The sequence below is a fragment of the Copadichromis virginalis genome, linkage group LG6, assembly GCF_057382275.1.
Source record: "Copadichromis virginalis isolate Kocher_CV1m ecotype Utaka linkage group LG6, C_Virginalis_male_GT1.1, whole genome shotgun sequence".
Classification (NCBI taxonomy): domain Eukaryota; kingdom Metazoa; phylum Chordata; class Actinopteri; order Cichliformes; family Cichlidae; genus Copadichromis; species Copadichromis virginalis.
In genome coordinates this window covers 35,188,131-35,296,721 of record NC_140623.1, presented here as the reverse complement: position 1 = coordinate 35,296,721, position 108,591 = coordinate 35,188,131, and the positions used below count along the sequence as shown (strand labels likewise).

The 108,591-nt window shown below is 39.7% G+C and overlaps 12 protein-coding genes across 19 annotated transcripts; 7 read left to right on the top strand and 5 right to left on the bottom strand.

The window, feature by feature from the left end:
• The first annotated feature begins 5,745 nt into the window (after window positions 1-5,745).
• Window positions 5,746-15,041, top strand: pld5 (phospholipase D family member 5). The gene is made up of 10 exons (XM_085460169.1): window positions 5,746-6,039; window positions 8,285-8,421; window positions 8,738-8,921; window positions 9,111-9,219; window positions 9,722-9,849; window positions 10,886-11,083; window positions 11,688-11,839; window positions 12,065-12,230; window positions 12,352-12,442; window positions 14,062-15,041. The coding sequence occupies exons 1-10, from the start codon at window positions 6,007-6,009 to the stop codon at window positions 14,322-14,324; spliced, it is 1,461 nt and encodes a 486-aa protein (XP_085316295.1). The 5' UTR covers window positions 5,746-6,006; the 3' UTR covers window positions 14,325-15,041.
• Window positions 15,042-18,354: 3,313 nt separating this feature from the next.
• Window positions 18,355-38,375, top strand: LOC146708331 (girdin-like). Of its 6 annotated transcripts, none has more exons than XM_085460159.1 (29): window positions 18,355-18,990; window positions 19,071-19,162; window positions 20,387-20,492; window positions 22,788-22,857; window positions 23,166-23,224; window positions 23,310-23,393; window positions 23,546-23,686; window positions 23,848-24,026; window positions 24,905-24,986; window positions 25,692-25,850; window positions 26,019-26,165; window positions 26,381-26,456; window positions 27,985-28,632; window positions 28,726-28,931; window positions 29,028-29,222; window positions 29,893-30,023; window positions 30,130-30,271; window positions 30,348-30,521; window positions 30,808-30,969; window positions 31,109-31,386; window positions 31,543-31,686; window positions 31,799-31,985; window positions 32,179-32,324; window positions 32,512-32,604; window positions 34,447-34,658; window positions 35,319-35,399; window positions 35,963-36,199; window positions 36,380-36,445; window positions 36,692-38,375. In XM_085460159.1, exons 1-29 carry the CDS (start codon window positions 18,928-18,930, stop codon window positions 37,774-37,776), a joined length of 5,445 nt encoding a protein of 1,814 aa, XP_085316285.1. In that variant the 5' UTR covers window positions 18,355-18,927; the 3' UTR covers window positions 37,777-38,375. The 6 variants fall into 6 exon arrangements, with proteins under 6 accessions (XP_085316285.1, XP_085316284.1, XP_085316283.1 ...); XM_085460158.1 differs by having other exon boundaries at window positions 26,312-26,456; window positions 30,133-30,271; XM_085460157.1 differs by having other exon boundaries at window positions 26,312-26,456.
• Window positions 38,376-38,474: 99 nt separating this feature from the next.
• On the top strand, window positions 38,475-43,395 carry mettl26 (methyltransferase like 26). The gene is made up of 6 exons (XM_085460168.1): window positions 38,475-38,796; window positions 39,202-39,364; window positions 40,553-40,612; window positions 40,718-40,785; window positions 42,420-42,498; window positions 42,603-43,395. The coding sequence occupies exons 1-6, from the start codon at window positions 38,603-38,605 to the stop codon at window positions 42,657-42,659; spliced, it is 621 nt and encodes a 206-aa protein (XP_085316294.1). The 5' UTR covers window positions 38,475-38,602; the 3' UTR covers window positions 42,660-43,395.
• On the bottom strand, window positions 43,187-45,603 carry wfikkn1 (WAP, follistatin/kazal, immunoglobulin, kunitz and netrin domain containing 1). The gene is made up of 2 exons (XM_085460165.1): window positions 45,087-45,603; window positions 43,187-44,986 (listed from the first exon to the last, which is right to left on the bottom strand). Exons 1-2 carry the CDS (start codon window positions 45,345-45,347, stop codon window positions 43,466-43,468), a joined length of 1,782 nt encoding a protein of 593 aa, XP_085316291.1. The 5' UTR covers window positions 45,348-45,603; the 3' UTR covers window positions 43,187-43,465.
• A 1,012-nt stretch (window positions 45,604-46,615) lies between these two features.
• LOC146708328 (ras-related protein Rab-40C-like) lies at window positions 46,616-53,276 on the bottom strand. The gene is made up of 6 exons (XM_085460167.1): window positions 52,510-53,276; window positions 52,348-52,408; window positions 50,992-51,052; window positions 50,731-50,808; window positions 49,505-49,727; window positions 46,616-48,604 (listed from the first exon to the last, which is right to left on the bottom strand). Exons 1-6 carry the CDS (start codon window positions 52,661-52,663, stop codon window positions 48,303-48,305), a joined length of 879 nt encoding a protein of 292 aa, XP_085316293.1. The 5' UTR covers window positions 52,664-53,276; the 3' UTR covers window positions 46,616-48,302.
• A 137-nt stretch (window positions 53,277-53,413) lies between these two features.
• Window positions 53,414-56,458, top strand: zp3c (zona pellucida glycoprotein 3c). Its single transcript, XM_085460166.1, has 8 exons — window positions 53,414-54,501; window positions 54,574-54,680; window positions 54,793-54,896; window positions 55,400-55,583; window positions 55,661-55,784; window positions 55,860-55,948; window positions 56,033-56,106; window positions 56,292-56,458. Exons 1-8 carry the CDS (start codon window positions 53,950-53,952, stop codon window positions 56,456-56,458), a joined length of 1,401 nt encoding a protein of 466 aa, XP_085316292.1. The 5' UTR covers window positions 53,414-53,949.
• A 121-nt stretch (window positions 56,459-56,579) lies between these two features.
• Window positions 56,580-58,873, bottom strand: LOC146708326 (inositol 1,4,5-trisphosphate receptor-interacting protein). The gene is made up of 2 exons (XM_085460164.1): window positions 58,789-58,873; window positions 56,580-58,511 (listed from the first exon to the last, which is right to left on the bottom strand). Exon 2 carries the CDS (start codon window positions 58,497-58,499, stop codon window positions 56,610-56,612), a length of 1,890 nt encoding a protein of 629 aa, XP_085316290.1. The 5' UTR covers window positions 58,500-58,511; window positions 58,789-58,873; the 3' UTR covers window positions 56,580-56,609.
• An 878-nt stretch (window positions 58,874-59,751) lies between these two features.
• Window positions 59,752-67,963, top strand: calhm1b (calcium homeostasis modulator 1b). Its single transcript, XM_085460944.1, has 3 exons — window positions 59,752-59,851; window positions 60,434-61,021; window positions 66,382-67,963. Exons 2-3 carry the CDS (start codon window positions 60,476-60,478, stop codon window positions 66,889-66,891), a joined length of 1,056 nt encoding a protein of 351 aa, XP_085317070.1. The 5' UTR covers window positions 59,752-59,851; window positions 60,434-60,475; the 3' UTR covers window positions 66,892-67,963.
• A 1,451-nt stretch (window positions 67,964-69,414) lies between these two features.
• LOC146708324 (RING finger protein 122) lies at window positions 69,415-77,757 on the top strand. Its single transcript, XM_085460155.1, has 7 exons — window positions 69,415-70,093; window positions 70,284-70,649; window positions 72,226-72,379; window positions 73,799-73,841; window positions 74,333-74,374; window positions 75,005-75,087; window positions 76,869-77,757. Exons 2-7 carry the CDS (start codon window positions 70,625-70,627, stop codon window positions 76,987-76,989), a joined length of 468 nt encoding a protein of 155 aa, XP_085316281.1. The 5' UTR covers window positions 69,415-70,093; window positions 70,284-70,624; the 3' UTR covers window positions 76,990-77,757.
• Window positions 77,758-77,787: 30 nt separating this feature from the next.
• pdcd11 (programmed cell death 11) lies at window positions 77,788-92,201 on the bottom strand. Of its 2 annotated transcripts, none has more exons than XM_085460150.1 (36): window positions 92,093-92,201; window positions 91,674-91,796; window positions 90,866-91,009; window positions 90,530-90,694; window positions 90,061-90,222; window positions 89,861-89,981; window positions 89,508-89,683; window positions 89,279-89,386; window positions 88,952-89,164; window positions 88,718-88,842; window positions 88,572-88,632; window positions 87,765-87,911; window positions 87,392-87,643; window positions 87,161-87,286; window positions 86,884-87,078; window positions 86,559-86,729; window positions 86,246-86,459; window positions 85,941-86,090; window positions 85,508-85,620; window positions 84,907-85,406; window positions 84,731-84,793; window positions 84,363-84,459; window positions 84,090-84,179; window positions 83,902-84,004; window positions 83,234-83,411; window positions 82,367-82,423; window positions 82,152-82,274; window positions 81,907-82,029; window positions 81,498-81,663; window positions 81,104-81,220; window positions 80,855-81,001; window positions 80,427-80,677; window positions 79,129-79,297; window positions 78,865-79,018; window positions 78,403-78,568; window positions 77,788-78,250 (listed from the first exon to the last, which is right to left on the bottom strand). In XM_085460150.1, exons 2-36 carry the CDS (start codon window positions 91,773-91,775, stop codon window positions 78,079-78,081), a joined length of 5,421 nt encoding a protein of 1,806 aa, XP_085316276.1. In that variant the 5' UTR covers window positions 91,776-91,796; window positions 92,093-92,201; the 3' UTR covers window positions 77,788-78,078. The 2 variants fall into 2 exon arrangements, with proteins under 2 accessions (XP_085316276.1, XP_085316277.1); XM_085460151.1 differs by having other exon boundaries at window positions 80,855-80,998.
• Window positions 92,202-92,320: 119 nt separating this feature from the next.
• Window positions 92,321-94,725, top strand: atp5mk (ATP synthase membrane subunit k). Its single transcript, XM_085460156.1, has 4 exons — window positions 92,321-92,404; window positions 93,588-93,692; window positions 93,832-93,925; window positions 94,616-94,725. The coding sequence occupies exons 2-3, from the start codon at window positions 93,606-93,608 to the stop codon at window positions 93,919-93,921; spliced, it is 177 nt and encodes a 58-aa protein (XP_085316282.1). The 5' UTR covers window positions 92,321-92,404; window positions 93,588-93,605; the 3' UTR covers window positions 93,922-93,925; window positions 94,616-94,725.
• An 11-nt stretch (window positions 94,726-94,736) lies between these two features.
• taf5 (TAF5 RNA polymerase II, TATA box binding protein (TBP)-associated factor) lies at window positions 94,737-102,290 on the bottom strand. Of its 2 annotated transcripts, none has more exons than XM_085460154.1 (11): window positions 101,703-102,290; window positions 99,994-100,219; window positions 99,584-99,899; window positions 99,196-99,359; window positions 98,908-99,043; window positions 98,421-98,541; window positions 98,215-98,344; window positions 96,021-96,185; window positions 95,694-95,871; window positions 95,357-95,534; window positions 94,737-95,233 (listed from the first exon to the last, which is right to left on the bottom strand). In XM_085460154.1, exons 1-11 carry the CDS (start codon window positions 102,121-102,123, stop codon window positions 95,019-95,021), a joined length of 2,250 nt encoding a protein of 749 aa, XP_085316280.1. In that variant the 5' UTR covers window positions 102,124-102,290; the 3' UTR covers window positions 94,737-95,018. The 2 variants fall into 2 exon arrangements, with proteins under 2 accessions (XP_085316280.1, XP_085316279.1); XM_085460153.1 differs by having other exon boundaries at window positions 99,994-100,222; window positions 101,703-102,289.
• Window positions 102,291-108,591: the final 6,301 nt, after the last annotated feature.

Here is a 108,591-nt window from a genome sequence, read left to right as displayed (position 1 = left end):
GTGTCAGAAAATACCAAAACAATGCTACACTGAATTGATTGCCTACATGCTAGGTTCATCCTGGCTTTAGTCTTTATGCTAACATAAAGTAACTGGCTGCTAACAATATAATCATTACATTAATGTTAAAAATCATCAGTTTGTAAAACAACACATTCAATGCATTTCCAAAATTCTATTGTTTAAAATAATTTCAGCCATCAATCTTTAATCAATGAGGAGACAAATAATGTAAATATCACTGTGGTACTATGAACACAGTGGTCACAGGGTTACTTGTGTTGTGAAGTAGGTCGGGGCAAAGTCAGTTTTTCTTACACCAGCAGCCTTTTTGTATTCACAACATAAACTGTCGTGGCTATAAAAACTTTGTGTGTGCGGTGTGTGCTCCCCTGGCATATGGTCCTGTATAAAAGGTTTCTTAAGGTGAAGTTAGAGTACTTCAGGACATTCTGTCTCTGCCAGTATCAGTATCCGCATGTGAAGTGCAAATGGCAGAAATTCGATTTCCTACAATTGTGTGTGTGGGAAAGAGAATGTGTACGTGTCTCACAGCGTACTCACACTTTTCTCAATAAGATTAATCTCTTTCTGATGCTTTCTGTCTTGTTCAGTACATCCATGCAGCTGCTCAAATTGCACCTCCGCCCTGTTCACAAGCTTACAGAAGCCCATTTCTGCCCCTCCCATTATGCCTGGGAGACTGTACTACAAACTGTAGCTCAGGCACCACAGAGAGTAAAAGTGGCTGATTCAGCTTCTGAAAGATAGATTGGAGAAGAAGAAAAAAAGGAGGACAGGAGTGGCAGCATCTCTGTGTGTGTGTGTGTGTGTGTGTGTACTTCAGAGCATCTCTGCACCCCAGCAGACAGCAGCAGAACACAGGTCATCAATGGAACTGTCAGATGATCCAAGGTCAAGGGAGCAAGACGAGGCTCCCCCAACACCTCTGCCCTATGTGTCCCAACTGAAAACCAGCAGTTACAGTGCAATCCAGCAGCATGGCTACTCTGCATCCATCTACCTGCGAAACAGAGAAAAGCTGGAAAGGGTAAGCAACTTCCTTACAAACATCAGTTACTTTTTTAAAAGTGAAGAGGTAAAGTTAAACCTTGATTATTGTAGATGTGTAAAACTAGCTAGAAGAAAAAAGGTGTCAGCAACTGTCAAATATGCAATGAGCCATTCTGTGAGTTTAGAGGAGCGATTCACTCCATCTGCTGGAAATCCATTCACTTTGCATGCTTGTGATGTATCTGCTTTAACACTGGAGTATGCAGCTGAGGTTTGTTGCCTCCAATGAAAATAAATTACAACTTTCTTTCCAGCTGGTTCACACCCAGCAAATCCACATCAACCCAAAAAGGACAAATGCTCAGGTTTACCTACCAGATTTTGCAGATTTCTTAGAGTTTGAGTCCGTTCTCGTCTTTATAAGCATTCGCGTTTACTTAAGTATTTCTTTAAACATTATGCTTTAAAGCTGTGAAACCTGACTGAAACTCTTCATTCCCCTGCAGATGATCTGTTAGCTGTTTTACAATTGTTCGAGAAATTTTTGAGATAAAATGAAAGTTTAAGACAGCTGGTTCAAGTGATGGCTTTTCAAGTAACAGTTTAACTACTGCTAGCTTTAAGGCCAATGGTAGCCGATAAATAGAGATAGGCTGATTATATTTAAGATTGAAGATTGATGATTTGTTCAGAATGATAAAATCACATGATGAGAGATGAGGTGCAAATAAGGAATTATCCAAAAAGGGAAAAGTAAGCTATGCAATGGCTTCTCCCTTTAGAAGTCACCACACCGAACCATCTGCCTCAATCTTACTTCATCTCTAGCATCATCCTTTGTCACACCAGCCCTCTGCATGTCCCCCTTCACTTTCCACAAATCTTCCTCTTTCCCCTGGTAGTTTCATATCAGTGAACTATGCCAGTATATCCGCTATCCTGCACCATGTTCAAACCATCTCAGTCATGCCTCTCTAACTTTAGCTCTAAATCACTTAACTTAAGCTGATAGCTTCTATAGACTAATTTCTAAACCTGTCCATCATGGTCACTGCCTATGAAAATCTTAAAATCTTCACCTATGCTACCTCCTGCTTGGTGGCTGGATAAATATCAATCTGATATGTATCTCTGACCATTTTATGTGTTAGCATTTTTCACAAAAAGGGAAAAATGTCTAATATTTCTAATTCCTTTTAAAGCATTGCACCATTACTCCCAACACAGTTCTGTTGCACAGAATTTTAACTCAGAATCGAATCTTTCCAGACATGATTTAGATCCAGTTAGGCCAATTAGATCTTCGGAAGCCAGTTAATATACTTAAAATATTGAGCAGAATTGATGAAGCTATGCATTTACGGGGTGTCCTTCCAAGAGATTCACTTACTTTCTTTCCTGTTTATAAGCAGCAGAACGGTATAAAGCCATTTTCTCTACATTCCCTTTCCTATTGCTGCAAATTGTCCATCATAGCATAAAAATCCACTTTATCTGCATTTCAGTAACTTAAATGCCCACTGAGATATTGTTGTTACATTTAAGAGAATTGTCAAGAAAAACTAGCTAACCCTGTTCTCATTCTTGTAGTAATAAAGCCAAAATGTGTGCATGGCAAGGTTTTTAAATCATCATAATTACACATACTAATGTGTTAGCACTGTGTGGCTCTTAAATGTGAGACTATTAATTAGTTCTTTGTGTTGGAGGACTCTACTGCACATAAGAAAATGTCCTGTACAGAGAGACAGGAAGGGACGAAGTGTAAAGTTTGCTGTGACCTCTGAAGCCTCCTGCAGAAAGCATTTCTTCAAAAGAGAGCATGTGAAGCATCACCATTATTAATATAATGTATATTCAATAAATTAGTAAACAAAGCTCCATTACTGGTAAATTGTAAACAGTTTTCTGGAATGACTGCTTACCTTGAGATCTTAATAATTTTGTATCAAGCAAATTCTTGGTCATGAAAAAAAAGTTAAACATTAACTGATTGTCTGTTTTTTAACCATGTGGCCTGTTAGCTGAAGAGAACTAGTAAACCCAGTGCTCTGCTGGGGACAGACAATTACTGATAGAGTGAAACAACCTAACAGGATCATTTTTCATTGCTGGATCCCTATCTGCACCCCATCCACACTCCCTTTGGCATGTTGCCTAGCTGTCTCCTGTGGCGCTGTGCCCAGTCAGCTTTCACTCAGCACATCACCCTGACTATGACGTTAGAAAACACCACGTCCTGTGCGCTCATGGAAAACCTGCTGTTGAGCTTTCGGTGTGAAGGTGAAACACCTATACACAGAAGCGTTCTTCACAGGCAATCACAGGGGGGGGTGTTTTAACGGGAGGGGAGGTCACCTTAATTAATGTGGAGCTAGTAAAAGGAGACAAGATGTCATATAGAGTAATTATAAATGTAAGCCTCAAAGGACAGTACAGATGGCCTGTTAAAAAGTAATAAAGCATTTTAAATTGAGTTTAAAAAGCAGGTGCTTTAAATGCATCTTGAAACATTTAATTCTAACAGAAAGGACAAAAAATTTGAAGAAATTTAGGATCCATTTCCTGTTTTGTAAAACAGAAGCAATAAAGCTAGCTGAAACATTTACACCTCAAGATACTTTCACCATCATCATTTTTCACACATACCTCTACTGCTATAGAACCCTTATATTTGGATCATTTGCTCATTGTTGCTTGGTAGGTATTCCATGCCTTACTATTCAAAAGTCTATCAGTGAAATGACTGTGCAGTTACTAAATTGTTTATGTCAACAGTTTTCTGTCATGACCGCCAGTGACCAGAGTCTCACTCACTTTGTTGCTGAGCTATAAATTGCCCTTTATAACTCCGTCTGAGCTTGTGATGGTTGGGAACACTGAAAATCCAATTCGGCATGTCACTTTGTTTCTTTCTCAGTTTGAAAGTGTGATTGTATGACCCCATGTGTGCAGCTTTAGGAACATTCACCTCTCATGGGAAGTAACTCAAATAGTTTTGTTGACCCATCCCTTTCTCTCTTTCTCACTCTCTCTCTCTCTCTCTCTCTCTCTCTCTCTCTCTCTCTCTCTCTCTCACTCTGTCACCCACACACACACACATACACACACAAATGCAGTTTGACGTGCAGAGGGCACCTGTCCTAGACAGGCAAAGCAGTTTTCCCTGTTACGTTTTTATTCCACTACTACGAGATCTCGTCTTAATGTGTCTTTTTTTTTAGTTAAAATTCAAACTTTGTACTCTGCATGCATTTTGTGTATTAATGTGTTTGAAACTTTGAAGAAAGAATGTATTCATGAGTATTAGTTGTATTAAAAGAGTCACTCCAAAACTCTACAGCACAAATTGCTTGTTTGACGGGTTAATTTGTGATAAAGTCCACAAAGCTATGGAATACTAGCACTGTTGCAATATTTTGCTGCTAGCCTACAGAGTCTGCTGATAAATGTTACTTCAAGCAGTTCTATCTTACTATATCAGTAGCATAATTTACTGACCTGTCTCTGAGAGTCATTCTTATTTGCTCCCAGCCATGCAAATACATCTGTTTTTGCCTAAGAGAGTGAATGTAGCAAAAACCCCTCCAGCCTCTGTGGCATAGCTAAGTGCTAATGCTTTTTTTGTGGCAAGAATGTTACTAACATGCATCTATATAAATGCTGAGTGAGACAACTGCATCTGCTGATTAGCACAGCTGAGGCACACCCTGATGGAAGTTTTATTTTTGCAGGTATTTGTTCATCAATTAAACAATGTTTAAATTGAAAATTGCACCGGATGATGGCTCTGCATAAGATTTCAGGGAGTCGCTAAAGTTACTACAGTTCAGCATGAAGGAGATATGAAATTTAAAGCAAATTTTTTACTGATGAAATTGTTGGTATGTATAACTTAAAATTAGAAAAATCAACACATTTCTTTAAAGTTTACTTAAATGCAGTAGTGCATACAGATTCCTCCTAACATTTTTCGACCTCACATACAGGTCTCATAAACATAACAGAAGCGTACCTGCAGTTTGGAGCATATGTCGTTTTGCTGCCATTAAGCATATATTCATCTGTGAGGAAAGAGTTGTTGGGGGGGGGGGGGGGGGGGGGGGGGAGGAGGAAGGAAAAAGGATTTTACATATTTCATTTTTTTCCCCACTGAGACCCTTCTGTGCAATAATATGAGGAGCTCTTAAAGCTATAGCAGAATTGAAACATGGTTCATTCCACTGGAATAAAGCAAATCTACTGCAGTGATTTAAACAAAGTGGGAATTAAAGAAGATAATTATGCCAACTTCCATTTATATCAATTATTAATGGGAGCTATAGGGCTTTTGTAGATGCCTCAATATTTTCTGAGTGTAACCGTGAATGCTGAGTGTGGGTGTGCATGCGCCTGCATACAGTATGGTGAGCAGGCATGTGCGATCTACTGAGTTCAAAATATTTTGGGGGAGTTTTGCTGCAGCTGTCACATTTACTAATGGCATGTTTCAGCATCGCTCCCTTCTAAGCACAGACCAACTGCTTGCTGCCAGATGAGTTTTATTCACTTGGCAGATAAAGGAGGGAAATACAGCTGGAAAAGGAAGAGAAGAGGGAAAGTGAGGGAGGGGGAGGAGGGTACTGGAGCTCAAAGCTACGGCTCTTTATTGGCCATTTTGAACAAGAGGGGGTTGGTCTTTCATCTTCTCTCTCACCGCTTCGACTGTAAGGCAGACAGTGAACCGCACACACAGTTCACACACAAGTACACACACACACACACACACACAATCAGCTGCTAGAAGAACCATGTCAGGACACATAACAAACCAGAAGCTGATGCCCACACAGACAGACCTTTTGGGACACTGAGGTACCTGCAGGATGAAGACAAGGACCAAGAGTGAAGACATCAGATTTGAACAGGCTGAGGGCTGGGTGGAAAAGAGAGGCAAAGATGTGTGACTGAGCTCCTGTTTCCCACCTTGTAGTTTAAAGGAATGCTGCTCTCATGGCAGGACCAACCCCACAGGAGCCATTAAAGGTGATGTTTTTCAGCTCTTTCTATATTTAATAGGCAATGTTAGTCTCCTTTTGGCCATAGGTGGATTGCAATGCATGTTTTTTCTTGGACTTTTTTCTCTAGGTTTCAGTACACCAGTGTTTCACTGCCTGACTGATTAAACTCTTAAATTCCTTATCTTTTTAAACCATATTAAAACTAAACGCTCATATGTATATCAAAACTTTAGGTTTTCGTCAAAGTGTTTTTTACTATCCAAGATTTTTTAAATATAAATCAGTCTCTCCTTTAGTCTTTAAATGATGCAAAATGGCAAATAACACAGCCATCCTTATAGCTCGGTGCACAGTAGTTGCAGTTGCCACCAAAAAACATCTGATGTAAAATAATTTTGAGAAAGAGACTATTAGCATATAAGAGCTGGAAATGTTGCTTTTTTTTTTTTCAACAATTATGTAAGATAAGTTTATTAATTACAAACACTGTTTTAAATGCAGTAGCAAACATTACAAAAGTTAAGAAAATAACTTAATAAATTACAAAAACAATTGCCCAGAACCCAATCAAATGTGTCCAAACTGGAAGTATTCAGAAGTTGTAACCACTCACATAATATTTGCTTGATAAATAATTATTTTATCAATAATTCAAATTATTTAGGGCAGCACGGTGGCTAGCACTGTTGCCTCACAGCAAGAAGGTCCTGAGTTTAATTCCACCATCAGGCCAGCATCTTTCTGTGTGGAGTTTGCATGTTCTCCCCAAGTTGGTGTGGGTTCTTTCCGGGTACTCTGGCATCCTCCCACAGTCCAAAGGCATGCAGTTAGTGGGGGTTAGGTTAAATAGAAACACTAAATTGCTCATAGGTCTGAGTGCAGGAGTGAATGTGAGCGTGAATGGTTGTCTGTGTCTATGTGTTAGCCCTGCGAAAGACTGGTGACCAGGGTGTACCCTTCCTCTCACCCTAAGACAGCTGGGATAGGCTCGAGCGCCACCCACGACCCTAAAATAGATAAACAGAAGCGAATGGATGGATCAAATTATTTAGTAGTTATTGGAACAGCTATCTATTCACTCCTTGCCATATTAGGCTATTTTTTCCTGTATATTAGATGTGTTGTTGTCCTTTTACAGCGACATACTGCATCAGTACCTTCTGTAAGTGGCTGACCTATCTCACACTGTCAGTTCTGTTCATTTCCTCCCAGCCATGTGCACATCCACAAGTTAAGCATGGTCCTTGACTCTGCTAAATGTAATGAAGAGCTCAATGGCCTCAGAGGCCAACAGAAGAGTGTATGGTGCACCCAGCTAGCACCTGTCTTTCAGCCTCACTGCCCGAGGCAATATTTGAGTCCACAAACCTCCTGCTGTTCATATTTCTATATTTTGATGCTGAATTGCTTTTCTTTCTTTCTTTATTTTTTTTAATAAAAGCTGTAGAATTTTTAGACGGAAATTTTCTTTTTAAGGAAAAACCCCCTGCTTATGCTGCCAAGATAATCAGTGGGATGCAATTCATTTGACTGATAGAACACAACAAAAGAGAATATGTAATGTGATGTTGACAGCTCACCAACTGACAGAACAAAACAAAAACGCCTAAGTGCACTTTTAAAACTGTGAAAATCAAGACTCCTCAGGCTGGATCAGGGCTCCAACATTACAACCTCTGACCTCATACTGACTGTCACTCTACCTATATTACAAACCCTACAGACATACACTGCACACACATACATGCGCACAAATATTGCCTGCAATATTGCTTAACATAAGTGTAACGTTGGCTGCCACCTTGACACAGAGCTCATAAAACCCCTTTTCAGATGGGAATTGCATGGACAACAAAGCAGTCGGTATGACGAGAAGCAAAAACTTGCACTTTCCAATACACCTTATAGACTGGATTTAGTGTGCATCAATTTGCTGTCAGCTGGAGAATGTTCTACTTCACTTGTCCGGCTCTGTAGCATAAAGTGGGATCGTTGAAGCTGGGGGATTTTTTGCTCCAGAGCATTGAAATCTGCAGTATACTGGTTATCAAAGCAAGGTTTCTGCTGTCAAACGAAGGCCATAGTTGTTATTTTGATCGTCATTATTCACATTGCACAAGTGTTTATGTGCCCACAGTGCACAAAAGGGACACACAAAAAAAGCAGAAAAGTTACTGCAGCACTGTTCACAAAAAAAAAAAACCCTCCAGAAATAAAACATTGTGTCTGACATTTGTTAGTGTCGTGTGTGTTTCTAATGTATCTTCCAGACCCAGCAGAAGTGCATTGCCATCTTTGCCCTTGTTTGCTGCTTTGCTGTTCTGGTAGCACTGATCTTCTCATCTGTGGACATTTGGGGGGACGATGAAGATGGAATCACCGAGGAAAACTGCAGCAAAGACTGCCAGTAGGATGTTTCGCAAGATTAAAGGAAATTGTGGAGGTTCCATTCATGTAAAGCACAGTGTATTCACAGCGACTGTCTCTACTAACTCAACATAGTCTTAATCTGGACTCAATCATTACCAATTCAGAATTACATATTACTATTTCATTATTTAATTCTGGTAGAGATTTCTGATGTGGATCTGTACCTCACTTTTTATTGTTAAAATCTAGACCCATAAAAGGATTTATGTGTAAAGGCTTTGAGCTGCTGGGTTGTTGTGTTGGTGGTGTTCCTCTTTAAAGCTCCAGACACTGAAGGAATCTTTTATTTTCAGCATTGTACTTGTGGAGAACATTCCAGACGACCTCTCTTTCTCCATGGATGGCAGACCCCACCTTCCTGTCTCCGTTGGCTTTCACACACTGTTGGACCAGGCGAAGCACTCAATTGAAGTGGTGTCATCTGCCTGGGACTTAAACTCCTGGGACCTGGAGACAATCCCAAACCCCGCCAAACAGGTACAAAGTCACAGTAACCAGTCCGGTAGAACAATGAGCCAATTGCATTTCCCATTTGATCTGTAAAACCAAATGCAATTTAATAAGGTTATTCCTGCAACGAAATAAGAGCTGCCCTTCTAAAAGAAATGCAGGAACATTGGTCAGTCGCTGCGCTACAGTAACACAGAACATCATTCTCTTCCTCAGGGTCAGCTTTTGTTCCAGAGACTGCTCAGGCTAAAATCTCGTGGGGTTAAGCTGAAGATTGCCAGTAGTCTGACAAACTCGACTGAGCTGAAGGCCTTGGCAGCACACAGTGAGTGGATGTGGCATTTTTATTTCAGAAAGGCAATTTGTTGTGTCACTTTGGCAAACAACAACGAAGATATACATTTACAATTCATCCGACAACCCTATAGAGTTTTATTAACGAGATTCTCATCCTCCAGGATACATTTAGTTGAGTTTCTTAAGCAACCCACTTTAGGACAGCAGAACCACACTGTAGGTATGGCATGAAATATCAATGACCTGCCTCAAGGAAAACAGATGCATTTACAGCATGCAGCAGCACCCAGGAGCTCTACACCATATGCATCTGCCAGACTTCACAATCAAGGCCAAAAAACCTTGAATGGATGAAAATGTACAGTCTGGTTTCCTGTCAAATACTGCCTTTCAGACTGCCTGCGTTGGCCCCTGTTCTTGTCAGACAGTACAAGGCCAACTGTCAGATTTACACAATTTTCTCTTTCTTTTTCTCTTAAACTTTTCATTTTCTCTCTTTTCTGTCTCTTTTTATCCTTCACACGGATTAGATGCAGAGGTTCATTTTGTTAACATGACACTTTTTACCAGAGGCGGACTCCATTCCTCATTCTGGATAGTGGATCGGAAGCACATTTACATCGGGAGCGCTGATATGGACTGGAGGTCACTCTCCAAGGTAAAAGCGCACATCAGCATCTGGTTTGCTGGGTCTTTAAAGAGTAACACATAATGTAAATTAGCCACGCTTTCCTCTTATACTTCTTTATGCAGGTACTGCAGCACTGCCAACAGAAATCAGGAATGATTTAAGGTTGTTGTCTGAGATGGTCAGAAAGACAAGTAGCATTTCACTTTTCATTTAGTATGTAATTCATAATAGAGCAGGAACCAGAATGCATTAGCATACTGTAACCTGAAGTGATTGCCCAGCCCTTTTTGGTGCTTCAGCACTGGTTGGAGGTAGGACTGCTGTATGAGTGTAAGTCACAATGAGCAAGAAGGAATGAAGGAATAGCACACATACACTGGATGTGTGTAGTAAGCACTGCAAGCCAGACACGTATGTCTGAAATTGACCCTCTGTGGTAACAAACTGAAACCTCTGTGTTCCTCCTTCAGGGGCACACGTTAAAAAAGAAACAGACAAAAAACAGAAACACCAAACACAAAAGAAATTTTCTGCCATCTATTTAATGAGCAGACAAGAATGTATTTAGGACATCTGTCTCTTCTTCTTTCATTTTGTTGTTTTTACCCACACTAGCAGCTCTGTGGATTGCAGTGTTAGCCTGCTTGTGCTCCAGTTATTTAAATTCTTTGGTAGGACTGGAATAATATCCAGCTTATTCGCTTTTAGACAGATTCCTTTGAAATGATTATATATCTATGATGACATCCAGCTTATTGCCTTTGTTATTGTCTTGACTTTTCCTCTTTTTCCTCTTTTAGCATCATTTTATCATATATTATTTTTGGCTAAATACCTTTAAATTAGTGATATTCTATAATAGTACCTTTCGCTCTTCATTTTTATCCTATTTAATCTGAAAATTAATAGAAGATCATCAATCCATGAAACGTTACTATTCTCTCTCTGAACTCAGTCCCTTTCTTTAATTCTTTTATACCCTCTATAACGTCTGCAGAGCACACTCAATATTTTAACTTTTCTGCTGCATCACCTCTTCCTACTTCTTTCTCACACACCACAGAGGAAAGAACTGGGGGTGGTGGTGTATAACTGCAGCTGTCTGGCTCTGGACCTCCACCGAGTCTTTTCATTTTACTGGCAGCTCCACGAAAGGGACTACATCCCCTCCATCTGGTCAAAGAGAGTAACTGCTCTCTATGGAAAGAACAATGCCCTGCAGCTACAACTTAACTCCACCCCCGCCACCGCTTATGTGTCTGTGAGTAACAGCTTTCTTATGTTACAGGACTTAGTGCATACATAAATCAATTCTTCACAAAATGCAGTGGTTCATATACTTCTTGAGGCACCAATTTCCTGCCTCGGGGCTTATAGTGAATGTCTTTATAAGAGTGTTATTACATATTAATAACAAATATAAACAGAAAATGATTAATCATCTTATTATCGCACTAAGGAGCAACTTGAGTCTGAATATCTCACTACGTTAATGAATCTTGTTGCTCTCAAAGCGACAAGACATTTATCAGCTACATTTAAAACATTTATCATCTTATAGGAAACTAATGGAGCCATACTGTCAAGGCTGTTGGCAAACCAACCTTGATCTTTTGCCCCACTTATTCTAGTAATGATAAATGGTCGTTGAAATGTGCTTTCTTGTTTTCTTTCCTTTTTCTCTGCAGAAATGTTACATTGAAATGTATATACCTATTTTTATTAGTGGATTGTGTATTCTTTGTTGAATTGAAACACACACATTTTTGAAAGTTATCCTAAACTTTAACCGTGTGTCTCAGTTGTTTCATTTTTGTGATTTTTACATAATTTTGGGGACCAAACATGCCTTGTCCTTTCTGTAGACCTCTCCTGAACTCTTCTGCTCCAAAGATCGCACCCGAGATGTAGATGCCATCTATCAAGTCATTCAGAGTGCAAAGACATTTATCTTCATATCAGTGACAGACTATCTCCCTCTGGTGAAAAGGAGTTTCAGAGGAACCTCAGTCACAAGGTGTGTGCCGGGGCAAGCTTTGACATTTAAATCCTTTTTACAGGAACATTTATGAGGTCATTTTACATTCATACTGTACATGTGTGTCTGTATCAGAGGACACAATTCATGGCAAACTAGAATATACCCAGAATATAGCAACGTGGAATTTTCAAACTCTATGCCCTTCAGTATCTTTAGACTGAAAAGCATTGTCCACAATAATAACACTAGTTGGATTTTTAGGTATTGGTCGTCTATCGATGAAGTCATCAGAGAAGCTGTGGTATTAAGAGGGGTCAAAGTTCGTCTGCTCATAAGCTTCTGGAAGAAAACTCATCCACTCACCTTTAATTTTGTGACCTCCCTCAAGTCACTCTGCGTTCAGCTTTACAATTGTTCCCTGGAAGTGGTAAGCGAATCACTTACACCTGTAGTTTTAACTACTCATGGACAAGTTTTAATTCATACTGCACTTATGAATTATTATTTCTTATTATACATGCTTTTTGTTAAATTGTTGTTTTTTCTAGCGTTTTTTTAGTCACAAGGAGCAGAACGATGACATTCAGCTTGGGCTCAACCACAACAAGTACATGGTGACCGACAATGCAGTCTACATTGGTAGGAAATATAATGTGTGTTTTGGGGTTTTTATTGAGGTGCAGGTTTCAAAGTATCTTAATATAAAGTTTTTGACAACAAAAATATGCATAGACTAACTGGCCACTTCATTAGGTACACATTGCTAGTATGGAGTTGGACCCCTTTTGCCTTCAAAACTACCTTAATTCTTAATGTTAACATTTCCCAAAGGTTTTTGTCCATAATGACATAAAAGCATCAAACAGTTGATGTAGATTTATCAAGCAGCACGTGATAAGAATGTCCTGTTCCACGACTTCCCAAGAGGTGCACTACTTTATTTAGAATAGTGACTGTAAAGGAGATTTGAGAACAGTGAACTCATTGTCATGTTCAAGAAGATTTGAGCTTTGTGACATAGTGAGTGCTGCTGGAAACTGCTTTAAAAGATGGGTACACTGTGGTCATGAAGGGATGAAGAAGGTCAGCAAGCATACTAAGTTAGGGTTGGCATTTAACAGATGTTCAACTGGAAAATGCTATGAGATACATAAGTATGCTGTTACCACTCTCTTTTTGTTTTTATTACTTATAGCCAGGAGGTATCTATTTTATCATAGCTTTATCCAAAGATTGAAATGGGACAATGAGCCTGTTTGTCCAAAGGGAAATAAAAGATCATCTTACATTGCATTTGTTAATTCAATATAAAACAAAACAGTGGGAAATAAATTTTTTGAGGTACAGATTTTTATTGGCTTTTTTAGTAGCTGGGTTTAGTGAGTCATACCACATACCAAAGCAAAATGTATAAAACTTGAACATTTTAACTTGAGCAATAGCTCAAACATTGCTGTATTGGCTTGCTTTATGAGCATATAGACAAGAAAAGACAAAGAGCAAGATGAGAAGAAAATAAAAGACTGTGAGTTTCAGATAAATACTTTAAGTCAGCGGTCCCCAACCCCCGGGGCCTCGGACCGGTACCGGTCTGTGAGTTGTTTGGTACCGGGCCGCGAGAGTTGAGGCTCAGGTGTGAAATGTATAGTTTTCAGGGTTTTTATCGGTTTTCAGCGTTATTTTGTTATCGTCTTTATCGTTTACTCGGTTTTCCTGGGTCTTTTCACGTGTGTTATGAATAAATTTTCTTTTTTTCGGTACCGGTACTAGTTTTATTTTGTTGTATTTATCCGCGACACCTTAAAGGCCGGTCCATGAAAATATTGTCGGGCATAAACCGGTCCGTGGCGCAAAAAAGGTTGGAGACCGCTGCTTTAAGTCAAAGGACAAGTCACAACCACAAAGTGTCTCACATATGGCTAGTTCAATCCTTACAGCTACAGTACATTTTATGGGAAGTCATATCATCACAGAGGTTTGTGAGAAAATTCCAGAAAGTTACTGTGCTTTTCCAAGAAACAGTTCAGGAGAGGATGTTTTGTGAAACAGGGGACATGTCTTTTAACTAAGACTGCTAAACTAAACTAGCACTGCTATATTTGATTCTTACTCGCTCATCCAAAGACACAAAAGCACCAAGTGGTATATACATATGCAGACACATATCAAGATTCAAGATACAGTAATGTAAAGCTATTTCTTTTTAAATAATGACTTTTACGGGCGCTATCTGACACTGTTGTCTTTGTCGCTCACAGGGAACCATGACTGGGTTGGCAGTGATTTTGCTATTAATGCAGGAGTTGGATTGGTGGTCAAAATGAACAGCAGTGCTGAAGACAGAGGAGTGACAATCCTGGAACATGTCAAAGCTACTTTTGAAAGGGACTGGAGGTCCCGCTACGCTCAGAGCCGACATGGAGTCAAGGATCAGCAGGGAAAATACAGAAACTTGCAACAGGGAAAAAAAAATATGGAAACTAAGGAGGAAAATGAATGGAACTACCCTTTATATTTATAAGCACAAAATGTCTTTTCCCAGTATGTCTTAAAGCCCCATAAGCCTAAATATGCTAGATCTTACAAATATGTACACAAATAAGAATGTAAACCTACTCTATACTGTATGACTTGCCAAAGTATTGCTTTGACTCAGTATTATAATAATATATGTTTAATTGTTGACTGTTATATAAGCATGTAATACTGCATGCATACCAAAAGCAATATCTCAGTATTAACTCAGTATTAACTATATACTAGCACAAGCAATGTGACAAAAACAATTCTCTCTATGTGTAACCCACCAAAACAGTTTACATACATCCACTATTTTTAAGTCCTTCATTGCATTTTATATGTTTTTAAATCTACAGTTTGGCTGCAACTGTAATCAGGTCAGATCCTGAAATGGCACACACCGGCATATGCAGTAGTTTTATTCTGTTCATCATATCTCTTAAATTATTCATCTGTCTTCATAAAACATAGCTTTTTCCTTGTTGGTGTTGTTTTTATTTCAGTCTGCTGGTATGTTTAGTGCCCAAAATGTTTCACTATACAAATTTGTATTGCTGACAGAACAAAAGTATTTATAGGTATGTTTTGCCTTATCCTGTCTTTCCATCCAAGCCAGTAATAAGCTGCAAGTTAAATGCTCAAAAGCCTGCAGACAAAAAATAAGCCTTGAATAGTTTTGGTTTAAAAATGCATAATTTAAATAAAGGATTTGAGAGTTCTCAAGTGACTCATCTTACCAGCACTTCACAGTTAATAACTGGAAAAAGACAAATTTACTAACAAATCCAAGTTTGAGATTTGGGTCAGCACCACAACACCCACACTTTTTTAACATGACAGCAGGAGTATTCAGGACTGGGATTGTTTTGCCCTGAGCTGGACCATTGGCGTAACTTTGTGCTGAACAATTAGGGGTCGGGGGGACCTATATCGACTGAGCAAGAGGAATTTCTGTTCTTCAAACACGTGCTCAGGCCTGTGGTTTACATCTTTAACCTCTTAAGACCCGAACTCTTCCACGGCATGCATTTTTAATTTCTCTTTGATATTTGGGAATATTGGGGCCCGATGAATGTAAAAACAAAAAATTACCAGATTTTTTTTTACCTTATTTTTGTTTTTAAGAAAAATAAGAGCCACATATGAGGATATTCGTTTAAAACTTTGATAGAACAGTAGCAGTATAATGTCCTTTTAAGTGGATATCAGGCCCTTGTAGAGCAAAATTGAGTAATTTGGTCTAAATAACCCAAAATGTGATGTCCACGCCAGGTCCTTGTAGGTTAAGGAGATGCATTCATACTGCAGCAGGTTAGTAATTCCCAACACACAGCTCAGAGTGGATCTAGTATGCTCATGCTGTATTTTTTTTTCTGGGAGTCCATTTGATCAACCATGTGGGATTTACAGTTATCTTCTACATGACACTGGTTCAGCCCCACAGTCTTTCACTATCTGAAAAAAATTACTCTTTACCCTTTAATGCCACATTTCCTCTAACTGAAGGCCCCATCACAAACAGGAGGATAGTGCTGCCATGCTCACAGACAGAGCTGTGTGTGATAGCCCTGCTAAAGAGATTCTCTAGCTCAAAGGAATTACTTCTACTATATATTAATGAATATATCTAATATCACAATGGGCATCCAGATATAGATATAGATATATTTAAGACTAATGAACATCAAGGATTGGTACAAAATAATCTTGTCATTGCCCATGATTTTGCTATTTTGAGTTCTTAGTTCGAGTTTGTTTTTTTGTTTTTTTAATTAGAGTTTATTCGTTTCCTCAGTTCTTTCTCTTTGTTTTCCTTTGGTGTCTTTTCCCTTTATTAAATTTACTTTTGTGTCTGAGGTTCCCAGTTTAGTTATTGTTATTTTCTTTCTGAATTACTTTACTCGTTAATTGTCTTCTGTGTCTCATATTCAGTTCCTTCTTCCTCCCCTGTGATTGTGTTGATTCTGTGCACCAGTGTCTCATTTCCTTGATTAACTTTTACTGTGTGAGTATACATAGTGCTGTCTTCTCTTTGTCTGTGCTTGCAGTTTTTGTTTATTCTCCTAGTTTGTTTGCATGTATCACCTCTGCTGTTGGATTTATGAAACTTATTATTTATTGGGCTTTTATCCACCAATAAAGTTGCATTTTGTTTATCCCACCTGTATCCTGAGTCTATATTTGGGTCCTTAACCTAAAAACTGTGACATATCTGACCTCAAGCTTGAACGGAGGCACTTAAAGACTGACAAAGCCAAGCTTGTTCAAACACTGTCAGACAATGCTTGGATAAGACAGGTTATAAGGCTTAATCTATCCGTCCCATTTACTGCTTGTCCAATTCAGGGTCATGGGGTGACTGGAGCCTATCCCAGCTGTCATACGGTGAGAGGCCACATTTGAGCTATGGCCAAATAAAACATCTATCCTCTGAGATCAAGTCAAGGTTTGTGGAAAAAGGAAAATAAGGAAAATATTTTTCAGAATATTTTTGGCCACTCAAGGGTGGACAGACAAACAGCAAACTTACAAGAAAATACCCAAAAAGGAGAGAGAAAAGTGTTACCTGTACACTAAAAACAGAAGTATTTGTTTCTAGGCAATGTATTAAAGGCCAAGTTGTTTTCATTTCTCCTGCTCATTTGAGCCATTTAAAGATTTCGTCCTTAAGCAAACGTCTGAACCCATGGTACTGTGAGTGATGGGAGACAAGAAGAAAAATTCTTCTGTATAAAAATGTATGATAATGTTTATTTGTAAGTAAATGTGGAGGATCATATGTCATATCGAGTAATTAATTTCTGTATCTTTCTGTAGCAACAATTACTAAAGTCAAGAGTGGTGCAGCCCACTCACAAATCAGAAAATTCAGTGGGGCCTTAAATCTTAACTTTAAACAAAATGAAAGTGATGTATTTCCTTGAACATTTTACTCAAAAAAATATAAGCAACACAGGCTGTTGGCTATAAATTGCTAATGCTACCTAGTGTTAAGGCCAATGTATGACCCACTTTCAGTACAAGAGCAAAAAAATTTAGGTCAGATTAATGAGTCGTACCACAAACTAACCTGCTATTACCAATTTGAATTCTGTCTTATAAATCAAACTGTCTAACTGTACATACTCACAATTTCTCTTATTTCTGCAGCCAATCTGCAGTACCTTTGAGGCCTAGCAGGGTGCCTCAACCCACTTTAGGAACTACCATTCTACTGTTCTAAAGCAGTAATGTAGACTTGTACACATTTACAGTTATTGTTGGAATCATAAATGAACAAAACATATAGAAAGATCAATTGCACAATTGTTCATGATGTTATCTTAAGAGTAATATTGACCAGATATCAATATCATTCAGGGTTATTGTGACACTCTTAATATAAACACAACTTTACGATTTTAAATGTATAAACTGTAATTTGTAGCAATGGGAATTGCATTTACCCATGTGTTCCGCCCGGAGTCTTGAGAGTGTAACACCGGAAGGTGAGAAGTAGACTCATGACTGTTTATTAAGAGTTTAAAATAAGTTTACATCGGACGAGGGAAAGTTCAACCGAGCATCTTGTGGAGTTTATAGAGAGAACAAGATGAAACATAATTTATCTAGAAATTGTGCACAAAAAATGTATAACTTAAACACGAGGTGGTGCTGTTACACCATTATGGTCTTTTGCGTGCCAAAGTTTTGTACTGTGAGTTTATTTTGGATGTATTCTGATGTATTCAGAGGTAAGAACCTCAACGACGTCTCTGATATGTATCTAGATTAGTCTAGCAACCTTTTGAATTCAGATTAACGCTTTTAGTGATTGCTGTGCTTTCTGGGTTGGACTGTGTATTTCTGTATAAAATTACCGGTGGGCTGCATTTTCTTTTTGGGGGAGTAGAGGGATTTAATAGCTCCACTTGGCATCTACGAGCAATGCTAAGTGGCTACAGCTGAAGTGGATGTATCAGCAGCAGCAGCCTTACTTCTGCTGCCCGGTGGAAAAGAGGCTACTGCTGCTGAAAGGAAGGGGTGGGGGCGCTATCACCATGGTAACAGATTAAAGGCAAAGCTATTTCGGCGTTTCTGCTGCAGTAACTTCAGAATATGAACCCAAGGGGTTTTTTTTTTTTTTTTAGAGTTAAATTATATTAGGGAGGTGATATTTCTATTTGGCTCAAATGCCACTTTTTCAAACTTCTTTGCTCCTTTAAACATCCCTAATACAGCAGTGCCAACTCTTTCAGTGCGACGAGCAGAGAGCAGGAGGGGGGGGGGGGGAGGAGGAGGATTGACAGCAGATGCCTTTGCAGCAGAGGACCAGAGAGGATGGATGTCCGTGTGTGCTGTTCCGGGACAAAATCCGCACATGTTTAAACGTTCACTTATCGAAAATTAAACCGCGAGATTTTACGAGTTTGTGAGAGAAAGCAAAGACAATTCAAAGCGCAGTGTCAGAGGGAATTCTTCTCTAAAGAAGATGGACGGGACGACCTGAATAGACGATTGGATCACTTCATTTAAAAGATGTATTTCGTGCTATCATATTTTTTTTCTTGATTAAATCAACTTGGATGTTCTATTGAGACCAGTCACTCAAAGCCTAGCTAACGATGGAGAGTGGAGTTTTTCTGCCCTGTCTGGATCAGTTCATGCTGAGCCCACTTGTCACTTGGGTAAGTGATGTACAATGCTCTGGTCTCCTCACAGATACTGTGATATCGACCTCAAATCCCATATTCTCTTTGCTGTTTAGGTGAGGACATTCGTGCCAAATGATGGGGGCATGCACTTGGATTTTTCTGAACTGCTGGATGGAGTCTTTCTAAACGACATAATGACCCAAATGTAAGTAATTTTATCCCAGTTTGAGCCTCCTGTTCATTTATCTGATTTTCAATCTAAGTTGTGTCAAGATAAATTCAGATTTTTGGCTGACTGTGGTCAATAAAGAATCTTTTTTTTTTTGCTGATTTCTGATCCTCTTGCTTCATGGTGTAGCATCCACTGATACTGTATGAAGCATCTGCTAACATTCTTATCCAGGGATCAACAGTACCAGCTTTGTTACTCTGCAGTAATAAAGGGGATCTTTGTAGTCAGCTGCAGACTTCCTCATTACTGACAGGTTTGGGTGTCTGACATAAATGTTAGAATTAGCATAAAAGTTACCCAGAGATGTCAGACAGACCAGACTGAAGGCAAGAGATTAACCAAAACATGAGAGACCTCATCCATACTGGCAAGATGCTACTTAAGAGATTATGATAGTTTTGCCTTATGTTCTGAGGGAATTACCCTCGTCCTTAGCAAACACTACCAAACCAGTGTGTTAAGCCTTCATGTGCAAGTTAAATGACACTTCAAAGATTGATAGATGACTCCTAACTAAAACTGAAGCACTCCAAAGAAAGAGGAAAAAAACTATGATCGAGTGCACTTGTGGATAATGCTCTTTAGCCATTGCAAATCTATAGTATCCATTCACCCCAATTATCTCCCCAGGGTCACAATAACCAGTTCTACATGAAAAAAAAAAGTTGCACTGAAGGGAGGGGAAGAGGCGGGATAATCTCCTGGATTGGGAAGACCCTTTGGGATTAGGGCCTGGTGTTTAGTGCCACTGGGACACAGATGGGAGGGGGAAAGAGTACAGAACAGGACAAACAGCACACAGAGGGAGACTCGGCAGCTCAGCATTATATTTGTGTCTGTTTCAATAATTATGACTGACTCTTTTTACGCTTTGCCTTCTTCTTTTTATCATCGTATATTAAGCGTATATATATGTTTCACTTTCTCAGTAATGAAATCTTACCTCCATAACAACCTATAACAACATCAAGCTTTAGAAACACAACAAAACAAAACTCCAGTTTGTTGGCAGGAAGGAATGATGTCACACAGGCTAAAGTTGGGAATGAATAGGGATCTTGTGAATGTTTCCGAGTCAAGATTTCTATCAGTTGCAGCTTCTTCTTATCCAAACATGTTAATTATGTTTGACTGCTTGCTGGTTGGTTTGAAAATGGCAGTAATGTCAAGTAAAACACTTTTATGTTACATTTTCAGAAATCCTTCAGCTTCATCTCAGGGTGCAAAGAAAATGAGCAAGGATCCAAGTCAGAGGATCCAGAACCTGAACTTTCTCGTGCAGCAGATCAAGACATTTTACCTGGTGAGTTCCCATTTTTTTTTATAGATACAGCAGCAGCTAAGCTTTCAATCTCCCTTAACATCAGATTATAATATAGTCTGGGTTTACTTTAACTTCAACATACTGGATGACTAGTTCTTCTTAAGATGCATGGCCTAAATTTCAGTCATGTGAACATCTGTGTAATCGGCACAGGAGCGGCATTAGAGCACAGCCAGAGCCAGAGTAAAGCTGCAGTCAGAGTCACAGACAGAGCTTTAGACTGACGTATAAAGTTGCAAAATTCATGGGCAGACACCAGTGGTGTTAAAATCTTGGATTTTCTGTCTGTGTCAGAGTAATTAAGCACAATTTAACCCTTGAAATCAGTCAGAATCACCAGAGAAGCGATTTCACTGAGAACAGGACAATGAATTGATTATCTTAAGGAAAGGATAATCCACACAAATGAAACCACAGTAGCAGTATTTCTACTGTAGTTGCTTTTTGAAAACATACATGTATGTCTGCTAGTTATGTTGTTAATAGTCCCTCTGCACACCAACACAATGCATTTTAAATCAAAGAGTCAACATTCAATGAAGTTCAGACTTTCATCTTTAATTCAAGAAATCAAAAAAATGCATTAATTGTTTAGGAATTATACACAATTTTATACAGATCGTCTATTTTTATACTAATCTTAGAGGCTGAAAAGTAACAGAACAATTGACAAACTCAGTAATGAGGTCCAAAGGGATGTCCATGCAAGTGAAGATAATCTTTAGACTGAAAAACTAGAATCAATCTGTCAGAAACTTTAACAGTGGACAAATTATTCTTTAAAAAGGGTGCATTCCAACACGTTCTCACTCCCAAAGCGTAACATTTTACGCTAGGTGACAAAACGTCGACATGTTACGCCTCGGGAGTGAGAACGGGCTGTGCATTCTGAACTATACCGGGCTATGATCTCTACTCTGATGTAGCTAAATGTTGCAAAATTGATTGAACAGCAATTCACAGCATAAATAGATGGTGACCCAAACACACTGTAAAAGCAAACCAAGAGTTTATCAAGGCAGAGAAGTGGGATATTCTTCAATGGCCAAATCAGTTATCTTATCTCACCTCAGTAGAACAGGCTTTTCAGTTATTGAGGGCATAACTGACGGAGGAGAGAACCAACAGAAGGCAGGCAGGAGGAAAAGTCTGGTAGAGCATCTCAATGGAGGGAACAGTATTTCGTGATCTTCATGGGTTCTAGACTTAAGACTTGCTGTAAATGATTTTTTTTATCCAAATGTTAGAACAATCCTTATTTCTTTAAAATTATGTCAGTTTGTCCACTTACTTTTGAAACTTTGAAAATGAGGAACTATGTATAAAAACGTCTGCAGTTCAGTTAATGCTATACTTACGTTAAACTCATCGAGTTAAAGCTGAAACTCTGCACTCGACTTCTCTATACAGTAACGTTACACAAACAGCTATATTACACAAACTGTGTCACTATCCAAAGACTTCAGGACCTAACTGTACACATTTTAAGTTGTTTGTCCCCAGTGAATGGAAACAGAGACAGTCTGAGATAAACTGCAGCGTGCCATGTTTATTTTTGCATTAAAATTATTATTAGTAAGGCACTGTAGATCTAGGGCATCTAGAAGTGTTGCAGTCTATTTTTGGTTATTTTCATTCTCTAAGATCAGTTAAAAGACTTGACCGCTGCACTGGTTTAACTGGAACTTTCAGCTAAATGTCAGTGTGTGAACATGGTTCAAAGTTACAAGGCTAACATGTTTAGTATGTATGACGCTGTCTACAATTACAACATGAGTATAGCATCTAGCTTGCTGTCATTTAATAATTTGTGCTAAACAAATAGTGCAGCTGCAGCTGTTTGAATTAGTGTATTTTTGTTTGATTTTGACCTAATGGAGCTAAAGCTTACATTAAGGAGATGCAGTGATTCAATATGAAAGAGACAGAATAATAACAAGTGCAGTTCTATAGAGGAGCTTTCGCATAAGGTTCAAAAAGAAAGGATGATGGGAAACTTAGGCAGGGACAAGGCTGCAGCAGTTTTACAGAATTTCACCACGGCACCAGGGAAACTGGCTCTGTCATTTACCCATTCAGAGCACTCACCATTTGTTGGCAGTGTTTCTATACATGTATTTGAGCAGGTCCTATGTGCTGTACATACATACTTCTCCATCTATTCAAACACTTTGGCTAGAATGCAAGAAGTGTTTTGTCCTTGTTTCACTTTAACCCAAATGTGGGGTTTTTCTCTAACCATCTCTCTTCTCTTTTCTGTCTCTTCTTTTGTAGGATAATCTGAGACAATTAATCATGACTCCTTTGCCAAATGTGTTGCTGCTTGGCAGGACTCCTTACTGTGGTATGCTCTTTAAAACGATTATACATTCCCAATATGCACCGCTTGATTTTCAGTGGTCAGCGATTTCTGAATAGTTAACAATGAAAACCTTTGAGTCTGTAAAATGAAACAGACTCTTTTCAGCTCCTTTAATTCAACTGCACACCGCTATCAGTCTGATAGCCGCACTAACTTCTGATGGCAATGCTTCGGCGAGTGATGACCCAAATACACCAAACAGCGCTGTGTTCAGTTTAAATCCGTGACAGCAGTCCTACTTCGATCCAGTGGGTTTGTTTTCCAATAATTCAATTTCTTTACTCTCATAGAACAAAGCCTGGATGAAATGAGGAAACTTTTGCTATTACTATTGGGATGTGCAGTTCAGGTAAATACTGAGTGATTCATATTTTAAAATGGTGTTTATGTTTTACGTTTCTGGGTCAGATTTGTGCATTTTTGCATTTTTACAGTGTGAGAAGAAAGAGGAGTACATTGAGAGAATCCAGACACTTGACTTTGAGACAAAAGCAGCAATAGCTGCTCATATTCAGGAGGTATTTGACTTTATATGACATATGCTTTGAATGCTACAGCGTTTTTTTTTTTACAGGTAATCATTTGTTTTTGTGCAGTTGTTTGTGTAGTTGCTGTGTTTTGTATTATTCTTTCCTCAACTACGCTGATTGTCATGTCCCGTGTTTAACAGTTGACTCACAGTCAAGACAATGTGCTGGATCTGCAGTGGTTGGAGTCTAGTGAGCTGCACCCCGATGATATGGAGGCAGCAGTAAGGAACATGACCACACACCTCCGACACCTGCTGGATCAGAGGGATACCCATCTGGAGGTACTTAATTTTCATATTTACAAACAGTATTAGCTACATATTTTTATAGGAACAATGGATATTATTTTATTAAGATGCTTTTCATTTTAGACTGAGCTCAGATACTGTACACTCATCACTAATGTTCAACCTGTAGTATTAATCCTGCTTCCTATTTGCAGACTATAGCAGAGCTAATGCAGGAGAAAGAGGGTGTGGTAAGTTTGCTCAGTAGCCCCTCCAGCCCACAGTCTGCCAGCTACTCTCCTACAATTCAGCAGCAGCAGGTGGGGACCCAGCAACACCTTGCAGTCGAACTGGCTGACTCTAAGGCAAAGATCAGACGACTTAGACAAGAACTGTAAGTATGTGATAGGTGGGAAAAATAATTGTTTTCTTTGTTTGTTGACTAAAATTAGCTTAAAAAGTTAAGATATATTTTACACTAACTGGAGATCAGAACATTTTCATATGAAAGTTACTACATAGATTGGATCAACGTTAAAAAAAGGCAAACTAATACAAAAGAGGTTGTAGTAAGTTGGAATTTTTGTAGAACTTTTCTGCCCAGATTTATTTCATCTTTTGTCCCCTTCATGTCACCAAAATGTTTGCAGAGTAAAGCGTTTGCTTTTCTCCCACATTAAAAGATTATTAGGTTAAGCATTGTAGAGTTCCTCCTAACGGTGCTGATTGGTAAATGGGTTTCCTCTGTGTAACTGCCAGTAGGGAATAAATAGGAGGCAGAGAGAGAGAGAGAGAGTACAGGATAAGAGATGCCCTGCAGAGTTTGGCCCACATTACTGCCTGCTTGGCAGGTTCAATGCCTATGCACTACCACTGACCCATATTTGCTCTGCATATCTGCAGATACTGCACACACGAACACACGCACGCTAAAGCTGATCCAATCAAGATCTCAGTTCCATCATTGCTGTCCATCCCATCAGCTCACATACTGTTCAGAAACACAATGTCACATAAAGCCATGCTCTGATTTTTTTGAATGGCCTTAGACTATTCTTTTTTATATAAGAAAATGAACACACTTTTTTTGTCATCAGCATGTGGGAAGGAAAGAAATGAAGCTTAACAGCTAATGTTTGATCCATTTTGTCAGAATTGCTTATATTTCTGTTATGCTTACTTATTATTTAAACATTTTCAATTCGTGTTTAAAATGTAGCGCATGCTAACCTCCCAACTTTATGTCTCTCTGTGATCCACACATGACACCAGAGAGGAGAAGAGTGAACAAATGCTGGACTGCAGACATGAGTTGGAGAACATGGAGGCTGAGCTGAAGAGAATCCAGCAGGAGGTCTGAAGTCAAAGAACACGTTGAAAAAAGAAAAAAAAAAATCACAGCTAATGGTGACAAACAGTAACCTCCTGACCTCTCTGCAGCTTATGCAGATTATTGAACGCTGTACTTTGCTGCAGCTCCGTGCTTAATAACTACTAACTTAAACCTCTGAACACTGACTCAGATGTACAGCTAAAGCCCCTGTGGATTTGTCTGCTCGGGAAATCTCAATTTGCATTTGTGGCTTAGATGGTCACACTAGTTAACATGGTTCATATATTTATAACAATTAAATATTTAGTGAAAATAAAAGCAGTATTTAATTTCTTACAGCCATTTTTGTCTAGTGGAATGGAAAAAGTTATTATATCACCTTAAATTTTATATTGTTGTGAAACACTTAATCATGATCTTTGTCTCTAAAGGTTCTTTATTAATAACATTTTACTTACTTATATGTGCCTTGGCTTTCCCTGATAAAGTTATCACATGACAACAGATTGGATGTTCACGTCTTACCATAACAAAAAACACACAAATCTTCCATTCGTGTTTCCAACTAAACTAAGTCAGTGTTCTCTGCTGTTTTAGCTTTTTGATGTTGAACTGATGTTTGATGATGAACTTTAGAGTTTATGGCGGAAATTTCTGACTATAAAAAGCTGTATCAAGCTTAAGACTTTTTTGTTATAAAACATTCTTTTCTCTTAACTTTACCAGAATTCCCAGTTGCTTCTGGATGCACGCGCAGCCCGCACTTACCGTGATGAACTGGATGCCCTGAGAGAGCGAGCCATCAAGGCGGACAAGCTGGAGAGTGAAGTGGGACGCTACAGGGAGCAACTGCACAAGATGGAGTTCTACAAAGCCAAAGTGGAGGTTGAGGCAGAATAAATACATGTAGAACATACATACATTACAAACATACAATAGACTTTTAATTAACTAGTGTAGTGAAAGATTCAAATAAAGAGAAATATGATGATTGGGTGGGATTCAGTGTGGTTTACTATTTAAGGTGAATTTAAATATTTTTTCATGTTTCAGGAGCTAAAGGAGGATAATAGGGTACTCCAGGAGACTAAAGAGGTTTTGGAAGATCAACTGGAAGGCTGGAGGGCACGCTCAGATAAAATCCACCAGCTGGAGAAACACAATCTGCTGTTGAAGGCCCAGGTCCATGACATGGAACAGGTCAGACATCTCCACAGAGTTTACCAGAAATATCATTTAAAATATCTGGAAGGTTAGATTTCATCTTTAATGTTCATCTAGCTTGTTCACCAGCTGGACAGGTAGCGCTCTTATACCACCGCTTATAGTTTGGGTTTTCACTTAAGGAGAGGGAGGCAGATCGGAGGCGCATTGAGGAATTGCAAACGGACAACTTGGCTTTGTGTTTGGCACAGAGGAGGAGTATGGAGGAGTCCCAGCACCTAGGCTGGGAGTTAGAGCAACTCTCCAAGACCACAGAAAGCTCCCAGGGTAAGAGTGGGTGTAAAGAAGGAATAATGAGAGCTTAGGCTAATCTACAATATATTGCCAAAAGTATTCACTTACCCATCCAAATCACTGAATTCAGGTAGTGTGCAGAGGTGACCAACTTTCTGCAGAGTCAGTCACTACAGACCTCCAAACTTCACGTGGTCTTCAGATTAGCTCAAGAACTGTGTGTAGATAACTTCATGGAATGGGTTTCCATGGTTGAAGAGCTGTATCCAAGCCTTACATCTCCAAGTGCAATGCAAAGCATTGGATACAGCGGTGTAAAGCATGCCCCCACTGGACTCTGGAGTGATGCATCACACTTCCCCATCTGCCAATCCAATGGATAAATCTAGGTTTTATAGTTTTCCAGGAGAATAATAATTTTATGACTATATTATCCCAAGTGTAACGTTTGGTGGAGGATGGATTATGGCATGGGATTGATTTTCAGTTGGGCTCGGCCCTGTCACGGCTGCATAGCCGGTGTGGCTAACCTCTCACCCTGGGTCAACACACCTGAATCACATGATTAGTTTGTTACCAGGCCTCTGGAGAACTTCAGGACATGTTGAGGAGCTAATTTAGCCATTTAAATCAGCTGTGTTGGTTCAAGGACACATCTAAAACCTGCAGGGACACCGGCCCTCGAGGCCTGGAGTTGCCCACCCCTGTCCTAACTAATAATAGCAACACAAGAACTTAACATATTTCCAATATAACATAAGGCACCAATAATACAAAAACAACCTCAAAATGTCAGGCTACAGACCCAGCCCCTGACAGACCCCTTAGTTCCAGTGAAAAGAATGAAGACATTTTGGACAATTTAATGCTCCTAATGTATAGGAATAGTTTGAAGATAGCCCAGTGCATTCAGATGAGCAGTGCACAAAGTCCTAAAAGAAATGGATCAGCAGGTTTGGCCTGAAAGACCTTGACTGGCCTGCACAGAGTCCTGAGACTACAAGCCAGGCATTCTCGTCCAACATCATGTCCAACCTCTGGATGAATGGTCAAAATGTTCCATAAGCACACGCCTAAACCTGGTGGAAAGGCTTCCCAGAAAAATGTGAAGCTGCTATTTCAGGAAAGGATGGGACGACATCATATTAAACTCTGCGAGTTAAGAATGCTGTGTCATTCAAGTTCATATGCGTGACTACTTTTGGCAATATAGTGTACTTTCCAGTGAGAGTAGATAAGGATAAGTTATGTAAAGGTGTGCATGCATTATTGTGCCATCTCTTAAATAAGTTATTTACTTGAAATACTCAACAATCAGGCTTAAGATGTGACTTTTATTGTCTTTGTTAAATGAATCTCTGTTACAAAAAGTGAATCAGAGGCATGTCTGTACATATGAGTGGCGCTTCTACTGATACCAAACTTATTTTTAATGATATTTTTGCAAATAGCAGCATTGCAGAATGTGAAAGTGACCAGTTAATAACATTCCTAGAAAAGTGAGCTATTTTCACTTGTTTCTCTCAAGCGTCTTGCAAACTAACTGTGTGTTTGTCAAAAGGCCAGCAGACCCTGAGTGAGGAGGTCAGTGAGAGGGCCTGCAGTCGATTGCTGAAACTGGAGAAAGAGAACAAACATCTCCTGAAGATTATAGAGGAGCTCAGAGCTTCTGTTAATAACATCACACAAACCAAACATAGCCACCTGGCGATGTGTAGTAACAACTGTACCTCATCAACAGACGAGTCCTCTGTGTTGCAGACCTCCTGCTCGAATGCTAAAAATCACTCTAATGGAGTCTCCCTCAGTATTGTAACAGAGTCGATGCTAAATGGGGATTTAAGATGCCATCAGCAGCTAGACACCGAGGAGTTGGAGCGAGTCCAGAGTGTGAACCATCTCACAGCTAATCCAGAGCGTAATATCCAGGAGAAAGGACAGCTAGAGGATGGAGATAGTGGAGACCATTTCAAAGAAAGGATGTCTGATTTGGAAGTCTTAGAAAACAATCACAATAGGCGCCATTATTTTGTGAGGTCACATGATCACTCGCCTGGCTCAAAGAACAGCAGTCCCCGCCATGAAAGCATCTTCACAGGTCTGCCAACACGCTCCTCCTATGCCAGCAAGCACACACAGCGGCTAGAGGCCAAATGCAGGGCCCTGGACACAATAAATCAGCATCTACAAACTTCACTTGACAACACTGGTAGGTCCCATAGAAAATAAGTAGTGTTTTTGTACTTATATAGCAAAACATTTTCAGATTAATTTATTTCTTCTATCATTCTCCATGTTCAAGACCGAAAGGTTCAGCGTCTAGAGGCAGAGGTTGAGGAGCTGGAAGCAGAGAATCAGAGCCTGCAGGCCTCTTTAGAGGAACTTCGCATCTCTGCACGACGCCTGGAGCAGTTAGAAACAGAGAAGCAGACCCTGGAGCATGAAACAACTGCCCTGGAGAGAGACAAGAGGCAGCTAGAGAAAGAGAATCGACGACTCCGGCAACAGGTGGACAATTTTTTAAAAAAAAATAAAGATATCAGTTTTCTAGCGTTAGATAATGTTTGGAAACCTTATCGACTGTTCTACTTTCCTGTATTTCAGGCTGAAATCCAAGAAGCCAAATTAGACAGCAGTAATGTCTGTATGGCTAGCTTGGAAAGGGAGATGCGTTTTCTTGTAAAGGAAGTGGACGGATTAAGGGAAACTGCTGAGAGGGTGAAAGGCCTGGAGAGAGACAACAGAGAACTGACCAAGCAGGCTGCTATCGACCAGAGAACCCTGGCAACCCTCAGAGAAGTGAGGACTGACTGGATGCATAACATGACCGACAGCGTTTAATACATTTATTAGACTGTCACCCAATCTAAGGTTTATGCCAAAGCTGGCCTAACCGTACTGGTAATTACTAAAATGATTTTATTTTGTGTTTCTGTAATCATTAATACACCAGAAGCACAAGCTTTTTATATCAACATTACATTTTTAACACTAAAATAAAAATATTGTTGTTATTCATGAATTTTCAAATTTACAGTTTTACTAAAAATACTGAAAAAATAGTAAAGAACATCATTATGTTTTGATTAAGATCCCAAATTTTAATTGTTTACTTGCAGTAAAAATTGTCTACTTTGCTGGCTCAAATTTAGGTATAAACATGAATTCATTTTGTTATTTACCTAATAAATAACAATATAATTTTTAGTTTTACACAAGCTTTTGACAGATTTCTAAAATATTCATATTTTCTTTATTTTTTATGAGTGGTGGTCTAATAAATGTGTTAAGCACCTTAACCTTTAGTGGCAGTCTTCATATAACTACTTCAGGCCAACTAAATGACATTGCCGTCCCTTACATAATTTCCTTAGGGATTAATAAAGTATTCTGATTTTGATTCTGATTAAGCAATACTGCTATTATGGAAACCTGTTTGTTTTATTTGAAATGTATTGTCTATCTTTAGGAGCTAGTTAGCGAGAAGCTGAGAACCCAGCAAAGAGACAATGAACTAGAGAGGCTTTCCCATGAGCTGGAAATGAAGGTCCTGAACCAGGAGAGTGCACATCAGGCTGAACAAGAGAGACCAGATAACAGGTCTGTGCATACTCTTTGGAGCTTTCTGTTCCCATCACGTAACTATTTAAGAGAATGTTATAACAAATGCAAAGTTTTATAACGCAAAATAATTTTCTATACACAGCAGGTTCAAAATGCTCGAGTCTGAGCTGGAGACATCTCTGAAAAAGTCTCTGCAGATAAAAGACGACAAGTTGGCTTCTTTGGAGGCCCGTCTGCAGGAATCCTCCTCTCTGAATCAGCAGCTGCGCCAGGAACTAAAGAGTGTAAGGAATAAAGTTAAGCTTCCCAGACCTGTTAGTTTCTCTGGATCCACTTGAACGACTGTCTTCCATCACACAGGTGAAGCTGAGCTATGAAGCCCTGCAACAGAGGCAGGAGGAAGAGAGGACAACATCAAGTTCCACACCTCCAAGAGAAACTGGCAAGGCCATGAGTGAATGGCTACGTGAAAGTCAGGAAGCTACCAAAGAACTGCTAAAGCTAAAAGATCGCCTCATTGAAGTCGAGAGAAATGTAAGTGACATTGTGTGTGTGAGAGAGATTGGGTGAATGAGACTCGTAGTAAAAAGTGCTTTGAGTGCTCAGTTAAAATAGAAAAGTGTCTAAATAAGTAGCAGTCCATTTACATTTCTGTAAACACATAAAGAGGAACATAGAACACATAAAGCTGTACAATATTAAATTATATCATGGGTTCCTGTACACAGAGATTCCCTATTTTTGATAATGGCACACAAATTATGCTAAAGCTAATACCACGCTACAGTTTGTCATAATATCTTCCTGCTCTCTTATGCAGAATGCGACACTGGAGGCAGAACGCCAGGCTTTACAAGCCCAGCTAAAACAGCTGGAAAGTCAGTCTGACAGCCAGCAGGCTCAGGTCCTTGCCCTGCAGCGGCAGGCTGCCTCACTGCAGGAGAACAACACAGCATTGCAGACACACAATGCAACCCTGCAGGTGTCATTACAATACACACTAGTCTCTGTAACAGAATTCACATAAAAGCTTCTGTAATATCCTCTGGTAAGCTTCTGCTCTTGTAAACAGCATACATAAACTATTTATGTTACATTAATTCCTTGGTGTTTTTCTCCAGGTGGAAAAGTCAACACTGAATTCACAGAGCGCCTCCCTTATGGCCCAAAACACTCAGCTGCAGCAGCAGCAGTCTAAGGCAGAAAGTGAACGGGACAGTGCTATACATGAACGTGAAGAGCTGCGTGGTGCTCAAGAGCAGCTGTTACGAGATCATGAGCGCCTGGCAGTCCTGCATGAGCGACAAGCCATGGAGTATGAGGCCCTGATGGGCAAACACGGCTGTCTGAAAAATGCCCACCGCACACTGGAACTGGAGCATCGCACTCTTCAAGACAGGTAGGTCACAAGAGAGCTGTGGACGATGGTAAAAGTTTGCATACAAGTTCATTTAAACCACTTGTCTTAAGGATCATTCATATCTTTAATCTGAGCATTGCCAGTTAACCTAAACCCAAACATGAACTTCATATTCATGTTTGGATTGTTATTTAGATACAACAGCCTGTTGCAGCAACGTAGCAAATTAGAAGACCTGGAGAAAGCCCTCAAGGAGGAGCAGATGAGGATGGCTTTGGAGAAAGAACAGCACAGGACAACGGCTGCTGAGTGCTGCAGACTCCGTGATGAGAAAGACTGGTGAGAACGTGCATGCACACAAACCTACACACACACACAAACTCCAGAGCATGTATATATATGTGGATATATCAACAAAGGAAATTTTTCTCATGATACATAATTTTTTAAGGCTGAACCAGACATACCGCCAGCTTCTTAACGATAACGAAGCGCTGACATCAGATCACAAGCAGCTCAAGAGCCAGCTGAATGAGGCCAAGCTGGAGCACACGTGGCTAGAGGCAGACTTTTCGAAGCTCAAAAAGGACTATCAGCAGCTCGACATCACGTGCACAAAACTCACAAACCAGTGTGAGGTATGCTTTCAAATCCTGTGAATAATCTGACAGTTGCATTAAAATAACAACTTTCAACCATTTTTTTCAAATGCTTAACCAATTCAGAATTCCAAAGGGGCTGAAACCTATCAACCCTATTTTCACAATTGCATATCAGTGCGACTTTTGATAGATGTTTATTTATAAGCATGCATGTTCATCTGACGCTTAGCTGCTGAGCCAGTTGAAGGGCAACCTCGAGGAAGAGAACCGCCACCTGCTCGCCCAGATTGAGACCCTGATGCTACAGAACCGGACTTTGCTGGAGCAGACTATGGAGAGCAAAGATCTCTTTCATGTTGAAGAACGCCAGTATATGTAAGTGCACAGGACAATAGTAAGTTTACCATGATCAAATCTTCATGCTATAGTATTTTGCTAATGGACTTAACAATGTTTGGTACCTGCAGACAACAAAACATTTCGCTAATTAGGATATCAAAAATGCCCCTTTAGTGAGACCTAAATTCTATTGATGATTAACCTATAATCTCTCTCTTTTCAGTGACAAGCTTAATCATTTGAGGAGGCAGAAAGAGAAGCTGGAGGAAAAGATAATGGACCAATATAAGTTTTATGAGCCCTCGCCTCCTCGCAGGTAAGGGGACACCTTTATTTTCATGTTTATGTTGATGAAACAAGTTTTATAACTTTTTACATAAATTCCAGTTCATAGAGACAGTTATTTGATCACTTAAGGCAATTTCATAGCATGGAACATGATTCATTTGTATGTAGTCATATTTCTGGCATGTGAATGCATAAGGATAAAGAAAAGTGAAATGTTCAGTGCATCATGGCAAGACCCTCAGCAGCCTGAACCTATAGCTGCATAACTCAGGCTAGCTTCAGGCTCACGTGAGTCACTAAGCCTTATACTTATACTAATTAGAGGATCCTCATACCTGAAGGCTCTGCCTCCTGTTCAACTTTTGGAAACCATTGGAACTAGGGCTGCTCAATTAATCGAATTTTAATCACGATTACGATCTGGGCTTTCAACGATCATTAAAAATGACTGAGCCGATTATTAGCCCCTCCCTCATTTATCCGCGACACCTTAAAGGCCGTCTGTGAAAATATTGTCGGGCATAAACCGGTCCGTGGCGCAAAAAAGGTTGGAGACGCTGATTAAGAGGACCCGAGGGAAGCTCGGAAAGCTAAGCAGAAGTTATTTGGAGAGTGACTGCCGTTGGTTGAAAAGAGAGTTTAAAAAAAAAAAAAAACTTCAGTGGTGTTGCACACTATTTTATATTATTTTTTTAAAGTCATTGTTAACCCTTTAAAGCCAGTCAGAGCAGCATGCTCCGTTTTGCGTAACTATTTTTAAATCCCTGTAGAACCTGGACCGTGTAAGCTATAGCGCAATAATTTGTTTTGCATATGAAACCGGAGGAGTTGTACTTACATCTTATGCCATCAGCTTGTCCTCGGTCACGGTTTCGTTCCACATATAGCTTTGCAAAAATTGCATAAAAAGCGCTTGCAGGAACAAAAACATAATATTCCAGAAACACGCTTTGCCGTTCCTATCAGCTGTTCGTAACACTTCCCACAGTGAAATGATGCACCTGCTGTTTTCTTTGCAAATCTGCATCATAGGATTGTTTTTTGTTTTTCCTGCAGTATATAAAAATTGCTGTATCTCCAAAATAAAACTATGAAGACACTCAAAATAAATTTCCTGTGGTGGGAAACTATTTTTTTGCAACTTTATTGTATTTAAAGTTTTGAGGGATAAACCTCTTAAATTTCTCCAAGTAGAAATATATGTAAACAAAACAAAAGCGATTTTCAATTTTTTTGTAGTTTATTGCACTTTTTTGCAATTTATGTAATTACTATGGACTTAATGCATACATATTATTAAAATATGGGCTATAACAGTTGTATTGATGTATAGCAACTTGAAATGCTCCCACAAATGGCACTACAACATGTAAAAAAATATATATATATAAGCTCTGGTGGACTTGGTTCTATGGTAGGTCTTAAAGGGTTAAATAAATATCGTCAAATAATCGTGATCTCAATTTCAGTGAAAATAATCGTGATTATCATTTTTGCCATAATCGAGCAGCCCTAATTGGAACTAGAAGTAAGCCTGCACACTGAGAGTGACGGTCTCTGTTGGGATACATCACACCAGTGTGTGAATGGGTGGATGACTGGATATGTAAAGCGCTTTGGGGTCCTTAGGGACTAGTAAAGCGCTATATAAATACAGGCCATTTACCATTTACCATTTTTACATCTTTAAGATATTCCTGAATGAACTTCAAGTATTGATTGTTTAATCTGATCACAAGAATTTCAAGCTTAATTCGATGGGTAAGTGGTGATGCTTAACCACATCGATGCCCAGTGCATTTTCTGTGCAGACCATCCTCTGTGTTATATTATTTATTTGATTTCCCTTGAATTATCTGCTCTTCCACAGACGTGGGAACTGGATTACTTTGAAGCTGAAGAAGCTGATGAAATCCAATAGCCGCGAGCATGGGCCTGAACGCCCACCCACACCCACACACTCAGGCGTTCCTGAGCCTCAGCTCTCCTGTCACGACAACAGTTCTTTCATCAGCTCAAATGGCTCTGGAGGCTCAGCCTCCACATCAGCATGTGATGTCATCTCACCCCAACGTAACAGCAGTGAGTATTTCCTTCTCAAATTCAAAAGATCATCATCAGAGCTGAAACATGCAGATCATACAGGTGCGTTCATGTAAGATCCAATTCACAGCCACTGTACAGAGATGCATGAGTGAAGTGACGGACAAATCAGGTCCATGTACATCTACGTGTGAAGGACGCTCATCTTCCCAGAATTTGACAAAAAAGCCATTTTCTGCCTTAAGATTTTCCATCAAGGTGCGAAAGCTTAAATAAATATGTGTATTTTAAACTAAACCTGTTTCCACATCATTTATATGTGCATTTTGGTAACTATACATATACCAATGGCAGTGTGTGAACAAACTAGTTATCAGTAACTCAGAAAGAAAACTTACAGAAGCATACTTAGTGTATTAAAAATCAGAGTATGTTGTGTGTGTTTCATGTTCAAAGCATCATTCTTTCCAGTGCATGAGGTGTGTCAAGTTTCTTGAGGAATCCTCAGTATTTCTCCCCTTTGTCTTTCTCTTGTCTTTATATTTTTATTCACTCCTCCCAACACCCTCGGCTCTCTTTTCCCCTTGTCTTTGCCCTTCCTACTTCTCCCCTCTCTTTCTTTCCCCTTACTCTCTGCTGGCATCCACACCCTCCCTTCTATCTGTTCTGCGTGTCTCCCATGTGGTCACTCTTAAAAAGCCACTCTGAAAATGTTTCCCCGTATGAGGAACCGGCTGAAGGACAGAGACAAAGTCAAGTCCCTGTTTCGGCGTTCCATATGTAAGAAAGACTGTGGTCCGTTGTCTGGCTTCATCTTGCCCTTTTTACTTACTTCAGTAATTCCAACAGCTTTGTGCTTTATGCTTTTTTAATGCTAGCATACCACTAACTCATATCTGATTTGTCATTGTCCCCAAGTTCTAAAATAACTGGGTAATGTGTTAGCAGTGTGGACATCATTGGCAAACTCATTTCACCAGCCTAATTTAAAGTTATTTGTTATGATATTGCATGTTCTTGCAGATACAGGCTGCTGCAGGACTTATTTTCTAACAGAGTGGCTATATTTGGAACAGTGTGGGGTATTTTATTAGAACCACAGAGGTCAAAGAAATGCTGCATTGCAGGAAGAGACTTTTGTGGCAGTAGCTTTGTAATCCCAGGCTGCAGTGAAAGCGAAACAGATCGAGATTATAATGTAAAAGCTCCATCCTTTACATCTGTTTATATAGTGACCACACTACTGGAAAAAAAACCCTCATAATCTTCACAGCCATTTCATCTTTCTGTTCCTTTACGTCATCCACATCCCACTTCTTCCATTCTTTCATCCAACAATGAAGCCCTGAGCAGCTTAGTCTGTCCCTCGCCCCCATTAGAGGTAAACTGCTTGCCTGACAGCTCAGTACAGCTGGAAGAGTCAGAAGCTGATGTGGAGGAAAGCAGGAAAGACCCACTGACCTCATCATTTACCGACTCCATCTCGTCCATCCTCCCCCTTCCTCATACCACCACTCTGCCATCTGTCCATCTCGACAGCACCACCACTGACATTGTTCCAGATGTTTCTGAGTTGACAGGTAGAGGCATCCATTAACTAGTGTTTGTTTTGTTTTTGTTTTTTCTTTTGTTAATTTTAATTGATTATATAGTAAAATAAAGTGCAGAGTAATTAAATTAAAACACTGTCACGCGCTGTTCTTGCCTAAGCATAGAAAAGTGTCATTCACACAATAATTGTTTTATTCTTTGCCCCACAGATAAGCATTCAAATGACAGCAATTTGCCATCTGGACTTGAGGACAATGATGAGCTGCAAAATCACGGTAAAACCTTTGGGATACTCATTTAGAGGATTCAACAAACATGCAGGAATTAAGACTAAATCCATCAAATCGCAATCATGACCTTGTTTCATATTAATCTCTATGTTGATCCTTAGTGCCAGCAACTGTTAACTGCTGCTCCCTATTGGTCATTTAGCATATCAAGGTGAAAGAGCAGAGAGATGTTTTTTAAAATGATTTTCATATAAATTTTAGCTCTGAAAAAACATTGTAATCTCTTTTCAGGGCTGAATTGCGCTGAGAGCAGGGCCCAAAGTGAGAGCAGTGTTGAGTTCAACCTGAGCCTGGAGAATGAGCCGTGGTCAAATGGAAGCAGCCCTGTCCAGCACCCTCCATCACGTCGTTCTTCCTCCTCCTCCTACCAACCACCCAGTGATGCCTCAACCCCCCTGCACACAAAGCAGCAGCACAAAGAGAAAGCCTCTACCATGCCCACTGCTAACAGTAAGATTTCAGATATCCAATGTGAACCAAAACAGAGAGATCCTGTTCTGCCTCAGGACTTCTGGCTTAGAAGGGGCACAAAAAGTATTCGAAGAGGGTCAAGGGGGAAGATGACAAGGCGCGCATCAGATTCAGGAGGTACAGGCAAAATCAATCCAGGACTCAATGGGATGAATCCTAAACTGAGCACAAGCAAAGTTGAAACTACCAAAGCCTCTGCTTGTTCACCAATCACAGTGTTGTATGTTCAGGGCAAGTCATCCTCAATGTCTGGCTGCCTCAACTGCTTCTCTTCCCCGATGGGAAAAGAAGGGCGACTTAAAGGGCCGTGGTCTCCCAAAAGTCTCCCTCGCGCAAGCAGTGTCATTTCAACAGCAGAGGGCTCGTCCCGACGATCCAGTGTCAGCAGTGACTACAAGGTGATAGTCAAGACTGACCTGGTCCCTGTCCAGGTTTCAGAGTATTCAGAGAGCAATATTAAGGAAGAAGCAGCAAGCCCGAATCAACAACCAGAGCCAGAGATTAAGAACAGTGAGCCTGCGCCCATTCCTCCTGTCAAACCTCCAAGAGACCCAGCAGCTGTGCAGGAGCCACTTTTTGACTCCTCATTCACTTTCAAATCTGTCTTTTCCAATACAATCTTTGGTGATTCTGTGGTTACCACCACAACTAGTCTAGATGGGCTTGACACCAACCGAACCGTCCTCTGTCAAAATTCACCTCTGGATCAAACCTGTTCACGAGAAATCTCAAAATCTGTCGAAAACACACCGCAAACAGTTCTTAATATGGCAGATGAGCAGAGTCAAAATCCAGAGCATGCAGCTGGGCTGGAAGGGAAAGACGAGCAGCTCACAGTTGCATGAAAGCAGCCGTCACTGTCACATCACTGTACAATTAGTCACTCAAATAAAGCAGGTGGCTATGAAGCAATTATTCATCACAGCACACAAGGATTTTAAGCAATCAGTATGTTTGCACTGTATTACACTGGCTACCTAAGTACATAACTCCTATAAAAGTGTGTTCAATAAAAAGACATTCTGATATTTTTTTTACATTGCTTTAGTAATCAACCTGAGCAGCAGATCAAAAGTGTTACAGTATTATTTACACGTTGGTTATTGTTTTGCACAAATGATGTTTAATTTCATTCAGTGATACGTAGATAGAGCTCCTGTTTAACCTCTAATTAATTAGATTTATGCGTGTCATTCAGACCTTAGCCATACTTGTAAATATATTCGTGTTTGCCAAAAATATTGTATTCATTTTTGTAACTTCTATTTATGTTCTGTTCCTCATACACGAGTTATAACTTATTATGCACTGCTTTTAGAGTCTCTTTTATTTTGTATTTGAATCTGAGGTGGGAAGTGTTGCTCATATGTAAGACGTGTGTATATCTTCTACTACGTGAACGCTATTTTCCCTTAAATAAAGAAACCTGTGCAAAATGTGAACAATTTTTGCTCGTCATTCTTTTGTAACCTGGGCCCGCCCCGTGTTCTTATTGGATGGGAGATCAGTCACGTGAGGACATGCGGAACTAGACCATTTTCGGTCGAAAAGCAAAACATTCGGGGGTGGTGAATTGAGTGACTCAGTCTGCTGTAACGTTACGCCGACCTGCTGGAGTGGTTTCATAAACTACGCCGTATAAGTCGACTGTTATACCCGGGGTTTGGCACGATGCTGAGCGCCGCCGCCGCGGAAAGGAACAAGGAGCCCATCCTGGCGGTGCTCCGGGATAGTGTGCACACCGGGAGACCCCTGCTGGCTCTGGAGATCTCCTCCGGTACTGGGCAGCATGTCACACACTTTGCTCAGGCCCTGCCGAATATAACCTGGCAGCCATCTGAGTATGATCGCCAGTCTATAGTCAGGTAAACAAGAGATGTGTGCATGCGTATAAACTATGAAATACAGATAATATACTGGGACATCTGTGCACCTATATTAGCTGTTAATATCCAAGAAACGTTAGTGTTAATATTTATCTCTTATATTTATATCTGTTTTTTATTCATCTATTTATATCTGTGTTTATAATCGTACTTTTTATATACGATTGTTTTGTTGTATGTTGAATGAGAACTCATATTTCTCCTCGGGTCAATAAAGTTTCTCTGATCTGATCTAATGCAGGAAATTATAATTAATTAATTAATTGTGTTTTCACAGCAGTTCTTATCTGATGGAAAGTTTTATGCTTCGTCTTTCTAATACCACTCTACCTGCTCCAGAATGATGGCCTGGAGGGTTCCCATAATGTCTTTTGTTTCCATTAGTATAGAAGCATATAGAGCCCGCTACCGGCTGAACAATGTGAAGCCTGCCATCCACCTGGATGCTTCTCTGCCCTATCAATACTGGGGAGGAATCCAGCCAGAGAGCCTCGACCTGGTGCTCAACATCAACATGATCCATATTTCTCCTTTGGCTTGTACAGAGGTAGGACTGCTGATTCAGTGGTTCTCTCAAACTGTGTGGCATGGAGCCACTACTATAGGCATGGAGGACTAAGGGGGAAATGGAGTGATATGACTTATGAAGAGAAAAAAACAAAACAAAGAAACGTTTGATAATGCCATCTCGTTTTCCACTGATATTCAACTTGAATATTTTATTATTTCTCTTAATTAAAAAAATAGGGGTCTGGGATTTTGATGATTTTTCAGCCTGTTCACCACTTAAGTGAACTGTTGTCTCTGGGTTTATAAGAAAGCACCTTTCAAAATAACAAAAAATGCTAAAACATTAAAACAAACAGTTACTCAAAATCAAGTTAAAAACTATGAGTTTTTAGCTGTTTTTAATAGAGATCCCTGAGTCCACAGATCTCAGGCTCAGAGGGAGAGTTCCAGAGTCACCGTTACAAAAGCTCTGCTTCCTTTAGTTCTCAGCCTTGTATGATGCACATCCAACAGGTCCTGATGACATGACCTTAGGGACCTGCTGTGGTCATATGGATTTATAATTTAATCCTATGGACCTACAAAAGGATCATAAGTTAAAATGTGGTTGATTCCTTTATTATTAGTAGTAGTAGTAATATCGATGTATTTTGTCCTTTTCAAATGCATATATAAACACATTTCTACTAAAGAAAGTCAGCACAATTCCTGAAAGGAGAAGCCTAAATTGCTAACATAGTCAAGACATTTTTCATATTTGCTTAAACTGCCTCTTTGTAACCTTTGTTGAAAAGAGACCCCTGTGACCACGAGTGGTGTAATAGTAACCTAAATGTAGAAGGCTCTCAATCTCATACATACCAGCCGCACAACACATTGACGTTAGCTGTAACTGGCTACTATGAAGTGAGGTTCAGTTATGATTAAAGCTGTAGCAGCAAAACTGTTTTGCTTCATTTTGTGATTGTTTTAGATCAATAATTTGCTATTTCTACTATAAAATTCACCTCGTTTGGCTTGACATTGTACTCATTGGCCCTGATATTTATGGTGCCATAAGTGTAAATAATACCAACTGAAGTATGCTTGCACCACAACTCTTCAGATAATCACTTTAAGCCTGCTTCTGCACAATATCTGCCTCACTTATTTCAATAAAACAGAAACCAAAAACAAAATGTCCTCCTGCCTGCGATGTGGTTCTTAAGATGTTATCTTCTCTTAGGGTTTATTCAGAGGGGCTGGAGTAATGTTGAAATCTCAGGGCCTTCTACTGACTTATGGGGTGAGTAGCAAAACGTTTGGTGTCACAAAACATGACATAGATCACAAGCCATTATCAAGTCTAAACTTAACGTGTAATAGTGACATGTTTTATTGCTTTTCTCAGCCGTATGCAGTGAATGGTCAGATCGTCCCTCAAAGCAATGTGGACTTTGACTACAGCCTACGGCAGAGGTAATGGCATCTGTATTTTCTGGCTCTTTTACAGTTTTGTTTAAGCCAGTCATCTTACGAGGAGGCTTCGGTCGTGGATTGCTTGTCAGAACTACCAGAACATTTCCTGTTGGCCCACGGTTTTTAGCCTGCTGTTAAAAGTAAACCTGAGCAGTGATATTATAGGTCAACAGGAGTAAAGGCTCAGAATTCATGCATCATTTGCGACTCTGTCACTCTTGCTTAAATACACTGCTTTCATCACAGCATCTGAGATAGGGTGTGATAATTGACAGTCAAAAGAATGGTGGACGAGAGAGGATGAGAGTAAAAGGAGATGCAGCTAAATGTTCAGAAATAAGTGTTTGTTGATGGTCTGACTGCTGATACAAGTAGCAGATGAATTCTGAAGCGTACAGGGCTCTACTCGTCTCAGATTCATCCAAGCGATACAAAACTGATTGGACAGCACTTGACAGTGGAAATGGTTAATGAATTAGATCATACTGCGTTAGACGTTAGATTTTTTTTTCAGTGGGCTAGGCCTTCACTTAATCTCAACCCACTTAAGTATGTTTTTCATCTACTGAGGACAACACAGTAAAGTAAAAGTGTGGCAGACGATGTCCAGGGAAGAAACGCAACATTTGACGATTTCTATGGGTTCTTCAGGTTCTTTCATCAAAACAACAAAAACAACACTTAATATAAAACTGTTTAATATAAAGCTTGTCTAATGACTATACATATATATGTGTGTGCGTGTGACCTGCATTTTTGAATTGTGAACCCTTATTGTACTTACTAGTATTGATATTTGTGATATTTAAAAATCAAATGTTAGATGTCATGTTATTAATATGAATAACTCTTCCATTTGCACAGCTTTTGTAGAGATGTGGATCAGAATTTGTCCACCCTCCCACACTCTTATTTTGAATGTAATTCATTTGCCAGATAGAGACCAAATACACTGCTGACAGCACTGCTGTTCTGTTTAAAATAGTGTAGTGAGCCAGTAACATGCTGCAACAGAAAAATAGGATTCTTGTTTCTTGGTAGTAAGGGGTATATCCAGATTGCTTAGGACTCAAAAGTAGAGAAAATATATATTACCGGTATTCTTTTCAGAATTTGCTTTTGTTACAACCATTAACTTGTAACTGATTTATAAATAAGAAGAATAGATTTTTTCTACCTTTTAAGCATAAGCAATCAGGATTTAACACTTATTACACAGGAAGAAACACTGTGTTATATAGCGTAATATCAGTAAAGGGAATTCTTTGGGGGTTTACTGTCATAGTGAAGATGACAGTGAAAATTTGGCGGCAGCCCTAAATAACACATGGATAGTCTATTGTTTCTGTGTGAGCAAAGTGTCTTGAGAAGGAGTCGGTTTGACGGCCTGAATTATTGTGTCAGTTTGCTCATAGAAGGCTTTACACAGTATATTTAAAATCAACTAAGATCATCATAGTCTTTTGAAAATGTTTTTCCTTAAGCACACAGTAGAATTAATAAACTTGTATAATTTGTGAAGCCAAACTCACAAAATACATGCAAAGAAAAAATTTTGATTGTTTTTGTAATTACATAATAAAGATAAGCAAAAGTGACCAGGGGATTTTAAAAAATGTTGTTTAATTTTGCAGAAACCCAGAATGGGGACTCAGGGATATCTCGCTCCTCAATTCTCTGGCACAAAGCAATGGTTTGTACCTGGAGAGAATAGTAAGTAATGAACCCATTTAAGCAACCAGCATATCTTAAGTCAGCATGCAAAATATGAGAACAGTTTTGTAGTATACTGATTTACTGATGCCATTTTTTTTCAGGTGGACATGCCAGCAAACAACAAATGTCTTCTTTTCAGGAAGGAAAGTTTGGTGTGAAGCATCCTGATGCAGGATGGTCAAAATGCCTTAACTTGGAGCTCAGATACATTGCCAAATTTTCAAGAGCCGTAAATGGATCATGTTTTCTCCACATTTTAACACATGCTGGTATTAGATTAACTAAGTTAATGTAAACTGTTGTGCTCAAACCTATAACCTATATTCTTATGTATTGCACATGAGTTAAATTAATAAATCTCACAAACACGTTGCCTTTGTGCTATATATTCTTTAAGACAATGGCCTATTCTTTTTTTTGTTTTGTAAGCGTGAAACTGACTTGGCAGAAGTGCTTTGAAGAGGGAAAAATTAAGAGAATATACTGTACTTTATATGAAATAAAAGACATTTTTTATGAAACAAAGATGGATAAACTAAAGTGAAGAGCAGAAAAAAATAACATTAGCAAAAGTACAGTAATTATAATACAGATGTCTATTTGTTTAGTATTACAAGCTAGGGATGTTTGCAACATGATCAACATGTGTATCTGTTATCTTGGCTGCTGTTTTCACAATGCAAAGTTCACAAATAAGAAAATAAATCTTAAACCTATTTGAAAACAGCAATTTAGCATTAGTATTAATACAATGGGAATCAACACATCTGGAATGTTATTATATCTGTGTTGGAATAAAAAAAAAAAACTCTCATACCTACATCAGCATGCAGTATTTAACTTGTTCTACTCTGTTTTGATAAATAGTTATTAAATATCAGCTTTTCTGTTGCAGTTCTGATGCTTGTCTTCATTTCAAACACATACATCACTAAAACCCATCTGTGGACAGAACGAGTCTAAGTCATAGTAAGGTGTCACAGGCCTTTTTACCCAGAGCATCATGCAGCTTTTTCAGCCTGCGTTCATTTATGGCTCTTACATAGCTGTCTGAGTGGATGATAGCCATGCCGTCCTGCACCATACCCATCACCAGCAAAGGGTTTTCCTCAACAGTGATGTTGGGACAGGGACAGCTCCAGTCTATCTTAGCAATAGTCACCTCCAAATGTTTGGTATTGAAGAAAGTCAAGCCCATCTTCTCATCCCTCAAGACTTCTTCCAAGCTAAAACGGGCTAACCCAGAGTCCAGATCCTCAACAAGCTCTGTCAGTCGGCCCACAATAGCAAAGTCACTGCGGCATAAGCTGGGCACCATTTTCCCCTTCACACGACAGGTCTTGCAAGGCTTCCTTTTTGGTTGCGGGCAGTTGGCCTCACACTCCTTTTTGGTGTGGAAGTTGTTAGCATTCCCATGGCAGCCACCATAGACAAAGGCTTGGCACTGTTTTGTTATGGAATTCCAGGACCAGCGTGCCTCCCAAGCTTTACAGGGACCTTGAACAGCAGGCAGAGAGCAGATCCCCATGTCTTCTCTCTGGCAAGAGGCTTTGCACTCCTCATAAGTCTCAAATCGGTTTCGGCTGTCTTCGCATCCACCACTGCTAAACGTCACACAGGAGCCCAGCTTGCTGTCATAATACCAGTCAACATGACGCTCTCCACTGCACACACTCAGGTCGACTTCCGCCAGGCAATCTGCTGGAGAGAAAGGCCGTCCCATGGGCATCTCAGGATCTTCAGAGAAGTCATCATCTGACCGGCGAATAACAGACAGAGGATAGTCTGCGCGAAGAACTCCTGCAGAATTCCGTGCTATACAGGTGTAGATGCCGGTATCCCAAACCTGGGCGTTATAAATTACTAGCTGTCCAATATTGGTTATAACCACATTGCCATACATCTGATCAGGCCTCATGACAAGGCGTTCACGCCGGTCACTTTGCTTTTCCCATGTTACATCTGGTCTAGGGACTCCAATGACATCGCAGTGGAAGTTGACTGTGCCTCCAACATAGATGGACTGGTGGTGAGGGTTGGAGTACAGCGTGGGAGGCATGGGATCCTCCTGGGAGGATGTTGGGGTTGGGTGAACTGTAGTGTCTTGAGGCAGGGGGCTGGTGGGGGGGCCAGCGAGGTAGAATCGACAGGGGACCACAGTTAGAGTCACCCCCCGGATGCAAGCTTCTGCATCCATATAGCAGCGGTTGAAATAGGTGAGGCCATCCGATGCACAGGTGAAGTTGGGTTCCTTCTCACACCGATCCTGGCACTTACAGATGGGCTGTCCATCCCAGATGTCACAGGTTGCTCCCTGCTGGCTGCAGATAAAGCCCTCACAGGTAGCTGTGGAGGCGGAGGTAGCATCACCGTTCCCTTCACCCTGTTCATGTGGCAGAGCAGGGGTGCCATCAGAGAAACGAGCAGCAACACAACTGTTGAAGCCACACACATTGGTGCAGCATTTCTCAAAGTCAGCACAGTCCTGAACGTACAATATAAAAAACAATAAGCATTTTAACATTTAAATGAACAAATCGCAAAATGCTGTGATGAATAAAATTAAAATTCATAGATTAACTCACCTCATCGATGTCGCATTCCCTCTCACATGTGCTTTGTGCATCAACCCAAAGATTAGCGTTCAGCTTGTTTGGACAAAATCCTTCGTGTTCAACTTTGGTTCCTGCCACACTTTCACACAAAGAGACCTCGAGTAAATCGCAAAAAAGGAGAGTCAACAAATATGCACGTGTCCATCGTACTTTGCTTGAGTTTGGTGCACTATGGCAATTTGCACCCTTTATATGGCTATCCGCGAGGAACTGTAGGGGAAAATTACGCATATTTGACCTTTTGTATGAGTAGACCACCAAGTAATTCCATTCCAACTTTGGGTCTTCACAACAGGAATACGATTATTGTCGATTTTCAAATGCGTCCGCCCTTTTTGTGCGTAAACGTGCGCTGAGTCACTTTTCTTTGCGCAGAGAGAAAAGTTGTATTCCCAATGATCAACACGAGTTCCCGTGCGCTGGACATTAAATTACCCAAATGTTTCAAAGTAATAAATAATAGGCTGTGTAAAATATTCGCCTTGGTAATCAAAACTTGTGCAATACTGAGGAAAAATCGACGTGTGTTTTGTCGAGCAGCTAGACAAACGAGCTGAACTGCACAATGAGCGGACAACGCAATATCAGCTTTTCAGCGTGAGAATGGAGGTGGAAAGGGCAGTCCCTCTATCCGCCCCCATGGTCGTCCAGTGTCTCAAACTTTTATGAAGCAGCACTATGCGCTAAGCAACTGGACAAACATTGTAAAAACATCAAAGAAAACGTGTAGTCGTGGTTTCAAGCTGTCTCACCATGCGTGCACAGACATACACATTCCGGTGAGAAATCCAATGTTAAATGTGTCCAGACAGAATTTATAGAGATGGCAATTGTAAAAGAAAAAGGTTAACTTGCTGTTTAATTTCACGAGAGCCGGTGGTTATTGTTCTTCTTCTTTGCTTTTTTGTAAGTTACATTCAGATGTTATACACGTTATATTTAAGCAGGTTCCGTGCACAAATGAAAAGGAGAAAAATGTAATAAGTCGTCGGTGGCGCAAGGCGGAAAGCGTGAAAACCAAACACGGGGCGTGTCGCATCATGTCTCGCAAAACATGTTGTTCACGTCCTCCTTGTCTAGACTTGGGTCAGTTTACTACCATCCCTCATTCACGCGGAGTTCAGAGATGCCACGGTCAGGTGGGAAGACATAAAGCGCCACATTTTCATCTGTGTGCGAATCATCTTTGTCTCGCTCCAGCTCAGGGGCAATGAGAAGCAGCTCCCCTCGTCTTTTCATTGGAAATGACCCTGCAACCTTTGGGTGACATTTGACCGCTGTGCATTCATGCGCTCCTAGCCATGTTAGACCAATATCCAAAGCTGGCCAATACCAAGAGAGCAGCTAATCAATTCAACCCCCCCACGGGATTTAATGCCTCTGACCTGACAAAGAGGACAAAAATACTCCCACAATTCCCACAGTGAACTTGATAAATGTCTGAATGAAAAATTTCCCCCCAATCTAAAGCACACAATAAATGAAAATAGAAATGCAACTTAGTTTTACTCTTTATTTTGACTGTTTTTGATGGAGATAAAATAAGAATTAAGGCTTCATCCCAATACACAGCGCTGATAGCAACAATCATTATCAAACATTTACATATAGTGCTTTAGATGTTCACCCAAGAGTTGTTAATCCATTGTTCTGGTCTCAATAAATCACATAGAACAGGAGCCAATAGCAAACATGCACCAATTTTTGTAGGCCCCCCATTAGCCGAATACATGTATTTAACCATGAAAATGCTGAAGTGGGAATTCACCAATGTTCTTTGAACGTGGAACAAAAATAAGAGTACAGATCAAAATTAAAATATTTGTTTAGATTGTTCAATTAATAAAAGAAAATATCAGTAGCCATGGTTAAAATACTTAACATCCTTTCTGAAATCTTTATCCAACCTTACATTGTGCTCGCATTATATCCACAGCACATCTGTAAAGAACGACTGTAAGTTCTTCTAGTATTCACACACATTTAACAATGCTGGGAAACTGCAGAAGTGCAACCAAATGTATGAAACTACTAAAGAATATTCCAACCACCAATTATTACAATCTCAAATATAACCACATGGCCATAGAAATGTAGGTGAATACTGTTTTACATTCAGAAATACATATCATGTATATAAAATATCTGCAAAGCAACCAAATTAAAAGATTCTTCTCACCAACGCCCGTTACAAGTTATGAAATATTAAGAACCAAGACACAAATGTTTAATGTTTTTTAAGATTAAACCCCCAAAATGAGCAAACAATCTGTACATGTTTTTGTACAAGGTTTCCTAATGAGCACAGAGCAATTGTTTAATAAGTTAACAGATTAAAACTGATCACGCTCTGGAAGGTTTAATCCAGTTAAGCAGTGATCCAAGAAAGAAAACAAGCTTTAGAGGTGTAAAATGTCAGAGCAAGTAAACAGTTGTCTGAAAAAATGAGTGATGGAGATACAGGATTATTTCAATGGGCTGAAATTTAAGTCTTGCCAACAAGCCAACTTGGCTTGAATTTTTTCAGACAGTTTTACAGATTAAGTAATGCCTCGACTAACATCATCTCTCAGTTAATAAATCCTAAATTCTCTTTAAGCCCTTGGCTGCTTGTAAAAAGATTTTCTCATGACATTCAATCTTATTTTAAAAACTATGTGAATTTTGAATAAGTTACGACAACTGAGGCTGGAAAAAAATGTCAATGATAGACAACACTGAAGCAGGTCTCCCCAAAACATTCAAAACAAAACAAGCATAAGAAATTCCTTCCCAAGACAATCACCACAGAACAAAACAAGAGCACGTAATGTATTTACAGTTTCAAGTCAGATTTTAAATACCAATAAACCTTAAAAAAGAAGCCCCTCTATTTGTTTGTAGTGTTAACCGGTGAGTTGTAATCCTCGATTCACATGTGTTGGTCCCAGGGGAATCTTATTCTACTTGATCACAGTGAGTTGCTGTAGTAGAGTACAGGTAAACGAACATCCACAAGATGGCACCAGCACGCGGAAAGAGATAACAGAAACCAACCATCCAAGTCAGTTCCCAAAAGGTCAAGGAAAGTTCACAGCTATATCCATTGCTGGCAGGCCTCCGTACTTTTCTCTGGCCTCATGACCTCTTGGAGCAACAACACTTTTAACACTGGCTCTATGGAGGAACCATCAGTCTGCTCTTTCACTATGATATCTTACAGTTTCCTTTAGGGGACAACGACGAGCTCTTTGGAGGACTCTGTGGAGGCCTGAAGGACTTTGAGCGCTTCAGGCTGTTAGCTTTGCTTCCACCACCGCTACCACCTGAGGCGGCACTGTTAGCCACAGAGTAAGAGCGTCCATGCATCATGACTGCATTCATGCCATTGGCCATGGAGAAAGACTTGAGGTGGGACTTGATGGCCACAGGGAGGGGAAGTTTGTCAATGAGGTGCACCGGTGTGCAGGAGACGATAGAACGGCAGCACAGATCTTGCAGACTGAAGACTGTGGAAACACAGGAATATGGATGAGCACGTGTCAGAGATCTGCAGTACTTATTAAGGTTTTTCACTGTATCCATCAAATTTACTAAGCAAGAGAATATTCTGCGTAACAAGAGATAGAATTAAAGATTTTTACTCCTGCAAACTTCAGTGTAAACTGTGAACATACATAAACCAGACAATTCTGAGTAGTTTACCCAGAATTAGTATCTTAACTAAGAATACTTTTAAAATAATAATCTTATATTTTCTCCATTTGCGAAAAAACACACTTGTGTTGTCATGACATTCAAAAAAACAAACAAACAACTACATAAAATTTAATTATGTAAATGAGAGTATATTTAATAAAACAAAAACTGTACAATAGAGAGCGTTTTAAATACAACATAAATAAAAATCTTAGTTTTCTTATCAAAGAGCTAGCTTGATTTATGTAGGGGCACAGTAGAGACTACCCCGCAGTAAATGCTATGAAAACTATTGGCAGAAATGCAGACTGCAGATGACAATATAGAGATCACTTCTTAAGTCTTATCTCTTCTGCCTTTGAGGAAAATTAATGGCTACCTAATATTTATTAGGTCCAAGTCCCTACGATAAGCAGAGTTTCACCTTTGATCAAAAAAGTAATCCAGACACAAGTATAAATGCAAACAATGATGATGTCCACTACAGTGTATGATGTTCTGGGATTCAACACAGGATTCAGTACTGAAACCGATTTATTCACATCTGAGTAACAGAAGAAGAAATCTTGCAGCAATGCATCTACATGATCCCCTTTCTGGAAGGATTTGTGTAACTATTACACAAAGAAAAACAAAACAAAATATGTTTTCTCCCAAGTCTGGTTAGAAAAAAATAAATAAATAAAAATATAGTAACGTAACCAGCTCACCTCTATTGGGCCTCCAGAATTTCTCCATCCCATGCCTCATCAGCACGATGCGTGAAAGCTCTGTGAAGGACTCGATGACGTTGAAGTTGCAGAGCGGACTGACCTCGAAGAATGTCATGCTGTTCTTTTCTGCGTAAGCTCGTGCCTGCTCCGTTGGAACCTGCCGCTTGAAAGCCAAGTGAAGCCGGTTTCCCACAAGAATCCGGGGCACACCTGGGGCATGCTGAAGGAAACAATATAATGTCACTGTAAAACTCGACCTGTAATGTGATACATGTGGACCAACATTAATAGTGGGTGCTGCAGTGATAGGCTAACTGTTGCTTGCATGCTTGGATAAAACACTGTCTGGAAGTTCCACAGATTTACAAACCAATGAGACAGATGGTTTGTTACACAGAACCATCGAGGAGACATCCATCTATTGTAAAACCTAAAGACGTTATTATCTAGGTCCTCATAATTAACTCAACTGCCCACATCAACTGTGATTTGGCAACAAGTACATGGTTTTCAACAAGGGTTCTCTCTGGACCACCCTTACAAGGTAATAATTTAAAAATCTACACACAAATTCAAAAGTATTTTCAAACCAGGTTTCTTTTAATTGCTTGAAATGCAAGTCACTTTCTCTCCAGTCCAGTTGAGTTGTGAAATATCGGTCCCATTACCACAGGGTTTTGCTGAAAATCATGTAATGATGTCGTTGCTGTATCATCAGTCAAGTTGGGTTGTGAAACGTCCGCTATATTACCACATGGTTTTGCTGAAATACTGGTTTGTTTAAGCTTGAGCTACATTAAAGTTTTCTTCAATTGAAAAACTTAATAAATAAATACGTTACGCTGTCATACCCGTCATCAATGCAGAGACTGAGATAGATGGCCTTGTCAGTGCTGCTCGTTTTCCTAAAATTCATTTTTAAATTTGCCTCTCTTTTTTTTTTTTAATTACCAATATATGTGAAGTTAATTTTGGCGCCTAGTTGCCTGAGGTTAAGGTTTGTTGCTGGCACTTGCATAACAGACAGTACATAAAGTACACACTATTAAAAGAGGTTGTAACAATTTGCCTACATAACTGAAACTGAAATGTTTATAAACAGCGCTCTGATACACACTCTGTACCAGAGATTAAAAAAAGATTTTCTCACACAGGGGACATCATGCATCTATATGTGCTTCCAGTATTTCTTTGTACTCCAGAGATTAGCTGAAGGAAATTACCTCATCAATTTCTCTGATCCAACGGTCAATGCCATCAAATGACCAGCCATTCGTGATGTCATACACCAGCAGGATGCCCTGTAGAAGAAAAACATTTATTGATTAACATAAATATTGAATTCCACAATAAGGAAAAAATATATATATATATATATATATATATATATATATATATATATATATATATATATATATATATATATATATATATATATATATATATATATATATATATATATTTCTAATGGCTTTTCCAGTCACCTGTGCTCCGCGAGAGTAAGACCTGAAGATGGTGCAGAATCTGCCTTGACCTGATGTGTCCCTGTTGAAGAGGCACATAAGCACAAGCTAGAAAAATAGGCCTACTCCAGGTTTGTTCATTTCTACAGCCATTACCAGCTTAAAACACTCTGCAGAACTCTTGAAATGCCTCTTATTTCCAAGAGAGATGGGAAATGGATGCAGTGATTTTTTGTAAAGTGCATACATGGAAATACAGTGTATAATATAATGAGTTTGAAAGTCAACGTTTGGCATAACCACCTTTACTCTTAAACATAGCCTGAACTCTCTTAGGGAGTATTCTTGTAATTCCTTTAGTTCAGGTATAGTTCTCCAGGCTTTTTAGGAACATCCCAAAGCTCGTCTTTGGACGCTGGCTGCCTTTTGTTCATTTCTATGTCAACATGATCCCACACTGGTGATGACAATTTGAACAAAACATCTACATTAATCCCTCCATGAGTCTTGTTGGCATTGATTTTTAGTGCAGTTCTTGTGTAATTTGGCACACACCAGCTTTATCTCCCTGTTTTCCTGACAGCCACTCTTCCACTAAGCCCATTTCAGAAGAGGTTTTGGTGTAAAATAAATGGATCAACTGAAAGGCCAAATGCATATATCATGTGATGTGTCAGGTCTTTGCTTTCTACTTATTTCTTAAAGACATAACTTTCAGATATTGTTCATCAGGTGAAAATACTTTTTAGGCCTGCTACTCCTTGTTTTGTCCTGCACTGGTTTAACTTCCTGAATTTTTTAAAGAAGTACTACACAACATGCACAATATGCAAGGTTTTCATCTAATCACTTTTGGAACCACCTTGTTGGTGAGAAAAATACTACTGTATGCTTGTCAAAATGTATTCTCTTTGGCATTTTTGGTAGATTACTAAAGAAATTGATTAAATTCTGTGTGTTTTGCAACAGGCTGCTAGTTTTAAAACGTGTTAAAGATACAATTTAAAATCACTTCTTTAGCAAGTTGTCTGTTGTGGAGACAACATTAGTCCAACCATTTAGTTAAAAGTCTTTTTAATGCTTGGATGATTCATAAATCAGTTTTAAATGGCTTGACATACAAAACAACAACAACAACAAACACAAAACAAAACAAAGAACAACATTCCTCTAAAAATGTGCAGGCACAAGGAGTGGAATAAACACGAGTGAAAAAGCAGCCAGTGTTTAAAGAAAACTTTGAAAGACCCTCTGAAAGCCTAGAGAACTACTGCCAGAACTGAGGGGTTGCTCAATAATTTTTCCTCATTAATATTCTTAATATTATATATTTATGTTAAAATAGTAATAATAAAAATAAAGAAATTAAAAACTTACCATAGCTCAAGTTTCACTCTCCTCCCATCCAAAAGAATTGTGGTGGTCTTGTAATCAATTCCTAATATCACACATAATCCAACACAAATCACATTACCGTTGGTCATATTTGGCTTTAAAGTCATCTCAAAATAATAAAGAAAAATCGATATTGATATTTACCACTGCTATACGCATAGGGAGACTCTACTGATCCGTCTTGCAAGCTGTCCAAGATTTCCCCCTTTCCAACATCGCTGTCTCCAACCAATAGAAATTTCAGGAGATAATCGTAGCTCTTGACAGGACTACTCTGAGTCCCCATCATCCCACGCATTGGTTCCGCTTTACAGAGAGCCTTTTAAGCTCACCAGGCATCCACTGGAGAAACCAAGCAGTCCCCGAGTGTGGTACCGAAGGGAAGACGACCGCGGCTGGGCTTAGCTAATGAGTTAGCTTGTGCACTACTTACGATTTAAGTTAACTATTACCTTTTACTTCGCACACACTTTGAAAAATGCAGCTATTTCGTTATTCCACTGAATGCAATGGAAAAACAACCCCGCGATTTAGCACTAGAACCCCAATTTAGTTCCTGTTGATGTAACGTCAATATTAACTGATCTAAACAACCACGGGTGCTAGCTGGCTTGTTAGCTAGCCAGTTAACAAAAACGACAGTAACGCATTCTACTACAAACTACAAGTACAAAATAAAAACGACTCTGTTTTGTCCTACATATAAATGTACTCTAATAAAATCAAAAGGCGATTTCTTCCCTTTGTTTATAAAGAAAATACCTACGAGGAGTATTCCACTTTGAAGCAAAACGTACATCCACAGTGTACTGTACTATGTACTATGTTGGAACTTCCTGGTAAGGAACTGCGTCAGCATCATCAACTGCGTCACATCCTAGCACGATTTAAAGTTATAAAATTACAACAACAACAAAAATTATACTTTAAATCACCATTTCCTAAATACGATACGGTTATGAATTATCCAAACATGTGGACTCGTAAAAAGTACGATATGCATCTGTATGAATACTATGAATTAACCGAACATGGGCAACTCCTGCTAAGTTGTAGCCTGTGTTGATTTAGCCAGAAGCTAAATAGAAGCCAGAAGTTAAATGAACACCGTTTCCCTGTATGTAACAATTTGGTTGTGGGTATAATTTAGCTTTCAATTTGGGGAACCACCAACAGACCAACATTAAAAACATAATAAAAAAAAATGGTGTCAAACTGTCAACCAGAAAGAAAATGTGAGAAATGTAATTGAATGTGTCGCTTTATTTTGACCATGTTTAAATAATAATAAAAAAGAAATAAACAAAAAACACAAGCAAACAAAACAAACCATATGAAAAAAATTATCATCATAAAAAACATCAAAAAGGATTAGGAAGAAGCATAATTTAACACCACCCACTTTCCACTAAAAAAAGCTGATTATTGCTGGCCACCACTCATTGGTTGGCACTGATTGTCATTTCTAGCAGGTGTGTGAATTCTTTCTGAACTGAAGAATACAAAAGCTGGCTGAAACACTGCTTTATTAGTTGAAGGGCCAGCAGTGTGAGGCAGCCACTGGAATTTAAAATTGTAATAGTAATGGGGCTGATGCAGGCTGGGTTTTTATTTCTGCTGTTTTGGTCTGCCTGTTTTCAGTTTATAGATAAAGCTGAGTATGGTGTGTTTGGGCAAGATCCTGAATTAGACCAGGAAAAAATGGAGACAGTGGCAGATGAAGATGAAACGGAAGATTCTGCACCTCAACTCAAGAGGAGTGCATCACATGGAGATCTTTCAACACCTGAAGCAATGAAGTTACCCAAGTATCTCAATGTCCCAGCCTCCTATGACCAAAAGCAGCTTTTCAAGCCAGAAAGAGGAGTCAGGCCCCTTCCTGAATGGGCCAGGAAAATATTGCTTGCTAGTGCTCCTGCTGCTCCTGTAACTGGAGGAGCAGAAATGGGCAGAGACAATGTGGTTGAAATTTTGTGCCATGTGGATAAAATGTACGTAAGAATCAGGAAAAGGGTCTTCAAATCCAGAGATGCATACAAATATTTGAAACTAGGTACATGCCCTGTTAACCAAGAAAATGAGCACTATTACTACTTTCTCTACTCTTTTGTAACTGGCTGTGGATTCAAGAAAGAGGTTGGTGAATGTCCTAATGTATTTGTTTCATATTTTACTGTGACAAACCAAATGGAAATGTTTATGTTCCAGAGTCATGCAGATTACTTGTCCATCAGCAATGTTCTCCGCTTCAGACAAACCACTCCAGTTTTAAGGGAAATGCCATTTGAAATTCCTCTGCAGTGTCGGTTTCCCAGGTAAGACTTTTTTTTTTTTTTTGTAAAAAAAAAAGATTGTGAAAGCCTTTCAATCAGCCAAGTGTCCTTAATTTTAAAATTGTCTCCAATTAATTCATTTTAACTATTGCAGGTTCTTTCACTCATACAAAGTTGGCTTCCACCCCAAACTGCGAGGAGGAACAGTTTTCAGAGCACTGAAACAAAAAAGAATGTTCAGCCTCACCCTTGTAGATGGTAAACATTCTAGACTAAATTTCATTACTGTCCAAAATTTGAATTCTTCAAATGGTAGGCCTTAAGTATGTTTTAAAGTAAAGACTTTCAAATATGGCTGGTAACACTAAATATTAAACTCCCAAAGTCTTCTATCAAAGTGGAAAGTAGCATCCAAACCTTTTTAATTCTAGGTATGAATGAGGAAATAGAAATTTGACAAACCTTTCTGTGCAAGGACTTTTTTTAAATTTTTTTTTATAGAAAGTACACCACAGACAAGCTTAAGTTCAAGCAAATGTTTATTTCATATACCATAACAGCTGCCTGTCTTTTATTTTGGCATGCAAATGTACACTATGGAGCTACAACAGCATCCATACTGGTGAAAGCTTAGGGAAGGATAAAATGTTCCACAAACATTTTTCAGAACTCATCACAATGCACTCAGTTAGCCAAACATATGCAGCAGCCTGATTTATTTTTGCCTTTTATTGTGCTTTGCCACTTTCACCCTACTAAAGCGTCTGGAAATAATGTCACTGGGACCAAAATCTACACCTTGGGACAGTCGATGTACTTTGAGGCCAGTGTACTTTACACCACAGCAAGCTCTAGAAATAAAAGGCTCTACATCAACAAGTGCTTCATGACCCCTTCCAGCAACCCAGACTCAAATCCTAAATATACAGTCGTTGACAACAATGGGTAATAATTTTACAGTATCATAATTAAAACTGGGGTGACTTGCTGCGAGTGGATAAACCTGTGATCTCCAATTCTAGCTGTATGATTGATGGCAAGGTGATGCTACAGTCAAAGTTCCTTACTGGTAGCTCGAAGATGGTGCAGAGATTGACTGTGGGAGCTGTCATCTTCAAGGACTCTGCTTCCATGATCTCATCACAGGTAGCCTCAATAGGTTGTATAGAAATGGATGCCATGAAATGCATTATGTAAACACTAAATGCAATGTCTCTTTAGGAACAGTACTTGCACTGTGAGATCTTTATGGGGTCACCTACTCCAACTCGTAATTCGAAGGCTTGTAACTATGATCCAGTGACTGGAAGGTGAGTTGGCTAAACTGAAATTCTACGAGGTGTTACTTTTGTGCTTGCTATCATCAAATCTTTTGACCCCGCTTTGTGTTTTAGCTGGAAAGAGCTCTACGGGTATGACACTGTGTGCGCTTGTTGTGAATCAACTTGCTCGCCACCACAGCAAAGGGGTAATTTTTAAATTTACATGAGATGCAATAGCTTTTCACTCAGCTAAGCTTAGCTCATTGCAAGTTGAATGAAGTCTTTTTGATGCAAACTGACAACCAGACAGTCTTGCAGAACACTGAAGGCATGAAAGTGGTCTCACATGTGAGCAAATAAAATTTTAAACCTTTCCCCCCCCCTCCACCAGCTTCTAGGAAGATAATCTCAAGTCACTCTTGGATGGTTGACTTGACCAGTGAAGATGAACATGTAAAGTCTGAGCCCAAGATGAAGTCCCGTGATGCTGGCATGTTCAACTTGGATGACTCAGATACAGAAAAACATAAGGACTTCCTAAACAATTGGGACCAATAATTTAATGTTTAAATGATCAGAATTGTTTTAAAAATAGCGGCTTTATTTCTTGAACTCTGCACAGTATGCCATTTATGAATGTACAACAACTTGTTTACTGTCAACGGTTCAATTGAAAATTAAAACTCTAAATTGCACTGTCGTCAAATGTTCAGTTTGCTCTTTCAGTATATTTTGCGTAATCATCAACCATCATGTATGCGTTTCTAAGCATCTCCTGGAAATGCATCATAGCGTTCCTGTACATGCAGTTATGTACCACAAGAGGATAGAAGAGATTCACTGGCTTTGCTCTGATTAATTCAGCAGGAAGTTCAATAACCTCAGTTAAAGAACTGCCAATGAGAATGTGTTTCAGTACCTTTTTCTCAAGGCTTCTTTCTATAAAGGATAGCAAGTCTCGTAACCTCGAATCAACACAGTTTGCGTTCCAGTGTCTTGGGTCTGTGGTGAGAAGCAGATGCATTAGGGCCGTTTTGAAATGAAAATCTTTCAGCGCACTACTTCCTGTCATTGCAGTCTGCCTCTTGTGAAGGAAACGTGCAATTTCAAGTGCTTGAATATGACAAGCATTTTCAGGCAGGCGTTTCGAGAGATGTTCTAGGAGATGGTCTTCATAGCTGGTTAAGGATAGTCTCCAGAAAGTATCTGCATCACTTGAGGACCAAGGTGTGATGAAAAAATAAGCATCATCATTAAATGTAACCACGGGATTCATACTAAAGGTGATCTTCTTGCCTGACTTGAACCTGATCACTAGAGCACCAGGAGCATCAATATAGTGAATATTGAGCTCAAACTCATACTTGTGTGAAATCAGTCTCCATGCTTGTTTTATAGTGCTCTGAAACCATCTGGAGACCAGTGATTTTGACAAGAAAGGAGTGTTCTTTGAGCACAGAAAACCATCACAAACCTCAGTAATTTCTGTCCTTACGTTCTCATTGTGGTCAGAATGCAGCAGGCAAACCATATCCTCATCTGCATCAGAGGTCTGACAGGGGCAATCTTGGGTTTTCTTATTTTCCAAAAGTTTTATTTGACCGCACACTGGCATATTTGAAAAATCCCTCCCTTTGTGGTTACAGAGCTGAATGTGAAAACTAAATGGCTTAGGTGGGGTCAAAGGGACAATGATATTACAGGCACTGAGCATCTGAAAGTCCTCAATCACCATACTGCCATTTTTACCACATATGGTCCTCATAGCATCTAGTAGGTCATTTGCAAATCCTTCCAGAAACTCATCCTTCCTCCACTTCTTTTGAGATGATTCTTGAACGTATTTAGCATAAAAATCGTTAAGTGTGCCGATGTCTGGTAGCTGCACTTCATCAGCAGCGCACGTCACAGGGGAGGCTGCTATTTGTGTCATTTGGGAATTCCTATTCAGGTATTTCCAACAGAAACGGATCATGGAAATCACTGAGAATGTGTTCCAAATGTACCAGAGGTAATCTCTTTCCCATTCTGCAATTGATTTCTCTGAGGTTTCATTTTCTGATGTCTTGACATTTTTAAAAGGTGTGTCTTGTCCTTTGGAACTAGATATTTCCTTCTCAGGTCTTGCATGCTGCCCCTGTGGTTTGCCAGGGTCTCCAAAAGAGCTGTCAGTATGGATATCTTTTCCCTTTAGCTCATTAGCATCTTGTGATGTCTTTAAAGCAGCCTCTGGTTCAGCATTATCATTTTTAGGCACACTTGGATCTGATTTAGCTGTGGATCGGCCCCGTAGTAATTCATGATTGCTGCCATGTCCTTCTGACTCTAAAAGTTTGTCTTTTTCAGTGACGTTTTGATCAGACTTCTGTTCATCATGAAAGTTTCTGTCATGTTCAGTCTCATTTTTGTCTGTGTGTATTTTCTCACTGACAGGTGGCATTTCCTGGTCGAGTTTCTCTTCCTCTCTCAGCAGCTTCTCTTCATGCCTTTGCATGTCCTTGTTGACAATACCGTCCCATTCCTCAACTCCAGGGTCATCCTTTGGACACATTAGGAGACCGAGACCCACCACAAACACTCTCAGCAGAGTTTCTTGCATCGTCAGTATTGTCTATGAGTGAATTAAATGGCAGCATTCAGTCAATTATAAAAATGCATGTGATTAATTAGTGATTAATAAAACAAAACACGACTGAATCTAAAACCTTGCAATTATCCATTAAAATAATTCAAAAACAATGTTCCTGCTAGCAAATTTTACAGTGATGCAAGAAAACAGAGAACGAAGCAACTTCCTCTCTTTACTTATTTCTTTCTGTTGTTACTTTATATGCTAAATACTAGATTACTTTTTGCACATGACATTAAAAGAGAAGAAGAATACGCACCAGAAAGTATGTTTATCTCAATAATGCAACGCACTGAATAGGTATACAGACGGAACTAAGAGATCAACCTTGCACAGCCGCAGGTTCTGTGATCTCTTCCTATTTTAGATGTAGGTTGCCTTCTGTGACTTATTTCCTGCACACCCTGCCCATGTGCTCTGCTGTGACATTTTCCTGTGCAATAGACAGAAGAAAAGATAGCACAGACTTCCTGTAAATTCAACTGCAATTTCAAAATGTCAGAATTGAGCAATTACTTTGAATCGGTTAGACAGTTTTTACCAGTAAGCAGTATGAGGTTGTTTAGATCATTTCATAGTATACTATGAAATGAACGCATTTAGCCACCTACCTTTGTTCAAATAAAAACAATGGTGTTTTATATGCATGAATAGCAGAGAGTGCCTCTGTCTTTTATCTTCTTGTGGGTTTCTAACTGGTTTGTCAAGCTCTATTACAGTCAGTGGGTCCAGGTGCTCTAAAAGAGTTATGTGAAATAAAGTAATCAATATGTGATAACATTAGTAGTTATATTTTAAAAGTGAAGCCTTCGATTTGATTCTTCTGGTTTTGATTACGCAAGTGAGAACAGGCTGAACCCTCACCTCTTAGACAATTACATTTTCCAGCCAAAGCCACAGATATTTGAATGGGTTGAAAGTGTTTTTGCATGTCTTCGTTGTTACGACTACACATTAACACAACTACACCCTCGAAGTTCGGGTTTCTCGAATAAACCTCACCACACACTGCATGCATATTAGCAAATAAAGGCATTCCCAGAAACGATGGAAACTATATGTTCCCTTTAACAGGTGTACTTTTGAGAATGCGGGGTGAATCAGAATTTGTTTTGGCATCACACTAAAGACAGGTGCCTATGAAGGGAGGGGCATGATGACAGATGATGCTGCTCGCTTTGGACAGAGAGTTCGAGAAGCACCTTTCAGTTGGTCAGGGGTATGATGATTGCTAAGTACAACAGCAAAACTTCTATTATGGACACTGTCCTTATATGGTTTTTTTAAACCTTTGATCTATTCATTGACTCTTGTTTAAAGAGGTAAGTGTATTTTATGTATTTCTTGTATTTATTCCTCTATATTAAACCGATAGCCCAGTCCACATTAAAGCTGTTTTAAAGTAGAAGTCATAGTTTACAGAGATTATAATATCACTATTTAACATGGTGCCTTTAATAAATTATGTTTTATGGCCTAATTAATGAATATGCAGTAAGTTCCAAATGCTTTAAAGATAAGTAATAATCACTTTTAATAAATTTTGACAGTCCAGTGTTGTGATATTTCTCTACCTACTAAGCCTCTAATTCAATAGAAAAAGGAATGCAGAACCAAAAGTCTATTTATCACTTACTTGACTGCTTAATAACACATATAGCATTTGGCCTGATGGTTTATTTTCCCTTAAAATTCAACATTCAAATAGTTGTTTCACAGTATGGCACTCCAAAAGTTGATCTTTGCCATCTTTTATAGATTTCTATATCACATGTAAAATATTTGCAATTATTTTTTAACCATTAATAAAGATTTTACTAGAACCTATAATCATTTCTCGTAAAAATCTGATTTTATGCCTTTTTTGCCTTATCTTAAACATGTTACTGTCCTTTTTTTAACAGGTTTAAGTATTTGTGAACTAAAGACCCGACACATTTCTCAAGATGGATAAGTTTCGTATGATGTTCCAGTTTCTCCAATCCAACCAGGAGTCTTTTATGAATGGAATCTGTGGTATCATGGCACTAGCTAGTGCTCAAATGTACTCAGCGTTTGAGTTCAGCTGTCCCTGTATGCCAGAGTATAACTACACCTATGGGATCGGACTGCTTCTTATTCCTCCCATATGGTTCTTTTTGTTAGGTTTTGTATTGAACAATAATGTGTCAGTGTTGGCAGAGGAGTGGAAAAGACCCACTGGGAAAAGAATCAAGGATCCAACAATCCTGCGCTACATGTTTTGCTCAATCACACAGAGATCTTTGATTGCCCCTGCAGTGTGGGTGTCTGTCACTCTCATGGATGGGAAGAGCTTCCTCTGCGCTTTCAGCATCAGCTTGGATATTGACAGGTTTGCGAATTCCAGTGTCATTCAAGGAATGTCAGAGACGGAGAAGTTAAAATTCCTGGCACGTATCCCTTGTAAAGACCTGTTTGAGGATAAGGAATTAAGAGAGGCAGCATCGAGATACATCAAGTGTATATCTCAGGTATCCCATTGTTTATTTGCAACCCTGTGTGAGTGGTTTCTAAGTATGACTTTCTGACAAAATCAAGCAAGGTGTGCAATTTCTCTCACCACATTTATGAAAAATATTAATAGTAGCTAAGCTGGTGGCTATATGCCATGATGGTTGTTTGATAAGCCACTTCGATAGCAAACAAAAAACTTAACTTGTATAGCACTTTTCCAAACACATAGTTACAAAGTGTTTACCCGTTTGAAGAAAAAAAAAAAAGGCAGACACCACATGATCCAACATTCAGGCATTCATTCCAACATACACACTTCCATACAGGCAAATAGATGCAAACTATGGCCCAAATAATGGGAGAAAGATTAGGGAAAGCTACCCTCAATCAAGACTTTTTGGCAGTGGTTGAAAAGAAATCACTGAATCGGCTGAACTCGTAGGCTGACAAAGGCTGTTCCAAGGTTATAAGCTAGATAGACTCTGGTTTTAATGTAAAGCACACGGAACAAATAGGAGACCTTCATCAAATGATTTGAGTGATAAGGTCTCACCAGCTTTGATATACAGTGCAACCATAAAGTATCCTTTACTTGTTCCACAATTTTTTATGGTACAGTCTTATTCCAAAATGGATTAAGTTTATTTTTCTCTTCAATATTCTACACACGATATCCCATAATGACAAAGTGGAAAATTGCTTCAAATGTTTAGCAAATTTATTTAAAAAAACAAAACAAAAAGCATAACATGCACATAAGCATTCGCAGCCTTTCCCATGTCACTCAAAATTCAGCTCAGGTGTATCCTATTTCCACTGATCCTTTGTTAGACGTTTCTACAAGTTGATTGAAGGCCACCTGTTGTAAATTCAGTTGATTGGACATGAATTGGAAAGGCACACACCTGTTAAGCCAATGAAGAGAAGCCACTGTGGGAGAAATATTGACTTCTCTTCATTGGCTCCCTGTTAAATCCGGAATGAAATTAAAAATCCTTCAACTCACATACAAGGTCTTGATTAATCAGGGCCAATCTCATCTTAAAGATCTCAGAGTACCAAACACCCCCAGTAAAGCACTTTGCTTTCAGACTGCTGGACTACTTTTGTTACGTAGTGTTTTTAAAAGTAGAATGGGAGCCGGAGAATTCAGCTTGGTTCTTCTGTGAAATCAGCTCCCAGTTTGGATTCAGGAGACAGACACCCTCTCTACTTTTAATATTAGGCTTAAAACTACTCTTTTATACAAAGCATATAGTTAGGGTTGGATCAGGTGACCCTGAATCCTCCCTTAGTTATGCTGCAATAGGCCGCGGTTACTGAAGTCATGATGCATTGAGTGTTATTTTATTGTAGGGTCTTTACCTTACAATATAAAAAATGCCTTGTGGTGACTCACATTGTGATTTGGTGCTATATTAATACCCTCAGAGAGAGGATTCTGTCGAGGTCCAAATGGGCACACTAGATCCCATCATCCATACATTTAAGTAGTTTGGAACCACCAGGACTCTTTGTGGAGATGGCCGCATGGTCAATCTGAGCAATCAAGGTAGAAGGGCCTTAGTCATGGAGGTGACCGAGAACCCAATAGCCATTCCACAGAAATCCAGCCTTGCTCTTTCTCTCGACCCTGACGAGATTAAACAAATATGAAATAAATATTAACTCTTTGGCCTGAATGCCAAGCAATATGTCTGGCAGAAACTGGGCCAATACCATGCCTACGGTGAAGCAAAGGCTGTAAAATCTATGTACATTTTCTATTTTTATGTATTTATTCATTTTGATAAATTCGTAAGAATTTCAAGCTTTTTTTTTTTACTTAGGAAAACTTATCATTAAGGGGTGGGCAGAATTTTGTGTTGAAAATAAATTTAACGAAATGTGGAAGAAGTAAAAAGCTATAAATACTTTCCTGATGCACTGCATATGCAGGGGCCTGCTCATGTAGAGCTTTACGTGTTAATAATAGGACTTGCTATGAAGAACTGAGAGATACAAGTGAAAAGTGAGTTAAAATAATCAAGGCGAGAGAAAATTGAAGTGTCGACTAAAAGTTCCAGATAGTTAAGGTCTGACTTTTGAAATAGACTGGACTGGATGAGTTTAGACATTCTTAGAGATTAAGATATTAGACAGCTTAGAGATTCAAACTTTAGATGTTGTTCAAAGATGATACCAAAAGCTTCTTAGAAAATGATCTAATTACCGCCGATGTGGGGCCGATGTGCTGACTGACCTCCTTAGTGAAACTGTCAGGGCCAAATACAAGAATGTTACTTATAGTAGAATTGAGAAAAAAAGATAACATTAAATATACAAGTGTGAAATAAACAGTGAAAACACTGCATTTAGAGGATACACCAATATATCTTCATCCAAAAAGCATATTAATAGCCAAAATGGGAAACATACACCGATCAACCGTAACATTATGACCAACTAATATTGTGTTGATTCCTCTTTTGCTGGCAAAAAAAGTCCTGACCTGTGGATACATGGACTCCATTAGACCCCTGAAGTTCTGCTTTGGTATATGGCACCAAGATGTTAGCAACGGATCCTTTAAATCCTGTAAGATGAGAGGTGTGGCCTCCGTGGATCAGATATGTTTGTCTAACACAGGGGTCCCCAATCCCAGTCCAGGAGGGCCGGTGTCCCTGCAGGTTTTAGATCTCACAATGGGTCAACACACCTGAATCACATGATTAGTTCATTACCAGGCCTCTGGAGAATTTCAATACATGTTGAGAAGGTAATTTATCCATTAAAATCAGCTGTGATGGATCAAGGACACATCTAAAACCTGCAGGGACACCGGCCCTCGTGGACTGGGATTGGGGACCCCTGGTCTAACACATCCCACAGATGCTTGATTGGTCAACACCTCAAACTCTTTGTTGTCCTTCTCAATCTATCCCTGAACCATTTTTGCTTGTTAGTAGGCCTCATTATCCTGCTGAAAGAGGCCACAGACATCAGGGAATACTGTTCTCATGACAGGGTGTAAATGGTCTGCATCAATGCTTAGGTTGGTAATATCAAGGTAACACCCACGTGGATGGCAGGGCCCAAGGTTTCCCAGCAGAGCATTATCAAAGCATTACACTGCCTCTGCCAGCTATCCTTCTTCATAGTGAATCCTGGTGCCAAGTGTTCCCCAGGTAAGCAATTCACATGCACCTGACCATCCCAGTGATGTCAAAGAAAATGTGACTCATCACACCAGGCTAGCTTCTTCCACTGCTCTACGGTCCAGTTCTGATGCACACATTTTTGGTGGTTGACAGGGCTCAGCAATAATAATAATAATAATAATAATAATAATAATAATAATAATAATGTGAGGCACTGTGTTTTCTGACACCTTTCTGTCAGAACCAGCATTAAGTTTTTTGAGCTACAGCAGCTCATCTGTGGGATTGGCCCACATGGACCAGCCTCCCCACCCTAAACTCGTCAGTGAGCCTTGGTTGCCCGTGACCCTTGTTCACAACTCTTCTTTCCTTGAACTTTTAATAGATACTGACCACTGCAGACCAAGAACACCACACAGCTGCAATTTTGGAGATGCTCTGACCCAGTGGCCTACCCATTACAATTCGGCCCTTGTCAAACTTGCTCAAATACTAACACTTGCCCATTTTTCCTGCTTCTAAAACTCAGCTTTGAGAACACTAATATATCTCACCCACTAAAGGGTGAGATGATAAGGAGATAAATGTTATGTCTGATCGGTGTATGAGCCAATCATGTTGTTCCATTGACACAAGTGCACAATAGATGCTCCTGAAAGTTTTAACATATTATTTTTTCTCTGTCTACTGTAACCACAACATGAATTTTATTCTGTGCTCTAGAGCCATAATAAAGCAGCTTTAGTTGTTAGTGGGTTTTTTCAGGTTTGTCCCTATGATCATAAAGAAAATAACTTTTATGGCCTTCTCTCCATTCATTTAGCCGTTTAAAAATAAACCCCCACATACCTGCCTAAAGATTTTGCTAAGATGGGAGCAAAGCGGTGAGCTTTGCTTCTTGAAGGACTTTGGTGTCATCCTTGCTGATTTACACCAACGGTTAAAAAAAAGACATTTATCATTGTGAGTGGCCAATGTTTGTGCTGACTACATCTTCAAACACAGCAGAATGAAGAGCTGAAAGATTTCAAGCTGTTTTAAGGGATCTTTCGAGGCTCTTTTGAGGGAAGTCTGGCTCATGTGATCCAATTTTTAATTATGCAGATTTCTTTTGTTTCCCTGGCAGAAACAATGTGGATAAACAGGCCAAAACCAAAATAAATAGAACACAAAATGTCGGTATTGTCCAGCTGCTGGTATCAGTCAATAATTTCTCCATTAAAAAGTAATGGTAGCTGAATTCCACAGTCTTGGTATTGTTCGTGCTGACTCATTGTCACTCGAGTAGCTGACTAGAAAAGACGTATTGTTACTGTTATTAGTACCACCTGCAGTTTTTCTCCATGGCAAGTCAAAATGACTGACAACAAAATGACAACACTGCCCTTAGCTGACAATATTTAATTTAAAAAAAATAAATTGGTGAGTTTGTATTTGGCTGTTTCAAGTATTGTTCGGCTGAACAGATTTAGATTTGACTCTTAAGCTAACTAAATGAATAGCTAAATAAGGAACCAAAGATTCACCATCTTTCTAAACTGTAGAGAGTTGTCCTTTAAAAGGCATTTACGCAATCAAATTTAATTCACAAAAAAATAATAATAATATGAATAATCTAATTAAATAAAACCATCAAAAGAGTACCAATGTGGGCCCTCGTGACCTCAGTGTCTCTAAAATCCTGGCTTCAGCCCTGGCTGTCATTTCACTGAACTATTTTAACTTCAAAACAAGGAAAACTAATTTTAGTTTCTTCGCTTTATTCCTCAAAGACTGCTCTTAACTTAAATCTCCCTGCCAGACTATAATTCACTTTACAGTTTGAGCTCACTGAAGCTTTCCTGCTGGCTTATTAGAGCAATAGATAAGCCTTGAAATTTATTATTCATGGAACTGGGACCTCTTCCACTTCTTCCAAAAACACCCACACTGTTATTTAGGTCTTTGATCAGCTGAAGGGCAATTATACAGGCTTAAAAGTAAGATATCTCTAAAAAGTCAGTTGATATACAGATTCTGTTAATGAGCTATGACGCTGTCAAGAAGCTGCTAAATATGCCTTCTTCACCACATCTGATTTTCAGTAGCTGCACAAGCACAGATAAATCAGAAGGAGTGAAGATTAGCAGGATGTCTATGTGTGATCCTTCTAACATCTATAGTTTGTTTATAGTGCATCATTAGAGAGCTCAAAATAGTGGTCATTTTGCTGGATTTATCATTTCTGCATTTCACAGGCATGCGGATGGATGGTTTTGCTCATGATGACCTTCGCTGCCTTCCTGATCCGAGCTATTCGGCCATGCTTCACCCAGGCCGCCTTCCTCAAAACCAAATACTGGTCCCATTATATTGACATTGAACGCAAGATGTTCGATGAAACCTGTAAGGAGCACGCCAAGAGCTTTGCCAAGGTTTGCATCCAGCAATACTTTGAGAACATCAGCGGAGAGATGAGAAGCTTCCACCGCCATCACAGCAAACACGACAGCGACAACGAAGATGAAGACACGTGGAAGAGTGATGAGGAAAAGCTGTTGGGTATCAGAGCCCAGGATGATATGAACAAAGTTTTGTGGAACTGGCACACCTGTAAACCACCTCTGGCTCTGAGAAAAGAACATGAAGATGGTGAAAAAAAGGGGGAAATGAATGGAAACATTAACGGGGAAATAAATGGGTTTGTAAAGAGTCACACTCACGATGTGGAGAAAAAAGAGTGGGCGGTGTATTACAGTAAGGTCTAAAGAGTTCAAAGAGAAACTATTTTTTTCCAGAGTATTTTATTTGCGAAAGATAGAATATATATTATTGCATTCTGCACTGCAGTTTAAGCTTTATTTAAACGCACACTATTTTAACTGACTGGTTGACTGATGGTATAATCTATATGTATGTAGCTATGTATAATAGATTTTAAGAAAACAAAAACTGTCGACATATTTCTGGTTCACATACAGTTCAGTTTACAGAGAACATGTCTGGCACTGGGTGTAATCCAAAGTCTGTTGTTTTCATTTCTGTGTTTTATCTGTTTGTCATGAATTATTGTCGAAAACACGCTCTCATCGTTCCCCAAGGGACTGAGCTTGTGCGGAAATCTGAAGTCTGTAAATTCTAGGCTGCTAATAAGTGCTGCTTTATCAGGCTGATAGTAAAGCATTATTAGAGCACACTGGAGAGTTCTCATTGATAACACTAATGAATGTTTGTATTGCTCTCAAGTGCAAGGCCACCATAAATATTCCCAGAGCAGAACTAAACAGAAATGAAAACATCGCTTAGAAGAGCTCCGTTTACGTCAAGCACCCACTGTGTCTCGTGCAACCTATATCTTAAAAAAACGATGAAAAGTTGATCTTGTTAGCGATAAAGGACACTTATTTCTGTATGCACAGAGATTTTTCTGAAACGGCTTCTTGCCTTTTCTGCTGTGGCCTGTAGATGAATAATGGCAGCTAACTGAGGCTGCTGCGCACCTGAGATTACTACGTGGATTGTCTCTGAATATAACGCTACAGAAATACTGCATTTGCAATAAAGCAAACCTAAGATTTATGCAAAAACTAAAGGTTGCCGCAGTCAAAACAATTTACATGTCACTGCGAAAACAAGGTCTACATTTGCATCTTCTTTATTTGCTTGCTCAGCCCCAATTCTGTCACTCACTCCCTGGTAAACCCTATTTTACAATCACCGAGCAAACACTTTGCTTCTGTTCTATTTGAAAAGGCTTTTAAATATTTATTTCAGAAAAATGTAATTAAAGCTGAATGTGTAACCTTTTTGATATACCTATATAAAGATGGGTAATAAAAAGCGTCTTATTACAGTGTTTGGCTATCATATGCCTCTAAGACAGCATCAGTGGAGCGTCCAATGCTGCTGGAAAGCTGGGGTAACTTTCTTTCAAAATATATTGTTGTCCTGATGGCGGTGGTAGAAATGGTATCTACAACACTGGTCCAACATCTCCAAAATGGTTTAATTGCATTGTGATCCGGTAACTATGATTTTCACATAGGGTAAGGGTTAGGGTTAGTGACCCCTCGTGCTCTGTGCGGGTACTGTCATCCCTGAAGAGCCCATTCTCTTAGAACAACAGAAATTTCCATAATTTCAGAAAATCTGTCAAATGGAATGACCTTTCTCCCTAAAGGGATAAGCAGGTCAACGCAAGAGCAGCAAAATGCTCCAAACAGCCTAACAGAGCTGCTGGACTCCCTCACTATAGAGGTGAAGAGTTCACGTTTTTCCTTTAATTTGTCTCCTGTCCACGTCATCAGCAAGCTGTCAACACAATGGTGTTTTTCCCATATTTCACAAGAGGGCGTCCTGTTACCAAAAGCATCACCTTTCACATGCCTACAGTGGCAACACAACCTTTGGCTACAACACATCGGGTCAGTCAAACTTGTAAGAACCCAACAATGCACGCACTGTGTTAAAGAGAGTATTTAGGCTCGTGCTTCTGTGCAGCCAATCCAGCTGTTCCCCCGTACTCAGGAGTAATGCCATTTCTAGAGCATGGTGGAGGAAGGAGGAGAGGAGGGGTAAATGAAAATGGCATGTATCCTATTGAACTCTCTCCCTCCCTCTTTCCCTGCCCTTAGGGATTAGAGGAGCAGCACTCCCCTTGACCGCTTCGCAGCTTGCCCAGTAGCCCAGCAGCTGTTCTCTCCCTCAGCGAATTGGCAGCCAGGGCTCCTGGTGTGGGGGTGGCATGAACACAACGTCTTTGTCTGTCATTTTTCTCTTCCCACTTTTTATCTTATCTATACAATCTCATATGCAGACGTACTTCCTGATTCATGTTCTTTCTATTGGTTCTCTTGTCACAAAGCAGTGACATCATCATTTACATATATATATATATAATATTAGATCAAACAAAGCAAATATTCAAAACAAAAGCGAGTATCACACTATTACAAAAATACCGTTTGGTTATGTGTGAAGTGAGGAATGACGATGAATCATTTATTCTTTTTCTGACCTCCATTTCACACAAATGGCTTTGTTTTGGTTGTCAGGACATCAGCCATGCGCATATCACTGACCGGGGCCTCCCTTGACTTTGCTGCAAGTGTCTCTTTTCTCTCCCTCTCACATATACAGGCACAGGGGTGTGCGCATACAGACACATACACATCAGCATGCTTGCAGGAGCCCTATTCGCCAGTGTCTGGCTCATTCTGCCTTCCTTCTGCCTACAGATTGGAGGACAGAGGTAGCAAGGGAGGGCTGAGGGAGAGGAGAGTTGCGAGGCAAAACGGCTGGTCACATGAGCAGAGATCTGTTTACAAACCCAAGGCAGAGCAGAGCAAGAGGAGGAAGGGAAAGGCGAATCGCAGGCTCTCTCTCTGAGCACCATTATAGATTGAAAGAGGAAGAAGGGAAGCCTGCCATGACAAAGCCAGCTGGAGGTGCAAGAGGCTGAATGCGACACACGCAGACACACTCTTGCGCACACACCGCCTTTGTCTCAGATTTTTTTTTCTTCTCAATTGAAGCAGCAGATGGTTAGAGGGAGAGTAGGATCCCCCCCTACGCGCACACACATCCACTGACTGAAACACAAACACACACTCGCAAGCAAAACACCAAACCCAGCAAGAGGACTGTTGTTGACTGCATGGAGCTGTCCTCACTTTGTTTGGGCTTTGAAGGAAGCATATCTTTGCCTTCTGTGCTGAGGAGAAATATCAACTGCAAGATCAGAAGACTGGAGGAGGAGACAACAGAGGAGACAAGAGGGGGATGAGACTTGTGAAAATCCCCTGTTAAAAAAAGCAGCTTTTCGAGGAAGACAAAGCACAGATTAATGTCAGATAATTGCCTTCACTGGGTGAGGACTGTCATTTTGAAAGCTAGCTGTTACTGAGTTTCGTGAAGGGACGACACTGCAGACACAAAGTGAAGTCAAAGAGGCCCCTTTCTGGTGGAAATGTAAGTATTTCCTGTTACAAAGCAGCCCGTGTTGTTTACCACACTGCGATCAAGCGAGAATCAGTTTCTCACAGTAACAACTGCTGAGCTGCACCTGGTGTGAGATATATGAGAAACAATCATCTCATCTAAACAGGTTTTCTTTGTCTCTTTTCTCTTCTGTGATGACATCATTCTCACTGGGATCCAGGAGCACATGAGGTCTCCAGTCCTGGTCCAAACCTCAGTCCCAAATCTCCCAATCTTAACACAGAGCGGTTAATCCAGATTTGGGAATGTTGGGCAGCACAGATTGCTGAGCCAACAAAACCACACCTCCAGAGGATTTGTGGAATCTGAGCAAATCTTGATGGTTGTTGTTTGCGGGAGCTAGCACAACCCAAGAAAAAGAGCAATCCAGCTCAGTGTAACTGAATCTAGACTCCAAAACAGATTTCAGTGTCCGAAGCTCCAGCCCACGAGTTTGGCTTGTCTCCAGCCTTTTCCTGACAGGGCCTGAATTTACTGCGGCTGCCTTGGGAGTCACATTTCATGCAACCATTCCAATGGTGTAACGGTAAGTGAGTGGATTCCTTGGCACTTCTCTAAATATATGAGAGATGGAAGCACATGTACTTACTTCATAAACTAAGTTACTTAGTTGCTGGCTGTTGGCTAATGGGATTCAGATAATGGATGTGCTTGTGAATGGGCAAATTGCAGGGAGTGGAGGCCTTAGATAGTGTTTTGAAGAGTGAGCTGAGAGCACTTAAAATAAGCTGCTTTCCAGAACATGTTGTTTCGTTTGGGTTTTTTTGTTGTTGTTGACAACTGTGACATTTTATTCTGTTACCTTGCTCCATATTTTTATTTTTCTTCTTTGGGGTGATTCCTAATTGTATCTTTCATTATGCTACAATAGGTCTTTCCTATGAAACCCTCCACCCGGTTCTTGTAAATCCCCCAACCCCCAGCCATGTCAAATTACCCTTCCCATACCCCCCACAGTGTGCAAGCTGTACCCATTCATTCACTCTAAAGAGAGACACATGGACATTTAGAGGCTGGCAAAGAGCATCCTCGCTACAAATTAATAGGAACACATGTGGCCTGTGGAAGTGGGGCTTCCTCTGCTATTGTTTTACCAAATGGCCCTTGTCCCCCAAGTTCATTCTGTTTAATGCATCACACCCCCCGCCACCTGCAACGCACACATATTTCGATTGTACCACACAGACACCACGCAGCTTTGCTTTTCCATCCCCGAGCGCACACACACGAGCTCACACTCTACCAGTCATCTCTGTAGTCTGTGGAACAGATGGTGGTGTGGCGGAAGTGATGTCTGCCCTTCATGTTTGTCTTGTTCACAGCAAATTAACGCACAGTCCTATGAGCGTCTCAGTTGCCACCACAGTGCCAGTCACAGTTCCCCAGACACACCTGCAACTAAGCACTTACTAAATTTGAACCCTTAACAAATGCTGTAAGTAAAGCTTGTGATTTTTGTGGAGTTTACCTAGAGTGTCACATGCGTTTGCAATTTATAGTTCCACATCAGCAGACACACTCAGTTTTACTGGCACTAGAAGCTTGTCCATGTTCTTGTTAATGATCAACGTTTGTGTACTTGTCTTCAATGATTAATCTTTCTTTTCATTTTATATTGGAAATAAAGTGTTTATGATTTGCCAATAAGAGTTTGGGCGTTCCCCTTATTCCTTAGAAAGGAAAATTACCTTCAGCTGTCTACCAGAGTAATTGCTCAAACAAACGGCACAGTCTAATGTTTATGCTATCAGTTTCACTTTAAACTGTCGGTGCTAACGGCTGCATACTTTAAATCTTTGTAGATAGCTGGATATAGTGGGAGATTAAACAATGCTGCAGTCTCTTTTTCAGCATCTCTCTGTTTAAAGCTGAAGAAATGCAGCTTTAAAAAGACAGCCACCCTAAACCAATTTCAAATTCATGACCTATAAAAGAAAACAGGATTTTATTATGTTTTTCTCTCTCATGGGCATCCCATCAAAGAGTTGAAATGAGAAAGTCTTCTAATTCCTCAAACTTGATTTTACATGTTGGACTTTTACCTTAGAAGGTGGCAAACAAGTTAAGTATGTAATCTGTTATTTCAAAACTTTTCCTGGTAGGATGCCAGTGTGGTTTGGGTTCTCAGCGTTCTGAACACTACTGCAGCATGGGGTCTGACATCTATCACCTGCCGCTCAATGTCTATGTCATTGTTCTGGGCATCGGCCTCTTCGTCTTCATGCTCAGCCTCATCTTCTGCTGCTACCTTTTCAGGTAGGTCGGGCGAGTCTGAGATAAACAAACCAGTAGTTCGAGATTTTCGGGCAAGTTTGAGCAAGCTTTGGAACACGCTACCACGGCAGCTTCAAATTAATTCCTAACCACCTTGGCAGTCAGCTATCTTCACGTATTGATGTGTTAATGTTAGCAGCGAATGTCATGCAAGTTTACCAAGCAAGTGTTGAGCTGCCAAAGGTGTGACATGTTGTTTAGAACTGTTAAAACACAATTTATGCTTGGATTTCTTGTGTAGAACAACAAATATTCTCTATATAAGGCAAAAGCAAAGCACTCAGGAAAAAAGGTTGCTGCTATTCATGAACTCCAATCATTTTTACTGACTCTGCAGTTCACCACAGAGTATTTTAGCACATTCTACTTCATGTCTTTCATTTTTGACTATATATTAGTCATTTTGTTTCACTCTTCTTGCATACATGGGTGTTGGGTTTCTTTTGGGTTTTTTATTTTTTGGGGGGGAGGGGGGGGGGGTTTAGTGGAGGTGGGGGAAATAATAATACAGCAAAATGCTGCATTGATCTCTTTTGTTTATTGATACATTTTACCCATATATTAATTGGTTTATTAAATCAATGTCGGAATGTTTTACAATGTGTTGAGAGTTGTAGAATCTTTGTATTATGATAGTAAGATAATTGTGGGCAACATACTCTAACAGCATTATATCATTACTTACCCTGTGATTCCCTAGATTTCAACGAAAGGCTGTTAAGGCCACTATATGCCACGTGTACAGCACCAGTGCAGGAAAATTAGTGACCACTGGCCATCTAAAGCAAAACAGAGAAACAAAGTTACTGGAGTTTCATTTACAACATTCCAAATCAATATGAATGCTGCGTGTTGTATAAAGTTCATGTGTTTGTTAAAGCAAAGTGTATTTCCTTATGCTTAGTGTATTACGTTCATGAAATGATATTGTCAGCATGTCAGCACTGTATTTTTGGACCATTGTGCTACACCCAATAAATGAGGTTAGTGCAATTAGTGTAAAGAACTCATAAAAAATGTCTGATTTAAAAAATAAACAAATCATTTTTTAAAAAAGACATAAATATTACAACTAATACTGTTATCAGATTTTCTTCAGATAGTAATGAACATCCTGCCAGGCTCAACATGATTATAAGTAACGTTTTGAAATATTAGTCGAGAATAAAATTGCAAACAAGTTTCTATAAATGTTGCTAATTTAACCACAGTAATGGACTGGAGGAACAGGAAATGCGAGCAGTTCTGTGAAATTAAGTTAGGATTGTGTGTGTGTGTGTGTGTGTGTGTGTGTGTGTGTGTGTGTGTGTGTGTGTGTGTTTATCTTGCAATCACAGGTCAGGATCCACAGAACTTAAGTCACAGTTGTTACAGATGTTGTTTTCTTTGTGTCTCTCCCAGGTTGAAGCAACAAGGAACTAGGGAGCAGTTCAGTTACAATGAGGTATGTCAATGCAGTATCTGGCACTGTGGGTGCACATGTAACACCAGCTTCTTAGGCCTGTTATAAATACAAGTGTAACATCTTAGGCTGATATCGCCAACTGTGAAATCTAACACCCCCTCTTTTAGATGACCTTGAATCCATCTATGTGTCGCTACGTTCTGGTTTTAAAATGGTAATCCGTGTGATGAGGCCCCATACACTAAACTGGTAGCAGAGTGTTAACAGTGTAGCGTGTTGACAGTTGGTAATAATGCTTTCAGACAGGGAAGGTTGAACAGGAACTGCAGGTTTTTTTGTTTTCTCTGCATTTATAATGTATTTTTTCACCATGTAGGAGTAAATCAACACATATCAGTTATGTTTTCACAAAAATGCCCGTTTTACACTGTATCTTTTCTGCCGTGTAACACCCCAGTTGACCCATGATGCTGACGCATAGATCACATGACCCAACACATTTCTTCTTTCTCTCCCCTTTTATTCTGCAGGTGGTGCTGAAGGGGGCAAGCAAAAAATTAAGCCTTCTTGGAGTAAGTCATAGTTTCTTATAAAATGTGAACCAGACCTATGTTAAACAATGTCAGCTGTTTGTTGCCCACATTGTTTATGTGCCAGTTTAGATGAGATCATTATGTGCTGGGAATGTTTGGTTGGTTCATTCAATCAGTTTCTCCTTCAGACGTTATTAGCATGCTGCACGTACTCAGGGTGGAGATGTGCTGAAAATATCTTAAATACTGTCAGTGTGAGAGTGCCTGCAGAATGTAGGGCTCCAGGAATAACTGCACTCATTCAAAATGCATTATAAAAAACATCTCTGTCCTGCCTCTTGTGATTTTGTTTAAAAAAAAAACAACAACTTCTAAGTATTTTGTTTAAAACCAAGGCTTAGGGCTAATTTTGGTATAAATTCAATATCCAATTTCTCTTTTTAGTTTGAAATAGCCCTGCTGCCTGAAAACACAGTTAAGATAAAAGCACATTTTCACAACACTGACATACTTGCACTTTAAAGCAAAACGGTAAATTAATTTACCACTTAAATTTAGCTACAAAAAGGCAAGTGTATTAGGTTTGTAAGGATATATATATACATATATGATGTCTATAACCAGAAAAAAGCCAACCGAACTAACCTATGTGTCGTTTGTGCTCTGCAGCAAACCTGTGCAGTGTGTCTGGAAGAATTCAGGACCCGAGATGAGCTGGGAGTGTGTCCGTGCTCACATGCATTTCACAAGAAGTGAGTGTTAATAAAACAGTGATGTGAAAAGCTCAGTAGAAATAGTAGCTGCAATTATATGCCGTTCTCTTCGGTTAAGTTAAATTAATGTCATTCTCATTAGGCGTGGCGAGATCACAACAAACTAAATGCTTTGTGTGGGACACACTGAGAGGCAGCCTTTACTTTAATCTTAGCGAAAAGAATAAACACAAACGGGTTGCAATGTCACAGTGATCCTGTGAGGACAAATCTACTTAATTTGAATTTAATTTACCCACTAGATTAATAAAACAGGCGTCAGTGAAAGCTACAGGTTGTTTTGCAATAGCATTTACACAACTGTTTATTTCCCCTTTTTATTCCAATGACTGCAAAACTGTTTTTAACTGTTAGCTTGGCTGCTTGTCTGTATGGTTGCAAATATAACTATAATCAAATATTGATACTATCGATTGATATTAGTGTGATTGGATCAATGCTTTGTTTCTATTCTCTCAGTTCAATATGCAGCACTCTGAATTGTGCTAAATAAATTATTCATTTATTGATTTTTGGGAAATAAAATTTTTTATCTCAAACCAAACCTTACTTCACAACCCTGCTTTAGAGACGGGCACATTTACAGTTTCAAAAAATCCAGTTTCGTAACACATGAGAATCTACAAGGTGTGTTTTGTTATGTTGTTCTGTTAGCTAATTATTGTGGAAAGTAAAAAGCCAAGTGATTTAGTTGTCATTAAAATGAGCCCAAAATTAGCAGATTGTGAAATTCTACTTAGAGGGTGCTCATAAGGTTGATTATAAAGTCAGTGGCCATAAATGGTTAAAAAATATTTTTCTTATTCTTCTAGAAACACACAAAGAAAAAAAAAGGTTAAACCAAATGCTGGATGTAAAATTTTAATTGGGGGAATTTTAGTGTTACTTAATATTCTCACCTGAGGACAGAGCCAACCTAGTGGACTGGTTTTCCCAGCTTCTTGTTTTTGTGTAACACCGGTTAAGCTGTTTTTTAGGTTAACCAGTGTTACACTAAAGCAGTGGTTCTTTAACTTGCACCACACTGCCCATTCTGTCATCAATAATTAACTCTAAAAAGGATCCAGTTAGAATTTTTGTAAAGTAAGTGTGAGTGTTGTTTCACCACTCTTAGAACTTCTACTTTATTATAATAGGTGGCACAAACAAAACGCTGTTTCGTAGTATTTAGACATGGTCACAAAATTTGGTAGCAGTGATGTTATTTTACATAATCCAACAGCTTCATATAATCTGGTAGAAAATTTGACAAATTACAGATTATATTTGCGATCATATCTAAATACTTTAGTATTGATGTGTGCAAATGCAAAAATGATGTGAAAAACATTTGCAGCAGTTGAAAATCCCAAGGAAGTAGAGCAAGAGAGTCCTGTGTGACCTCTTCTGGTGGCACTTTTAAATGACAAAAGTTACTTTACTTTCTCCAAAAAGTGCAGAGGCGTCAGTCTAGCTCAGTGGGTGAACAGGTTACAACATGACGCATGGCTGAGATGCAGCAGCCTGTGCCCCTTTTCTGCATGTCGTACCCCTCTCGCTCCACCCATGCTCCACCGCAGCAGTACTGCTGTGGGAGATGTTTTCATTTCAACAGGAAACAAAGTTCTTTCCTGCTATTTTAAGCTTTAAAAGTTGACTTAAAAAAAAAAAATCCCCCAAAACTAAAGCAACAATAATAGTGTCCCGATAATAAATCCTGAGTAATAAAAAAAACAGCTATGCAGTATTATTTCAAGCTGTTATTTTTCTTGTCCTGTCAGGTGCCTGCTTAAGTGGCTAGAGATCCGCAGCGTGTGCCCCATGTGTAACAAGCCCATCCTGCGGCTACACTCGGACGCTCCCCAGGGTGCCGAGGGGCCTATGGACCCAGAGGAGGTGTGAACGAGCCATCGGAAGAAGAGAAAAGACTCCCTTTACAGAAAACACACACATTAAATACACTAGAGAAGATGAACAAAAGGGTCATCTTGAAGAAATGTTAAAGAGCCCCAAGTAGCAGCTTTGCTGCTGACCTTTGAGCAGTTATGCTTTCGTGGGAACTGAATATTGATAGCACCAACATGATTTGGTCAAATCAGTCAGAAAGGGTGAATGAATAGGATCTTTCATTAAAATGCTCCTAGTTCTACTTCCATGTTGCACTGTTCACCAAAAAAAGAAAAAAAAAGACAGGAAAAGGAGCAGCAATAGAAAGTTGGATCATTGCCACTGTCACTGGACGACTGGTGCAACACTGCCGGAGAGAAATGACTCTACTGGCATTGAGCAGGACATCAAATTACAGGATCAGTATGGATACCTCTAATATCTCAGGGGTGTTACCAATACAGCCAGCACAAACCACGTCAATCACCCTATAACCCTGTGCCATACATGCATCTTCAATACTGCCAATTTAGGTGAAATGCTCCAGGAGCCAGAGGCAGCTACACCCTCTGGCTGAAACAGACCAGCCGGATTACAACTGCGACGATTTAAGTAGATGATGTTGTTACCGATTGTGTCCCAGGCCCTTTTCCCTTTAAAAAAAAAAAAAAAAAAAAAGAGACTGATAGAAAACTAGTCTTGCCTGTATCTATTGTATGTAATGTCTCCCTATATATATTGTCCTTTTGTATTTTAAATAAAGCGTCATGTAATGTATTGTAACAGCCTTGGATTTATTGAAAGGTCAACGAGTCAACTGACAAAGGTTTTATTGAAGCTTTTATAAATCTGTTCAAACAGTCAGCAATCATCATGACATGATTTACTCATTATCATACAAAACTGTTGTTTTATAGACCCACAGTATTGTAGCATACAAGTTCAACACTCAAGAGTCCACAACTATTACAAAAAACTTAATTACAAGCTAAAATATTGGTCATTTTGAGGAAAATGCTCCTCCTCATCTGAGGATACAAGTACACAGCAAGTCACGTGTGTCCACCTGCATTTATAAGGTGTTTGCCTGCATATATCTGGACTTTACTTGGTACCCTCTGTGCCTTTAGCCTCCACAAACTCAATGGCCTTTTCTTTTACTGCTTGGATGCTCTGAGGGGTGCCATGTGTCTTCTCGTATTCCAGGTAACGCTTGAAGAAGAACTTGATCTTCTTCACAGAAACACTCAGGTGGATCACTCGATCAAAGAGCGCTCTGAAAGAGGCAGAAGTTGTAATACAATATTACACACTTATCCATCTCACATGTCAGTTCTTATGAGTGTGTAACTGTTTAGGAACACAGACGCTATAGCATATGGAATAACGTATGGTAACCATGACGATGAAAAGAAAGTTTCTGTTCACCTGATTTCCTTCTGCGATCCATGTTTGACCATGAGGTCGATGAAAACAGACCACAGGTCGGTACGTTTTGGGTATGTGCTCAGGACTTTGTCAAACATGTTGCGACCTCTCTCTACATCACCGTAACGAAACTCCAGCTGAGCGAACTTGGCGATCACATCCACACCTGAGAGAAGAGGATGAGAACACAGAAAAGGTTACGTCCTGTAGAAAAACACAGCTTTGACAGGTGAAAAGAATGGGAATTGTTAAAAATATTGCATCAGTTTCAGTGCTAGTGGTGGTGTTGGGTGGTGGGATGCAACTGTATAAACAGCCACCCTAATATTTAAGAATAACTGCAAAAACCATGAGCGCTAAGTTATTGGTGGACAGCATACATTAAATATACATAGGAGGTATTGTACATACAGACGCTATGATCACTTTAGTATGACAAGATGTTTAAACAGGCCCTCTTACTTTCTTTTGGAGGGAGACTCTTCAACGCCCTCTGCAGGAGATTACTGGCAGCATCACTCTGACCCTGCTGAAGCAGGAAGGTCCCATAGCTAAACCATACTTCCTTATTCTGACGGAAGCGCTTCACCATCGTCTTATACAGGCCCTCTGCCTCCTGGGTACAAAAAACCCCCACAATGAGTCAACAACACACAGATCGTGCATATATCAGATGCTTATTTAAATATGCATACCTAAATATTTTGGTATTTTCTGAGAAAGTACCTTGATTTTGTTGGACTTGGCGTAGATCTCAGACAGCTTCTGGTATACAGGCATGGGCTCACAGAACTGCACTGCCCGCTCAAACACCTTCTTGAGACTCTCCTCTGTGCCATACATGTTCTCCAGGTTCAGCAGGGCCACCCACACATTCAGCTTCTCCTGCTCCTCCCTGAACCACAACAGGCACAATTTTACACATCTAACCATCTTTAGTTAAATTGTGCACAAACTTTCTTGCAACTGGATGCAGAGATCGCTTTATCAGTTAAACAAATTCAACTACTCATTGCTGTAGCTGACTGGTTGACTAAACTACGATTATTTAGTCAACCATTTTTAGAACAGACTTGCAGCATTTGGGCGTGTAAATATAGTTCAAAAGCTGCTGCAGTTAAAAGTGAACGTCAAAGTGCAGAAAAAAGGTGATCTGAATGCAGAAAGGCATTCATGTGAGAAAGGCTGGTTTGACTATTTTAGAAAGCACATTATTAAATGCCTAACACAAAGCAGTGAGTAAAGAGAGGACTTGTGACCAGAGAGAGGAAAGCCCCTGTGCAACAGAGCCATTGTTCTGACAGCATGTCTTTGTTGCCACTTCATCCTCGTGCATATGAGTGTGCTTGATAACTTCTGTTTAACTTGTTTTTGTGACTAGTTCCTCTCTGTTTAGGTGGTGGCAGCAGGGGTTAAAGTCAAAAAGATAGCTAAAGCTTTAACAAAACCTTCACTTGTTCCTGATTCTGCCTCCCTACTTCCACACATCTCCTTGACTTCCTTGAACCTTGCTAGGAGTAAAGTTTTTGAAGCTCTTTTTTGAACTGAGGAATTCCTGCCATATTTCAGGCCTGCTTATTGAACAAAATGACTGGGTGTGCATCAGATGTTAGTGAGATGGTCTCTGCCTATACACATGCCCCTTGGGAAAAAACCTTAAACTGTTCTAAAGCGTGCCAAACCACATGTTTACTGTTATATACTAAGGTGTCAAAACTCATCAGGGGAGGTCGTCAAATATCTCCTTTATCAGAGAAAGCATTAGCATGAACTGACTCAAAACTCAAACTGCTTCTAAATCCAACAGAAAGCCTTTGGGATGAGGTGGAATAAAAGAACTGCACCACAATAAAAGAACTTCTTATAAATAAGCAGCACCTGTGTAACACTATGATGTCAGTACCGCAATGTTTCCAGCACCTTGCTGAATCTCTATCATACAGACTTAAGCCAGCAGTACTGTGTGCCACGTGTAACTAATAAAGTTGCTAAGTGCGTGTATTCATCTACAAGTCTACCATTACCTGAAGGAGATCATTTTCAGGGCTCTTTCAGCGACAGTGCGGGCCTGCTCGATCTGTGTAGCCTGCAGATGGTGAGCCATGAACTGGAGCCACAGCAGCGAGCTGTTGGGTGATGCTAGGAGCAGACGCTCGAAGGCAGCTGCATCCTGGGGCCGCAGGTTTGGATCCATCAGCTCAGCCTCTCTCTGTATCAAAGCCTTCTCTGCTTCCTTTTTCTCCTGCTCTTGCTCATGACGAGACTTCTTCTGGGGCTGGGAGGCGGAAAGAGCACATTTAAGGTAAAACACAGGAAGGAAAAGGAGATGGGATAGAGCCGAGAAAGGTTGAGAATGGATAAATTATGAATGAGGTCTTTTAAGGGGTAAACTGATGTGCTGAAAGTTCTGTTTCTCCACTAACTAAGAATGTACATCTTTTTCTTTTTTCACCTTAGTGCTTCCCTCTTGGTCTTCTCCATCACTCGAGTCCTCCTCCTGCGCTGCAGAGGCAGGCTTCAGGGAGCTAAGACCCACATCCCAGGAGAAACCTGCTGTCACCTGCAGTCTAGATGGACACGATGCACTGGATGTAACCTGCTGAGGGAGAGAACGTATTCATAAGATTCTGGTTAAGTGTATTCAAATCACCCAATCTATGGAGATTTACAAGACTGTAAAGGTTTATAAGCAGTTGCTTACTTTTGCAGGTTTTCCTTCATCTTCCTTATCCTCCTCTTCTCTGAAGTACACCTCTACTCCACTATCATTATCATCAGTTCTTGCCTTCTTTGATTCCTTCTTCTTTTTCTTTGAGATCTGCCAATGAAGAACCATTAAGACCCACGTAAACCACAATTCAATACATATATAAAGTCACCTAGGCAAAGATCAGTGCAGGATTTATTATTGTCAGACCCAAAGATGATAAATGGAAGATGAAAAAACAATGGCCTTGTTTTTGTCAAAAATGCAAAGTGATGATTCAAAAATATCAGAGCATAAAATGAAAGAGTTAACAATGTAATAAAAAACACAAGGAAATGAAATAAATTTACATGTGAAAGTAAAAAAGAAACTGAATGTGTCTTTTCACCTCTTCGCTCTCAGATGCTGGGCGTTTCTTGCTCTTCTTATCTTGTTTCTTCTTCTCCTCTCTGACGAGACGCAGCGGCAGACCGAGCGATTCTGGAAGGACGTCTGGCTTCCCGGTGTCCTCAGGGAGAAGCGAGAGGTTGATAAACTCCTCCTCCTTGTCAATACTGAAGACAAGAATAGCAAAAACTAAAATGGTAGGATGGCAGTTTGGAGTCTGAAAATAGTCCCTACCTAAAGCCGTCCCAGAGAACTTCTGAAACTTGGTATGATAATGAACTTTTTCCCTTTTATTTTTAAATGCTACATTAATGGCAGTTAAGATATAATTCTAAGCTGGATCGGTGTAGAAAATTGGTAACAAAGCATAAATTCTGAAGAGTGATTTCTGAACTCTGAGCTGACTTTACCTGAGAATTTTGGTGGTGAGCAGGGCGTTGGGAGGCAGGTGCTCAGAGACGATTTTGTGATTTTTAACAAAGTATTTGGTGGTTTGCTGGAGCTCAGCTCTTCCAATGATGCTTCTTGACAACCTGAAAGACAATTATATAGAACAGTAAGAAGATATAACAAGTAAGAGCAGAAATGTTAGAATAAATGTTGAAATGTTTCTAAAAACAATCATTAGTTTGCTGTGAATGGATCTCTTAGTTACCTGATGAAGACTCCCTGCTCTCCAACAGACTTCACATAGCCTCTGATGATCTGACCTGCCTTCAGTTTGTTTACAGACAACACTTCTGGGTCTTTTGCTGGCTTGGCCTTGTCTGGGTTCAGCCTGGAGGAACACATTATAACACGATACATTTTTATTGCTTTATTAACAAAAATCATCACAAATCAAACTTTTACAACGATGCCTTCTCATACCTTGATGGTCGCAGAGACAACTGCCACTTGTCATTTTCATTATCGAGAAGGTAACACCTGAAAAAATATTTTAAAAATATAAATATAATATAAATATAAAAAATAATCAATATTTACTTCACAGTCACTAAACATGTTTAATCAGAAAGTCTTGAGATTAAAGTTGTGATGATATTTTAATATTTTCATGTCAGTGACACATAACTGAATTCTGCAGACTGAATTTTGACTCCACTTCAAATAACAAATGTGCTTGTATTGACTAAACCACTGAAAAAGGTTTTTTCTATTTAAGCTGGCACAGCAATATTACAGCTAATAAAAAAGAGAAATCCACAAGGTAAAGTGTGGGTTGACATATTGAATTTAAAAAAAAAGCTGAAGGGAAAACAGAACTTCCAGGTGCTGCTCCAAAAGAAAAGTTCTAAAAAAAAATAATTTTTTTTAGATCTAACTTTAGCTTTTCAGATTTTTGCTCCACAGATGTGGGCCAACGAGTGTCACATTACTGTAACAGCTGGACAGAGAGAACTGAACACTGCAGCAGACATCACAGCTATGATGAAAAATCGGTTTTTATAAGAGAAGAAAACAGGTTACAGTTAAATCTACTGCTGCTGCAACACTTGCATTGTTTTATCATGCAAGCTGATGGGAGCTGTAGTGTTTCAGTAGCCACTAAATAAATATAGTTTAACGTTGTTACACTCAAAAAGTTTTAACTCTTAATTTGCTTACTGGTAATTTAGAAAAACAATGAAATAAATGCAAAAGTAAAGTTTGCACTGGATAACAGAAGCTAGTGCAGATTAGCTTAAAACTATTCTTTTCTGCACACGGTCTATAACAGAGATCATCCACACTGACCTGAGAAACTGATCCTTGTTGTAAACAGCCAGTGGGTTTGGCCTGTAGGCATCAGCAAGGTCTGTGACAGCAACAGTCCCCATGCCCCCAAAGGGAAGTTTGACCAGCAGGCCAGTTTGTGGCTGAATATTTGTTACTATCCCCAAAGTAATGCTGCCTTTCTCCAGTTTATGGACACCTGGAGAAAAAAAAAAAGGAATCCAGAAATTAAATTAACCCGATTTTATGTGATACAGATTTCAAAACTAGAAGATCCAACAACAATAACATAACACAAAAACTTTAGTAGCTAAAAATGGAGCTAAATCAACAATGAAGTTAAGTTACTTCAGTTACTGCTAACTAAAATGTTAACCTGTTATGTTACACTTTCACTAAAACACCTAGCTAGGCTACTTTAGTGCTTATATTGAACTTATGCTGTGTCACTACTACTATAATGTTGCTGCTGCTGCCACCTTGTGGCAATAGATTCAAACTGTAACTTCAGTAGTCTGATAGCAGCTTAATGGAACAGGAGGATGCAAAATGCCCTTATTTTGGTTTGCAGATATTTTTTTAAATAAAATAACATTTTTTCTTTATCATTATAAATGTCATTATTGCACATTTCCTAGAAACATCTTAATCTATATGTTGAGGCTATATCGTCCTCATGTAGCTCTTACCTGTGAGTGACAGCACAAAGCGATGAGGAGGGAAGCTCGCTTCTACCACTCTGGCACGGACTGCTTGGCCCAGCTTGTACAGTTTCTCGGGGTGGCCGATATCCTCAAATAAGCACAAAGTGTAAGATGATTGACCTTTTACAAATAACATTTGCTCTTCCTATACATTTGCAAAGACACAAACTTACTTTAGGATCAGTGGTCATTGCCAGCAGTTCAACCGTTCCAGAAACACTGGGATCAGTTGTGACTTCCAAAGACTTTCTGTCTGAGTTAAACTGGCGAGAGAAACATGAAGACATTGAAGAAAAAAGAAAGAGGACATAAATTCCAAGCTTGCTTTTTGGCTTTCTTTTTCCTTTGAAATTGTTTTTGGATTTTTTAAATGTACAATCACTTCAAGTTTGGGGCAAAACTTGTAAAATAATATAAAGCCAGCCATCTCGATCTTCAAAGCTTACCTTTGATACAAAGCATGTAATTTCCTCCCCAGCTGTATAGCTGCTCAGTTTTTCTTTTGCTGTAACTGGTTTGAAATCGACACTCTCATTCAGTTTTCTACAGAGAGGGAAAAAAGACCAAAAAGATGAAAAACAGAAAAAGCACAAAATATGCAAGAGTTTGGGGAGGGTGAAATTCCCAATGAAAATTATAGTGCAACAAATTTTACTCATTTTAAACACATGTGCAATATTTTAGTAACAGAAAAGGCTGGAGATGTTAATGTGTGAATGATGGTTGTTTGGATATTTTAGGATTAAATAATGATCAGGCTCAGGTGACGCAATATAAAAACCAGAATGCAAGTTTATTTGTGTTGTACATTTACCTGGGTATCAGCGTAAGCTCGGAAATGGTGTATGTGAACTTTGGATGGGAGAATGGCAAGAATCTGAAACAGAAACAGTTGCGATTACATCTACATTACTACATAACACAAAGAAAGTGAATACATATCATATGTCTACTCCAACAGGTAAAATGAGGCACAACAGCCATCATTACCTGTGACTGGAAGCCTCTCGTCCTCCGATAACCCTGGCGGTGACCACGCTGCCCACTTTCACTGATGACGTGGGGAAAGATCCCAGGCGCACTTCTGCAGGCTCCACCACTTCAGACACATGCACGCTACCTGAGCTTCCATCCTCTAAGGTAACCTGGATGCAGGTAGGTTTTACTGTCCGCACCGTGCCCTGCAGGATTTCACCAAAGCAGTGGCCCTTGCGGCCAGTCTGGTTTTCTGAAGCTGTGCGCTTTCGCTCTGGCATACTGCGCTCCCACGACACCAAAGGGAGCCCTTGCAGCTCTTGACAGCTGGGTTCAATAACTTCAGCTGACAAAGTCATGCCCGCCTTCAGCTTCTCTGACTCAGACAGGAATATCTCATTCAGGTGGCTGCAAGTCTGGATCACAGTCAGCTGTGCCGTGTCACCCAATGAGATGACGGCAAAGTCTTTGTCTATGTGCTGCACCATTGCTGTGTATTTCAACCCTTCAGCCAGCTATAAAAAAATTAAAAACATTACAATCAAATGGTGGATTTATATTTTTATAGATCTAATTTAAAAAAAAATAAAAAATATATATATATATAAACACTCACAGATTTCTTCTTCCCCATCACCTTGGAAAGGATAGAGACATGGACACAAGCAGAAAGCATGTCAACATGAAGGACAACTGCACCGACTTTCTGTCCGTTGGTCAGTTTAACACCTGCAAAAAATACAGTTTTTGGTTACATATGAGCTCATCTTTCATACAAAATACCTTCTCTGTAACCTCCTGATGTTATGAATCGGTAAACTTCATACTTCATCTGTTATTAGATATAATATAATATTGTTTTGAATATTGTGAAAACAACATACACACTAAATAGCTCACCCGTCTATTTGACCTTGTGCTTTTGATCCACAAGTTCCAACCAATTTAATATTTTCTTCAAAATTAAAGCTTCACTGACCAAAGCAAAGCAAAAAATAATAATAATAATAATATGAGAAATATTTAGTTTTTTCCTGTTCAGTACATACCCATCATGTGGTGCTTATTGGCCAGAATGGTAGCACCAATCAAGGCATCAGACTTAAACGTGGCACCGGTGTCATTCACAGTATCCACAGTCAGCTTCAGTTTCTGTCCAACAGACAGAGCAGCCAGCTGCTGCTGAAGTTCACTGTTATCTAGAAAAAACAAAAACAGGAACTTAAGTCTCACTAAATGTCTGGAATTCTGCAACTCAAATCTTATTTGGCCTTTCGTGGGTCTATAGCTCCCAGCGTTTATTGACACACTTAGCAAAAGGCAACTATTTATATCTAATTGACTTCACACATACCTTTCATAACCAACATTTCAGTGACTGCTCTTCTCTCCTGAAGACCATTAATGAGTCTTGTCTGGGCATCCCCCTGTGGTGATATGACCTCTGAAATCTTCAGTGTGACCAGGAATCGCCGCTTCTCCTCATCGAGGTTTGTCACTTTAGCAATGACCGTCTGGCCAACCTGGAAGGTGTTCGTCGTATCTCGGATGAACTTGTCAGTCATGGCCTGGAAAAGCAGAAACATTTGAAAATTTAACCAGGAAAATATATAACTGTTATACAAGTATGAGCCTTTCAGTTTACAAATTAAAAGTTCTTTACTTACTGATTTGGGTGCAAGTCCACAAAGGCCGTATGGAAACTCCACAAAGACACCATAGGGCATGATATTTTTGATCCAGCCAACCAGCTGAAGTCCAACAGTGATCTCAGAGAAATCTTTGGCAACCACTCCTTCCTCCAGTGACCATCTCACTGTTGGTTTCTTGGTGAGAGTCTTTAAATGAGAAGCAGCTAAGGAAACACACATTTTTCAAAATAGATGATGTATGAATTTCCCAAGAGGACATAGTGAATCAATCAAAGCTGAGTAAAGGTCATCGGGTGGTCAGATCTGCAAAATATCTGCAGGCTACTGAAAAAAAGGATACAATATTCTGCTTGTTCTTGCTTGGACAGATGAGTTTTGAGATGATATCTCCTTCCTGCAGGCTCTCCCACAGCAGAGGGCAGTTGGACATGTGATCAGACAGGTGGCTCATAGGCAGTACAGCATGGATCTCATCCGGGAGGATGGCCACTTCCAAACCGTTGAGTGACTTTTTCAGCACCTTTGCATCCAGCCTCTACAATAAATAAGACAAATTAATAAAAATAAGACAAAAGATTATATTTTCAATTGAACACGCCACAGAGACGACTTCTTACCTTCCCCACTTCACAGTCAAACTCAGGTTTTTCAGTCTCCTCATTTTCTTTTTTGACCACTGCCTTAAATGAAAGCGCCATCTTTCCCTTTTCAGGATCACACTGAAGAACTTTAGCCTTTACCACCTGGATTATCAATCGAGACCAGCAAACTTGTGAGATACATCACAGATACAACACAAATCAAGACCATACAGGAATCTCAGTGTACATGACATTCGATCACCTTACCTGCCCAACGTAGAAGATGTCCTCGGGACGAACGATGGGCTCAGAGCTCAGCTCACTGAGCGGCACCAGACCCTTAACCCCATTGTAAAAACGGACAATGCAGCCAAAGTCTTTTACGCTCACGATATAGCCGTGGGACACACGACCAGGACGAGTGTCATTATAGCTCAGGAACAACGGCAAGGAGCTTTCAACCAGAGTCTTTTTTCTGGTCAGGTACAGCTTCTTATTCTCTGCATCTACTGACAGCACCTGAAGACAAAGTGTGCAGACACAAATATTCAGTGGAACAATAAACAGCAAATCAGCGCTCACAGCTGAAACTTCACATCAGAAGTTTTATAGTTGTTTGTTAGGGCAGAAGTGCACTTACCCGACATTTGACCTTCATGCCCTCCATGTACTTTTTCTCCGGATTCTGCAGGACAATGTCAGACAGATGGGTTCGAGGCACCAAACCTTTAATGTGGTCAGACAGATGCACCACCATCCCATGACTCAGCAGGACTGACACTGTCCCCTTGGAGAAAGAGAAACATTGAGAGAAAAGAATGTAACACAGACAACAGGGAACAATAAAGAGAGGTGAGGATTTAACTGTGCACAGTTTAAACCTTCCGTTTCAGGCTCATTTACAGCAATTCTAACTAATGTGCGTCATCTCTCCATTCAGCATCACTATTTTAAATTATTAAACTGGAGTTCCTAAGTCAAAGATATTTTTAACATATCTGCCAAGGAGAATTTCCATTTCTGGTTTGACGCAATAAAAAATTAAACTGAGTAGACGGATTTTTTTAAAAGGGATATTTTGGGAAATACACTTAGTTGCTTTCTTGCAAAGACAAGTTCCAAAGTAACCTCACAGCAACACCGCAGGTGTGGTCAAGAAATAGAAACAAGTGATATTTGTACCATTTGCTTCTGTATAGAAACAAACTTATTGTGTAAGACTTAATACGTTACTTAATGAGTTCATTTGAGTGAGTGTTAATTTAAGTTTTCTCCAAAAACAAACTAAAATTTGTCCCAATAAGTAACAGACCATGAGTTTGCTTTTTGCCTAATAAAGTCGATGTTATCCTCTTAATGCATTGAAAGACTTCATTGACTCAAACTTTCATAATCAAAAGTTACATGTAAGCCAAGTTTCCAGCAAAAGATGATTCTCTGTTCCTACCTCCACAACCTGACCGGCCTGAACATCATGGTATCTGTAAAAAGGCTTCCCAATCACACTCCTAAAATCAAAAGAAGAGAGGCATGCAAAGATCAGAACAGTGAAGCCTACATTTACTGTGGACACTCAAATGAAGTGTAACATACCTGCGTAAAGTAGCAAAATGAATTTGCTCCATGGGGCTGAAGTCCAGGATCCTGCAGATGTGCTCAGGCTGGGCAAACACTCTGTTTTCATTAGTTTGCTCATTAGACTCCTTCAGGTGGTTCCGCTGTCAACGCAGACAACAAAATGATCTCAATCTCATCTTATGAAGAAAAAATATATAAATACAAGATTTATAAAAGTTAAAGTTTGTCCAAAGCATCACGCTGACTTACATGTACAAAGGCCAACGTTTTGTCCGGAAGTTCCAACACTCCTCCAGACAGGTGGTGCATAGCGGTCATCTTGCACTCCTTCACCACCTCTCCAATCCGTTCCCTACCTGCAGGAACGGGCTCAATCCCAGTCTCAAGATGAATAAGGTGGCTGCGCAGGCTCATTCCCACCAGACGAGTCTGTGGCTCGATGTACAGCACGCGCGCATTCACCTGAATGGATGGATGCAAAAGGAGGTTTGTACTCTCAAATTATCACATGGCATCAAAATTTCTAAACACCCATTTATCATAAGCGCTGTGTTAAACATGCCAGGTCTACTTTACCTGAAGTCCCTTAGTGTAGCTGGAAGCCCGTTCTGGCTCCATGTGGAGAAAATCCACCTGGCCATTAAACGAGGACAGGAAGTCCAGGATCAGGCCGTGTTTGGTCACCTGCAATACCAACATACTGGCTTTTACATGCAGTTCAGAGGTTATATTTCACTGGTGATTGTTTCATGTTGTTTTAGTAGCAGAACACATATAGCGGATAACATAAAAACACTGTCTTTACCTCCTTGATGGCAGCTTTGACCAGAAGGCCAGGAAGAAGTGTTGTGAGGTTCCAGCCCTGCTTGGGTTCAGCACAAGTCTGAGCAATCGTAGTCAGGTTAGCAGAAAGCTGGACCACGCGACCATCATTCTTCACCTCTTCTACTTGGGAAGTCAAATACTGACCCACTTTCAGCTCTGTACATGTGGAGAAACCACAAATGCTTGAGAGATCCTTTTAAAAAAAAAACAACTGATTACATTTGTTTTATAAAAACTGAAAACATCTGCAATGTCCTAATGAAACACAACCAAATCATGCATGAAAAACAAAACAACTGTTTCCCAAAATGAGCAACAAGTTATTTTCCATACCTTGAGCATTGTTGTGTTTGAATTTCAGGGATTCCTTAGACAGAAAGGCCTTGGTTCCACTGACACCAATGTCAATGATGTAGCCGTAATCCTCCACGCTCTCCACACACGCACTCAAGACCTACACAAAAGATACAACAATTTCTGTAAATGCAGGTTTGATGGATGTTTTTAAACAGTTACTCTCACTAACAGCTCACCATGCCAGTTTTCAGTCCACTCGGGGTCAGACTTTTGTTGACCAGTTTTGGATTGATTGACAGCTGGATGCTAAGCGAGCCTCTCTTCGTTACATCCAACTTGGCAACCACACACCTGAGCACCATGCCGGGGTAGAAAAGGTGTGGCAAAGAGCAGATTTCCTACAAAGTATAAAGTAATTAATATGGCACTTTTACAGACCTAAAAGTCACAAAACGCTGCACAACAATTAAAACACAGTTAATACAGAGTTACTATGTATGAGGGTCAGCTAACACATTTTGAGTATGTGAGCGAAGACGGTGTTATAGAATATACAAATATAGAAATGTTGTCTTGATTTTTTAAAAGATTTTATGAATATTGTGGACTGAATTACACTGTTGCACACTCACAAGCAGAAATGTCCTCAACACCAAGACAATTCAAATCTCCTACAACATTCTGTTCATTACTATATAGGCCAACCTCTGTGTCAGCTGAGTCCAGCTGCTCACTCAGCAGCTTGGTGTATGAATCGCAGATGTTCTTGATGCTGAGAAAGCCTTGCAGGCCACTAGGCAGGCTGACGGTCACCTCAAAGTCTGTCACCTCTTTCACACAGCCTAGCATCAGCATGCCCTCCTTCACATCCTGGGAAAAAACACACACAAGCCGTTACTGAGACGAGCATCCTGCAAGAGCTTAAAAAATTGCTTAAGAGTGTTATTTTTTTTAGATGCAGAAAACACAGAAGAAATGAAACGTAAAAAACCCATTCAAATACTGTATATGTACTGTAGAGGTTATTGGGAGATTGATTACCTTAACATGCAGAATTTCCACACATTTGACTGGAGCGTTAAGTGTCAGGCCAACTTTCTTTTCCTCTGCCTTTTGCTTCTTGAGCTTTTTGCTGTCATCTTTGGCTCCTGCCTTTCTTTTCTTGGTTTCAGCTTGCTCATTAGACTGCAAGAGAAAAGCAAATTATTGCCAAATGTGAAATATGTTTTAATAATACACTCTAGTGTTGTAGTATACAATAGCCTATTTAAGACCAGGTGACATCAAGGGATTTTTTTTTTTTAAACAATATTGGCCTAACCTCATAGCTAAGGAGCTCGGGTGTGGCAAAGAGCAGATCTCTTTGCCAGGTCTGTCCTGTGCTAGATGCATCAGGGGCAGTAACAATCAATTCTGCCTCACTGATGTCTGTTTCATTTATAATTTGATTTGCAGTGGAAGCCACAGAGTTTCTGAGCCAAAACAGAGCCAACTTTGAGTTGAGAAGTACTTCTGTGCAGAAGTGATTCCAGATGCAGAGTAGCAGAAGGGCTGGGTTAGTGATATGGACGGCTTCACTGTACATCTGGCAATGCCTCTCCACAAGATGTAGGCAGCAACACATTCGGGTCAACAAAAGATAAATTCCAATTTAATTTTCATTTGTACATGCTATTGTCACATTACAAAAAAGGAACTCCGAGTTGAAACTGAATAACTAAAAAGGATTTCTTGTGAAAAACATACCTGTGGTTATTAATTTTGATCACTTTTGTCTGCACTCTGAACCCAGATCAATTCTTTTTACACTCAGTAAGACAGACAAAAACAGATGGAAGTTAAAATCTACCTGAAACAGATTGTCCGCTTCTGTTCGATGAACCACTGTTTTACTCCCAGTAGACTTCTTTGCTGTCCCTCCTCGAGGGAAGTCCTCCACCGCCGATGCCATCTATGAAGTTCTTTAAGACGTCTAAGAAAAATAATGTCGCCATTATAAAAGACATCTAATTGTTATTAGTTCACATGTGCACAAGTTTCAAATCACTGAGACTGCGAGAGCCAGATTATTTTATTTAGTGATAAAAGTCCATCTGTATTCGTCGATCTAATCACTCCAAATGCACGACATTACGAGCTAAATAATACCGGGTATAAAACGAACAAACACTAGCAAAAAACCTCCACTGGACTGAAGATTTAAATATATGATGTATTGCTGTAAACGTACATTTAAATATACAATCAGAATCATGAAAGGTTTCTTACATTAAATCTCCGGTTTGTGGCTATCCAAACTCACATGCTGTTCAGCAACACGCCATGACCTTAGCCCGGAAGAAAAACTCCGGTGGGCGTTTCAAATTTTGTCCAATGACCGCGAAGAACGAATAATTGGCACCGACTTTAGCCATTCAGTGAACGCTCTCGGCCTTAAATTTGAGTGACAGTATTTTTAACAAATAATGGCGCAGTCCTAGATCGCTGACCATGGGCGGGACTTCCTAGCGAGTTTAGCATTGCGGCCTCTGCTGAAGGGCACCTGTCTCATTCTGGTTGTACTGTGCTCGAGTGTTTAAGGTAAGCCTCAAGACCTTGAGAAAGAAGTTGGACCACTTACTTTGCTTTGAGCAGTTATAAGTAGAGTCAAGTTGTCTTTACAATGCATCTGTGATGTTGTACTGCTTAAGCCATGGATCTGAAACTAATAAACTACCTAGCAAGCTAACCTAGCAAGCTAACGTTAACTGACTACAGAGTGTGCATTACTCGCTAAAATGTCTTGTATTAATGCATTTGAATTGCAGCGTTGTTTAACCAGAAGCAAAACCTGGCATTTTAGGTGTTCATGCGAAGACATGTCCTTCACGTCGGTCATATTTTAATGACGTACCATGTTGGGCTAGCAACTATAAAGGCTGTAACTTCTCTTATGTAACTATGCTGGTACTAATTTTAAGTAGCTAATTTACCGATAGGTTTTTTGTTGTGCATCAGAGTAGTAGTTGCAAACGTGCTCGAGCTCCCCCTTCTCAAATAACACCCATAAAGTCTACCCAGTACTAGGAATTAATTTATTTTAGCTATAGTCTCTGTTAGGACCTTGATGATTTCTGAATTCACCTCTCTCTACATTTACAGAAAATGATAATATGTCGTGTCATGCCTTCTCTGATCAATAGCTCCCAACCAAATCACTACCATTAAATAGAGACATGATTTACTTACAAAGTGTAATAATCATTTGGGAGAACTTGTTCTTTCAGCAAGAGTGAAAATGGAGTTTTAGACGATGGTAGTGAGATGGTTGCGTTAACAGAAAGACAGGTGGGCAACCTGGAAGTGGGAGTGTTAAAGATGTTAAAATTTCCATTGGGCGTAACCAGGATGGACAGAATTAGAAATTATTATATATCTGAGGGACAGCTCAGGTTGAACGCTTTGAATACAAAGTTCAAGAGGGGAGGATAGGATGGTTTGAGTGTAGAGAAGAGGGTGGTTAAATTGAGAATAAGATGCTGGAGCTGCCAGACAGGAGGATAAGAGGAAGATCACAGAGAAGATTCACAAATGTAGCGAAGGAGGCTATGCAGAGGTTTGGTGTGACAGTCGAGGATGTTAGGGATAGGGTGAGACGGAGGCAGGTGATGCACAGTGGCAACCCCTAAAGGGAGCATCTGGAAGACGTTATTTTTCTGTACAGTCAATATATCTGCTTATCATATAGTATACTAATTATTTATTTGCCATTTTTCTTGTGTAGGACCATCTGATATCCATCATGGCAGGACATGACGCTGGAACCCAGCACCAGTTCACTGGAATTGCCAAGTACTTCAATTCATACACAATCACAGGAAGGAGGAATGTGAGTTGTGTATATAAACTGCTTAATTGTATAATTGTTTAAAAGCAAGAAGCTCTACGTCCCTGCTGCTGTCATACTTTGTCATACTGCATTGCTCACAGCATTTATATACCCCCCCCCCCTTTTTTTTTTTTTTTAGTGTGTTTTGGCCACATATGCTAGCCTTGCAGCCATCGCCCTTTTCTTCAAATTGAAGCCTAAGAAAAAGCCTGCTGTCACAGAAAAGTGATTATGTAAGTATGTTAGTCTTTCTGCTTTTCAGTGTTAACAGTCTGTAGGCAAGCAACCAGCCACCAGCTTTCCAAGTACTATGGTCAAGTCAAATTTTAGCAGAACGTTACTGTTGTCATTAGGTGATTTATTTCTTTTAAATATATCTGATTTTCAAACTGCGATAGTAACGCTTCACTACTCCCTGCTAAACCAAAACATTGATGAAATTCTGATTGTTAGCTTGAATTATATTTTATTACACAGAATTTTATTCTGCTCTTAATGGTAGAATTTATGACCCATATTTATATGGTAATATGGAGCTGTAGTGAAGGAGGATATGCAGGGGGTTGGTGTGACAGAGGATGCTAGGGTGGGGAGAGATGGAGGCTGATAATCCACTGTGGTGACTCCTGAAGGGAGCAGCTGAAAGAAGAGTTATGATCCATATTTATCACCCATGCTTATTCTGCTTATCTATTACTACACTTGCATATTTGCACTAAATGTGTATTTTGTCTGTGGTATGCAAACAATGTTTTTTGCTGTGCATAAAAACGATAAATTGCTAACGAATAGAAACTCATATCTTGCTCGTTTTGAAAAGTATTGGGGAAGCAACTCGTTTACTCTGCCACATGTGAAAGTGTTCTTTGGCACCATGTTGTAGTTATTCAGTTGAATTGATTGACTCTCTTTTGTCCTTACAGGCTTCCATTTGCCCATCATTTCAAACAGCTTGGAATGGAAAGAGCAGCTGGACATGCTTGTAATGAAATTTGAGTGTTTGGTTTTCCAATGTTAACAATAAAAACATCTATGCCCAAAACATAGAAAACACTTTTCTTTATTTACAGTGTGCACCAGTATAAAAGACTATAATACAGAAATGTCAGCCATGTATTCAGTAAGGCTGTACTCAACACAACGACTTAAACATACAGTCCTCTGTTTGGCTCTCATAGTTGGCTAACCTAATTTGTTATGCTAGCCAAATGTAAACTGATAAATAGTTATTTTCACTGTGCCATAACCTTCCTCAGTTACTTCTGGCAGTCAGAGTTTTGCATAATTTCTAGCTTCCATTGATTATGTTCTCAGAGGGAAATAGTCTCAAGGATTGAAGGCTCCAGCAGCCAGAAGCAGGTTCCTCCGGGTGAAGTGAAGGTGTATAACAGGTGTTGATTTAGTCGTGTAGGTGCCTAGCAGAAGCTCCTGGGAGTTATCTTGTAAATGGATGTGTCCCGTAGCTGCCGTGAAGTCATCTGTTTCCAAGTCATCGAATGCTTTCATTACATCCCACAGGCGAACCGTGTTGTCCATAGAACCTGGAAAACATTACACTTTGTCACTCTGGCTATAGTGCATTTTTGAGCCGTGACCATGTCATATCATTTTTGTTTGAGGTTAATCGCTTGATGGAAAAGTATAAAGAAACTTGCAACACTCACCGGAAGCAAGGATTTCACCATCCCTGCTGAACCTGAGGGAATAGATGGTATCTGTGTGGCCCTTGAGCTCTCCCACCATCAATCCATGGCCAATGTCCCACAGGAGGACTCTGCCATCAGTGGCCCCTGATGCCAAAAACTTCCCATTGGGGGAAAAAGCGAGTGAATGGATGGGACCCTGGAAGATGACATTAAAATATTAGATTCACAGATGTTTAAACAGCATTTACTATTTCTAGCTGTGCTGCACTATACATCATTACATGAACAATTATGCACATTTCAATATAATGTGACTAAAATGACATTTTCTAAATGATGTCTGTTGAACTCTAACCTTATGACCAGTGAAGATGCGCACACAGTTTCCACTTAGGACATCCCACACACGGATGGTACGGTCAGATGATCCTGTGGCAACATAATTGGAGTTTGGGTGAAAACGAGTGCAAGTGATGTCAGCCAGGTGACCAGAAAATATCCGCAGAGGCTGGTAGTGATCTGTCGCCCAGAGTCTGTTAAGAAAGAAGAAAAAAAAAAAAAAAAAAGAGCAGAAGGTGGACCAATGAAAAGCACCTGTAGAAGGAGCCAATGTGGATCAACAACAACATGATGTTCCAATATGCTATCAAATAATTACAAAACAAGGTCTGAAGTTTCTTACCGGGCTACCCTGTCATGTCCTCCAGACACAAAATAGTAGCCATAGGGGGAAAACTGCGTGTCCCACACTGGGTAGTTGTGCCCTTTGTAGGCCACCAAACAAGTAAACGTTAGGAGACTCCATAACCTTACTGTACCATCTTCTGAACTGGACAACAAGTAGTTTCTGAAAAGAGAGAAACATTTTCATGACATATACAGCTTGATCTGTTGTATAAATAAATAAATAGTAGGGGTGCAACGATATTCGTATCGATATTGAACCGTTCGATACAGTGCTTTCGGTTCAGTACGCATATGTATCGAACAATACAACATTTTTAATTTATTTGATCAACTTTCCTTCTGACGATGCTGTCTGTGTTGAGCGCTCAGTGGATCTGCGCTCGACAGTGCAGCCTAGGCGGAGTAGTCGAACGCAGATTCACTGAGCGCAGGGCAAGCTAGCGAGACGAAAGCTAAGCTCTCCTTGCAACATGGCAAATTTAACCTCCTCCACCCTCATTCAGATCTGGCGTTTGGAACTATTTTGGTTTTCATGTGACGTATGACCCTGAAGGTAAGCGCGTCATGGACTAAAGTAAAACAGTATGTTGGATGTGCCACGCAATGCTCAATTACATGGGTGGGAGCTAGTGTGTTAGCGCAGTTAGCTCGTTAACGTGTTGGCCGTCCAGCCCCATGCACGGGGCGATCGGCGGTAGCTCGTTAACGGAGATTTGCCGTGTTGTGGCGTTAAGGTCATTTCAACGAGATTAACACTGACAGCACTAGTGGGAACACAACGAATATGACTGCACATTTACGCCGACATCATCCTAGTGCAAAGACAAGTGGAAGCAGACAAAAACAACAAGCACGCATGCTACAAACTTTACCCGAGTCATTTAGACAGCTGTTAGCACATGATCCTCCTTATGGGGACCTGATATGTTTAATATGCTGCTGAGAATATAGCCCAGAAGAAGCGGATAGTATAGCTTTTATTTTGGAAAGAGCCATTTCTCTGTAATAAACTCTCTTTTCCAAAGATGAGTGATTCCTCAATCAGATACAGGGCTCGCAAAATCGCTAGCCCGACATCCTGGGGCTAGCGATTTTTCCAGTCGGGCTACCAAAATCTATCTCTGCCCTGCCCGTCGGGCTATCGTAGGAAGGAAAAATATATGTCAATGCTTTTGCATTCTTTCAGAAATGTAGCTGGGTAATTATGTCATTGGCATCGGTGAGCCACTGTCAATATGCAACATATTGAAATCGCGTTTGAATTTGCGCTTGTTTTTTTGCTTTCACTTTGCAATCGCGCGAACTGTGTATAGAGAGCGACAGCACTGATTGGTGAGTGATGATAATTTGTGCACCAATTCCTCTGACATCGTCTTATCAATCGTTAGCTTACTATGCAAACATGACAAGTGAAATCTCCCGCAGCAAGCTTAAACATGTGAGAGGTTGATCGCGCAGAGAATCGCTGAGCGTTATGTGAGTGCGTGTGTAAAAGCAGCAGGATATATATTTCAGTTCTGCTGAGCCAAATAAGACAGGTCAGGGTGAAGAAGTGACAGCCAAAGAAAAGCTTACCACAAAACGGAAAAGTTATGACAAATCAGACTATAAGGCAAAAAGAAAGTGCAGCTTTATGGTTTCATGGACAAAAGAATTTCTGTGGCTGCAATATGACGAGCTATATAACCAGGGCTGCACATAAGTGGTCCGCAGGTGCGCATTCGCTGTCAAAATAAAAAACGCGCACAAGATAAGAAGTTGCAACGCGTGTTTGCGTACATAAGATTTTCAGGAGGACAGACATTTGTTTAGAACTCTTAAAGATGTCCAAGAAGCTCCTTTAAGCAATTACTGTGATGTTCCTCCACCTCCAAAGAAATGTCAGGAGTCCGAACCACAAAAGAAGCACGTATTCTCGAAAAACTAGTTGCAGGAGGTGAGCTGGCTTCAAACAAATGATGAACGCACAGAGATGTGGTGCGGAATGTGCCGTGAAAATTTAATAAATGACAAATTTAAAAGGCATGAACATTTTTTTGTATCGAAAAAATATCGAACCGTGACACCAAAGTATCGAACCGAACCGTGAATTTTGTGTATCGTTGCACCCTAATAAATAGTGTAATTTTTAAAGGATTTAACAAAAAACATGTAATCTCCATTATTGTCAGGTGGACGAGTGGCTCTACCTGTCCGGGCTGAAGCTGATGCCATACACTGGTCCACTGTGTCCATACATTATCTTTGATTCGCTGGCCGTCTTCTCATCCATGATCCTTTCCAGCACATCGTCTGACTCTTTGTCAATCAAGTTCAAGTCTTGAAAGAAAATAGGAAAAAATTCAAGGGCAATGTTTTAGAAAAGTAAAGATGTTGTCAGTATAAAATAGTGTACCTGCTGCAGACTTGACTTTGCGGAGCTTTTTCGGTGTGACACTCCACACTCGTACTGTGGAGTCAGCAAAGCCTCCTGCGATCAGGCTGGAGTCATCAGTGAAGTCCACTGCAGTCAGACCCTTAAGGAAATAAATACAATTAATTTATGTCATAGTTTTCACTGCTTCAATGCACAATCATTAGAGGTATGACAATTCTGAAACTACGACCGATATCATATCCAAACACCCACAATCAGAACGCAATCCTACATATTTCCCTACACCGGAAACATAATGAGGTTTTTTTGTTTTTTAAATTCATCACTCATGAACAAGTCTCCAGGTGTGGGATAAAATTATTTTTTCCCCATTTTTATTTGTCCCCTCTATAGGAAAACATAAGTCAACTGAAACTATGGCCAAAAAAATAGGTATTGACTAACCATCATTTTGGAGAACTGCTGCTCCTCTGGCAAACAAATTAAATGCATCATAAAGCTTTACCTGGTATGCATTGAGAAAAGTGTAGAAGCAGACAGAGGGGAGGTTATCTGATCCTAGACGAATCCTTTTCGTGGCCTCCTTCATGTACATGATCTTGTCCAGCTTGTCTGAGTCTTTGAGTTCTGGCAGGGGTATCCTAAATAAGACACATTTTATCAGACCTCTTTCTGTGTTGATTCAAAAAGCATGACTTTGACATTCAAAATATATCTGACCAAGAAGATTAGATTAGCCTCTACAGTAGTGTGCAACAAACACACAGCACAGTACTGTGTAAACAATCCCTACCTATTCTGTGAAGGAGCATTTGGATCCTGCTTTTTGCTCTTGGAGCCCATGCTGTCCTTTTTTGGCTTCTTCTTCTTGGGTTTACCCTCCTCATTCTCTGCCTCCTCATCCTCATCATCAAGGGGCAGCTCAATTTCTGGTTCCTTCAGCAATCCATAGTAAACCTTCACATGGTGAGTGACAAAGGAACAAGGACATGTCATTTCAAAGGTTTTGGTATATAAGTGTAAAGAAACATGAAAAGAAGACAGAAGTAATTGCTCAAACTGGTGGCAGATACATGTGAGGCTATCTTAATTTTAAAAAGCTACTGGATGCCCTCAGTATAGGGTCATGGGTTCAAAATTCAAGTTGTCAAACGTCCAAATGTGTGGCGTAAAAATCCAACCTTAGTTTTATTGGCTTCACGCTTGGCCTCTCCTGCCAAGCTGCCAGACATTGCATCTATCTGGCTCTTGCTGCGTGGCATGCCATCAAAGATATCAATGTAGAGGTGCTCTTGGATAATATTCCAGATCTGGTTGTTCTGACGCTCCTGCAAGTGTCTCTTCAGCAACTGATAGGAGTCGCGGGAGATACGCAGGACAAACTTGCTGGTGCGGAAGTCCAACAAAGTCTCGTTGCCTCTCATGTGCTCCTTCTTTGTCAAGCCAGATAAAACACGCAAGTCCTCTTCATAGTAGCACTCCTGGTCCCCACTGAACCTGAGAGGGAGGTGAACATAAAGAAATAAAGTTATTAAGGTGCACGGAAAATGGAGTGTGGTTGATATTTGGAATAATGTACAATTAGACTCACTTTTCAAAGAAGGCCTTAGCCTCACTTTCATGGTTGTTGTACACCAGCTCCAGATACATGTGGACAAAAAGTGGGTAGAAGACCTGGGACAGTTCAGCTCTGTGACAGTCCAATACTGTTTCTATGAACTTTTTGAGGTCACTGTAGTAGACCTCATAAAGAGTTGGATCTCCCTGCTGGCTGTAAGCTGACAGTACCACACGGACATCTGGCTGGTCCTCTGCAACTGCTGATGAAGAAGTCCCAATGAGATGGGTTGTATTAGTAGTGTGTTGGTTGTATCCACGTGGGAAAAATCCTTTTTAAGATTACCTAAACTGTCAATGTAACTACAAAGTAAATACAACTTTGCCTTTTTTAAGACTTATTTTTTACCAACAATGCACCACCAATGCTCCGAGGTCAATGATCCCACTTTATACTGGTGATTGCTTTTTAACTGACTGATAATATTAAAAACATTAAAAAAATCCATCCTCCTTTTGTCCTGTGTCATCTGACTAGTCGCCCAAATAGAATGTCTTGCATGATTTTTGCATTCCATATCCTAAAGCTTTGCACATTTTATTCCACAACCCCTTTATTTTTTGGCACGACCAAAATACATGTGCACAATTCTACATCAATTTGTCCACAGTCTCCAGCATGCAGCATTCCTCCAAGTTTTTGAAGCTTAAGAAAACAACAACAACAAAACAGATCATGTTAAATTCTCTCTGTATCCTGGAGTTAGTGGCCATGCACTGTGTTTTAAAAATTAAAGTTCCTTCTTAAATTTGTTCCTTCTTTTCTTTTATCCTATTTGTCTTTAATATACAGAAAGGACGTCTTTCTGCATGACCTTAAATCTCTGTACAAAGAAGAGATTTCTCTGCGTTTTCTTCTGAAATACCTCAATAATCTCATTTTATTTGATCAGTTTTATCCTCCTCCTCACAATAATACCTTACTTATCTTAGGTATCAAAATTGTTCATCTTCACCTAATTCTAATTTTTCCTTCAGTCTTTCAAAACCCAACATATTTTTCCCCCTTAAACATTGTGCATATTGCTGCGATGCCTTTATTTGCCCAGTGCTTGAACTTTCTATCATGCATGCCAGGTATAAATCTCGAGTTTGATGCGAACCACCATAAAAATTCCGTTTCCAAACTTTTCGATTTTGCAGTGTATCCCTCCCATCACCAATATATCAAAAGTCTGATTGATACACTTTGATGCTTGGTAAAGCTAAACCTTCTTTTTCTTTAAAAAAAAACTGCAGAGTTTGTATCTGACCCTGGGTTTCTTTCCACCGCATATAAACTCAAGTTTGCCTCCTTTTTTTTTTTTTTTTAAATTTTAAAGGGTATGATCAGTTAATAACAATATATTTAGCTGTTTCACTTTCTATTTGCAATTAGACTTTCACATCATACACGGCATATTATTACTGGTATCATCACATTAAAAACACATTATCACTGCAATCGCTTCACTGAATGAACACGAAGTAACCCTGCCGTAAAACTTAAAGCTATATAAACTTCGAATATGTTAGTACTCGAAGTTAACACACCCTGTAGTAAAGAAGTGCTTAACTCTTAGCGCTCTGAGCATTATCCCTAACTGATACCACTACATTAGGCTGTTGTGTCAGACTCGTGGTTGATCAGGAGATGTTTGTTAAGTGTTTCATACATAAAAGCGGCAGCTAACTGTACTGTACCTTTCGTTGGCGCCTGGGCTCCGGCGGAGGATGATCCGGTAACTCGGCTGAGAAGAGAGCTCACATCCCCGCCTTCTAAGTCCACAATACCGGCAGCACCTCCCGATCCTGCCCCGGCCGATTCAGTTGCCTTCGGGTCCAGTGAATTTTCCGGTAATCCCGCCTCACGACGCAAAATCTCGACGGACTCGATGAGTTTGTTCTTTTTGAGGAATTGCAGGACTGCCAGCAATGTCTGCTGGTCCTCCGGGGTAACCGCGGCTGTTTGTTTGTTGCTTCCAGTCGAAGAGCCGGAGCCGGGAGACGCAGAGAGCACTCTACCATCGTTAGCATTGTTATTTCCAAAGCCATCGGTTGATGGTTCTGTTTTAATGTCCGTTTCTATGTCAGCGTCGCTCATACCACCTTGTACGGCCGCCATTTTCAGAATGAATTGCGCATGTGCGACGTAAATCAACGGAAAACACTAACCGTACAAGACCAAGACATATGATTGGTTCTTACCAGTGAGCGTGGTGTTACAGAAGTCCCGCCCTTCGAGTGAGTGTAGTGTAGCGGTTTACGCATTAGGGAGCGGAAGGTCGCCGGTTCGATTTCAGCTCGAGATGAAAAACTGATTTGAGGTTTGCGTTTGGAAGGGCAGCTGATGTCAAAAGTCTGCCGAATCAAACATATGGAATTACCTGCTGTGGCAACGCCCACTTCATAACTTAATGCTATAATGCTATAATAATATAAATATAAGTATAAATATCTAATTGTACCCCAGCATAAAGACTGCATTCACAAGTGCATAGGTTTCACCAGAGAATTGTTATGTGTATAGAGTGACAAAATAATCAGTACTTTGTTTTGCCAAAGACGTATCTATCTTAATAATAATAATAATAATAATTATACAATCCAATTTATATCATTTTTTACCAGTTGGTGGCACTTTGTTCCCACACAACAGCTGGCCAGCGTCCCAGCCACCTCCTTGGACAATGTGTTGCTGCTATGAATACAATCTGGTATTCTTTTTAATCTATAAAACATTGGTGAATGAAAACAAAGTGAAAATTACTTTGCAAATTTCTACGTCATCTCCTCAGTTACACTGTTATTAATATAGATGTTTGTTGATACATCAATCTTCTGCACCTTTACATTATCTTATGATCCATCTGCCTCTTTTATTGACATACAATATGAGTCTTCAGAAAATGTGTGACACAGTAAGATGAGGTATAAGTAGCATTTTCATAATAAGTGACAGCTTGTATCACTGAGGAAACACAAGAAGGACAGTAACTGTGTATGAGTATGAGTGGTGTTTTCTTTGCATTCTGCTGAGTCCGAATTTTTGTCCGAACAAGACAGCACACCTTGCTTGAGCGAACAGTCTGTCAATGCATTCATGTACAGCTGACTGTGCATCTTTTGAGGCAGTTAATTTGTTTTTATTTCAAGGAGCCTGTCAGTAAAAAATTAGAACTTGATCTTGTTTCATTGTGTCTCTGCTGGAAATAGTGCAAAAATCTGGATTTGTTTGTTTTTTTATTTGACTCCACCCTCAAGTATAATACATGTACTGTAAATACAATAATACTGAGTTCTAACAAAAAATGAACACAAACATGTACTTGCAGTCTATTATTGAGTATAGCTCTGGTTGTAACTGATCTCCACCTTATAAACCTGTGTAATGCATTCTCGACATTAAGACTTTGATAACTCAGCAGCAGGTTCAGCACGCAGGCTACAGTCGATTTTAAAGACTGGGACAAAAGAAGGGTTCACGGCACAAGAAGCGTTGTATAACACTGCGGCTATGTTGCTCCTTGTGGAGGAGAGATGGGGGTGGGGTTGGCTGGTGAAAGTGGGAGACATACATGTGAACACCAGCAGCTCAGGGTGTGGTCATCAGCACAGGGCCATTGTAAAGCTGCTAATTAGAGAGAAAATCCATTCCTTTCTGTGGTGTAAAGATAACAACATTACTTTGTAGGCTGACATATTTTTGTTTTCATTTTCACTTTAAAACACGTCAGACTGAAGGTTTTTGATCTGTAAGTGACTCCTTCATATAGCAAGTTACAAAGCGCCTGATTACTCATGCGCAGCCATATGGCTTAAATTTCCAGTGCCTGCGTATCTATAAAGGAAACAGCGGCATCTGCTTTTGTACTTGTATTGAATCCCTACAGTTTGTGGTTGTGCTTTTTTCCTTTTTTGTTTGTTTGTTTTTTGAAATGACAGAATAATAGTTCTACTAGGATTAATGTGATCTGAATGAAAATCAAATTAGGATGTGTAAAAAGTAATAACGAGAGAAATCTCCTCTAGCTGTTTTGATGCTTCATGATTCTTTACAGATGTCGACACCGATACGATTACTTGAGGTTTATTCGTCTAAAAGTGGCTATTATGGTAAACTGTCTCTGAAATAGGTACAATATATCACCTAACATTACTTTTATGCTCACACAATGAAGCATAACAGAATTTTTCTTCACTATGACAACAGTTTTACTGCAAAATAAATGCATTTATATTGCCTTTGTCTACCTCTTGTGTTATTTAGCGAAACATAATATGAGTAAAAAAGGTTTAGTAGTGTTTATCAGTCTGTGTTTACTCATTAAAAATGTTTTCATGCTCATTTCCAGTTTATTTTTTATAAGTTTCAGTGTTATTTTTATTTTCTGTTGTTTTAATAATGGCGTTATTTGTCAGATTGTAATATTTAAGAAATTCAGAACACTACTATCGTACAACACAGCAATACTATCCCTGTCTCAGTAAATAAGCGTACCAAAGCCTACCAGTTGTCAAAAATGTCCCATAAGTTGTCAGTTTAGTATAAATTTTTAAGTGCAAAATATCAACTAACGCTTTTTCACATCTAGTTCTAGTTTTTACCTCATAAAAATCACCCTGGTGAGGATATCTGAAACAGTTTAAACAAAGAAGCTTCTTGTGTTTCCATTATTTTCCACGTGTCAGTGTTTCACAGCATGATCTTTTTGTGCCCCACCCTGATCCACATGAACCTCAGTTCCCCGGTGCTGCCAGGCTAGCAAATGCAGCTGGGGATAGGAAGCCACTTGTTTTCTTGTCCACTTTTCCCTTTTTAAAATTTTATTTTAATGACTTAAATGACCACATTCGAGTAAAAAACCCACTTTTCAAGCCATTCGTTTGATTAAGTGGTCTTTTCTTCATCTTATGTGAAGCTGCTCTAGAGCTCTTTGCAGTCATAATGAAATGGGTGAGTGAGGTGAAAAGAGACGCGTGTTCAGTCTCATCCTCTCTTCACACCTCAGTGATGACTTTGCTCAGTTCTCTCTCTCTCACTTTCTCTCTCTCGCCAGAGTGTGTGTGTGCTGTGCTGGTGTGTATGCTGGAGGACTGTTCCACCATCCCCAGTTTCTCTGTCACGAGGCAGCAGGGTGTGGCTTCCCCCAACAGGGACAGGTTTTCTGGAGCGAACACAGACCCTCAAAGAAAAAGCGACTGTTTCATGTGCTCTTTAAAGTCTGATATTCGCACTGCTTTAGTGCCACGATATACTATTTGAATTAAAAATCTTACCATAAAATCTAGTCAGTTGTAGCATTTAGCAATATCTATGCTGTATTTCATCATTATTTCGACTGCTCTGGTTTTCTCTACTTGCTATAAACCCTTACATTTCTATGGCACTAATAAGCGGAGTGCTGATACGACTGACATGCATCAGTGAGTTAAATTAAAAGGGTGTTGGAGTGTGTTTGCATGGTTACTGCACAGAAACAGAAGATGTGCTTTATGTTTATATAACCCAATAAAACTGGGGAGGGTGTTGGGGGGGTGTTTGATGTGATAATTACAATTGGTGTCACCAGCAAATTCGAAAAAAAATCTGCAGGTTTGCAGGTTCAGTGATGGTGTTAGCAGATGAAAGTTTCTGTCACATTTGATTTATATTAATTTATTCCAAAAAAAAAGATTTATGGCAAAGGTCATCATTAAAAAAGCATTCACTTTGCAGGGAAGTGTGTGTGTGTATGTGTATGTGCATGTTCATGCGATGCAGTCCTGCAAGTGCAGAGAGGGATGAGGCAGATTTCTAATCACTTTTTTTCTTTTTTTTGTTAATGTTTTATTTCAGTGGATGTGTGTGGAGGATATCTGTTTCTTGAGATTTAGTTAAATGAATCCAACTACATGAACATTACTATTTATGCATAAATTATCCAAATGATGATGTAATTTTGGCTTGATCACTGTTGTTTCACCTTGAGTGTCCTTACGGCTAACACTTTGTGCTCCTGCTGTTTTCACTGTTAATCCTTCCTTAATTTTTTGACGAGTATTCTGCTGTCAGCTGGGGAGAGAGAGAGAGTGTGACTGAAAGGACATCTAATGATCACCTTTATTAAAAGAACCATTAGTTTTCTTCCGCTGACAAAACACTGCCTTCCTGTCTTTGAGCAATAAACGGTCAAGAAACGGATTTAAATCCCCCACTGACATGCACGAGTAAATAATTCATGAGGTGTGACTCTCAGAAGAGGTGGAAAATACCCGAAGAGATGGAAAGGGAAAGAGAGAGAGAGAGCGAAAGAGAGAGTAAGGGAGGGATGAAAGGAGAAAGCAGAGAAAAGGAGGGTGGAGGTAGAAGCATGGTGTGTGGGATGGGGAGAGGGTCGGGAACCGAGTGGGGCGGGGCAGCACTTGGGGAGCGGTAACAACGCAGGAAAGATGGTAAAATGAGAGTCTGTACGGCTGAGAGAAGGTCGAGGGAAAAACATTACATGATCGTGAATGTGAAAAGTGACATATACAGGTGAGAGGCAGGTGCAGAATAAGGTGTGAAACATATGAAGTATAAAATGAAACTGAAGCAGGCTTGATACAGTAGGTATGAAGTCTTCTAGTAGCTATTGGCAACAGATAAGAACTTCATTTCTATCTGGTTTAATTACACAGATATGATACAAAACATAAAAAGCTGCAGTGTTTGATGGCCATAATAAAAGGCTGATAAGTGCTAACTGAATATAGTTATTTGTCGCAATAACTAATCCCTCAGAAACACTTAAGCCTCCATTTGTGAAGACTGGATAAACATTGTTTTGCACCCAGTGTGCAACAAGCTTTGAGATTGCTACACATGCACCACGTTAGGTAGCTAACAATTGCCCTGAAATCCATCTTTTTGTCAGAGTAATGCCTTCAAAGCACCTACTAGCCTGTCATTCCTTGTCTGGCAGAGGCCCTTAATTTATTTGGCCTGTGTCAGGAAAGTTTGTGTGTGCGTGCGTGAATGCACCGTGGACCTTTTGCCTATCCAAGCGGAATAATGGGTGTGATTGTGGCACTAGAGATCTCCATTTCGGGGAACGGAAATGTGGGGAGTCTGCATTATTCAGTACTGACCTAACTGGAGAGCTGGATTCTGCACGCAGACATCAGCTTTGCTGGTCTTACAGCTTAGCTGGCGTTTTGGATATATGCTTTATTGTCTTGTAGTGTTGTTTCTGGTTTTTGTGTAGATAAATCCCAATAACAGGGTTAATTTAGCAGTATCTTGATGTTTAACATTAAAAAAAACATGCGGTAAAAGTGAATAAATATATTTCCCAAAAATGCTCAACTATACTTTTAAGATAGTTTCACTTATTAATGACGTGCTGAATGTAAAGTTAAAAGTTTTAGAAAAGCTTTCCAACATTTTGTATATGACCTGCCACTGTATGTCAGATGCAACTGCAGCCAGTCACAGCTGAAATCTGACAAAGCAAGATTTTATAAAGAAAGTCAGATGGAAACAGGAAGTCTAATGAAGTTTTCAGGTCTTAACAAATTCTTTTCCAGACTATTTAGAAGTGATTTTATTTGGAAGTAAAACAAACTGACTTTGCTCTGTAAATTATGATTTAGTTTTATTTTCCAGTCATTGGAAAGAGAGCCTGTTTATCCTTGGGCTTCTAATACCACATGATACAATTATGGCCAAAATCAGTGTCATAATGACTTTGATCAGTGTTGAGATCCCTGTTTTTTTCATGAATATTCATTGAGTTTTAGTGAAAAAATGTTTTGCACAAAATGCAATGTTGTGCAACATTCCTGTTAATGCACAAATCCACACAGTGAAATAAAATTCCCCTAAATTCAATGCATGTAGAAGAAAATTAACAAATCTTTAAATAAAACAATGTAGCAAAACTTTACACAAAATTTAATCACCTTTATATTGTGCTGTTTTCCTGTTAACTAAAACATCTTTTCAAACAAACAAGGTGCATGTCCTTGAATCATGATATAGTCTTTTTGCTTGTTTTAGTATTTTTTTAATCATAGTTGTGATTAATCATGTTCATTTGGGTGTGGGAAGCCAAAATTGTGGCTGACATTAAAATTCACTTAATTTTGCAGCCCCACTGTGTCTACTAATCACTGTCATCATTATCGTTCTCACCATCCTAGCATGTTAGTAATTATCACATTGTCATCTAGTGGCTGAGATTTCAGCTAAACAGTTAAACAACCTGATTTTTGTTTAACTGGATAAAAATTCTTTCTGTGTTTTGTATATAAAGTTGTCATCCACAATATTCTTGTAACAGGAAAGTTTGGACATTCACTGGATATGAAGCACACACACCAGTGATTTTCCAAAATGCTTGTAGTCCTATTGTTAAACTAGATAACTATTAAAAATTTGTTATATTTTATACTAGCAAGCCCAAAGTCAGTCCAACTTTTTTTTAATGCGGTGGCATTGAGGCAGTTATTTTCTGCAAAATCTGATATCTTTGCATTGGTTTTGTTCTTAACTGAGCGTTCAGTTTCCATTAGCCAAGAAGTTAGCTAACTATCACTAGCAAAACAATAGAAGTGACCTAAATTTTGCTAA

Coding starts and splice junctions, on each gene's coding strand:
- pld5 (XM_085460169.1), top strand. CDS start 6,007: ATGGCAGGACCAACCCCACAGGAGCCATTAAAG. Junction 11,084..11,687: donor CCGCCACCGCTTATGTGTCT/GTGAGTAACAGC, acceptor TCCTTTCTGTAG/ACCTCTCCTGAACTCTTCTG. Junction 12,231..12,351: donor ACAATTGTTCCCTGGAAGTG/GTAAGCGAATCA, acceptor TGTTTTTTCTAG/CGTTTTTTTAGTCACAAGGA.
- LOC146708331 (XM_085460157.1), top strand. CDS start 18,928: ATGGAGAGTGGAGTTTTTCTGCCCTGTCTGGATCAGTTCATGCTGAGC. Junction 22,858..23,165: donor TGGCAGGACTCCTTACTGTG/GTATGCTCTTTA, acceptor TTACTCTCATAG/AACAAAGCCTGGATGAAATG. Junction 32,325..32,511: donor GTTGAAGAACGCCAGTATAT/GTAAGTGCACAG, acceptor CTCTCTTTTCAG/TGACAAGCTTAATCATTTGA.
- mettl26 (XM_085460168.1), top strand. CDS start 38,603: ATGCTGAGCGCCGCCGCCGCGGAAAGGAACAAGGAGCCCATCCTGGCG. Junction 39,365..40,552: donor CTCCTTTGGCTTGTACAGAG/GTAGGACTGCTG, acceptor ATCTTCTCTTAG/GGTTTATTCAGAGGGGCTGG. Junction 40,786..42,419: donor GACTACAGCCTACGGCAGAG/GTAATGGCATCT, acceptor TTAATTTTGCAG/AAACCCAGAATGGGGACTCA.
- wfikkn1 (XM_085460165.1), bottom strand. CDS start 45,347: ATGCGTAATTTTCCCCTACAGTTCCTCGCGGATAGCCATATAAAGGGT. Junction 44,987..45,086: donor GGGAATGCGACATCGATGAG/GTGAGTTAATCT, acceptor TTGTACGTTCAG/GACTGTGCTGACTTTGAGAA.
- LOC146708328 (XM_085460167.1), bottom strand. CDS start 52,663: ATGCGTGGGATGATGGGGACTCAGAGTAGTCCTGTCAAGAGCTACGAT. Junction 51,053..52,347: donor AGAGTGAAACTTGAGCTATG/GTAAGTTTTTAA, acceptor CCTCTTCAACAG/GGACACATCAGGTCAAGGCA. Junction 50,809..50,991: donor CTTACTCTCGCGGAGCACAG/GTGACTGGAAAA, acceptor TTTCTTCTACAG/GGCATCCTGCTGGTGTATGA.
- zp3c (XM_085460166.1), top strand. CDS start 53,950: ATGGGGCTGATGCAGGCTGGGTTTTTATTTCTGCTGTTTTGGTCTGCC. Junction 54,681..54,792: donor CTGCAGTGTCGGTTTCCCAG/GTAAGACTTTTT, acceptor TAACTATTGCAG/GTTCTTTCACTCATACAAAG. Junction 55,584..55,660: donor ACAGTCGTTGACAACAATGG/GTAATAATTTTA, acceptor CTCCAATTCTAG/CTGTATGATTGATGGCAAGG.
- LOC146708326 (XM_085460164.1), bottom strand. CDS start 58,499: ATGCAAGAAACTCTGCTGAGAGTGTTTGTGGTGGGTCTCGGTCTCCTA.
- calhm1b (XM_085460944.1), top strand. CDS start 60,476: ATGGATAAGTTTCGTATGATGTTCCAGTTTCTCCAATCCAACCAGGAG. Junction 61,022..66,381: donor ACATCAAGTGTATATCTCAG/GTATCCCATTGT, acceptor TGCATTTCACAG/GCATGCGGATGGATGGTTTT.
- LOC146708324 (XM_085460155.1), top strand. CDS start 70,625: ATGCAACCATTCCAATGGTGTAACG. Junction 73,842..74,332: donor AGCAGTTCAGTTACAATGAG/GTATGTCAATGC, acceptor TTTATTCTGCAG/GTGGTGCTGAAGGGGGCAAG. Junction 75,088..76,868: donor TCACATGCATTTCACAAGAA/GTGAGTGTTAAT, acceptor TTGTCCTGTCAG/GTGCCTGCTTAAGTGGCTAG.
- pdcd11 (XM_085460150.1), bottom strand. CDS start 91,775: ATGGCATCGGCGGTGGAGGACTTCCCTCGAGGAGGGACAGCAAAGAAG. Junction 86,460..86,558: donor GTGGACTTGCACCCAAATCA/GTAAGTAAAGAA, acceptor CTGCTTTTCCAG/GCCATGACTGACAAGTTCAT. Junction 82,424..83,233: donor AACAAGGATCAGTTTCTCAG/GTCAGTGTGGAT, acceptor ATATTTTTTCAG/GTGTTACCTTCTCGATAATG.
- atp5mk (XM_085460156.1), top strand. CDS start 93,606: ATGGCAGGACATGACGCTGGAACCCAGCACCAGTTCACTGGAATTGCC. Junction 93,693..93,831: donor CAATCACAGGAAGGAGGAAT/GTGAGTTGTGTA, acceptor TTTTTTTTTTAG/TGTGTTTTGGCCACATATGC.
- taf5 (XM_085460153.1), bottom strand. CDS start 102,123: ATGGCGGCCGTACAAGGTGGTATGAGCGACGCTGACATAGAAACGGAC. Junction 99,360..99,583: donor GTGAAGCCAATAAAACTAAG/GTTGGATTTTTA, acceptor CACCATGTGAAG/GTTTACTATGGATTGCTGAA. Junction 98,345..98,420: donor CAAAGTCAAGTCTGCAGCAG/GTACACTATTTT, acceptor TTTTCTTTCAAG/ACTTGAACTTGATTGACAAA.